The sequence below is a fragment of the Pseudophryne corroboree genome, unplaced genomic scaffold, assembly GCF_028390025.1.
Source record: "Pseudophryne corroboree isolate aPseCor3 unplaced genomic scaffold, aPseCor3.hap2 scaffold_914, whole genome shotgun sequence".
In the NCBI taxonomy this organism is placed as follows: Eukaryota; Metazoa; Chordata; class Amphibia; order Anura; family Myobatrachidae; genus Pseudophryne; species Pseudophryne corroboree.
The window spans coordinates 125,821-246,145 of NW_026970494.1; the positions used below are offsets into that span (position 1 = coordinate 125,821).

At 43.9% G+C, this 120,325-nt stretch overlaps 49 non-coding genes and 9 pseudogenes across 49 annotated transcripts; 10 read left to right on the forward strand and 48 right to left on the reverse strand.

Moving 5' to 3' along the window:
- Window positions 1–19,840: 19,840 nt before the first annotated feature.
- Window positions 19,841–20,003, reverse strand: LOC135045902 (U1 spliceosomal RNA). Its single transcript, XR_010238294.1, has one exon. It is a non-coding gene; the product is annotated as a U1 spliceosomal RNA (small nuclear RNA).
- A 152-nt stretch (window positions 20,004–20,155) lies between these two features.
- On the reverse strand, window positions 20,156–20,319 carry LOC135045987 (U1 spliceosomal RNA). The gene has a single exon (XR_010238365.1). It is a non-coding gene; the product is annotated as a U1 spliceosomal RNA (small nuclear RNA).
- Window positions 20,320–20,993: 674 nt separating this feature from the next.
- LOC135045896 (U1 spliceosomal RNA) lies at window positions 20,994–21,156 on the reverse strand. Its single transcript, XR_010238291.1, has one exon. It is a non-coding gene; the product is annotated as a U1 spliceosomal RNA (small nuclear RNA).
- A 152-nt stretch (window positions 21,157–21,308) lies between these two features.
- On the reverse strand, window positions 21,309–21,472 carry LOC135045988 (U1 spliceosomal RNA). Its single transcript, XR_010238366.1, has one exon. It is a non-coding gene; the product is annotated as a U1 spliceosomal RNA (small nuclear RNA).
- Window positions 21,473–22,146: 674 nt separating this feature from the next.
- LOC135045903 (U1 spliceosomal RNA) lies at window positions 22,147–22,309 on the reverse strand. The gene has a single exon (XR_010238295.1). It is a non-coding gene; the product is annotated as a U1 spliceosomal RNA (small nuclear RNA).
- Window positions 22,310–22,461: 152 nt separating this feature from the next.
- Window positions 22,462–22,625, reverse strand: LOC135045990 (U1 spliceosomal RNA). The gene has a single exon (XR_010238368.1). It is a non-coding gene; the product is annotated as a U1 spliceosomal RNA (small nuclear RNA).
- Window positions 22,626–23,298: 673 nt separating this feature from the next.
- LOC135045890 (U1 spliceosomal RNA) lies at window positions 23,299–23,461 on the reverse strand. Its single transcript, XR_010238285.1, has one exon. It is a non-coding gene; the product is annotated as a U1 spliceosomal RNA (small nuclear RNA).
- A 152-nt stretch (window positions 23,462–23,613) lies between these two features.
- On the reverse strand, window positions 23,614–23,777 carry LOC135045978 (U1 spliceosomal RNA). The gene has a single exon (XR_010238356.1). It is a non-coding gene; the product is annotated as a U1 spliceosomal RNA (small nuclear RNA).
- Window positions 23,778–24,451: 674 nt separating this feature from the next.
- LOC135045892 (U1 spliceosomal RNA) lies at window positions 24,452–24,614 on the reverse strand. The gene has a single exon (XR_010238287.1). It is a non-coding gene; the product is annotated as a U1 spliceosomal RNA (small nuclear RNA).
- Window positions 24,615–24,766: 152 nt separating this feature from the next.
- On the reverse strand, window positions 24,767–24,931 carry LOC135045895 (U1 spliceosomal RNA). The gene has a single exon (XR_010238290.1). It is a non-coding gene; the product is annotated as a U1 spliceosomal RNA (small nuclear RNA).
- A 671-nt stretch (window positions 24,932–25,602) lies between these two features.
- Window positions 25,603–25,765, reverse strand: LOC135045911 (U1 spliceosomal RNA). The gene has a single exon (XR_010238301.1). It is a non-coding gene; the product is annotated as a U1 spliceosomal RNA (small nuclear RNA).
- A 152-nt stretch (window positions 25,766–25,917) lies between these two features.
- On the reverse strand, window positions 25,918–26,081 carry LOC135045973 (U1 spliceosomal RNA). The gene has a single exon (XR_010238351.1). It is a non-coding gene; the product is annotated as a U1 spliceosomal RNA (small nuclear RNA).
- A 692-nt stretch (window positions 26,082–26,773) lies between these two features.
- LOC135045899 (U1 spliceosomal RNA) lies at window positions 26,774–26,915 on the reverse strand (annotated as a pseudogene).
- Window positions 26,916–27,067: 152 nt separating this feature from the next.
- Window positions 27,068–27,233, reverse strand: LOC135045888 (U1 spliceosomal RNA). Its single transcript, XR_010238283.1, has one exon. It is a non-coding gene; the product is annotated as a U1 spliceosomal RNA (small nuclear RNA).
- A 972-nt stretch (window positions 27,234–28,205) lies between these two features.
- Window positions 28,206–28,369, reverse strand: LOC135045954 (U1 spliceosomal RNA). The gene has a single exon (XR_010238333.1). It is a non-coding gene; the product is annotated as a U1 spliceosomal RNA (small nuclear RNA).
- A 674-nt stretch (window positions 28,370–29,043) lies between these two features.
- On the reverse strand, window positions 29,044–29,206 carry LOC135045933 (U1 spliceosomal RNA). The gene has a single exon (XR_010238315.1). It is a non-coding gene; the product is annotated as a U1 spliceosomal RNA (small nuclear RNA).
- Window positions 29,207–29,358: 152 nt separating this feature from the next.
- Window positions 29,359–29,522, reverse strand: LOC135045963 (U1 spliceosomal RNA). The gene has a single exon (XR_010238342.1). It is a non-coding gene; the product is annotated as a U1 spliceosomal RNA (small nuclear RNA).
- Window positions 29,523–30,214: 692 nt separating this feature from the next.
- On the reverse strand, window positions 30,215–30,356 carry LOC135045993 (U1 spliceosomal RNA; annotated as a pseudogene).
- Window positions 30,357–30,508: 152 nt separating this feature from the next.
- LOC135045893 (U1 spliceosomal RNA) lies at window positions 30,509–30,672 on the reverse strand. Its single transcript, XR_010238288.1, has one exon. It is a non-coding gene; the product is annotated as a U1 spliceosomal RNA (small nuclear RNA).
- An 8,424-nt stretch (window positions 30,673–39,096) lies between these two features.
- On the reverse strand, window positions 39,097–39,259 carry LOC135045921 (U1 spliceosomal RNA). The gene has a single exon (XR_010238308.1). It is a non-coding gene; the product is annotated as a U1 spliceosomal RNA (small nuclear RNA).
- A 152-nt stretch (window positions 39,260–39,411) lies between these two features.
- LOC135045952 (U1 spliceosomal RNA) lies at window positions 39,412–39,575 on the reverse strand. Its single transcript, XR_010238331.1, has one exon. It is a non-coding gene; the product is annotated as a U1 spliceosomal RNA (small nuclear RNA).
- A 671-nt stretch (window positions 39,576–40,246) lies between these two features.
- Window positions 40,247–40,409, reverse strand: LOC135045925 (U1 spliceosomal RNA). Its single transcript, XR_010238310.1, has one exon. It is a non-coding gene; the product is annotated as a U1 spliceosomal RNA (small nuclear RNA).
- A 152-nt stretch (window positions 40,410–40,561) lies between these two features.
- On the reverse strand, window positions 40,562–40,725 carry LOC135045965 (U1 spliceosomal RNA). The gene has a single exon (XR_010238343.1). It is a non-coding gene; the product is annotated as a U1 spliceosomal RNA (small nuclear RNA).
- A 671-nt stretch (window positions 40,726–41,396) lies between these two features.
- LOC135045927 (U1 spliceosomal RNA) lies at window positions 41,397–41,559 on the reverse strand. Its single transcript, XR_010238312.1, has one exon. It is a non-coding gene; the product is annotated as a U1 spliceosomal RNA (small nuclear RNA).
- A 144-nt stretch (window positions 41,560–41,703) lies between these two features.
- Window positions 41,704–41,819, forward strand: LOC135045944 (U5 spliceosomal RNA). The gene has a single exon (XR_010238323.1). It is a non-coding gene; the product is annotated as a U5 spliceosomal RNA (small nuclear RNA).
- A 270-nt stretch (window positions 41,820–42,089) lies between these two features.
- On the forward strand, window positions 42,090–42,205 carry LOC135045943 (U5 spliceosomal RNA). The gene has a single exon (XR_010238322.1). It is a non-coding gene; the product is annotated as a U5 spliceosomal RNA (small nuclear RNA).
- A 286-nt stretch (window positions 42,206–42,491) lies between these two features.
- LOC135045945 (U5 spliceosomal RNA) lies at window positions 42,492–42,607 on the forward strand. The gene has a single exon (XR_010238324.1). It is a non-coding gene; the product is annotated as a U5 spliceosomal RNA (small nuclear RNA).
- A 274-nt stretch (window positions 42,608–42,881) lies between these two features.
- On the forward strand, window positions 42,882–42,997 carry LOC135045946 (U5 spliceosomal RNA). Its single transcript, XR_010238325.1, has one exon. It is a non-coding gene; the product is annotated as a U5 spliceosomal RNA (small nuclear RNA).
- Window positions 42,998–49,075: 6,078 nt separating this feature from the next.
- On the reverse strand, window positions 49,076–49,238 carry LOC135045984 (U1 spliceosomal RNA). The gene has a single exon (XR_010238362.1). It is a non-coding gene; the product is annotated as a U1 spliceosomal RNA (small nuclear RNA).
- A 676-nt stretch (window positions 49,239–49,914) lies between these two features.
- Window positions 49,915–50,056, reverse strand: LOC135045912 (U1 spliceosomal RNA; annotated as a pseudogene).
- A 153-nt stretch (window positions 50,057–50,209) lies between these two features.
- Window positions 50,210–50,373, reverse strand: LOC135045968 (U1 spliceosomal RNA). The gene has a single exon (XR_010238346.1). It is a non-coding gene; the product is annotated as a U1 spliceosomal RNA (small nuclear RNA).
- Window positions 50,374–51,047: 674 nt separating this feature from the next.
- On the reverse strand, window positions 51,048–51,210 carry LOC135045918 (U1 spliceosomal RNA). The gene has a single exon (XR_010238305.1). It is a non-coding gene; the product is annotated as a U1 spliceosomal RNA (small nuclear RNA).
- A 151-nt stretch (window positions 51,211–51,361) lies between these two features.
- On the reverse strand, window positions 51,362–51,525 carry LOC135045971 (U1 spliceosomal RNA). Its single transcript, XR_010238349.1, has one exon. It is a non-coding gene; the product is annotated as a U1 spliceosomal RNA (small nuclear RNA).
- Window positions 51,526–52,208: 683 nt separating this feature from the next.
- Window positions 52,209–52,360, reverse strand: LOC135045906 (U1 spliceosomal RNA; annotated as a pseudogene).
- A 152-nt stretch (window positions 52,361–52,512) lies between these two features.
- LOC135045904 (U1 spliceosomal RNA) lies at window positions 52,513–52,675 on the reverse strand. The gene has a single exon (XR_010238296.1). It is a non-coding gene; the product is annotated as a U1 spliceosomal RNA (small nuclear RNA).
- A 5,324-nt stretch (window positions 52,676–57,999) lies between these two features.
- LOC135045985 (U1 spliceosomal RNA) lies at window positions 58,000–58,162 on the reverse strand. The gene has a single exon (XR_010238363.1). It is a non-coding gene; the product is annotated as a U1 spliceosomal RNA (small nuclear RNA).
- Window positions 58,163–58,838: 676 nt separating this feature from the next.
- Window positions 58,839–58,980, reverse strand: LOC135045913 (U1 spliceosomal RNA; annotated as a pseudogene).
- Window positions 58,981–59,133: 153 nt separating this feature from the next.
- Window positions 59,134–59,297, reverse strand: LOC135045969 (U1 spliceosomal RNA). Its single transcript, XR_010238347.1, has one exon. It is a non-coding gene; the product is annotated as a U1 spliceosomal RNA (small nuclear RNA).
- Window positions 59,298–59,971: 674 nt separating this feature from the next.
- On the reverse strand, window positions 59,972–60,134 carry LOC135045919 (U1 spliceosomal RNA). The gene has a single exon (XR_010238306.1). It is a non-coding gene; the product is annotated as a U1 spliceosomal RNA (small nuclear RNA).
- Window positions 60,135–60,285: 151 nt separating this feature from the next.
- On the reverse strand, window positions 60,286–60,449 carry LOC135045972 (U1 spliceosomal RNA). The gene has a single exon (XR_010238350.1). It is a non-coding gene; the product is annotated as a U1 spliceosomal RNA (small nuclear RNA).
- A 683-nt stretch (window positions 60,450–61,132) lies between these two features.
- LOC135045907 (U1 spliceosomal RNA) lies at window positions 61,133–61,284 on the reverse strand (annotated as a pseudogene).
- Window positions 61,285–61,436: 152 nt separating this feature from the next.
- LOC135045915 (U1 spliceosomal RNA) lies at window positions 61,437–61,599 on the reverse strand. The gene has a single exon (XR_010238302.1). It is a non-coding gene; the product is annotated as a U1 spliceosomal RNA (small nuclear RNA).
- A 33,871-nt stretch (window positions 61,600–95,470) lies between these two features.
- On the reverse strand, window positions 95,471–95,605 carry LOC135045932 (U1 spliceosomal RNA; annotated as a pseudogene).
- A 152-nt stretch (window positions 95,606–95,757) lies between these two features.
- Window positions 95,758–95,921, reverse strand: LOC135045975 (U1 spliceosomal RNA). The gene has a single exon (XR_010238353.1). It is a non-coding gene; the product is annotated as a U1 spliceosomal RNA (small nuclear RNA).
- A 2,361-nt stretch (window positions 95,922–98,282) lies between these two features.
- Window positions 98,283–98,438, forward strand: LOC135045941 (U1 spliceosomal RNA). Its single transcript, XR_010238320.1, has one exon. It is a non-coding gene; the product is annotated as a U1 spliceosomal RNA (small nuclear RNA).
- A 674-nt stretch (window positions 98,439–99,112) lies between these two features.
- Window positions 99,113–99,276, forward strand: LOC135045898 (U1 spliceosomal RNA). The gene has a single exon (XR_010238293.1). It is a non-coding gene; the product is annotated as a U1 spliceosomal RNA (small nuclear RNA).
- Window positions 99,277–99,428: 152 nt separating this feature from the next.
- On the forward strand, window positions 99,429–99,591 carry LOC135045929 (U1 spliceosomal RNA). The gene has a single exon (XR_010238314.1). It is a non-coding gene; the product is annotated as a U1 spliceosomal RNA (small nuclear RNA).
- Window positions 99,592–102,894: 3,303 nt separating this feature from the next.
- Window positions 102,895–103,058, reverse strand: LOC135045959 (U1 spliceosomal RNA). Its single transcript, XR_010238338.1, has one exon. It is a non-coding gene; the product is annotated as a U1 spliceosomal RNA (small nuclear RNA).
- Window positions 103,059–103,750: 692 nt separating this feature from the next.
- On the reverse strand, window positions 103,751–103,892 carry LOC135045922 (U1 spliceosomal RNA; annotated as a pseudogene).
- Window positions 103,893–104,044: 152 nt separating this feature from the next.
- On the reverse strand, window positions 104,045–104,208 carry LOC135045949 (U1 spliceosomal RNA). Its single transcript, XR_010238328.1, has one exon. It is a non-coding gene; the product is annotated as a U1 spliceosomal RNA (small nuclear RNA).
- Window positions 104,209–104,900: 692 nt separating this feature from the next.
- LOC135045924 (U1 spliceosomal RNA) lies at window positions 104,901–105,042 on the reverse strand (annotated as a pseudogene).
- A 152-nt stretch (window positions 105,043–105,194) lies between these two features.
- On the reverse strand, window positions 105,195–105,358 carry LOC135045951 (U1 spliceosomal RNA). Its single transcript, XR_010238330.1, has one exon. It is a non-coding gene; the product is annotated as a U1 spliceosomal RNA (small nuclear RNA).
- Window positions 105,359–106,662: 1,304 nt separating this feature from the next.
- Window positions 106,663–106,736, forward strand: TRNAN-AUU (transfer RNA asparagine (anticodon AUU)). Its single transcript has one exon. It is a non-coding gene; the product is annotated as a tRNA-Asn (tRNA).
- A 1,340-nt stretch (window positions 106,737–108,076) lies between these two features.
- On the forward strand, window positions 108,077–108,240 carry LOC135045980 (U1 spliceosomal RNA). Its single transcript, XR_010238358.1, has one exon. It is a non-coding gene; the product is annotated as a U1 spliceosomal RNA (small nuclear RNA).
- A 152-nt stretch (window positions 108,241–108,392) lies between these two features.
- Window positions 108,393–108,555, forward strand: LOC135045923 (U1 spliceosomal RNA). The gene has a single exon (XR_010238309.1). It is a non-coding gene; the product is annotated as a U1 spliceosomal RNA (small nuclear RNA).
- Window positions 108,556–118,299: 9,744 nt separating this feature from the next.
- Window positions 118,300–118,463, reverse strand: LOC135045966 (U1 spliceosomal RNA). The gene has a single exon (XR_010238344.1). It is a non-coding gene; the product is annotated as a U1 spliceosomal RNA (small nuclear RNA).
- Window positions 118,464–119,118: 655 nt separating this feature from the next.
- Window positions 119,119–119,281, reverse strand: LOC135045891 (U1 spliceosomal RNA). The gene has a single exon (XR_010238286.1). It is a non-coding gene; the product is annotated as a U1 spliceosomal RNA (small nuclear RNA).
- Window positions 119,282–119,433: 152 nt separating this feature from the next.
- LOC135045983 (U1 spliceosomal RNA) lies at window positions 119,434–119,597 on the reverse strand. The gene has a single exon (XR_010238361.1). It is a non-coding gene; the product is annotated as a U1 spliceosomal RNA (small nuclear RNA).
- Between the last annotated feature and the right edge of the window lie 728 nt (window positions 119,598–120,325).

Consider the following 120,325-nt stretch of genomic DNA (forward strand, 5'->3'; position numbering starts at 1 on the left):
TCATCTACACGACATAGCCCTGAATTTTCCAATGCGCAGCTCTTTGCAAAAGAGAGATATTGGCAAGGAAAAGCTGTCTTGTACCTTTGCATTTTTCTCCCAAACGAAGGTCACTAGAAAGAAAATTTTAAAGCCTCCTGTTAGGCCATCATCTACACGACATAGCCCTGAATTTTCCAATGCGCAGCTCTTTGCAAAAGAGAGATATTGGCAAGGAAAAGCTGTCTTGTACCTTTGCATTTTTCTCCCAAACGAAGGTCACTAGAAAGAAAATTTTAAAGCCTCCTGTTAGGCCATCATCTACACGACATAGCCCTGAATTTTCCAATGCGCAGCTCTTTGCAAAAGAGAGATATTGGCAAGGAAAAGCTGTCTTGTACCATTGCATTTTTCTCCCAAACGAAGGACACTAGAAAGAACATTTTAAAGCCTCCTGTTAGGCCATCATCTACACGACATAGCCCTGAATTTTCCAATGCGCAGCTCTTTGCAAAAGAGAGATATTGGCAAGGAAAAGCTGTCTTGTACCTTTGCATTTTTCTCCCAAACGAAGGACACTAGAAAGAAAATTTTAAAGCCTACTGTTAGGCCATCATCTACACGACATAGCCATGAATTTTCCAATGCGCAGCTCTTTGCAAAAGAGAGATATTGGCAAGGAAAAGCTGTCTTGTACCTTTGCATTTTTCTCCCAAACGAAGGTCACTAGAAAGAAAATTTTAAAGCCTCCTGTTAGGCCATCATCTACACGACATAGCCCTGAATTTTCCAATGCGCAGCTCTTTGCAAAAGAGAGATATTGGCAAGGAAAAGCTGTCTTGTACCATTGCATTTTTCTCCCAAACGAAGGGCACTAGAAAGAAAATTTTAAAGCCTCCTGTTAGGCCATCATCTACACGACATAGCCCTGAATTTTCCAATGCGCAGCTCTTTGCAAAAGAGAGATATTGGCAAGGAAAAGCTGTCTTGTACCATTGCATTTTTCTCCCAAACGAAGGACACTAGAAAGAACATTTTAATGCCTCTTGTTAGGCCATCATCTACACGACATAGCCCTGAATTTTCCAATGCGCAGCTCTTTGCAAAAGAGAGATATTGGCAAGGAAAAGCTGTCTTGTACCTTTGCATTTTTCTCCCAAACGAAGGTCACTAGAAAGAAAATTTTAAAGCCTTCTGTTAGGCCATCATCTACACGACATAGCCCTGAATTTTCCAATGCGCAGCTCTTTGCAAAAGAGAGATATTGGCAAGGAAAAGCTGTCTTGTACCATTGCATTTTTCTCCCAAACGAAGGGAACTAGAAAGAAAATTTTAAAGCCTCCTGTTAGGCCATCATCTACACGACATAGCCCTGAATTTTCCAATGCGCAGCTCTTTGCAAAAGAGAGATATTGGCAAGGAAAAGCTGTCTTGTACCTTTGCATTTTTCTCCCAAACGAAGGTCACTAGAAAGAAAATTTTAAAGCCTCCTGTTAGGCCATCATCTACACGACATAGCCCTGAATTTTCCAATGCGCAGCTCTTTGCAAAAGAGAGATATTGGCAAGGAAAAGCTGTCTTGTACCTTTGCATTTTTCTCCCAAACGAAGGTCACTAGAAAGAAAATTTTAAAGCCTCCTGTTAGGCCATCATCTACACGACATAGCCCTGAATTTTCCAATGCGCAGCTCTTTGCAAAAGAGAGATATTGGCAAGGAAAAGCTGTCTTGTACCTTTGCATTTTTCTCCCAAACGAAGGTCACTAGAAAGAAAATTTTAAAGCCTCCTGTTAGGCCATCATCTACACGACATAGCCCTGAATTTTCCAATGCGCAGCTCTTTGCAAAAGAGAGATATTGGCAAGGAAAAGCTGTCTTGTACCATTGCATTTTTCTCCCAAACGAAGGGCACTAGAAAGAAAATTTTAAAGCCTCCTGTTAGGCCATCATCTACACGACATAGCCCTGAATTTTCCAATGCGCAGCTCTTTGCAAAAGAGAGATATTGGCAAGGAAAAGCTGTCTTGTACCTTTGCATTTTTCTCCCAAACGAAGGTCACTAGAAAGAAAATTTTAAAGCCTCCTGTTAGGCCATCATCTACACGACATAGCCCTGAATTTTCCAATGCGCAGCTCTTTGCAAAAGAGAGATATTGGCAAGGAAAAGCTGTCTTGTACCATTGCATTTTTCTCCCAAACGAAGGACACTAGAAAGAAAATTTTAAAGCCTCCTCTTAGGCCATCATCTACACGACATAGCCCTGAATTTTCCAATGCGCAGCTCTTTGCAAAAGAGAGATATTGGCAAGGAAAAGCTGTCTTGTACCATTGCATTTTTCTCCCAAACGAAGGACACTAGAAAGAACATTTTAAAGCCTCCTGTTAGGCCATCATCTACACGACATAGCCCTGAATTTTCCAATGCGCAGCTCTTTGCAAAAGAGAGATATTGGCAAGGAAAAGCTGTCTTGTACCTTTGCATTTTTCTCCCAAACGAAGGTCACTAGAAAGAAAATTTTAAAGCCTCCTGTTAGGCCATCATCTACACGACATAGCCCTGAATTTTCCAATGCGCAGCTCTTTGCAAAAGAGAGATATTGGCAAGGAAAAGCTGTCTTGTACCATTGCATTTTTCTCCCAAACGAAGGACACTAGAAAGAAAATTTTAAAGCCTCCTGTTAGGCCATCATCTACACGACATAGCCCTGAATTTTCCAATGCGCAGCTCTTTGCAAAAGAGAGATATTGGCAAGGAAAAGCTGTCTTGTACCATTGCATTTTTCTCCCAAACGAAGGACACTAGAAAGAACATTTTAATGCCTCCTGTTAGGCCATCATCTACACGACATAGCCCTGAATTTTCCAATGCGCAGCTCTTTGCAAAAGAGAGATATTGGCAAGGAAAAGCTGTCTTGTACCTTTGCATTTTTCTCCCAAACGAAGGACACTAGAAAGAAAATTTTAAAGCCTACTGTTAGGCCATCATCTACACGACATAGCCCTGAATTTTCCAATGCGCAGCTCTTTGCAAAAGAGAGATATTGGCAAGGAAAAGCTGTCTTGTACCATTGCATTTTTCTCCCAAACGAAGGACACTAGAAAGAACATTTTAATGCCTCTTGTTAGGCCATCATCTACACGACATAGCCCTGAATTTTCCAATGCGCAGCTCTTTGCAAAAGAGAGATATTGGCAAGGAAAAGCTGTCTTGTACCTTTGCATTTTTCTCCCAAACGAAGGACACTAGAAAGAAAATTTTAAAGCCTACTGTTAGGCCATCATCTACACGACATAGCCCTGAATTTTCCAATGCGCAGCTCTTTGCAAAAGAGAGATATTGGCAAGGAAAAGCTGTCTTGTACCTTTGCATTTTTCTCCCAAACGAAGGTCACTAGAAAGAAAATTTTAAAGCCTTCTGTTAGGCCATCATCTACACGACATAGCCCTGAATTTTCCAATGCGCAGCTCTTTGCAAAAGAGAGATATTGGCAAGGAAAAGCTGTCTTGTACCTTTGCATTTTTCTCCCAAACGAAGGTCACTAGAAAGAAAATTTTAAAGCCTCCTGTTAGGCCATCATCTACACGACATAGCCCTGAATTTTCCAATGCGCAGCTCTTTGCAAAAGAGAGATATTGGCAAGGAAAAGCTGTCTTGTACCATTGCATTTTTCTCCCAAACGAAGGACACTAGAAAGAACATTTTAATGCCTCTTGTTAGGCCATCATCTACACGACATAGCCCTGAATTTTCCAATGCGCAGCTCTTTGCAAAAGAGAGATATTGGCAAGGAAAAGCTGTCTTGTACCTTTGCATTTTTCTCCCAAACGAAGGACACTAGAAAGAAAATTTTAAAGCCTACTGTTAGGCCATCATCTACACGACATAGCCCTGAATTTTCCAATGCGCAGCTCTTTGCAAAAGAGAGATATTGGCAAGGAAAAGCTGTCTTGTACCTTTGCATTTTTCTCCCAAACGAAGGTCACTAGAAAGAAAATTTTAAAGCCTTCTGTTAGGCCATCATCTACACGACATAGCCCTGAATTTTCCAATGCGCAGCTCTTTGCAAAAGAGAGATATTGGCAAGGAAAAGCTGTCTTGTACCATTGCATTTTTCTCCCAAACGAAGGGAACTAGAAAGAAAATTTTAAAGCCTCCTGTTAGGCCATCATCTACACGACATAGCCCTGAATTTTCCAATGCGCAGCTCTTTGCAAAAGAGAGATATTGGCAAGGAAAAGCTGTCTTGTACCTTTGCATTTTTCTCCCAAACGAAGGTCACTAGAAAGAAAATTTTAAAGCCTCCTGTTAGGCCATCATCTACACGACATAGCCCTGAATTTTCCAATGCGCAGCTCTTTGCAAAAGAGAGATATTGGCAAGGAAAAGCTGTCTTGTACCTTTGCATTTTTCTCCCAAACGAAGGTCACTAGAAAGAAAATTTTAAAGCCTCCTGTTAGGCCATCATCTACACGACATAGCCCTGAATTTTCCAATGCGCAGCTCTTTGCAAAAGAGAAATATTGGCAAGGAAAAGCTGTCTTGTACCATTGCATTTTTCTCCCAAACGAAGGACACTAGAAAGAAAATTTTAAAGCCTCCTGTTAGGCCATCATCTACACGACATAGCCCTAAATTTTCCAATGCGCAGCTCTTTGCAAAAGAGAGATATTGGCAAGGAAAAGCTGTCTTGTACCTTTGCATTTTTCTCCCAAACGAAGGTCACTAGAAAGAAAATTTTAAAGCCTCCTGTTAGGCCATCATCTACACGACATAGCCCTGAATTTTCCAATGCGCAGCTCTTTGCAAAAGAGAGATATTGGCAAGGAAAAGCTGTCTTGTACCATTGCGTTTTTCTCCCAAACGAAGGACACTAGAAAGAAAATTTTAAAGCCTCCTGTTAGGCCATCATCTACACGACATAGCCCTGAATTTTCCAATGCGCAGCTCTTTGCAAAAGAGAGATATTGGCAAGGAAAAGCTTTCTTGTACCTTTGCATTTTTCTCCCAAACGAAGGACACTAGAAAGAAAATTTTAAAGCCTCCTGTTAGGCCATCATCTACACGACATAGCCCTGAATTTTCCAATGCGCAGCTCTTTGCAAAAGAGAGATATTGGCAAGGAAAAGCTGTCTTGTACCATTGCATTTTTCTCCCAAACGAAGGACACTAGAAAGAAAATTTTAAAGCCTCCTTTTAGGCCATCATCTACACGACATAGCCCTGAATTTTCCAATGCGCAGCTCTTTGCAAAAGAGAGATATTGGCAAGGAAAAGCTGTCTTGTACCATTGCATTTTTCTCCCAAACGAAGGACACTAGAAAGAAAATTTTAAAGCCTCCTGTTAGGCCATCATCTACACGACATAGCCCTGAATTTTCCAATGCGCAGCTCTTTGCAAAAGAGAGATATTGGCAAGGAAAAGCTGTCTTGTACCATTGCATTTTTCTCCCAAACGAAGGACACTAGAAAGAAAATTTTAAAGCCTCCTGTTAGGCCATCATCTACACGACATAGCCCTGAATTTTCCAATGCGCAGCTCTTTGCAAAAGAGAGATATTGGCAAGGAAAAGCTGTCTTGTACCTTTGCATTTTTCTCCCAAACGAAGGACACTAGAAAGAAAATTTTAAAGCCTACTGTTAGGCCATCATCTACACGACATAGCCCTGAATTTTCCAATGCGTAGCTCTTTGCAAAAGAGAGATATTGGCAAGGAAAAGCTGTCTTGTACCTTTGCATTTTTCTCCCAAACGAAGGACACTAGAAAGAAAATTTTAAAGCCTCCTGTTAGGCCATCATCTACACGACATAGCCCTGAATTTTCCAATGCGCAGCTCTTTGCAAAAGAGAGATATTGGCAAGGAAAAGCTGTCTTGTACCATTGCATTTTTCTCCCAAACGAAGGGCACTAGAAAGAAAATTTTAAAGCCTCCTGTTAGGCCATCATCTACACGACATAGCCCTGAATTTTCCAATGCGCAGCTCTTTGCAAAAGAGAGATATTGGCAAGGAAAAGCTGTCTTGTACCTTTGCATTTTTCTCCCAAACGAAGGTCACTAGAAAGAAAATTTTAAAGCCTCCTGTTAGGCCATCATCTACACGACATAGCCCTGAATTTTCCAATGCGCAGCTCTTTGCAAAAGAGAGATATTGGCAAGGAAAAGCTGTCTTGTACCTTTGCATTTTTCTCCCAAACGAAGGTCACTAGAAAGAAAATTTTAAAGCCTCCTGTTAGGCCATCATCTACACGACATAGCCCTGAATTTTCCAATGCGCAGCTCTTTGCAAAAGAGAGATATTGGCAAGGAAAAGCTGTCTTGTACCATTGCATTTTTCTCCCAAACGAAGGACACTAGAAAGAAAATTTTAAAGCCTCCTGTTAGGCCATCATCTACACGACATAGCCCTGAATTTTCCAATGCGCAGCTCTTTGCAAAAGAGAGATATTGGCAAGGAAAAGCTGTCTTGTACCTTTGCATTTTTCTCCCAAACGAAGGACACTAGAAAGAAAATTTTAAAGCCTCCTGTTAGGCCATCATCTACACGACATAGCCCTGAATTTTCCAATGCGCAGCTCTTTGCAAAAGAGAGATATTGGCAAGGAAAAGCTGTCTTGTACCATTGCATTTTTCTCCCAAACGAAGGACACTAGAAAGAAAATTTTAAAGCCTCCTGTTAGGCCATCATCTACACGACATAACCCTGAATTTTCCAATGCGCAGCTCTTTGCAAAAGAGAGATATTGGCAAGGAAAAGCTGTCTTGTACCATTGCATTTTTCTCCCAAACGAAGGGCACTAGAAAGAAAATTTTAAAGCCTCCTGTTAGGCCATCATCTACACGACATAGCCCTGAATTTTCCAATGCGCAGCTCTTTGCAAAAGAGAGATATTGGCAAGGAAAAGCTGTCTTGTACCTTTGCATTTTTCTCCCAAACGAAGGTCACTAGAAAGAAAATTTTAAAGCCTCCTGTTAGGCCATCATCTACACGACATAGCCCTGAATTTTCCAATGCGCAGCTCTTTGCAAAAGAGAGATATTGGCAAGGAAAAGCTGTCTTGTACCTTTGCATTTTTCTCCCAAACGAAGGTCACTAGAAAGAAAATTTTAAAGCCTCCTGTTAGGCCATCATCTACACGACATAGCCCTGAATTTTCCAATGCGCAGCTCTTTGCAAAAGAGAGATATTGGCAAGGAAAAGCTGTCTTGTACCATTGCATTTTTCTCCCAAACGAAGGACACTAGAAAGAAAATTTTAAAGCCTCCTGTTAGGCCATCATCTACACGACATAGCCCTGAATTTTCCAATGCGCAGCTCTTTGCAAAAGAGAGATATTGGCAAGGAAAAGCTGTCTTGTACCTTTGCATTTTTCTCCCAAACGAAGGTCACTAGAAAGAAAATTTTAAAGCCTCCTGTTAGGCCATCATCTACACGACATAGCCCTGAATTTTCCAATGCGCAGCTCTTTGCAAAAGAGAAATATTGGCAAGGAAAAGCTGTCTTGTACCATTGCATTTTTCTCCCAAACGAAGGACACTAGAAAGAAAATTTTAAAGCCTCCTGTTAGGCCATCATCTACACGACATAGCCCTAAATTTTCCAATGCGCAGCTCTTTGCAAAAGAGAGATATTGGCAAGGAAAAGCTGTCTTGTACCTTTGCATTTTTCTCCCAAACGAAGGTCACTAGAAAGAAAATTTTAAAGCCTCCTGTTAGGCCATCATCTACACGACATAGCCCTGAATTTTCCAATGCGCAGCTCTTTGCAAAAGAGAGATATTGGCAAGGAAAAGCTGTCTTGTACCATTGCGTTTTTCTCCCAAACGAAGGACACTAGAAAGAAAATTTTAAAGCCTCCTGTTAGGCCATCATCTACACGACATAGCCCTGAATTTTCCAATGCGCAGCTCTTTGCAAAAGAGAGATATTGGCAAGGAAAAGCTGTCTTGTACCTTTGCATTTTTCTCCCAAACGAAGGATACTAGAAAGAAAATTTTAAAGCCTCCTGTTAGGCCATCATCTACACGACATAGCCCTGAATTTTCCAATGCGCAGCTCTTTGCAAAAGAGAGATATTGGCAAGGAAAAGCTGTCTTGTACCATTGCATTTTTCTCCCAAACGAAGGACACTAGAAAGAAAATTTTAAAGCCTCCTTTTAGGCCATCATCTACACGACATAGCCCTGAATTTTCCAATGCGCAGCTCTTTGCAAAAGAGAGATATTGGCAAGGAAAAGCTGTCTTGTACCATTGCATTTTTCTCCCAAACGAAGGACACTAGAAAGAAAATTTTAAAGCCTCCTGTTAGGCCATCATCTACACGACATAGCCCTGAATTTTCCAATGCGCAGCTCTTTGCAAAAGAGAGATATTGGCAAGGAAAAGCTGTCTTGTACCATTGCATTTTTCTCCCAAACGAAGGACACTAGAAAGAAAATTTTAAAGCCTCCTGTTAGGCCATCATCTACACGACATAGCCCTGAATTTTCCAATGCGCAGCTCTTTGCAAAAGAGAGATATTGGCAAGGAAAAGCTGTCTTGTACCTTTGCATTTTTCTCCCAAACGAAGGACACTAGAAAGAAAATTTTAAAGCCTACTGTTAGGCCATCATCTACACGACATAGCCCTGAATTTTCCAATGCGTAGCTCTTTGCAAAAGAGAGATATTGGCAAGGAAAAGCTGTCTTGTACCTTTGCATTTTTCTCCCAAACGAAGGACACTAGAAAGAAAATTTTAAAGCCTCCTGTTAGGCCATCATCTACACGACATAGCCCTGAATTTTCCAATGCGCAGCTCTTTGCAAAAGAGAGATATTGGCAAGGAAAAGCTGTCTTGTACCATTGCATTTTTCTCCCAAACGAAGGGCACTAGAAAGAAAATTTTAAAGCCTCCTGTTAGGCCATCATCTACACGACATAGCCCTGAATTTTCCAATGCGCAGCTCTTTGCAAAAGAGAGATATTGGCAAGGAAAAGCTGTCTTGTACCTTTGCATTTTTCTCCCAAACGAAGGTCACTAGAAAGAAAATTTTAAAGCCTCCTGTTAGGCCATCATCTACACGACATAGCCCTGAATTTTCCAATGCGCAGCTCTTTGCAAAAGAGAGATATTGGCAAGGAAAAGCTGTCTTGTACCTTTGCATTTTTCTCCCAAACGAAGGTCACTAGAAAGAAAATTTTAAAGCCTCCTGTTAGGCCATCATCTACACGACATAGCCCTGAATTTTCCAATGCGCAGCTCTTTGCAAAAGAGAGATATTGGCAAGGAAAAGCTGTCTTGTACCATTGCATTTTTCTCCCAAACGAAGGACACTAGAAAGAAAATTTTAAAGCCTCCTGTTAGGCCATCATCTACACGACATAGCCCTGAATTTTCCAATGCGCAGCTCTTTGCAAAAGAGAGATATTGGCAAGGAAAAGCTGTCTTGTACCTTTGCATTTTTCTCCCAAACGAAGGACACTAGAAAGAAAATTTTAAAGCCTCCTGTTAGGCCATCATCTACACGACATAGCCCTGAATTTTCCAATGCGCAGCTCTTTGCAAAAGAGAGATATTGGCAAGGAAAAGCTGTCTTGTACCATTGCATTTTTCTCCCAAACGAAGGACACTAGAAAGAAAATTTTAAAGCCTCCTGTTAGGCCATCATCTACACGACATAACCCTGAATTTTCCAATGCGCAGCTCTTTGCAAAAGAGAGATATTGGCAAGGAAAAGCTGTCTTGTTCCATTGCATTTTTCTCCCAAACGAAGGACACTAGAAAGAAAATTTTAAAGCCTCCTGTTAGGCCATCATCTACACGACATAGCCCTGAATTTTCCAATGCGCAGCTCTTTGCAAAAGAGAGATATTGGCAAGGAAAAGCTGTCTTGTACCTTTGCATTTTTCTACCAAACGAAGGTCACTAGAAAGAAAATTTTAAAGCCTCCTGTTAGGCCATCATCTACACGACATAGCCCTGAATTTTCCAATGCGTAGCTCTTTGCAAAAGAGAGATATTGGAAAGGAAAAGCTGTCTTGTACCTTTGCATTTTTCTCCCAAACGAAGGACACTAGAAAGAAAATTTTAAAGCCTCCTGTTAGGCCATCATCTACACGACATAGCCCTGAATTTTCCAATGCGCAGCTCTTTGCAAAAGAGAGATATTGGCAAGGAAAAGCTGTCTTGTACCATTGCATTTTTCTCCCAAACGAAGGGCACTAGAAAGAAAATTTTAAAGCCTCCTGTTAGGCCATCATCTACACGACATAGCCCTGAATTTTCCAATGCGCAGCTCTTTGCAAAAGAGAGATATTGGCAAGGAAAAGCTGTCTTGTACCTTTGCATTTTTCTCCCAAACGAAGGTCACTAGAAAGAAAATTTTAAAGCCTCCTGTTAGGCCATCATCTACACGACATAGCCCTGAATTTTCCAATGCGCAGCTCTTTGCAAAAGAGAGATATTGGCAAGGAAAAGCTGTCTTGTACCTTTGCATTTTTCTCCCAAACGAAGGTCACTAGAAAGAAAATTTTAAAGCCTCCTGTTAGGCCATCATCTACACGACATAGCCCTGAATTTTCCAATGCGCAGCTCTTTGCAAAAGAGAGATATTGGCAAGGAAAAGCTGTCTTGTACCATTGCATTTTTCTCCCAAACGAAGGACACTAGAAAGAAAATTTTAAAGCCTCCTGTTAGGCCATCATCTACACGACATAGCCCTGAATTTTCCAATGCGCAGCTCTTTGCAAAAGAGAGATATTGGCAAGGAAAAGCTGTCTTGTACCTTTGCATTTTTCTCCCAAACGAAGGACACTAGAAAGAAAATTTTAAAGCCTCCTGTTAGGCCATCATCTACACGACATAGCCCTGAATTTTCCAATGCGCAGCTCTTTGCAAAAGAGAGATATTGGCAAGGAAAAGCTGTCTTGTACCTTTGCATTTTTCTCCCAAACGAAGGTCACTAGAAAGAAAATTTTAAAGCCTCCTGTTAGGCCATCATCTACACGACATAGCCCTGAATTTTCCAATGCGCAGCTCTTTGCAAAAGAGAGATATTGGCAAGGAAAAGCTGTCTTGTACCATTGCATTTTTCTCCCAAACGAAGGACACTAGAAAGAACATTTTAAAGCCTCCTGTTAGGCCATCATCTACACGACATAGCCCTGAATTTTCCAATGCGCAGCTCTTTGCAAAAGAGAGATATTGGCAAGGAAAAGCTGTCTTGTAATTTTGCATTTTTCTCCCAAACGAAGGTCACTAGAAAGAAAATTTTAAAGCCTCCTGTTAGGCCATCATCTACACGACATAGCCCTGAATTTTCCAATGCGTAGCTCTTTGCAAAAGAGAGATATTGGCAAGGAAAAGCTGTCTTGTACCTTTGCATTTTTCTCCCAAACGAAGGACACTAGAAAGAAAATTTTAAAGCCTCCTGTTAGGCCATCATCTACACGACATAGCCCTGGATTTTCCAATGCGCAGCTCTTTGCAAAAGAGAGATATTGGCAAGGAAAAGCTGTCTTGTACCATTGCATTTTTCTCCCAAACGAAGGTCACTAGAAAGAAAATTTTAAAGCCTCCTGTTAGGCCATCATCTACACGACATAGCCCTGAATTTTCCAATGCGTAGCTCTTTGCAAAAGAGAGATATTGGCAAGGAAAAGCTGTCTTGTACCTTTGCATTTTTCTCCCAAATGAAGGACACTAGAAAGAAAATTTTAAAGCCTCCTGTTAGGCCATCATCTACACGACATAGCCCTGAATTTTCCAATGCGCAGCTCTTTGCAAAAGAGAGATATTGGCAAGGAAAAGCTGTCTTGTACCATTGCATTTTTCTCCCAAACGAAGGACACTAGAAAGAACATTTTAAAGCCTCCTGTTAGGCCATCATCTACACGACATAGCCCTGAATTTTCCAATGCGCAGCTCTTTGCAAAAGAGAGATATTGGCAAGGAAAAGCTGTCTTGTACCATTGCATTTTTCTCCCAAACGAAGGACACTAGAAAGAACATTTTAAAGCCTCCTGTTAGGCCATCATCTACACGACATAGCCCTAAATTTTCCAATGCGCAGCTCTTTGCAAAAGAGAGATATTGGCAAGGAAAAGCTGTCTTGTACCATTGCATTTTTCTCCCAAACGAAGGACACTAGAAAGAACATTTTAAAGCCTCCTGTTAGGCCATCATCTACACGACATAGCCCTGAATTTTCCAATGCGCAGATCTTTGCAAAAGAGAGATATTGGCAAGGAAAAGCTGTCTTGTACCTTTGCATTTTTCTCCCAAACGAAGGACACTAGAAAGAAAATTTTAAAGCCTCCTGTTAGGCCATCATCTACACGACATAGCCCTGAATTTTCCAATGCGCAGCTCTTTGCAAAAGAGAGATATTGGCAAGGAAAAGCTGTCTTGTACCATTGCATTTTTCTCCCAAACGAAGGACACTAGAAAGAAAATTTTAAAGCCTCCTGTTAGGCCATCATCTACACGACATAGCCCTGAATTTTCCAATGCGCAGCTCTTTGCAAAAGAGAGATATTGGCAAGGAAAAGCTGTCTTGTACCATTGCATTTTTCTCCCAAACGAAGGGCACTAGAAAGAAAATTTTAAAGCCTCCTGTTAGGCCATCATCTACACGACATAGCCCTGAATTTTTTAATGCGCAGCTCTTTGCAAAAGAGAGATATTGGCAAGGAAAAGCTGTCTTGTACCTTTGCATTTTTCTCCCAAACGAAGGGCACTAGAAAGAAAATTTTAAAGCCTCCTGTTAGGCCATCATCTACACGACATAGCCCTGAATTTTCCAATGAGTAGCTCTTTGCAAAAGAGAGATATTGGCAAGGAAAAGCTGTCTTGTACCTTTGCATTTTTCTCCCAAACGAAGGACACTAGAAAGAAAATTTTAAAGCCTCCTGTTAGGCCATCATCTACACGACATAGCCCTGAAGTTTCCAATGCGTAGCTCTTTGCAAAAGAGAGATATTGGCAAGGAAAAGCTGTCTTGTACCTTTGCATTTTTCTCCCAAACGAAGGACACTAGAAAGAAAATTTTAAAGCCTCCTGTTAGGCCATCATCTACACGACATAGCCCTGAATTTTCCAATGCGCAGCTCTTTGCAAAAGAGAGATATTGGCAAGGAAAAGCTGTCTTGTACCATTGCATTTTTCTCCCAAACGAAGGACACTAGAAAGAAAATTTTAAAGCCTCCTGTTAGGCCATCATCTACACGACATAGCCCTAAATTTTCCAATGCGCAGCTCTTTGCAAAAGAGAGATATTGGCAAGGAAAAGCTGTCTTGTACCATTGCATTTTTCTCCCAAACGAAGGACACTAGAAAGAACATTTTAAAGCCTCCTGTTAGGCCATCATCTACACGACATAGCCCTGAATTTTCCAATGCGCAGCTCTTTGCAAAAGAGAGATATTGGCAAGGAAAAGCTGTCTTGTACCATTGCATTTTTCTCCCAAACGAAGGACACTAGAAAAAATTTTTTAAAGCCTCCTGTTAGGCCATCATCTACACGACATAGCCCTGAATTTTCCAATGCGCAGCTCTTTGCAAAAGAGAGATATTGGCAAGGAAAAGCTGTCTTGTACCATTGCATTTTTCTCCCAAACGAAGGGCACTAGAAAGAAAATTTTAAAGCCTCCTGTTAGGCCATCATCTACACGACATAGCCCTGAATTTTTTAATGCGCAGCTCTTTGCAAAAGAGAGATATTTGCAAGGAAAAGCTGTCTTGTACCTTTGCATTTTTCTCCCAAACGAAGGGCACTAGAAAGAAAATTTTAAAGCCTCCTGTTAGGCCATCATCTACACGACATAGCCCTGAATTTTCCAATGAGTAGCTCTTTGCAAAAGAGAGATATTGGCAAGGAAAAGCTGTCTTGTACCTTTGCATTTTTCTCCCAAACGAAGGACACTAGAAAGAAAATTTTAAAGCCTCCTGTTAGGCCATCATCTACACGACATAGCCCTGAATTTTCCAATGCGCAGCTCTTTGCAAAAGAGAGATATTGGCAAGGAAAAGCTGTCTTGTACCATTGCATTTTTCTCCCAAACGAAGGACACTAGAAAGAACATTTTAAAGCCTCCTGTTAGGCCATCATCTACACGACATAGCCCTGAATTTTCCAATGCGCAGCTCTTTGCAAAAGAGAGATATTGGCAAGGAAAAGCTGTCTTGTACCTTTGCATTTTTCTCCCAAACGAAGGGCACTAGAAAGAAAATTTTAAAGCCTCCTGTTAGGCCATCATCTACACGACATAGCCCTGAATTTTCCAATGAGTAGCTCTTTGCAAAAGAGAGATATTGGCAAGGAAAAGCTGTCTTGTACCTTTGCATTTTTCTCCCAAACGAAGGACACTAGAAAGAAAATTTTAAAGCCTCCTGTTAGGCCATCATCTACACGACATAGCCCTGAATTTTCCAATGCGCAGCTCTTTGCAAAAGAGAGATATTGGCAAGGAAAAGCTGTCTTGTACCATTGCATTTTTCTCCCAAACGAAGGACACTAGAAAGAACATTTTAAAGCCTCCTGTTAGGCCATCATCTACACGACATAGCCCTGAATTTTCCAATGCGCAGCTCTTTGCAAAAGAGAGATATTGGCAAGGAAAAGCTGTCTTGTACCTTTGCATTTTTCTCCCAAACGAAGGTCACTAGAAAGAAAATTTTAAAGCCTCCTGTTAGGCCATCATCTACACGACATAGCCCTGAATTTTCCAATGCGTAGCTCTTTGCAAAAGAGAGATATTGGCAAGGAAAAGCTGTCTTGTACCTTTGCATTTTTCTCCCAAACGAAGGACACTAGAAAGAAAATTTTAAAGCCTCCTGTTAGGCCATCATCTACACGACATAGCCCTGAATTTTCCAATGCGTAGCTCTTTGCAAAAGAGAGATATTGGCAAGGAAAAGCTGTCTTGTACCTTTGCATTTTTCTCCCAAACGAAGGACACTAGAAAGAAAATTTTAAAGCCTCCTTTTAGGCCATCATCTACACGACATAGCCCTGAATTTTCCAATGCGCAGCTCTTTGCAAAAGAGAGATATTGGCAAGGAAAAGCTGTCTTGTACCATTGCATTTTTCTCCCAAACGAAGGGCACTAGAAAGAAAATTTTAAAGCCTCCTGTTAGGCCATCATCTACACGACATAGCCCTGAATTTTCCAATGCGCAGCTCTTTGCAAAAGAGAGATATTGGCAAGGAAAAGCTGTCTTGTACCTTTGCATTTTTCTCCCAAACGAAGGTCACTAGAAAGAAAATTTTAAAGCCTCCTGTTAGGCCATCATCTACACGACATAGCCCTGAATTTTCCAATGCGCATCTCTTTGCAAAAGAGAGATATTGGCAAGGAAAAGCTGTCTTGTACCTTTGCATTTTTCTCCCAAACGAAGGTCACTAGAAAGAAAATTTTAAAGCCTCCTGTTAGGCCATCATCTACACGACATAGCCCTGAATTTTCCAATGCGCAGCTCTTTGCAAAAGAGAGATATTGGCAAGGAAAAGCTGTCTTGTACCTTTACATTTTTCTCCCAAACGAAGGTCACTAGAAAGAAAATTTTAAAGCCTCCTGTTAGGCCATCATCTACACGACATAGCCCTGAATTTTCCAATGCGTAGCTCTTTGCAAAAGAGAGATATTGGCAAGGAAAAGCTGTCTTGTACCTTTGCATTTTTCTCCCAAACGAAGGACACTAGAAAGAAAATTTTAAAGCCTCCTGTTAGGCCATCATCTACACGACATAGCCCTGAATTTTCCAATGCGCAGCTCTTTGCAAAAGAGAGATATTGGCAAGGAAAAGCTGTCTTGTACCATTGCATTTTTCTCCCAAACGAAGGACACTAGAAAGAACATTTTAAAGCCTCCTGTTAGGCCATCATCTACACGACATAGCCCTAAATTTTCCAATGCGCAGCTCTTTGCAAAAGAGAGATATTGGCAAGGAAAAGCTGTCTTGTACCATTGCATTTTTCTCCCAAACGAAGGACACTAGAAAGAACATTTTAAAGCCTCCTGTTAGGCCATCATCTACACGACATAGCCCTGAATTTTCCAATGCGCAGATCTTTGCAAAAGAGAGATATTGGCAAGGAAAAGCTGTCTTGTACCTTTGCATTTTTCTCCCAAACGAAGGACACTAGAAAGAACATTTTAAAGCCTCCTGTTAGGCCATCATCTACACGACATAGCCCTGAATTTTCCAATGCGCAGCTCTTTGCAAAAGAGAGATATTGGCAAGGAAAAGCTGTCTTGTACCATTGCATTTTTCTCCCAAACGAAGGACACTAGAAGGAACATTTTAAAGCCTCCTGTTAGGCCATCATCTACACGACATAGCCCTAAATTTTCCAATGCGCAGCTCTTTGCAAAAGAGAGATATTGGCAAGGAAAAGCTGTCTTGTACCATTGCATTTTTCTCCCAAACGAAGGACACTAGAAAGAACATTTTAAAGCCTCCTGTTAGGCCATCATCTACACGACATAGCCCTGAATTTTCCAATGCGCAGATCTTTGCAAAAGAGAGATATTGGCAAGGAAAAGCTGTCTTGTACCTTTGCATTTTTCTCCCAAACGAAGGACACTAGAAAGAAAATTTTAAAGCCTCCTGTTAGGCCATCATCTACACGACATAGCCCTGAATTTTCCAATGCGCAGCTCTTTGCAAAAGAGAGATATTGGCAAGGAAAAGCTGTCTTGTACCATTGCATTTTTCTCCCAAACGAAGGACACTAGAAAGAAAATTTTAAAGCCTCCTGTTAGGCCATCATCTACACGACATAGCCCTGAATTTTCCAATGCGCAGCTCTTTGCAAAAGAGAGATATTGGCAAGGAAAAGCTGTCTTGTACCATTGCATTTTTCTCCCAAACGAAGGGCACTAGAAAGAAAATTTTAAAGCCTCCTGTTAGGCCATCATCTACACGACATAGCCCTGAATTTTTTAATGCGCAGCTCTTTGCAAAAGAGAGATATTGGCAAGGAAAAGCTGTCTTGTACCTTTGCATTTTTCTCCCAAACGAAGGGCACTAGAAAGAAAATTTTAAAGCCTCCTGTTAGGCCATCATCTACACGACATAGCCCTGAATTTTCCAATGAGTAGCTCTTTGCAAAAGAGAGATATTGGCAAGGAAAAGCTGTCTTGTACCTTTGCATTTTTCTCCCAAACGAAGGACACTAGAAAGAAAATTTTAAAGCCTCCTGTTAGGCCATCATCTACACGACATAGCCCTGAATTTTCCAATGCGTAGCTCTTTGCAAAAGAGAGATATTGGCAAGGAAAAGCTGTCTTGTACCTTTGCATTTTTCTCCCAAACGAAGGACACTAGAAAGAAAATTTTAAAGCCTCCTGTTAGGCCATCATCTACACGACATAGCCCTGAATTTTCCAATGCGCAGCTCTTTGCAAAAGAGAGATATTGGCAAGGAAAAGCTGTCTTGTACCTTTGCATTTTTCTCCCAAACGAAGGACACTAGAAAGAAAATTTTAAAGCCTCCTGTTAGGCCATCATCTACACGACATAGCCCTAAATTTTCCAATGCGCAGCTCTTTGCAAAAGAGAGATATTGGCAAGGAAAAGCTGTCTTGTACCATTGCATTTTTCTCCCAAACGAAGGACACTAGAAAGAACATTTTAAAGCCTCCTGTTAGGCCATCATCTACACGACATAGCCCTGAATTTTCCAATGCGCAGCTCTTTGCAAAAGAGAGATATTGGCAAGGAAAAGCTGTCTTGTACCTTTGCATTTTTCTCCCAAACGAAGGACACTAGAAAGAAAATTTTAAAGCCTCCTGTTAGGCCATCATCTACACGACATAGCCCTGAATTTTCCAATGCGCAGCTCTTTGCAAAAGAGAGATATTGGCAAGGAAAAGCTGTCTTGTACCATTGCATTTTTCTCCCAAACGAAGGACACTAGAAAAAATTTTTTAAAGCCTCCTGTTAGGCCATCATCTACACGACATAGCCCTGAATTTTCCAATGCGCAGCTCTTTGCAAAAGAGAGATATTGGCAAGGAAAAGCTGTCTTGTACCATTGCATTTTTCTCCCAAACGAAGGGCACTAGAAAGAAAATTTTAAAGCCTCCTGTTAGGCCATCATCTACACGACATAGCCCTGAATTTTTTAATGCGCAGCTCTTTGCAAAAGAGAGATATTTGCAAGGAAAAGCTGTCTTGTACCTTTGCATTTTTCTCCCAAACGAAGGGCACTAGAAAGAAAATTTTAAAGCCTCCTGTTAGGCCATCATCTACACGACATAGCCCTGAATTTTCCAAAACTGGGATTGATATTTTTGCTCTTTTATTTTTACTTAAAGTACAATAACTTTTACCATTTTAATTTGTTTTAATAGTATATTGACAGTATTGTTTTCTTTCAAAAATCCAATTAATTTTCTTTACCCGATTATTAAAATGGTAATTGACAAAAGCAAACTACATTGTCACCAGAAGAGCAATACAAAATGTACAAGTGATATATTAAAATCATCTTTCCAGCTTGAATTTCAATGATGCATTGGGGCAACGATTTTGTGAGAAACATCTTCACCCTTAAATAAAGATTTTCTTAATTCCTTACCTGTGTGCTAATTAGATATCACCTTGTTTTCACATTAAACAGACTTCCACATGAGAAAGCAGCAAGGATGCAGTGGCGTTAATGTTTCCTGGTGTCAACCTGTATTATTTCAGTAGATATTGAAATGAGGATGCATCTTGCTGCCTTTCCAATGAAGCAAGTTTAATTTAGTAATAGGTGAAAAACCATCCCTACAAAGATGTTAATCAGATACTTGGCTTTGTGGACACTTTTCAGAGAACAAATTTGTTAGCATAAAAATAAAGCCAGAAAATGAAGAGCTGTTTAATCAGTCAATTGGATTTTTTTGCCAGCATATTTCTTTTTCTCTGCAACCCACTGCTAAATTGTGCTTCCTAGCTGTTTTTATAAAATCACTGAATCAAATCTAACTCTGATTACATCAGAGAAGGCCAGGTACCCTACACCATAAGAGGGGGTTTGCAATTTTGACTTGTCTACTTAAATATCACCAAAATCTGATCACAAGGTCAATTACGTCCCTGGGTGGGATTGAACCACCAACCTTTTGATTAATAGCTGAACACACTAACCGATTGCGCCACAGAGACACTTTGCAAAAAGTATATACTGACAAAGACTAATAAGCATTCATCTAGAACGTTTCCTAGAAAAACTTTAAAAAGTCAATAATCTGGAGAGTGTTTGTAAGATGTTTCTTCCAGCAACCAATGAAGAAACACATTGGTACTTTCGCATGATGAGTGAGTGCTTCAGGATCTCTTGCACTTACATGTGCAGCAGAGTACTGCAATGGAAGCATGCTGGGCCCATAACCCAGAGGTAGGCAGATTGAAACTATCCTTTGCTATATGCATTTTTTTTTGTTCATTAAAGTAATCCAAAACTGGGATTGATATTTTAGCTTTTATTTTTACTTAAAGTACAATAACTTTTACCATTTTAATTTGTTTTAATAGTATATTGACAGTATTGTTTTCTTTCAAAAATCCACGACATAGCCCTGAATTTTCCAATGCGCAGCTCTTTGCAAAAGAGAGATATTGGCAAGGAAAAGCTGTCTTGTACCTTTGCATTTTTCTCCCAAACGAAGGTCACTAGAAAGAAAATTTTAAAGCCTCCTGTTAGGCCATAATCTACACGACATAGCCCTGAATTTTCCAATGCGCAGCTCTTTGCAAAAGAGAGATATTGGCAAGGAAAAGCTGTCTTGTACCATTGCAAGGATAGTGCACAAGGGTATAGAAGGGAGCGGCTGAAGAAAAGAGAAGTGGAAACAGACAGCAAACTAGGCTGGAGAGAGACCTGAGACAGAGAGATCTGAATTATACGAGAGCCGACCAGGGGAAACACAAATTATGCAGTCAAGTTTCCCACATTTGGGGAAATCGCAGGAGCAGCACACCCAGAGTACAATGGGTGAGCCTTGCCCTGGGAGAAGCACCTTCATGATCATAGTATCTCACCTGGCAGGTAAGTAGGAGTTGGGCTAGAGCTGGGGAGGGTCGCTGCTCGGGTACCCCCCTGTAAAGTGAAGGAGATCCAACTGAGGCAGCACAAGGGAACTCTCGAAAGAAGAACAAGGCTAAAGGAAAATCTGAGACAAAGAAATCTGACTTTTACCAGAGCTGACCAGAGGAAAGCACAAACACAGTCTCCCACTACCACAAATAATGCAGTCAAGTTTCCCACATTTGGGGAAATCACAGGGGTCAGCATACCCAAAATGCAATGAATGAACCTCACCCTGGGAGAAAAATCTTCATGACCATGGTATCTCCTATGCAAAATAAGTATGATTTGGAATAGGGCTGGGGAGGGCCGCTGCTCATGCACATCTCTGTCAAGTAAAGGAGATTCAACTGAGGCAGCAAAAGGGAACTCTCATCTTGGGACAACAACTGCAGGGAGAACACATATTTTCAGATGAACATGGGAGGGCAGAAGGCTGCCTAATACTGAAGCACCCCCAAACAACAAACCAAATGCAACAACTAGTGCAAGCATTCCTGGGGGAAGGCCTGCCGCAGATGGATTTGCATATGGTGATGTCATCCAAGCAGTGGGTCAAAGTTGGCTTCAACCCTCGTCTGCATATGAAAACAGAAAAGGGGCGTGCAGGGCATGGTGGCCTTTTGCGGCGCTTGTCTGACCCCTAGTTTGCATTAAACACCTCCACCCTCCTTCGGTGTGGGGCTCATGTTGGCTATGCCCCAGCCCCTGAAGCATTCAAGCTGATTTCTTGCAGCAGCTGGGCACTGTAACAGCTCCAGAGCTGCTCTGTAAGGCAAGTAAAAGGGTGTGGGCCCTGCAGCACTACCTGTAGTTTGCATTGTGCATTGGAAGGCACAAAGTAAGCAGACGGGAGGAGAAGTCAGGATAGTGCGCAAGGGCATAGAAGGGAGCGGCTCAAGAAAAGAGAAGTTGAAACAGACAGCAAACTAGGCTGGAGAGAGACCTGAGACAAAGAGATCTGAATTATACGAGAGCCGACCAGGGGAAACACAAATTATGCAGTCAAGTTTCCCACATTTGGGGAAATTGCAGGAGCAGCACACCCAGAGTACAATGGGTGAGCCTTGCCCTGGGAGAAGCACCTTCATGATCATAGTATCTCACCTGGCAGGTAAGTAGGAGTTGGGCTAGAGCTGGGGAGGGTCGCTGCTCGGGTACCCCCCTGTAAAGTGAAGGAGATCCAACTGAGGCAGCACAAGGGAACTCTCGAAAGAAGAACAAGGCTAAAGGAAAATCTGAGACAAAGAAATCTGACTTTTACCAGAGCTGACCAGAGGAAAGCACAAACACAGTCTCCCACTACCACAAATAATGCAGTCAAGTTTCCCACATTTGGGGAAATCACAGGGGTCAGCATACCCAAAATGCAATGAATGAACCTCACCCTGGGAGAAAAATCTTCATGACCATGGTATCTCCTATGCAAAATAAGTATGATTTGGAATAGGGCTGGGGAGGGCCGCTGCTCATGCACATCTCTGTCAAGTAAAGGAGATTCAACTGAGGCAGCACAAGGGAACTCTCATCTTGGGACAACAACTGCAGGGAGAACACATATTTTCAGATGAACATGGGAGGGCAGAAGGCTGCCTAATACTGAAGCACCCCCAAACAACAAACCAAATGCAACAACTAGTGCAAGCATTCCTGGGGGAAGTTCTGCAGAAGACGGATTTGCATACGGTGATGTCATCCAAGTAGTGGGTCAAAGTTGGCTTCAACCCTCATCTGCATATGAAAAGAGAAAAGGGGCGTGCAGGGCATGGCGGCCTTTTGCGGTGCTTGGATGACCCCTAGTTCGCATTAAACACCTCCACCCTCCTTTGGTGTGGGGCTCATGTTGGCCATGCCCCATCCCCTGAAGCATTCAAGCTGATTTCTTGCAGCAGCTGGGCACTGTAACAGCTCCAGAGCTGCTCTGTAAGGCAAGTAAAAGGGTGTGGGCCCTGCAGCACTACCTGTAGTTTGCATTGTGCATTGGAAGGCACAAAGTAAGCAGACGGGAGGAGAAGTCAGGATAGTGCACAAGGGTATAGAAGGGAGCGGCTGAAGAAAAGAGAAGTGGAAACAGACAGCAAACTAGGCTGGAGAGAGACCTGTGACAAAGAGATCTGAATTATACGAGAGCCGACCAGGGGAAACACAAATTATGCAGTCAAGTTTCCCACATTTGGGGAAATCGCAGGAGCAGCACACCCAGAGTACAATGGGTGAGCCTTGCCCTGGGAGAAGCACCTTCATGATCATAGTATCTCACCTGGCAGGTAAGTAGGAGTTGGGCTAGAGCTGGGGAGGGTCGCTGCTCGGGTACCCCCCTGTAAAGTGAAGGAGATCCAACTGAGGCAGCACAAGGGAACTCTCGAAAGAAGAACAAGGCTAAAGGAAAATCTGAGACAAAGAAATCTGACTTTTACCAGAGCTGACCAGAGGAAAGCACAAACACAGTCTCCCACTACCACAAATAATGCAGTCAAGTTTCCCACATTTGGGGAAATCACAGGGGTCAGCATACCCAAAATGCAATGAATGAACCTCACCCTGGGAGAAAAATCTTCATGACCATGGTATCTCCTATGCAAAATAAGTATGATTTGGAATAGGGCTGGGGAGGGCCGCTGCTCATGCACATCTCTGTCAAGTAAAGGAGATTCAACTGAGGCAGCACAAGGGAACTTTCATCTGGGGACAACAACTGCAGGGAGAACACATATTTTCAGATGAACATGGGAGGGCAGAAGGCTGCCTAATACTGAAGCACCCCCAAACAACAAACCAAATGCAACAACTAGTCCAAGCATTCCTGGGGGAAGTTCTGCAGAAGACGGATTTGCATACGGTGATGTCATCCAAGCAGTGGGTCAAAGTTGGCTTCAACCCTCATCTGCATATGAAAAGAGAAAAGGGGCGTGCAGGGCATGGCGGCCTTTTGCGGTGCTTGGATGACCCCTAGTTCGCATTAAACACCTCCACCCTCCTTTGGTGTGGGGCTCATGTTGGCCATGCCCATCCCCTGAAGCATTCAAGCTGATTTCTTGCAGCAGCTGGGCACTGTAACAGCTCCAGAGCTGCTCTGTAAGGCAAGTAAAAGGGTGTGGGCCCTGCAGCACTACCTGTAGTTTGCATTGTGCATTGGAAGGCACAAAGTAAGCAGATGGGAGGAGAAGTCAGGATAGTGCACAAGGGTATAGAAGGGAGCGGCTGAAGAAAAGAGAAGTGGAAACAGACAGCAAACTAGGCTGGAGAGAGACCTGAGACAAAGAGATCTGAATTATACGAGAGCCGACCAGGGGAAACACAAATTATGCAGTCAAGTTTCCCACATTTGGGGAAATCGCAGGGGCAGCACACCCAGAGTGCAATGGGTGAGCCTTGCCCTGGGAGAAGCACCTTCATGATCATAGTATCTCACCTGGCAGGTAAGTAGGAGTTGGGCTAGAGCTGGGGAAAGTCGCTGTTCGGGCACCCCCCTGTCAAGTGAAAGAGATCCAACTGAGGCAGCACAAGGGAACTCTCGAAAGAAGAACAAGGCTAGAGGAAGATCTGAGACAAAGAAATCTGACTTTTTCCAGAGCTGACCAGAGGAAAGCACAAACACAGTCCCCCACTACCACAAATAATGCAGTCGAGTTTCCCACATTTGGGGAAATCACAGGGGTCAGCATACCCAAAATGCAATGAATGAACCTCACCCTGGGAGAACAATCTTCATGACCATGGTATCTCCTATGCAAAATAAGTATGATTTGGGATAGGGCTGGGGAGGGCCGCTGCTCATGCACATCTCTGTCAAGTAAAGGAGATTCAACTGAGGCAGCACAAGGAAACTCTCATCTGGGGACAACAACTGCAGGGAGAACACATATTTTCAGATGAACATGGGAGGGCAGAAGGCTGCCTAATACTGAAGCACCCCCAAACAACAAACCAAATGCAACAACTAGTACAAGCATTCCTGGGGGAAGTTCTGCAGAAGACGGAATTGCATACGGTGATGTCATCCAAGCAGTGGGCCAAAGTTGGCTGGAACCCTCATCTGCATATGAAAAGAGAAAAGGGGTATGCAGGGCATGGCGGCCTTTTGCGGCGCTTGGATGACCCTTAGTTCGCATTAAACACCCCCACCCTCCTTCGGTGTGGGGCTCATGTTGGCCATGCCCCATCCCCTGAAGCATTCAAGCTGATTTCTTGCAGCAACTTGGCACTGTAACAGCTCCAGAGCTGTTCTGTTAGGCAAGTAAAAGGGTGTGGGCCCTGCAGCACTACCTGTAGTTTGCATTGCGCATTGGAAGGCACAAAGTAAGCAGACAGGAGGAGAAGTCAGGATAGTGCACAAGGGTATAAAAGGGAGCAGCTCAAGAAAAGAGAAGTTGAAAAAGACAGCAAACTAGGCTGGAGAGAGACCTGAGACAAAGAGATCTGAATTATACGAGACCTGACCAGGGGAAACACAAATTATGCAGTCAAGTTTCCCACATTTGGGGAAATCGCAGGGGCAGCACACCCAGAGTGCAATGGGTGAGCCTTGCCCTGGGAGAAGCACCTTCATGATCATAGTATCTCACCTGGCAGGTAAGTAGGAGTTGGGCTAGAGCTGGGGAGGGTCGCTGCTCGGGCACCCCCCTGTCAAGTGAAGGAGATCCAACTGAGGCAGCACAAGGAAACTCTCGAAAGAAGAACAAGGCTAGAGGAAGATCTGAGACAAAGAAATTTGACTTTTACCAGAGCTGACCAGAGGAAAACACAAACACAGTCCCCCACTACCAACAAATAAAGCAGTCGCGTTTCCCACATTTGGGGAAATCACAGGGGTCAGCATACCCAGAATGCAATGAATGAACCTCACCCTGGGAGAGTAATCTTCATGACCATGGTATCTCCTATGCAAAATAAGTATGATTTGGGATAGGGCTGGGGAGGGCCGCTGCTCATGCACATCTCTGTCAAGTAAAGGAGATTCAACTGAGGCAGCACAAGGGAACTCTCATCTGGGGACAACAACTGCAGGGAGAACACATATTTTCAGATGAACATGGGAGGGCAGAAGGCTGCCTAATACTGAAGCACCCCCAAACAACAAACCAAATGCAACAACTAGTGCAAGCATTCCTGGGGTAAGTTCTGCAGAAGACGGATTTGCATACGGTGATGTCATCCAAGCAGTGGGTCAAAGTTGGCTTCAACCCTCATCTGCATATGAAAAGAGAAAAGAGGCGTGCAGGGCATGGCGGCCTTTTGCGGTGCTTGGATGACCCCTAGTTCGCATTAAACACCCCCACCCTCCTTTGGTGTGGGGCTCATGTTGGCCATGCCCCATCCCCTGAAGCATTCAAGCTGATTTATTGCAGCAGCTGGGCACTGTAACAGCTCCAGAGCTGCTCTGAACGGCAAGTAAAAGGGTGTGGGCCCTGCAGCACTACCTGTAGTTTGCATTGTGCATTGGAAGGCACAAAGTAAGCAGACGGGAGAAGTCAGGATAGTGCGCAAGGGCATAGAAGGGAGCAGCTCAAGAAAAGAGAAGTTGAAACAGACAGCAAACTAGGCTGGAGAGAGACCTGAGACAAAGAGATCTGAATTATACGAGAGCCGACCAGGGGAAACACAAATTATGCAGTCAAGTTTCCCACATTTGGGGAAATCGCAGGAGCAGCACACCCAGAGTGCAATGGGTGAGCCTTGCCCTGGGAGAAGCACCTTCCTGATTATAGTATCTCACCTGGCAGGTAAGTAGGAGTTGGGCTAGAGCTTGGGAGGGTCGCTGCTCGGGCACCCCCCTGTCAAGTGAAGGAGATCCAACTGAGGCAGCACAAGGAAACTCTCGAAAGAAGAACAAGGCTAGAGGAAGATCTGAGACAAAGAAATCTGACTTTTACCAGAGCTGACCAGAGGAAAGCACAAACACAGTCCCCCACTACCACAAATAATGCAGTCGAGTTTCCCAAATTTGGGAAATTCACAGGGGTCAGCATACCCAGAATGCAATGAATGAACCTCACCCTGGGAGAACAATCTTCATGACCATGGTATCTCCTATGCAAAATAAGTATGATTTGGGATAGGGCTGGGGAGGGCCGCTGCTCAGGCACATCTCTGTCAAGTAAAGGAGATTCAACTGAGGCAGCACAAGGGAACTCTCATCTGGGGACAACAACTGCAGGGAGAACACATATTTTCAGATGAACATGGGAGGACAGAAGGCTGCCTAATACTGAAGCACCCCCAAACAACAAACCAAATGCAACAACTAGTAAAAGCATTCCTGGGTGAAGGTCTGCAGAAGACGGATTTGCATACGGTGATGTCATCCAAGCAGTGGGCCAAAGTTGGCTGGAACCCTCATCTGCATATGAAAAGAGAAAAGGGTTATGCAGGGCATGGCGGCCTTTTGCGGCGCTTGGATGACCCCTAGTTCGCATTAAACACCTCCACCCTCCTTCGGTGTGGGGCTCATGTTGGCTATGCCCCAGCCCCTGAAGCATTCAAGCTAATTTCTTGCAGCAGCTGGGCACTGTAACAGCTCCAGAGCTGCTCTGTAAGGCAACTAAAAGGGTGTGGGCCCTGCAGCACTACCTGTAGTTCGCATTGTGCGTAGGAAGGCACAAAGTAAGCAGACGGGAGAAGTCAGGATAGTGCGCAAGGGCATAGAAGGGAGCGGCTCAAGAAAAGAGAAGTGGAAACAGACAGCAAACTAGGCTGGAGAGAGACCTGAGACAAAGAGATGTGAATTATACGAGAGCCGACCAGGGGAAACACAAATTATGCAGTCAAGTTTCCCACATTTGGGGAAATCGCAGGGGCAGCACACCCAGAGTGCAATGGGTGAGCCTTGCCCTGGGAGAAGCACCTTCATGATCATAGTATCTCACCTGGCAGGTAAGTAGGAGTTGGGCTAGAGCTGGGGAGGGTCGCTGCTCGGGCACCCCCCTGTTAAGTGAAGGAGATCCAACTGAGGCAGCACAAGGGAACTCTCGAAAGAAGAACAAGGCTAGAGGAAGATCTGAGACAAAGAAATCTGACTTTTACCAGAGCTGACCAGAAGAAAGCACAAACACAGTCCCCCCACTACCAACAAATAAAGCAGTCGCGTTTCCCACATTTGGGGAAATCACAGGGGTCAGCATACCCAGAATGCAATGAATGAACCTCACCCTGGGAGAGTAATCTTCATGACCATGGTATCTCCTATGCAAAATAAGTATGATTTGGGATAGGGCTGGGGAGGGCCGCTGCTCATGCACATCTCTGTCAAGTAAAGGAGATTCAACTGAGGCAGCACAAGGGAACTCTCATCTGGGGACAACAACTGCAGGGAGAACACATATTTTCAGATGAACATGGGAGGGCAGAAGGCTGCCTAATACTGAAGCACCCCCAAACAACAAACCAAATGCAACAACTAGTGCAAGCATTCCTGGGGGAAGGCCTGCAGCAGATGGATTTGCATACGGTGATGTCATCCAAGCAGTGGGTCAAAGTTGGCTTCAACCCTCGTCTGCATATGAAAAGAGAAAAGGGGCGTGCAGGGCATGGCGGCCTTTTGCGACGCTTGGATGACCCCTAGTTCGCATTAAACACCTCCACCCTCCTTCGGTGTGGGGCTCATGTTGGCTATGCCCCAGCCCCTGAAGCATTCAAGCTGATTTCTTGCAGCAGCTGGGCACTGTAACAGCTCCAGAGCTGCTCTGTAAGGCAAGTAAAAGGGTGTGGGCCCTGCAGCACTACCTGTAGTTTGCATTGTGCATTGGAAGGCACAAAGAAAGCAGACAGGAGGAGAAGTCAGGATATTGCACAAGGGTATAAAAGGGAGGGGCTCATGAAAAAAGAAGTGGAAACAGACAGCAAATTAGGCTGGAGAGAGACCTGAGACAAAGAGATCTGAATTATACGAGAGCCGACCAGGGGAAACACAAATTATGCAGTCAAGCTTCCCACATTTGGGGAAATCAGAGTGCAATGGGTGAGCCTTGCCCTGGGAGAAGCACCTTCATGATCATAGTATCTCACCTGGCAGGTAAGTAGGAGTTGGGCTAGAGCTGGGGAGGGTCGCTGCTCGGGCACCCCCCTGTCAAGTGAAAGAGATCCAACTGAGGCAGCACAAGGGAACTCTCGAAAGAAGAACAAGGCTAGAGGAAGATCTGAGACAAATAAATCTGACTTTTACCAGAGCTGACCAGAGGAAAGCACAAACACAGTCCCCCACTACCACAAATAATGCAGTCGAGTTTCCCACATTTGGGGAAATCACAGGGGTCAGCATACCCAGAATACAATGAATGAACCTCACCCTGGGAGAACAATCTTCATGACCATGGTATCTCCTATGCAAAATAAGTATGATTTGGGATAGGGCTGGGGAGGGCCGCTGCTCAGGCACATCTCTGTCAAGTAAAGGAGATTCAACTGAGGCAGCACAAGGGAACTCTCATCTGGGGACAACAACTGCAGGGAGAACACATATTTTCAGATGAACATGGGAGGGCAGAAGGCTGCTTAATACTGAAGCACCCCCAAACAACAAACCAAATGCAACAACTAGTGCAAGCATTCCTGGGGGAAGGCCTGCAGCAGATGGATTTGCATACGGTGATGTCATCCAAGCAGTGGGTCAAAGTTGGCTTCAACCCTCGTCTGCATATGAAAAGAGAAAAGGGGCGTGCAGGGCATGGCGGCCTTTTGCGGCGCTTGGATGACCCCTAGTTCACATTAAACACCTCCACCCTCCTTCGGTGTGGGGCTCATGTTGGCTATGCCCCAGCCCCTGAAGCATTCAAGCTGATTTCTTGCAGCAGCTGGGCACTGTAACAGCTCCAGAGCTGCTCTGTACGGCAAGTAAAAGGGTGTGGGCCCTGCAGCACTACCTGTAGTTTGCATTGTGCATTGGAAGGCACAAAGTAAGCAGACAGGAGGAGAAGTCAGGATAGTGCACAAGGGTATAAAAGGGAGGGGCTCATGAAAAAAGAAGTGGAAACAGACAGCAAACTAGGCTGGAGAGAGACCTGAGACAAAGAGATCTGAATTATACGAGAGCTGACCAGGGGAAACACAAATTATGCAGTCAAGCTTCCCACATTTGGGGAAATCGCAGGGGCACCACACCCAGAGTGCAATGGGTGAGCCTTGCCCTGGGAGAAGCACCTTCATGATCAAAGTATCTCACCTGGCAGGTAAGTAGGAGTTGGGCTAGAGCTGAGGAGGGTCGCTGCTCTGGCACCCCCCTGTCAAGTGAAAGAGATCCAACTGAGGCAGCACAAGGGAACTCTCGAAAGAAGAACAAGGCTAGAGGAAGATCTGAGACAAATAAATCTGACTTTTACCAGAGCTGTCCAGAGGAAAGCACAAACACAGTCCCCCACTACCACAAATAATGCAGTCGAGTTTCCCACATTTGGGGAAATCACAGGGGTCAGCATACCCAGAATGCAATGAATGAACCTCACCCTGGGAGAACAATCTTCATGACCATGGTATCGCCTATGCAAAATAAGTATGATTTTGGATAGGGCTGGGGAGGGCCGCTGCTCAGGCACATCTCTGTCAAGTAAAGGAGATTCAACTGAGGCAGCACAAGGGAACTCTCATCTGGGGACAACAACTGCAGGGAGAACACATATTTCCAGATAAACATGGGAGGGCAGAAGGCTGCCTAATACTGAAGCACCCCCAAACAACAAACCAAATGCAACAACTAGTACAAGCATTCCTGGGGGAAGGCCTGCAGCAGATGGATTTGCATACGGTGATGTCATCCAAGCAGTGGGTCAAAGTTAGCTTCAACCCTCGTCTGCATATGAAAAGAGAAAAGGGGCGTGCAGGGCATGGCGGCCTTTTGCGGCGCTTGGATGACCCCTAGTTCGCATTAAACACCTCCACCCTCCTTCGGTGTGGGGCTCATGTTGGCTATGCCCCAGCCCCTGAAGCATTCAAGCTGATTTCTTGCAGCAGCTGGGCACTGTAACAGCTCCAGAGCTGCTCTGAACGGCAAGTAAAAGGGTGTGGGCCCTGCAGCACTACCTGTAGTTTGCATTGTGCATTGGAAGGCACAAAGTAAGCAGACGGGAGAAGTCAGGATAGTGCGCAAGGGCATAGAAGGGAGCGGCTCAAGAAAAGAGAAGTTGAAACAGACAGCAAACTAGGCTGGAGAGAGACCTGAGACAAAGAGATCTGAATTATATGAGAGCCGACCAGGGGAAACACAAATTATGCAGTCAAGTTTCCCACATTTGGGGAAATCGCAGGAGCAGCACACCCAGAGTGCAATGGGTGAGCCTTGCCCTGGGAGAAGCACCTACATGATCATAGTATCTCACCTGCCAGGTAAGTAGAAGTTGGGCTAGAGCTGGGGAGGGTCGCTGCTCGGGTACCCCCCTGTCAAGTGAAGGAGATCCAACTGAGGCAGCACAAGGGAACTCTCGAAAGAAGAACAAGGCTAGAGGAAGATCTGAGACAAATTAATCTGACTTTTACCAGAGCTGACCAGAGGAAAGCACAAACACAGTCCCCCACTACCACAAATAATGCAGTCGAGTTTCCCACATTTGGGGAAATCACAGGGGTCAGCATACCCAGAATGCAATGAATGAACCTCACCCTGGGAGAACAATCTTCATGACCATGGTATCTCCTATGCAAAATAAGTATGATTTGGGATAGGGCTGGGGAGGGCCGCTGCTCAGGCACATCTCTGTCAAGTAAAGGAGATTCAACTGAGGCAGCACAAGGGAACTCTCATCTGGGGACAACAACTGCAGGGAGAACACAAATTTTCAGATGAACATGGGAGGGCAGAAGGCTGCCTAATAATGAAGCACCCCCAAACAACAAACCAAATGCAACAACTAGTGCAAGCATTCCTGGGGGAAGGCCTGCAGCAGATGGATTTGCATACGGTGATGTCATCCAAGCAGTGGGTCAAACAACAAACCAAATGCAACAACTAGTGCAAGCATTCCTGGGGGAAGGCCTGCAGCAGATGGATTTGCATACGGTGATGTCATCCAAGCAGTGGGTCAAAGTTGGCTTCAACCCTCGTCTGCATATGAAAAGAGAAAAGGGGCGTGCAGGGCATGGCGGCCTTTTGCGGCGCTTGGATGACCCCTAGTTCGCATTAAACACCTCCACCCTCCTTCGGTGTGGGGCTCATGTTGGCTATGCCCCAGCCCCTGAAGCATTCAAGCTGATTTCTTGCAGCAGCTGGGCACTGTAACAGCTCCAGAGCTACTCTGTACGGCAAGTAAAAGGGTGTGGGCCCTGCAGCACTACCTGTAGTTTGCATTGTGCATTGGAAGGCACAAAGTAAGCAGGCAAGGTCCAGAGAACAGTTAGAGGTCGGAGTAGCACTATCTCAAGTAGTACTACGACAGCACGGATGGATTCTAAATATTCCAAAATCGCAGCTGATTCCGACGACACGTCTGCTGTTCCTAGGGATGATTCTGGACACAGTACAGAAAAAGGTGTTTCTCCCGGAGGAGAAAGCCAAGGAGTTATCCGACATAGTCAGGAACCTCCTAAGACCAGGCCAAGTGTCAGTACAATGCACAATGGTCCTGGGAAAGATGGTGGCTTCTTACGAAGCGATTCCATTCGGCAGATTCCATGCAAGAACTTTTCAGTGGGATCTGCTGGACAAATGGTCCGGATCGCATCTTCAAATGCATCAGCGGATAACCCTGTCTCCAAGGACAAGGATGTCTCTCCTGTGGTGGTTACAGAGTGCTCATCTCCTAGAGGGCCGCAGATTCGGCATTCAGGATTGGGTCCTGGTGACCACGGATGCCAGCCTGAGAGGCTGGGGAGCAGTCACACAGGGAAGAAATTTCCTGGGCTTGTGGTCAAGCATGGAAACGTCACTTCACATAAATATCCTGGAACTAAGGGCCATTTACAATGCCCTAAGTCAGGCAAGACCTCTGCTTCAGGGTCAGCCGGTGTTGATCCAGTCGGACAACATCACGGCAGTCGCCCACGTAAACAGACAGGGCGGCACAAGAAGCAGGAGGGCAATGATGGAAGTGGCAAGGATTCTTCGCTGGGCGGAGAATCATGTGATAGCACTGTCAGCAGTGTTCATTCCGGGAGTGGACAACTGGGAAGCAGACTTCCTCAGCAGACACGATCTTCACCCGGGGGAGTGGGGACTTCACCCAGAAGTCTTCCACATGATTGTGAACCGTTGGGAAAAACCAAAGGGTGGACATGATGGCGTCCCGCCTCAACAAAAAGCTGGACAGATATTGCGCCAGGTCAAGGGACCCTCAGGCAATAGCTGTGGACTCTCTGGTAACACCGTGGGTGTACCAGTCAGTGTATGTGTTCCCTCCTCTTCCTCTCATACCAAAAGTACTGAGAATCATAAGAAGGAGAGGAGTAAAGACTATACTCGTGGCTCCGGATTGGCCAAGAAGGACTTGGTACCCGGAAATTCAAGAGATGCTCACGGAAGACCCGTGGCCTCTACCTCTAAGAAAGGACCTGCTCCAGCAGGGACCATGTCTGTTCCAAGACTTACCGCGGCTGCGTTTGACGGCATGGCGGTTGAACGCCGGATCCTGAAGGAAAAAGGCATTCCGGATGAAGTCATCCCTACCCTGATCAAAGCCAGGAAGGATGTAACCATACAACATTATCACCGTATTTGGCGTAAATATGTTGCGTGGTGCGAGGCCAGGAAGGCCCCTACAGAGGAATTTCAACTGGGTCGTTTCCTGCATTTCCTGCAAACAGGACTGTCTATGGGCCTCAAATTAGGGTCCATTAAGGTTCAAATTTCGGCCCTGTCAATATTCTTCCAAAAAGAACTGGCTTCTGTTCCTGAAGTTCAGACGTTTGTCAAGGGAGTACTGCATATACAGCCTCCTTTTGTGCCTCCAGTGGCACCTTGGGATCTCAATGTAGTTTTGGGATTCCTAAAATCACATTGGTTTGAACCACTCACCACTGTGGACTTAAAATATCTCACATGGAAAGTGGTAATGCTGTTAGCCCTGGCTTCAGCCAGGCGTGTCTCAGAATTGACCAAAACAAAAAACTGCAACAAACGAGCGCCTAATCATCAAAATAAAAAGTGAAAACCAATACGTGTTTCATAGAATTAAATAATCACAATTTTATGTTCCTGATAGTCTGCGCTTGCCGGAATACTATGTGTAGTATTGTGGTGATAGCATAGAAAAAGAACAAACGGCTGCGCTGAATATCAGGAACGAAACATGATGTACAGAGAGCCAACGTAAAAAATAACAATGTTTATTAATAAAACATATAAAAAGATTAATTGTCAAATAACCGGTGAAAAATATATACAAATATATATAAGAACAGTCACTAGACGTGAACTAGTGGTATATTGTAATGACTCAGCTTATTGGGGTGAAAAGTTCAGTGATTCACTTGTTAGATAGTTGATAAATACCAGGTGTGTTGGTAGGATCCTAATGAATAAAAAAGTCCCTCAGTTGAAATTGATATTCAATACCTTTCCAAAATGGGCTGGTAAGAGCCGAGCGTCCTCGGCTTCAATGTCCTGCAATGCCCATATACGCTGTGCAGCGGAAAGGAATGGACCGTCTCTCTCACAACCCGGTCGTGGCGGCGTGTGCGCTGAAGCCGCTGATGTCGGATGCTGTAGAAGGAGGGTGCAGCGGGGACCAAGGAACACCTGGAAGATTTCACCTGAGCTGAGTGTGGATAGGGGCGGGTCCTGACGCGTTTCGTCACGTTCACGTGACTTTCTCAAAGGTAGAATGTTCTTATATATATTTATATATATTTTTCACCGGTTATTTGACAATTAATCTTTTTATATGTTTTATTAATAAACATTGTTATTTTTTACGTTGGCTCTCTGTACATCGTGTCTCAGAATTGGCGGCTTTATCCTATAAAAGCCCTTACCTAATTTTTCATATGTGGTGCCTGCGGCTACTAGGGACTTGGAGGATTCCAAGTTGCTGGACGTAGTCAGGGCCCTGAAAATATATGTTTCCAGGACGGCTGGAGTCAGAAAATCTGATTCGCTGTTTATCCTGTATGCACCCAGCAAGCTGGGTGCTCCTGCTTCTAAGCAGACGATTGCTCGTTGGATTTGTAGTACAATTCAGCTTGCACATTCTGTGGCAGGCCTGCCACAGCCAAAATCTGTAAAAGCCCATTCCACACGGAAAGTGGGCTCATCTTGGGCGGCTGCCCGAGGGGTCTCGGCTTTACAACTTTGCCGAGCAGCTACTTGGTCAGGGGAAAACATGTTTGCTAAATTCTACAAATTTGATACCCTGGCTGAGGAGGACCTGGAGTTCTCTCATTCGGTGCTGCAGAGTCATCCGCACTCTCCCACCCGGTTGGGAGCTTTGGTATAATCCCCATGGTCCTTTCGGAGTCCCCAGCATCCACTAGGACGTTAGAGAAAATAAGAATTTACTTACCGATAATTCTATTTCTCATAGTCCATAGTGGATGCTGGGCGCCCATCCCAAGTGCGGATTGTCTGCATTACTTGTACATAGTTATTGTTACAAAAATCGGGTTATTGTTGTTGTGAGCCATCTTTTCAGAGGCTCCTTCTGTTATCATGCTGTTAACTGGGTTCAGATCACAAGTTGTACGGTGTGATTGGTGTGGCTGGTATGAGTCTTACCCGGGATTCAAAATCCTTCCTTATTGTGTACGCTCGTCCGGGCACAGTATCCTAACTGAGGCTTGGAGGAGGGTCATAGGGGGAGGAGCCAGTGCACACCAGCTAGTCCTAAAGCTTTTACTTTGTGCCCAGTCTCCTGCGGAGCCGCTATTCCCCATGGTCCTTTCGGAGTCCCCAGCATCCACTACGGACTATGAGAAATAGAATTATCGGTAAGTAAATTCTTATTTTCTGGACTGTGTCCAGGATCATCCTTAGGAATAGAAGACGTGTCGTCGGAATCAGCTGCGATTTTGGAATATTAAGAATCCAACCGTGCTGCCGCAACACTACTTGAGATAGTGCTACCCCGACTACCAACTGTTCCCTGGATCTTGCCCTTATCCGGAGATCGTCCAAGTAAGGGATAATTAAAACTCCCTTCCTTCGAAGGAGTATCATCATTTCGGCCATTACTTTGGTAAAGACCCGGGGTGCCGTGGACAAACCAAACGGCAGCGTCTGAAACTGATAGTGACAGTTCTGTACCACAAACCTGAGGTACCCTTGGTGAGAAGGGTAATTTGGGACATGGAGATAAGCATCCTTGATGTCCAGAGACACCATATAATCCCCTTCTTCCCGGTTTGCCATCACCGCTCTGAGTGACTCCATCTTGAATTTGAACCTTTGTATGTAAGTGTTCAAGGATTTCAGATTTAAATTAGGTCTCACCGAGCCGTCCGGCTTCGGTACCACAAACAGCGTGGAATAATACCCCTTTCCCTGTTGTAGGAGGGGTACCTTGATTATCACCTGCTGGGAATACAGCTTGTGAATGGCTTCCCATACCGCCTCCCTGTCGGAGGGAGACGTCGGTAAAGCAGACTTTAGGAAAACGGCGAAGGGGAGACGTCTCGAATTCCAATTTGTACCCCTGAGATACCACCTGAAGGATCCAGGGGTCCACCTGTGAGTGAGCCCACTGCACGCTGAAATTTATGAGACGGGCCCCCACCGTTTCTGTTCCTGGGAACTGGCTGTTTGCTGCAGCCTTTTTCCTCTCCCTCTGCCACGGGGCAGAAATGAGGAGCCTTTTGCCCGCTTGCCCTTATGGGGCCCAAAGGACTGCGCCTGATAATACGGCGTCTTCTTATGTTGAGAGGCTACCTGGGGTAAAAATGTGGATTTCCCAGCCGTTGCCGTGGCCACCAGGTCTGTTAGACCTACCCCAAATAACTCCTCCCTTTTATAAGGCGATACTTCCATATGCCTTTTGGAATCAGCATCACATGACCACTGTCTTGTCCATAACCCTCTTCTGGCAGAAATGGACAGCGCACTTACTCTTGATGCCAGTCGGCAAATATCCCTCTGTGCATCACGCATATATAGAAAGCATCTTTTAAATGCTCTATAGTCAGTAATATACTGTCCCTATCTAGGGTATCAATATTGTCAGTCAGGGAATCCGACCAAGCCACCCCAGCACTGCACATCCAGGCTGAGGCGATTGCTGGTCGCAGTATCACACCCGTGTGAGTGTATATACATTTTAGGATATTTTACTGCTTTCTGTCAGCAGGTTCCTTAAGGGCGGCCGTATCCGGGGACGGTAGTGCCACCTGTTTAGACAAGCGTGTGAGGGCTTTATTCACCCTAGGGGGTGTTTCCCAATGTGCCCTATCCTCTGGCGGGAAGGGGTATGATGCTAATAACTTTTTAGGAATTAACAGTTTTTATCGGGGGAAACCCACGCATCATCACACACTTCATTTAATTCCTCAGATGCAGGAAAAACTACAGGCAGTTTTTTCTCACCCAACATAATACCCTTTTTAGTGGTACTGGTATTATCAGAAATGTGTAAAAACATTTTCCATAGCCTCAATCATGTAACGTGTGGCCCTACTGGAAGTCACATTCGTCTCTTAATCGTCGACACTGGAATCAGTATCCGTGTCGGCGTCTGTATCTGCCATCTGCGGTAACGGGCGTTTTAGAGCCCCTGATGGCTTTTGAGACACCTGGACAGGCACAGGCTGAGTAGCCGGCTGTCTCATGTCATCAATCTTTTGTAAAGAGCTGACACTGTCACGTAATTCCTTCCATAAGCTCAGCCACTCAGGTGTCGACTCCCTAGGGGGTGACAACTCCATTACAGGCAATTGCTCCGCCTCCACACCATTTTCCTCCTCATACATGTCGACACAATCGTACCGACACACACACACACACAGGGAATGCTCTGATAGAGGACAGGACCCCACTAGCCCTTTGGGGAGACAGAGGGAGAGTATGCCAGCACACACCAGAGCGCTATATATATATATATATATATATATACAGGGATAACCTTATATAAGTGTTTTTCCCCTTATAGCTGCTGTATTGTTATACTACGCCTAATTAGTGCCCCCCTCTCTTTTTTAACCCCTTTCTGTAGTGTAGTAACTGCAGGGGAGAGCCAGGGAGTTTCCCTCCAACGGAGCTGTGAGAGAAAATGGCGCCAGTGTGCTGAGGAGATAGGCTCCGCCCCCTTCTCGGCGGCCTTTTCTCCCGTTTTTCTGTGGAATCTGCCAGGGGTTAAAATTCATCCATATAGCCCTGGGGGCTATATGTGATGTATTTTCGCCAGCCAAGGTGTTTCTATTGCAGGGCTATAACGTGTAGATGAAGCACTAACAGGAGGCTTTAAAATTTTCATTCTAGTGTCTTTCGTTTGGGAGAAAAATGCAAAGGTACAATACAGCATTTCCTTGCCGATATCTCTCTTTTGCAAAGAGATAGGCATTGGAAAATTCAGGGCTATTACGTGTAGATGAAGCACTAAAAGGAGGCTTTAAAATTTTCATTCTAGTGTCCTTCGTTTGGGAGAAAAATGCAAAAGTACAATGCAGCTTTTCCTTGCCGATATCTCTCTTTTGCAAAGAGATAGGCATTGGAAAATGCAGGGCTATAACGTGTAGATGAAGCACTAACAGGAGGCTTTAAAATTTTCATTCTAGTGTCTTTCGTTTGGGAGAAAAATGCAAAGGTACAATACAGCATTTCCTTGCCGATATCTCTCTTTTGCAAAGAGATAGGCATTGGAAAATTCAGGGCTATAACGTGTAGATGAAGCACTAACAGGAGGCTTTAAAATTTTCATTCTAGTGTCTTTCGTTTGGGAGAAAAATGCAAAGGTACAATACAGCTTTTCCTTGCCGATATCTCTCTTTTGCAAAGAGATAGGCATTGGAAAATTCAGGGCTATAACGTGTAGATGAAGCACTAACAGGAGGCTTTAAAATTTTCATTCTAGTGTCCTTCGTTTGGGAGAAAAATGCAAAGGTACAATACAGCTTTTCCTTGCCGATATCTCTCTTTTGCAAAGAGATAGGCATTGGAAAATTCAGGGCTATAACGTGTAGATGAAGCACTAAGAGGAGGCTTTACAATTTTCATTCTAGTGTCCTTCGTTTGGGAGAAAAAAGCAAAGGTACAATACAGCTTTTCCTTGCCAATATCTCTCTTTTGCAAAGAGCTAGGCATTGGAAAATTCAGGGCTATACCGTGTAGATGAAGCACTAACAGGAGGCTTTTAAATTTTCATTCTAGTGTCCTTCGTTTGGGAGAAAAATGCAAAGGTACAATACAGCTTTTCCATGCCGATATCTCTCTTTTGCAAAGAGATAGGCATTGGAAAATTCAGGGCTATAACGTGTAGATGAAGCACTAACAGGAGGCTTTAAAATTTTCATTCTAGTGTCCTTCGTTTGGGAGAAAACTGCAAAGGTACAATACAGCTTTTCCTTGCCGATATCTCTCTTTTGCAAAGAGATAGGCATTGGAAAATTAAGGGCTATAACGTGTAGATGAAGCACTAATAGGAGGCTTTAAAATTTTCATTCTAGTGTCCTTCGTTTGGGAGAAAAATGCAAAGGTACAATACAGCTTTTCCTTGCCGATATCTCTATTTTCAGATGAACATGGGAGGGCAGAAGGCTGCCTAATACTGAAGCACCCCCAAACAACAAACCAAATGCAACAACTAGTACAAGCATTCCTGGGGGAAGTTCTGCAGAAGACGGATTTGCATACGGTGATGTCATCCAAGCAGTGGGCCAAAGTTGGCTGGAACCCTCATCTGCATATGAAAAAAGAAAAGGGGTATGCAGGGCATGGCGGCCTTTTGCGGCGCTTGGATGACCCTTAGTTCGCATTAAACACCCCCACCCTCCTTCGGTGTGGGGCTCATGTTTGCTATGCCCCAGCCCCTGAAGCATTCAAGCTGATTTCTTGCAGCAGCTGGGCACTGTAACAGCTCCAGAGCTGCTCTGTACGGCAAGTAAAAGGGTGTGGGCCCTGCAGCACTACCTGTAGTTTGCATTGTGCATTGGAAGGCACTTAAGAAAAGAGAAGTGGAAACAGACAGCAAACTAGGCTGGAGAGAGACCTGAGACAAAGAGATCTGAATTATACGAGAGCCGACCAGGGGAAACACAAATTATGCAGTCAAGTTTCCCACATTTGGGGAAATCGCAGGGGCAGCACATCCAGAGTGCAATGGGTGAGCCTTGCCCTGGGAGAAGCACCTTCATGATTATAGTATCTCACCTGGCAGGTAAGTAGAAGTTGGGCTAGAGCTGGGGAGAGTCGCTGCACGGGCACCCCCCTGTCAAGTGAAGGAGATCCAACTGAGGCAGCACAAGGGAACTCTCGAAAGAAGAACAAGGCTAGAGGAAGATCTGAAACAAAGAAATCTGACTTTTACCAGAGCTGACCAGAGGAAAGCACAAACACAGTCCCCCACTACCACAAATAATGCAGTTGAGTTTCCCACATTTGGGGAAATCACAGGGGTCAGCATACCCAGAATGCAATGAATGAACCTCACCCTGGGAGAACAATCTTCAAGACCATGGTCTCTCCTATGCAAAATAAGTATGATTTGGGATAGGGCTGGGGAGGGCCGCTGCTCAGGCACATCTCTTTCAAGTAAAGGAGATTCAACTGAGGCAGCACAAGGGAACTCTCATCTGGGGACAACAACTGCAGGGAGAACACATATTTTCAGATGAACATGGGAGGGGAGAAGGCTGCCTAATACTGAAGCACCCCCAAACAACAAACCAAATGCAACAACTAGTGCAAGCATTCCTGGGGGAAGGCCTGCAGCAGATGGATTTGCATATGGTGATGCCATCCAAGCAGTGGGTCAAAGTTGGCTTCAACCCTCGTCTGCATATGAAAAGAGAAAAGGGGCGTGCAGGGCATGGCGCCCTATTGCGGCGCTTGGATGACCCCTAGTTCGCATTACACACCTCCACCCTCCTTCGGTGTGGGGCTCATGTTGGCTATGCCCCAGCCCCTGAAGCATTCAAGCTGATTTCTTGCAGCAGCTGGGCACTGTAACTGCTCCAGAGCTGCTCTGTAAGGCAAGTAAAAGGGTGTGGGCCCTGCAGCACTACCTGTAGTTTGCATTGTGCATTGGAAGGCACGAAGTAAGCAGACGGGAGAAGTCAGGATAGTGCGCAAGGGCATAGAAGGGAGCGGCTCAAGAAAAGAGAAGTGGAAACAGACAGCAAACTAGGCTGGAGAGAGACCTGAGACAAAGAGATCTGAATTATACGAGAGATGACCAAGGGAAACACAAATTATGCAGTCAAGTTTCCCACATTTGGGGAAATCGCAGGGGCAGCACAACCAGAATGCAATGGGTGAGCCTTGCCCTGGGAGAAGCACCTTCATGATCATAGTATCTCACCTGGCAGGTAAGTAGGAGTTGGGCTAGAGCTGGGGAGGGTCGCTGCTCGGGCACCCCCCTCTCAAGTGAAAGAGATCCAACTGAGGCAGCACAAGGGAACTCTCGAAAGAAGAACAAGGCTAGAGGAAGATCTGATATAAAGAAATCTGATTTTTACCAGAGCTGACCAGAGGAAAGCACAAACACAGTCCCCCACTACCACAAATAATGCAGTCGAGTTTCCCACATTTGGGGAAATCACAGGGGTCAGCATACCCAGAATGCAATGAATGAACCTCACCCTGGGAGAACAATCTTCATGACCATGGTATCGCCTATGCAAAATAAGTATGATTTGGGATAGGGCTGGGGAGGGCCGCTGCTCAGGCACATCTCTGTCAAGTAAAGGAGATTCAACTGAGGCAGCACAAGGGAACTCTCATCTGGGGACAACAACTGCAGGGAGAACACATATTTTCAGATGAACATGGGAGGGCAGAAGGCTGCCTAATACTGAAGCACCCCCAAACAACAAACCAAATGCAACAACTAGTGCAAGCATTCCTGGGGGAAGGCCTGCAGCAGATGGATTTGCATATGGTGATGTCATCCAAACAGTGGGTCAAAGTTGGCTTCAACCCTCGTCTGCATATGAAAAGAGACAAGGGGCGTGCAGGGCATGGCGGCCTTTTGCGGCGCTTGGATGACCCCTAGTTCGCATTACACACCTCCACCCTCCTTCGGTGTGGGGCTCATGTTGGCTATGCCCCAGCCCCTGAAGCATTCAAGCTGATTTCTTGCAGCAGCTGGGCACTGTAACTGCTCCAGAGACGCTCTGTAAGGCAAGTAAAAGGGTGTGGGCCCTGCAGCACTACCTGTAGTTTGCATTGTGCGTTGGAAGGCACGAAGTAAGCAGACGGGAGAAGTCAGGATAGTGCGCAAGGGCATAGAAGGGAGCGGCTCAAGAAAAGAGAAGTGGAAACAGACAGCAAACTAGGCTGGAGAGAGACCTGAGACAAAGAGATCTGAATTATACGAGAGCCGACCAGGGGAAACACAAATTATGCAGTCAAGTTTCCCACATTTGGGGAAAACGCAGAAGCAGCACACCCAGAGTGCAATGGGTGAGCCTTGCCCTGGGAGAAGCACCTTCATGATCATAGTATCTCACCTGGCAGGTAAGTAGGAGTTGGGCTAGAGCTGGGGAGGGTCGCTGCTCGAGCATCCCCCTGTCAAGTAAAGGAGATTCAACTGAGGCAGCACAAGGGAACTCTCATCTGGGGACAACAACTGCAGGGAGAACACATATTTTCAGATAAAAATCTTGGTCATGCTCTGGTTTCTCTTCAGAACGAACAAATCTTTCGCCTTTTACTAAAGATTTCCGTGGAGAGGAGCAAAACCGAGTTTTATCTCAATTTTTGCATGCCCCATCTTTTTGGGGTTTCTTTTATCGGTTTAAAGATAGAATGAGTGTGCTTTAATGTAAGCTCATTTGCATAGAAATGACAGTAAATGTTTGTTTCTTTTCAAACAGAACTTTCTTGACCATGCTACTTGCTTGAAAGATCTGGGAGCACATGGAATACAGTACAAACCATGCTTATAGCAAGGAGAAGACAGGTGAGAAATCTGCTTTCTTTCAAATTGGGCGCTCACTTTGATCTGAATGAGGACTGCTGGCACGGCACTCAGGCGACAGGTGGAATCTTGGTCATGCTCTGGTTTCTCTTCAGAACGAACAAATCTTTCGCCTTTTACTAAAGATTTCCGTGGAGAGGAGCAAAACTGAGTTTTATCTCAATTTTTGCATGCCCCATTTTATTGGGGTTTCTTTTATCGGATTAAAGACAGAACGAGTGTGCTTTCTTGTTAGCTTTAATGTAAGTTTATTTGCATAACAATGACAATAAATGCCTGTTTCTTTTCAAGCAGAACTTTCTTGACCATACTAATTGCTTGAAAGATCTGGGAGCACATGGAAAAGAGTACAAACCATGCTTATAGCAAGGGGAAGCCTGGTGAGAAATCTGCTTTCTTTCTTTCAAATTGGGTGCTCACTTTGAGCTGAATGAGGACTGCTGGCATGGCACTCAGGCGACAGGTGGAATCTTGGTCATGCTCTGGTTTCTCTTCAGAACGAACAAATCTTTCGCCTTTTACTAAAGATTTCCGTGGAGAGGAGCAAAACTGAGTTTTATCTCAATTTTTGCATGCCCCGTCTTATTGGGGTTTCTTTTATCAGTTTAAAGATAGAACGAGTGTGCTTTAATGTAAGCTCATTTGCATAGAAATGACAGTAAATGTTTGTTTCTTTTCAAACAGAACTTTCTTGACTATACTAATTGCTTGAAAGATCTGGGAGCACATGGAAAAGAGTACAAACCATGTTTATAGCAAGGGGAAGCCTGGTGAGAAATCTGCTTTCTTTCTTTCAAAGTTGGTGCTCACTTTGAGCTGAATGAGGACTGCTGGCATGGCACTCAGGCGACAGGTAGAATCTTGGTCATGCTGTGGTTTCTCTTCAGAACGAACAAATCTTTCGCCTTTTACTAAAGATTTCCGTGGAGAGGAGCAAAACTGAGTTTTATCTCAATTTTTGCATGCCCCATCTTATTGGGGTTTTATTTTATCGGTTTAAAGATAGAACGAGTGTGCTTTAATGTAAGCTCATTTGCATAGAAATGACAGTAAATGTTTGTTTCTTTTCAAACAGAACTTTCTTGACCACACTAATTGTTTGAAAGATCTGGGAACACATGGAAAAGAGTACAAACCATGTTTATAGCAAGGGGAAGCTGTCACAACTGAGGGCCTGAGCTGACGGGAGGCAGCCTCAGTTGTAGGGGCTGAGATGTACCGGAACCTGGGAGGTTGTGTCAGACCCCTGGACATGTAAGTAACATAAATAATAAATGCCCGAAGGCGTGACCACGACAACTTGGATAAAAGTCAATGATGTTTATTATGACAACTCCGCAACACAGCAGCAGTAAAAGAAAACGTAAAAGTCAGCAAAGAATAAATACAGTTCCTGGGTACTACAGGATGGCAGGAGCCACAGGGCACTGGTAGTGTGAGATAGTTCTTATGATCTTCTAGATGGAAAGTCCTTACCAGGCCCGACTGTAGCAATGGAGATAACCCAGGATTGTGCCAGCTGGTGTTCCAGGAAAAGCTGGGTTGCTGAAGATAAAACAGCTGCTGTGGATACTGGCTGGAACCTGACTGTTGTTAGCACGTAGTGGATACTGGCTGGAACCAGTTAAATAATAAATGAACTTGGGAGCGATGAAATATGAACTGAAATGTAGAACTTGAGAGCGGAGAAATAATAATACCGGTGGAGAGTGGTAAAGTGTAGAAAGGACTAGAGATGAGCGGGTTCGGTTTCTCTGAATCCGAACCCGCACGAACTTCATGTTTTTTTCACGGGTCCGAGCAGACTCGGATCCTCCCGCCTTGCTCGGTTAACCCGAGCGCGCCCGAACGTCATCATGACGCTGTCGGATTCTCGCGAGACTCGGATTCTATATAAGGAGCCGCGCGTCGCCGCCATTTTCACACGTGCATTGAGATTGATAGGGAGAGGACGTGGCTGGCGTCCTCTCCATTTAGATTAGGGTTGAGAGAGAGAGAGAGAGATTGACCCGAGGCTGTGATACTGTAGAAGAGAGTGCAGAGTTTAGTGACTGACGACCACAGTGACCACCAGACAGTGCAGTTGTTTGTTTTATTTAATATATCCGTTCTCTGCCTGAAAAAAACGATACACACAGTGACTCAGTCACATACCATATCTGTGTGCACTGCTCAGCCCAGTGTGCTGCATCAATGTATATATATATATATCTGACTGTGCTCAGCTCACACAGCTTATAATTGTGGGGGAGACTGGGGAGCACTGCAGTGCCAGTTATAGGTTATAGCAGGAGCCAGGAGTACATAATATTATATTAAAATTAAACAGTGCACACTTTTGCTGCAGGAGTGCCACTGCCAGTGTGACTAGTGACCAGTGACCTGACCACCAGTATATATAATATTAGTAGTATACTATCTCTTTATCAACCAATCTATATTAGCAGCAGACACAGTACAGTGCGGTAGTTCACGGCTGTGGCTACCTCTGTGTCGGCACTCGGCAGCCCGTCCATAATTGTATATACCACCTAACCGTGGTTTTTTTTTCTTTCTTTATAGTCATACTAGTTACGAGTATACTATCTCTTTATCAACCAGTCTATATTAGCAGCAGACACAGTACAGTGCGGCAGTTCACGGCTGTGGCTACCTCTGTGTCGGCACTCGGCAGCCCGTCCATAATTGTATATACCACCTAACCGTGGTTTTTTTTTCTTTCTTTATAGTCATACTAGTTACGAGTATACTATCTCTTTATCAACCAGTCTATATTAGCAGCAGACACAGTACAGTGCGGCAGTTCACGGCTGTGGCTACCTCTGTGTCGGCACTCGGCAGCCCGTCCATAATTGTATATACCACCTAACCGTGGTTTTTTTTTCTTTCTTTATACATACATACTAGTTACGAGTATACTATCTCTTTATCAACCAGTCTATATTAGCAGCAGACACAGTACAGTGCGGTAGTTCACGGCTGTGGCTACCTCTGTGTCGGCACTCGGCAGCCCGTCCATAATTGTATATACCACCTAACCGTGGTTTTTTTTTCTTTCTTTATACATACATACTAGTTACAAGTATACTATATCTTTATCAACCAGTCTATATATTAGCAGCAGACACAGTACAGTGCGGTAGTTCACGGCTGTGGCTACCTCTGTGTCGGCACTCGGCAGCCCGTCCATAATTGTATATACCACCTAACCGTGGTTTTTTTTTCTTTCTTTATACATACATACTAGTTACGAGTATACTATCTCTTTATCAACCAGTCTATATATTAGCAGCAGACACAGTACAGTGCGGTAGTTCACGGCTGTGGCTACCTCTGTGTCGGCACTCGGCAGCCCGTCCATAATTGTATATACCACCTAACCGTGGTTTTTTTTTCTTTCTTTATACATACATACTAGTTACGAGTATACTATCTCTTTATCAACCAGTCTATATTAGCAGCAGACACAGTACAGTGCGGTAGTTCACGGCTGTGGCTACCTCTGTGTCGGCACTCGGCAGCCCGTCCATAATTGTATATACCACCTAACCGTGGTTTTTTTTTCTTTCTTTATACATACATACTAGTTACGAGTATACTATCTCTTTATCAACCAGTCTATATATTAGCAGCAGACACAGTACAGTGCGGTAGTTCACGGCTGTGGCTACCTCTGTGTCGGCACTCGGCAGCCCGTCCATAATTGTATATACCACCTAACCGTGGTTTTTTTTTCTTTCTTTATACATACATACTAGTTACGAGTATACTATCTCTTTATCAACCAGTCTATATATTAGCAGCAGACACAGTACAGTGCGGTAGTTCACGGCTGTGGCTACCTCTGTGTCGGCACTCGGCAGCCCGTCCATAATTGTATACTAGTATCCAATCCATCCATCTCCATTGTTTACCTGAGGTGCCTTTTAGTTGTGCCTATTAAAATATGGAGAACAAAAATGTTGAGGTTCCAAAATTAGGGAAAGATCAAGATCCACTTGCCACACGTGAAGTCAGTTCAGACACTGCCAGCCTGAGTCAGGTCATTCCCGTCATCAGGCTTTTGCAGAAGAAGCTGGAGACATTGAAGGAGGAGCTAAGACAGAGCGATTCCGCTAGGCATGTGGGACTTGTGGATGGAGCCCTTCATTCGCTTAACCAGGATTCACGGGTGGTCAATCTGTTGAAATCAGAGCACTACATTTTGGCCACCGTGCTCGATCCTAGATTTAAAACCTACGTTGTATCTCTCTTTCCGGCAGACACACGTCTGCAGGGGTTCAAAGACCTGCTGGTGAGAAAATTATCAAGTCAAGTGGAACTTGATCGGTCAACAGCTCCTCCTTCACATTCTCCCGCAATTGGGGGTGCGAGGAAAAGGCTCAGAATTCCGAGCCCACCCGCTGGCGGTGATGCAGGGCAGTCTGGAGCGACTGCTGATGCTGACATCTGGTCCGGACTGAAGGACCTGCCAACGATTACGACATGACGTCTACTGTCACTGCATATGATTCTCTCACCATTGAAAGAATGGTGGAGGATTATATGAGTGACCGCATCCAAGTAGGCACGTCAGACAGTCCGTACGTATACTGGCAGGAAAAAGAGGCAATTTGGAGGCCCTTGCACAAACTGGCTTTATTCTACCTAAGTTGCCCTCCCACAAGTAGTACTCCGAAAGAGTGTTTAGTGCCGCCGCTCACCTTGTCAGCAATCGGCGTACGAGGTTACTTCCAGAAAATGTGGAGAAGATGATGTTCATTAAAATGAATTATAATCAATTGCTCCGTGGAGACAATGACCAGCAGCAATTGCCTCCACAAAGTACACAGGGAGCTGAGATGGTAGATTCCAGTGGGGACGAATTGATAATCTGTGAGGAGGGGGATGTACACGGTGATGAATCGGAGGATGATGATGAGGTGGACATCTTGCCTCTGTAGAGCCAGTTTGTGCAAGGAGAGATTAATTGCTTCTTTTTTGGTGGGGGTCCAAACCAACCCGTCATTTCAGTCACAGTTGTGTGGCAGACCCTGTCACTGAAATTATGGGTTGGTTAAAGTGTGCATGTCCTGTTTATACAACATAAGGGTGGGTGGGAGTGCCCAAGGACAATTCCATCTTGCACCTCTTTTTTCTTTCATTTTTCTTTGCGTCATGTGCTGTTTGGGGAGTGTTTTTTGGAAGGGCCATCCTGCGTGACACTGCAGTGCCACTCCTAGATGGGCCAGGTGTTTGTGTCGGCCACTTGGGTCGCTGAGCTTAGTCACACAGCTACCTAATTGCGCCTCTTTTTTTCTTTGCGTCATGTGCTGTTTGGGGAGTGTTTTTTGGAAGGGCCATCCTGCGTGACACTGCAGTGACACTCCTAGATGGGCCAGGTGTTTGTGTCGGCCACTTGGGTCGCTGAGCTTAGTCACACAGCTACCTCATTGCGCCTCTTTTTTTCTTTGCGTCATGTGCTGTTTGGGGAGTGTTTTTTGGAAGGGCCATCCTGCGTGACACTGCAGTGTCACTCCTAGATGGGCCAGGTGTTTGTGTCGGCCACTTGGGTCGCTGAGCTTAGTCACACAGCTACCTCATTGCGCCTCTTTTTTTCTTTGCGTCATGTGCTCTTTGGGGAGTGTTTTTGGAAGGGCCATCCTGCGTGACACTGCAGTGCCACTCCTAGATGGGCCAGGTGTTTGTGTCGGCCACTTGGGTCGCTGAGCTTAGTCACACAGCTACCTCATTGCGCCTCTTTTTTTCTTTGCGTCATGTGCTGTTTGGGGAGTGTTTTTTGGAAGGGCCATCCTGCGTGACACTGCAGTGCCACTCCTAGATGGGCCAGGTGTTTGTGTCGGCCACTTGGGTCGCTGAGCTTAGTCACACAGCTACCTCATTGCGCCTCTTTTTTTCTTTGCGTCATGTGCTGTTTGGGGAGTGTTTTTTGGAAGTGCTATCCTGCGTGACACTGCAGTGCCACTCCTAGATGGGCCAGGTGTTTGTGTCGGCCACTTGGGTCGCTGAGCTTAGTCATCCAGCGACCTCGGTGCAAATTTTAGGACTAAAAATAATATTGTGAGGTGTAAGGTGTTAAGAATAGACTGAAAATGAGTGGAAATTATGGTTATTGAGGTTAATAATACTTTGGGATCAAAATGACTCCCAAATTCTATGAACAAGGGAAAATGTCATCATCCCGCTGTCGGATTCTCGCGAGATTCGGATTCCATATAAAGAGCTGCGCGTTGCCGCCATTTTTACTCGTGCATTGAAGAGAGAGCGGAGAGGACGTGGCTATGTTCTCTCAGTGGAAATCTCAATATCAGTGCTCAGTATCAGTGGATACTTATTGCTGCTCAGTAATACTAGTAGTGTGTCTCTCCTGCTCAGTGTCAGTTCTCAGTAGTATCCTCATCAGTGCTCAGTATCACTGCTCATTGTCTTGTGCTGCATTGTTGTGCTCAGCATACTACAGTACATTACTAATAGTCCAGTGCTGCATCTTGCTGCTCAGTGTCAGTTCTAGTATCCTCATCAGTGCTCACTATCACTGCTCATTGCATTGTGGTGTTCTGTATACTACAGTAACATAGTAATATAGTAACATATAGTAACATAGTTTTTGAGGTTGAATAGAGGCAAATTGCCCATCGTGTTCAACCTGTTTTAAGTTGTGATGATTCTACATACTTGCTTAATAATGTATTATGACTAGTTAGCTACTACAACTCATGTTACCCCCGGATTAACCATGTTGATATTTTAAGTATTATAAACTTGGATAGCTTTTTCATTCAGAAATGTATCCATTCCTTTTTTAAATCCAATTACAGAGTCCGCCATTACCACCTTCCCTGGCAGGGAATTCCACATCCTGATTGCCCTAACAGTGAAGATCATAGTATCTAACCTGGCAGGTAAGTAGGAGTTGGGCCAGAGCTGTGGAGGATTGCTGCTCGGGCACCCCCTGTGAAGTGAAGGAGATCCAACTGAGGCAGCACAAGGGAACTCTCGAAAGAAGAACAAGGCTAGAGGAAGATCTGAGACAAAGAAATCTGACTTTTACCAGAGCTGACCAGAGGAAAGCACAAACACAGTCCCCCACTACCACAAATAATGCAGTCGAGTTTCCCACATTTTGGAAATCACAGGGGTCAGCATACCCAGAATGCAATGAATGAACCTCACCCTGGGAGAACAATCTTCATGACCATGGTATCGCCTATGCAAAATAAGTATGATTTGGGATAGGGCTGGGGAGGGCCGCTGCTCAAGCACATCTCTGTCAAGTATAGGAGATTCAACTGAGGCAGCACAAGGGAACTCTCATCTGGGGACAACAACTGCAGGGAGAACACATATTTTCAGATGAACATGGGAGGGCAGAAGGCTGCCTAATACTGAAGCACCCCCAAACAACAAACCAAATGCAACAACTAGTACAAGCATTCCTGGGGGAAGTTCTGCAGAAGACGGATTTGCATACGGTGATGTCATCCAAGCAGTGGGCCAAAGTTGGCTGGAACCCTCATCTGCATATGAAAAGAGAAAAGGGGCATGCAGGGCATGGCGGCCTTTTGCGGCGCTTGGATGACCCTTAGTTCGCATTAAACACCCCCACCCTCCTTCGGTGTGGGGCTCATGTTGACAATGCCCCAGCCCCTGAAGCATTCAAGCTGATTTCTTACAGCAGCTTGGCACTGTAACAGCTCCAGAGCTGCTCTGTAAGGCAAGTAAAAGGGTGTGTAGTTTGCATTGTGCATTGGAAGGCACAAAGTAAGCAGACAGGAGGAGAAGTCAGGATAGTGCACAAGGGTATAAAAGGGAGGGGCTCAAGAAAAAAGAAGTGGAAACAGACAGCAAACTAGGCTGGAGAGAGACCTGAGACAAAGAGATGTGAATTATATGAGAGCCGACCAGGGGAAACACAAATTATGCAGTCAAGTTTCCCACATTTGGGGAAATCGCAGGGGCAGCACACCCAGAGTGCAATGGGTGAGCCTTGCCCTGGAAGAAGCACCTTCATGATCATAGTATCTCACCTGGCAGGTAAGTAGGAGTTGGGCTTGAGCTGGGGAGGGTCGCTGCTCGGGCACCGCCCTGTCAACTGAAGGAGATCCAACTGAACAGCACAAGGGAACTCTCGAAAGAAGAACAAGGCTAGAGGAAGATCTGAAACAAAAAGAAATCTGACTTTTACCAGAGCTGACCAGAGGAAAACACAAACACAGTCCCCCACTACCACAAATAATGCAGTCGAGTTACCCACATTTGGGGAAATCACAGGGGTCAGCATACCCAAAATGCAATGAATGAACCTCACCCTGGGAGAACAATCTTCATGACCATGGTATCTCCTATGCAAAATAAGTATGATTTGGGATAGGGCTGGGGAGGGCCGCTGCTCAGGCACATCTCTGTCAAGTAAAGGAGATTCAACTGAGGCAGCACAAGGGAACTCTCATCTGGGGACAACAACTGCAGGGAGAACACATATTTTCAGATGAACATGGGAGGGCAGAAGGCTGCCTAATACTGAAGCACCCCCAAACAACAAACCAAATGCAACAACTAGTGCAAGCATTCCGGGGGGAAGGCCTGCAGCAGATGGATTTGCATATGGTGATGTCATCCAAGCAGTGGGTCAAAGTTGGCTTCAATCCTCATCTGCATATGAAAAGAGAAAAGGGGCGTGCAGGGCATGGCGGCCTTTTGCGGCGCTTGGATGACCCCTAGTTCGCATTAAACACCTCCACCCTCCTTTGGTGTGGGGCTCATGTTGACAATGCCCCAGCCTCTGAAGCATTCAAGCTTATTTCTTACAGCAGCTTGGCACTGAAACAGCTCCAGAGCTGCTCTGTAAGGCAAGTAAAAGGGTGTGGGCCCTGCAGCACTACCTGTAGTTTGCATTGTGCATTGGAAGGCACAAAGTAAGCAGACAGGAGGAGAAGTCAGGATAGTGCACAAGGGTATAAAAGGGAGGGGCTCAAGAAAAAAGAAGTGGAAACAGACAGCAAACTAGGCTGGAGAGAGACCTGAGACAAAGAGATCTGAATTATACGAGAGCTGACCAGGGGAAACACAAATTCTGCAGTCAAGTTTCCCACATTTGGGGAAATCGCAGGGGCAGCACACCCAGAGTACAATGGGTGAGCCTTGCCCTGGGAGAAGCACCTTCATGATCATAGTATCTCACCTGGCAGGTAAGTAGGAGTTGGGCTAGAGCTGGGGAGGGTCGCTGCTCGGGCACCCCCTGTCAAGTGAAGGAGATCCAACTGAGGCAGCACAAGGGAACTCTCGAAAGAAGAACAAGGCTAGAGGAAGATCTGAGACAAAGAAATCTGACTTTTACCAGAGCTGACCAGAGGAAAACACAAACACAGTCCCCCACTACAACAAATAATGCAGTCGAGTTTCCCACATTTGGGGAAATCACAGGGGTCAGCATACCCAGAATGCAATGAATGAACCTCACCCTGGGAGAACAATCTTCATGACCATGGTATCTCCTATGCAAAATAAGTATGATTTGGGATAGGGCTGGGGAGGGCCGCTGCTCAGGCACATCTCTGTCAAGTAAAGGAGATTCAACTGAGGCAGCACAAGGGAACTCTCATCTGGGGACAACAACTGCAGGGAGAACACATATTTTCAGATGAACATGGGAGGGCAGAAGGCTGCCTAATACTGAAGCACCCCCAAACAACAAACCAAATGCAACAACTAGTAAAAGCATTCCTGGGAGAAGGTCTGCAGAAGACGGATTTGCATACGGTGATGTCATCCAAGCAGTGGGCCAAAGTTGGCTGGAACCCTCATCTGCATATGAAAAGAGAAAAGGGTTATGCAGGGCATGGCGGCCTTTTGCGGTGCTTGGATGACCCCTAGTTCGCATTAAACACCTCCATTCTCCTTCGGTGTGGGGCTCATGTTGGCTATGCCCCAGCCCCTGAAGTATTCAAGCTGATTTCTTGCAGCAGCTGGGCACTGTAACAGCTCCAGAGCTGCTCTGTAAGGCAAGTAAAAGGGTGTGGGCCCTGCAGCACTACCTGTAGTTCGCATTGTGCGTTGGAAGGCACAAAGTAAGCAGACAGGAGAAGTCAGGAGAGTGCACAAGGGCATAGAAGGCAGGGGCTCAAGAAAAGAGAAGTGGAAACAGACAGCAAACTAGGCTGGAGAGAGACCTGAGACAAAGAGATCTGAATTATACGAGTAGCCAACTAGAGGAAACACAAATTATGCAGTCAAGTGTCCCACATTTGGGGAAATCGTAGGAGCAGCACACCCAGAGTGCAATGGGTGAGCCTTGCCCTGGGAGAAGCACCTTCCTGATCATAGTATCTCACCTGGCAGGTAAGTAGGAGTTGGGCTAGAGCTGGGGAGGGTCGCTGCTCGGGCACCCCCCTGTCAAGTGAAGGAGATCCAACAGAGGCAGCACAAGGAAACTCTCGAAAAAAGAACAAGGCTAGAGGAAGATCTGAGACAAAGAAATCTGTATTTTACCAGAGCTGACCAGAGGAAAGCACAAACACAGTCCCCCACTACCACAAATAATGCAGTCGAGTTTCCCAATTTGGGGAAATCACAGGGGTCAGCATACCCAGAATGCAATGAATGAACCTCACCCTGGGAGAACAATCTTCATGACCATGGTATCTCCTATGCAAAATAAGTATGATTTGGGATAGGGCTGGGGAGGGCCGCTGCTCAGGCACATCTCTGTCAAGTAAAGGAGATTCAACTGAGGCAGCACAAGGGAACTCTCATCTGGGGACAACAACTGCAGGGAGAACACATATTTTCAGATGAACATGGGAGGGCAGAAGGCTGCCTAATACTGAAGCACCCCCAAACAACAAACCAAATGTAACAACTAGTGCAAGCAACAAAATTTTAAAGCCTCCTGTTAGTGCTTCATCTACACGTTATAGCCCTGAATTTTCCAATGCCTATCTCTTTGCAAAAGAGAGATATCGGCAAGGAAAAACTGTATTGTACCTTTGCATTTTTCTCCCAAACAAAAGACACTAGAATGAAAATTTTAAAGCCTCCTGTTAGTGCTTCATCTACACGTTATAGCCCTGAATTTTCCAATGCCTATCTCTTTGCAAAAGAGAGATATCGGCAAGGAAAAGCTGTATTGTACCTTTGCATTTTTCTCCCAAACGAAGGACACTAGAATGAAAATTTAAAAGCCTCCTGTTTAGTGCTTCATCTACACGGTATAGCCCTGAATTTTCCAATGCCTAGCTCTTTGCAAAAGAGAGATATTGGCAAGGAAAAGCTGTATTGTACCTTTGCATTTTTCTCCCAAACGAAGGACACTAGAATGAAAATTTTAAAGCCTCCTGTTAGTGCTTCATCTACACGTTATAGCCCTGAATTTTCCAATGCCTATCTCTTTGCAAAAGAGAGATATCGGCAAGGAAAAACTGTATTGTACCTTTGCATTTTTCTCCCAAACGAAAGACACTAGAATGAAAATTTTAAAGCCTCCTGTTAGTGCTTCATCTACACGTTATAGCCCTGAATTTTCCAATGCCTAGCTCTTTGCAAAAGAGAGATATTGGCAAGGAAAAGCTGTATTGTACCTTTGCATTTTTCTCCCAAACTAAAGACACTAGAATGAAAATTTTAAAGCCTACTGTTAGTGCTTCATCTACACGTTATAGCCCTGAATTTTCCAATGCCTAGCTCTTTGCAAAAGAGAGATATCGGCAAGGAAAAGCTGTATTGTACCTTTGCATTTTTCTCCCAAACGAAAGACACTAGAATGAAAATTTTAAAGCCTCCTGTTAGTGCTTCATCTACACGTTATAGCCCTGAATTTTCCAATGCCTATTTCTTTGCAAAAGAGAGATATCGGCAAGGAAAAGCTTTATTGTACCTTTGCATTTTTCTCCCAAACGAAGGACACTAGAATGAAAATTTTAAAGCCTCCTATTAGTGCTTCATCTACACGTTATAGCCCTGAATTTTCCAATGCCTATTTCTTTGCAAAAGAGAGATATCGGCAAGGAAAAGCTGTATTGTACCTTTGCATTTTTCTCCCAAACGAAGGACACTAGAATGAAAATTTTAAAGCCTCCTGTTAGTGCTTCATCTACACGTTATAGCCCAGAATTTTCCAATGCCTATCTCTTTGCAAAAGAGAGATATCGGCAAGGAAAAGCTGTATTGTACCTTTGCATTTTTCTCCCAAACGAAAGACACTAGAATGAAAATTTTAAAGCCTCCTGTTAGTGCTTCATCTACACGTTATAGCCCTGAATTTTCCAATGCCTATCTCTTTGCAAAAGAGAGATATCGGCAAGGAAAAGCTGTATTGTACCTTTGCATTTTTCTACCAAACGAAGGACACTAGAATGAAAATTTAAAAGCCTCCTGTTAGTGCTTCATCTAGACACAGTACAGTGCGGTAGTTCACGGCTGTGGCTACCTCTGTGTCGGCACTCGGCAGCCCGTCCATAATTGTATATACCACCTAACCGTGGTTTTTTTTTCTTTCTTTATACATACATACTAGTTACGAGTATACTATCTCTTTATCAACCAGTCTATATATTAGCAGCAGACACAGTACAGTGCGGTAGTTCACGGCTGTGGCTACCTCTGTGTCGGCACTCGGCAGCCCGTCCATAATTGTATATACCACCTAACCGTGGTTTTTTTTTCTTTCTTTATACATACATACTAGTTACGAGTATACTATCTCTTTATCAACCAGTCTATATATTAGCAGCAGACACAGTACAGTGCGGTAGTTCACGGCTGTGGCTACCTCTGTGTCGGCACTCGGCAGCCCGTCCATAATTGTATACTAGTATCCAATCCATCCATCTCCATTGTTTACCTGAGGTGCCTTTTAGTTGTGCCTATTAAAATATGGAGAACAAAAATGTTGAGGTTCCAAAATTAGGGAAAGATCAAGATCCACTTGCCACACGTGAAGTCAGTTCAGACACTGCCAGCCTGAGTCAGGTCATTCCCGTCATCAGGCTTTTGCAGAAGAAGCTGGAGACATTGAAGGAGGAGCTAAGACAGAGCGATTCCGCTAGGCATGTGGGACTTGTGGATGGAGCCCTTCATTCGCTTAACCAGGATTCACGGGTGGTCAATCTGTTGAAATCAGAGCACTACATTTTGGCCACCGTGCTCGATCCTAGATTTAAAACCTACGTTGTATCTCTCTTTCCGGCAGACACACGTCTGCAGGGGTTCAAAGACCTGCTGGTGAGAAAATTATCAAGTCAAGTGGAACTTGATCGGTCAACAGCTCCTCCTTCACATTCTCCCGCAATTGGGGGTGCGAGGAAAAGGCTCAGAATTCCGAGCCCACCCGCTGGCGGTGATGCAGGGCAGTCTGGAGCGACTGCTGATGCTGACATCTGGTCCGGACTGAAGGACCTGCCAACGATTACGACATGACGTCTACTGTCACTGCATATGATTCTCTCACCATTGAAAGAATGGTGGAGGATTATATGAGTGACCGCATCCAAGTAGGCACGTCAGACAGTCCGTACGTATACTGGCAGGAAAAAGAGGCAATTTGGAGGCCCTTGCACAAACTGGCTTTATTCTACCTAAGTTGCCCTCCCACAAGTAGTACTCCGAAAGAGTGTTTAGTGCCGCCGCTCACCTTGTCAGCAATCGGCGTACGAGGTTACTTCCAGAAAATGTGGAGAAGATGATGTTCATTAAAATGAATTATAATCAATTGCTCCGTGGAGACAATGACCAGCAGCAATTGCCTCCACAAAGTACACAGGGAGCTGAGATGGTAGATTCCAGTGGGGACGAATTGATAATCTGTGAGGAGGGGGATGTACACGGTGATGAATCGGAGGATGATGATGAGGTGGACATCTTGCCTCTGTAGAGCCAGTTTGTGCAAGGAGAGATTAATTGCTTCTTTTTTGGTGGGGGTCCAAACCAACCCGTCATTTCAGTCACAGTTGTGTGGCAGACCCTGTCACTGAAATTATGGGTTGGTTAAAGTGTGCATGTCCTGTTTATACAACATAAGGGTGGGTGGGAGTGCCCAAGGACAATTCCATCTTGCACCTCTTTTTTCTTTCATTTTTCTTTGCGTCATGTGCTGTTTGGGGAGTGTTTTTTGGAAGGGCCATCCTGCGTGACACTGCAGTGCCACTCCTAGATGGGCCAGGTGTTTGTGTCGGCCACTTGGGTCGCTGAGCTTAGTCACACAGCTACCTAATTGCGCCTCTTTTTTTCTTTGCGTCATGTGCTGTTTGGGGAGTGTTTTTTGGAAGGGCCATCCTGCGTGACACTGCAGTGACACTCCTAGATGGGCCAGGTGTTTGTGTCGGCCACTTGGGTCGCTGAGCTTAGTCACACAGCTACCTCATTGCGCCTCTTTTTTTCTTTGCGTCATGTGCTGTTTGGGGAGTGTTTTTTGGAAGGGCCATCCTGCGTGACACTGCAGTGTCACTCCTAGATGGGCCAGGTGTTTGTGTCGGCCACTTGGGTCGCTGAGCTTAGTCACACAGCTACCTCATTGCGCCTCTTTTTTTCTTTGCGTCATGTGCTCTTTGGGGAGTGTTTTTGGAAGGGCCATCCTGCGTGACACTGCAGTGCCACTCCTAGATGGGCCAGGTGTTTGTGTCGGCCACTTGGGTCGCTGAGCTTAGTCACACAGCTACCTCATTGCGCCTCTTTTTTTCTTTGCGTCATGTGCTGTTTGGGGAGTGTTTTTTGGAAGGGCCATCCTGCGTGACACTGCAGTGCCACTCCTAGATGGGCCAGGTGTTTGTGTCGGCCACTTGGGTCGCTGAGCTTAGTCACACAGCTACCTCATTGCGCCTCTTTTTTTCTTTGCGTCATGTGCTGTTTGGGGAGTGTTTTTTGGAAGTGCTATCCTGCGTGACACTGCAGTGCCACTCCTAGATGGGCCAGGTGTTTGTGTCGGCCACTTGGGTCGCTGAGCTTAGTCATCCAGCGACCTCGGTGCAAATTTTAGGACTAAAAATAATATTGTGAGGTGTAAGGTGTTAAGAATAGACTGAAAATGAGTGGAAATTATGGTTATTGAGGTTAATAATACTTTGGGATCAAAATGACTCCCAAATTCTATGAACAAGGGAAAATGTCATCATCCCGCTGTCGGATTCTCGCGAGATTCGGATTCCATATAAAGAGCTGCGCGTTGCCGCCATTTTTACTCGTGCATTGAAGAGAGAGCGGAGAGGACGTGGCTATGTTCTCTCAGTGGAAATCTCAATATCAGTGCTCAGTATCAGTGGATACTTATTGCTGCTCAGTAATACTAGTAGTGTGTCTCTCCTGCTCAGTGTCAGTTCTCAGTAGTATCCTCATCAGTGCTCAGTATCACTGCTCATTGTCTTGTGCTGCATTGTTGTGCTCAGCATACTACAGTACATTACTAATAGTCCAGTGCTGCATCTTGCTGCTCAGTGTCAGTTCTAGTATCCTCATCAGTGCTCACTATCACTGCTCATTGCATTGTGGTGTTCTGTATACTACAGTAACATAGTAATATAGTAACATATAGTAACATAGTTTTTGAGGTTGAATAGAGGCAAATTGCCCATCGTGTTCAACCTGTTTTAAGTTGTGATGATTCTACATACTTGCTTAATAATGTATTATGACTAGTTAGCTACTACAACTCATGTTACCCCCGGATTAACCATGTTGATATTTTAAGTATTATAAACTTGGATAGCTTTTTCATTCAGAAATGTATCCATTCCTTTTTTAAATCCAATTACAGAGTCCGCCATTACCACCTTCCCTGGCAGGGAATTCCACATCCTGATTGCCCTAACAGTGAAGATCATAGTATCTAACCTGGCAGGTAAGTAGGAGTTGGGCCAGAGCTGTGGAGGATTGCTGCTCGGGCACCCCCTGTGAAGTGAAGGAGATCCAACTGAGGCAGCACAAGGGAACTCTCGAAAGAAGAACAAGGCTAGAGGAAGATCTGAGACAAAGAAATCTGACTTTTACCAGAGCTGACCAGAGGAAAGCACAAACACAGTCCCCCACTACCACAAATAATGCAGTCGAGTTTCCCACATTTTGGAAATCACAGGGGTCAGCATACCCAGAATGCAATGAATGAACCTCACCCTGGGAGAACAATCTTCATGACCATGGTATCGCCTATGCAAAATAAGTATGATTTGGGATAGGGCTGGGGAGGGCCGCTGCTCAAGCACATCTCTGTCAAGTATAGGAGATTCAACTGAGGCAGCACAAGGGAACTCTCATCTGGGGACAACAACTGCAGGGAGAACACATATTTTCAGATGAACATGGGAGGGCAGAAGGCTGCCTAATACTGAAGCACCCCCAAACAACAAACCAAATGCAACAACTAGTACAAGCATTCCTGGGGGAAGTTCTGCAGAAGACGGATTTGCATACGGTGATGTCATCCAAGCAGTGGGCCAAAGTTGGCTGGAACCCTCATCTGCATATGAAAAGAGAAAAGGGGCATGCAGGGCATGGCGGCCTTTTGCGGCGCTTGGATGACCCTTAGTTCGCATTAAACACCCCCACCCTCCTTCGGTGTGGGGCTCATGTTGACAATGCCCCAGCCCCTGAAGCATTCAAGCTGATTTCTTACAGCAGCTTGGCACTGTAACAGCTCCAGAGCTGCTCTGTAAGGCAAGTAAAAGGGTGTGTAGTTTGCATTGTGCATTGGAAGGCACAAAGTAAGCAGACAGGAGGAGAAGTCAGGATAGTGCACAAGGGTATAAAAGGGAGGGGCTCAAGAAAAAAGAAGTGGAAACAGACAGCAAACTAGGCTGGAGAGAGACCTGAGACAAAGAGATGTGAATTATATGAGAGCCGACCAGGGGAAACACAAATTATGCAGTCAAGTTTCCCACATTTGGGGAAATCGCAGGGGCAGCACACCCAGAGTGCAATGGGTGAGCCTTGCCCTGGAAGAAGCACCTTCATGATCATAGTATCTCACCTGGCAGGTAAGTAGGAGTTGGGCTTGAGCTGGGGAGGGTCGCTGCTCGGGCACCGCCCTGTCAACTGAAGGAGATCCAACTGAACAGCACAAGGGAACTCTCGAAAGAAGAACAAGGCTAGAGGAAGATCTGAAACAAAAAGAAATCTGACTTTTACCAGAGCTGACCAGAGGAAAACACAAACACAGTCCCCCACTACCACAAATAATGCAGTCGAGTTACCCACATTTGGGGAAATCACAGGGGTCAGCATACCCAAAATGCAATGAATGAACCTCACCCTGGGAGAACAATCTTCATGACCATGGTATCTCCTATGCAAAATAAGTATGATTTGGGATAGGGCTGGGGAGGGCCGCTGCTCAGGCACATCTCTGTCAAGTAAAGGAGATTCAACTGAGGCAGCACAAGGGAACTCTCATCTGGGGACAACAACTGCAGGGAGAACACATATTTTCAGATGAACATGGGAGGGCAGAAGGCTGCCTAATACTGAAGCACCCCCAAACAACAAACCAAATGCAACAACTAGTGCAAGCATTCCGGGGGGAAGGCCTGCAGCAGATGGATTTGCATATGGTGATGTCATCCAAGCAGTGGGTCAAAGTTGGCTTCAATCCTCATCTGCATATGAAAAGAGAAAAGGGGCGTGCAGGGCATGGCGGCCTTTTGCGGCGCTTGGATGACCCCTAGTTCGCATTAAACACCTCCACCCTCCTTTGGTGTGGGGCTCATGTTGACAATGCCCCAGCCTCTGAAGCATTCAAGCTTATTTCTTACAGCAGCTTGGCACTGAAACAGCTCCAGAGCTGCTCTGTAAGGCAAGTAAAAGGGTGTGGGCCCTGCAGCACTACCTGTAGTTTGCATTGTGCATTGGAAGGCACAAAGTAAGCAGACAGGAGGAGAAGTCAGGATAGTGCACAAGGGTATAAAAGGGAGGGGCTCAAGAAAAAAGAAGTGGAAACAGACAGCAAACTAGGCTGGAGAGAGACCTGAGACAAAGAGATCTGAATTATACGAGAGCTGACCAGGGGAAACACAAATTCTGCAGTCAAGTTTCCCACATTTGGGGAAATCGCAGGGGCAGCACACCCAGAGTACAATGGGTGAGCCTTGCCCTGGGAGAAGCACCTTCATGATCATAGTATCTCACCTGGCAGGTAAGTAGGAGTTGGGCTAGAGCTGGGGAGGGTCGCTGCTCGGGCACCCCCTGTCAAGTGAAGGAGATCCAACTGAGGCAGCACAAGGGAACTCTCGAAAGAAGAACAAGGCTAGAGGAAGATCTGAGACAAAGAAATCTGACTTTTACCAGAGCTGACCAGAGGAAAACACAAACACAGTCCCCCACTACAACAAATAATGCAGTCGAGTTTCCCACATTTGGGGAAATCACAGGGGTCAGCATACCCAGAATGCAATGAATGAACCTCACCCTGGGAGAACAATCTTCATGACCATGGTATCTCCTATGCAAAATAAGTATGATTTGGGATAGGGCTGGGGAGGGCCGCTGCTCAGGCACATCTCTGTCAAGTAAAGGAGATTCAACTGAGGCAGCACAAGGGAACTCTCATCTGGGGACAACAACTGCAGGGAGAACACATATTTTCAGATGAACATGGGAGGGCAGAAGGCTGCCTAATACTGAAGCACCCCCAAACAACAAACCAAATGCAACAACTAGTAAAAGCATTCCTGGGAGAAGGTCTGCAGAAGACGGATTTGCATACGGTGATGTCATCCAAGCAGTGGGCCAAAGTTGGCTGGAACCCTCATCTGCATATGAAAAGAGAAAAGGGTTATGCAGGGCATGGCGGCCTTTTGCGGTGCTTGGATGACCCCTAGTTCGCATTAAACACCTCCATTCTCCTTCGGTGTGGGGCTCATGTTGGCTATGCCCCAGCCCCTGAAGTATTCAAGCTGATTTCTTGCAGCAGCTGGGCACTGTAACAGCTCCAGAGCTGCTCTGTAAGGCAAGTAAAAGGGTGTGGGCCCTGCAGCACTACCTGTAGTTCGCATTGTGCGTTGGAAGGCACAAAGTAAGCAGACAGGAGAAGTCAGGAGAGTGCACAAGGGCATAGAAGGCAGGGGCTCAAGAAAAGAGAAGTGGAAACAGACAGCAAACTAGGCTGGAGAGAGACCTGAGACAAAGAGATCTGAATTATACGAGTAGCCAACTAGAGGAAACACAAATTATGCAGTCAAGTGTCCCACATTTGGGGAAATCGTAGGAGCAGCACACCCAGAGTGCAATGGGTGAGCCTTGCCCTGGGAGAAGCACCTTCCTGATCATAGTATCTCACCTGGCAGGTAAGTAGGAGTTGGGCTAGAGCTGGGGAGGGTCGCTGCTCGGGCACCCCCCTGTCAAGTGAAGGAGATCCAACAGAGGCAGCACAAGGAAACTCTCGAAAAAAGAACAAGGCTAGAGGAAGATCTGAGACAAAGAAATCTGTATTTTACCAGAGCTGACCAGAGGAAAGCACAAACACAGTCCCCCACTACCACAAATAATGCAGTCGAGTTTCCCAATTTGGGGAAATCACAGGGGTCAGCATACCCAGAATGCAATGAATGAACCTCACCCTGGGAGAACAATCTTCATGACCATGGTATCTCCTATGCAAAATAAGTATGATTTGGGATAGGGCTGGGGAGGGCCGCTGCTCAGGCACATCTCTGTCAAGTAAAGGAGATTCAACTGAGGCAGCACAAGGGAACTCTCATCTGGGGACAACAACTGCAGGGAGAACACATATTTTCAGATGAACATGGGAGGGCAGAAGGCTGCCTAATACTGAAGCACCCCCAAACAACAAACCAAATGTAACAACTAGTGCAAGCAACAAAATTTTAAAGCCTCCTGTTAGTGCTTCATCTACACGTTATAGCCCTGAATTTTCCAATGCCTATCTCTTTGCAAAAGAGAGATATCGGCAAGGAAAAACTGTATTGTACCTTTGCATTTTTCTCCCAAACAAAAGACACTAGAATGAAAATTTTAAAGCCTCCTGTTAGTGCTTCATCTACACGTTATAGCCCTGAATTTTCCAATGCCTATCTCTTTGCAAAAGAGAGATATCGGCAAGGAAAAGCTGTATTGTACCTTTGCATTTTTCTCCCAAACGAAGGACACTAGAATGAAAATTTAAAAGCCTCCTGTTTAGTGCTTCATCTACACGGTATAGCCCTGAATTTTCCAATGCCTAGCTCTTTGCAAAAGAGAGATATTGGCAAGGAAAAGCTGTATTGTACCTTTGCATTTTTCTCCCAAACGAAGGACACTAGAATGAAAATTTTAAAGCCTCCTGTTAGTGCTTCATCTACACGTTATAGCCCTGAATTTTCCAATGCCTATCTCTTTGCAAAAGAGAGATATCGGCAAGGAAAAACTGTATTGTACCTTTGCATTTTTCTCCCAAACGAAAGACACTAGAATGAAAATTTTAAAGCCTCCTGTTAGTGCTTCATCTACACGTTATAGCCCTGAATTTTCCAATGCCTAGCTCTTTGCAAAAGAGAGATATTGGCAAGGAAAAGCTGTATTGTACCTTTGCATTTTTCTCCCAAACTAAAGACACTAGAATGAAAATTTTAAAGCCTACTGTTAGTGCTTCATCTACACGTTATAGCCCTGAATTTTCCAATGCCTAGCTCTTTGCAAAAGAGAGATATCGGCAAGGAAAAGCTGTATTGTACCTTTGCATTTTTCTCCCAAACGAAAGACACTAGAATGAAAATTTTAAAGCCTCCTGTTAGTGCTTCATCTACACGTTATAGCCCTGAATTTTCCAATGCCTATTTCTTTGCAAAAGAGAGATATCGGCAAGGAAAAGCTTTATTGTACCTTTGCATTTTTCTCCCAAACGAAGGACACTAGAATGAAAATTTTAAAGCCTCCTATTAGTGCTTCATCTACACGTTATAGCCCTGAATTTTCCAATGCCTATTTCTTTGCAAAAGAGAGATATCGGCAAGGAAAAGCTGTATTGTACCTTTGCATTTTTCTCCCAAACGAAGGACACTAGAATGAAAATTTTAAAGCCTCCTGTTAGTGCTTCATCTACACGTTATAGCCCAGAATTTTCCAATGCCTATCTCTTTGCAAAAGAGAGATATCGGCAAGGAAAAGCTGTATTGTACCTTTGCATTTTTCTCCCAAACGAAAGACACTAGAATGAAAATTTTAAAGCCTCCTGTTAGTGCTTCATCTACACGTTATAGCCCTGAATTTTCCAATGCCTATCTCTTTGCAAAAGAGAGATATCGGCAAGGAAAAGCTGTATTGTACCTTTGCATTTTTCTACCAAACGAAGGACACTAGAATGAAAATTTAAAAGCCTCCTGTTAGTGCTTCATCTACACGGTATAGCCCTGAATTTTCCAATGCCTAGCTCTTTGCAAAAGAGAGATATTGGCAAGGAAAAGCTGTATTGTACCTTTGCATTTTTCTCCCAAACGAAGGACACTAGAATGAAAATTTTAAAGCCTCCTGTTAGTGCTTCATCTACACGTTATAGCCCTGCATTTTCCAATGCCTATCTCTTTGCAAAAGAGAGATATCGGCAAGGAAAAGCAGCATTGTACCTTTGCATTTTTCTCCCAAACGAAAGACACTAGAATGAAAATTGTAAAGCCTCCTGTTAGTGCTTCATCTACACGTTATAGCCCTGCATTTTCCAATGCCTAGCTCTTTGCAAAAGAGAGATATTGGCAAGGAAAAGCTGTATTGTACCTTTGCATTTTTCTCCCAAACGAAAGACACTAGAATGAAAATTTTAAAGCCTCCTGTTAGTGCTTCATCTACACGTTATAGCCCTGAATTTTCCAATGCTTATCTCTTTGCAAAAGAGAGATATCGGCAAGGAAAAGCAGCATTGTACTTTTGCATTTTTCTCCCAAACCAAAGACACTAGAATGAAAATTTTAAAGCCTCCTGTTAGTGCTTCATCTACACGTTATAGCCCTGAATTTTCCAATGCCTAGCTCTTTGCAAAAGAGAGATATTGGCAAGGAAAAGCTGTATTGTACCTTTGCATTTTTCTCCCAAACGAAGGACACTAGAATGAAAATTTTAAAGCCTCCTATTAGTGCTTCATCTACACGTTATAGCCCTGAATTTTCCAATGCCTATCTCTTTGCAAAAGAGAGATATCGGCAAGGAAAAGCTGTATTGTACCTTTGCAGTTTTCTCCCAAACGAAAGACACTAGAATGAAAATTTTAAAGCCTCCTGTTAGTGCTTCATCTACACGTTATAGCCCTGAATTTTCCAATGCCTATCTCTTTGCAAAAGAGAGATATCGGCAAGGAAAAGCTGTATTGTACCTTTGCATTTTTCTCCCAAACGAAAGACACTAGAATGAAAATTTTAAAGCCTCCTGTTAGTGCTTCATCTACACGTTATAGCCCTGAATTTTCCAATGCTTATCTCTTTGCAAAAGAGAGATATCGGCAAGGAAAAGCAGCATTGTACTTTTGCATTTTTCTCCCAAACGAAAGACACTAGAATGAAAATTTTAAAGCCTCCTGTTAGTGCTTCATCTACACGTTATAGCCCTGAATTTTCCAATGCCTAGCTCTTTGCAAAAGAAAGATATTGGCAAGGAAAAGCTGTATTGTACCTTTGCATTTTTCTCCCAAACGAAGGACACTAGATTGAAAATTTTAAAGCCTCCTATTAGTGCTTCATCTACACGTTATAGCCCTGAATTTTCCAATGCCTAGCTCTTTGCAAAAGAGAGATATCGGCAAGGAAAAGCTGTATTGTACCTTTGCAGTTTTCTCCCAAACGAAAGACACTAGAATGAAAATTTTAAAGCCTCCTGTTAGTGCTTCATCTACACGTTATAGCCCTGAATTTTCCAATGCCTATCTCTTTGCAAAAGAGAGATATCGGCAAGGAAAAACTGTATTGTACCTTTGCATTTTTCTCCCAAACAAAAGACACTAGAATGAAAATTTTAAAGCCTCCTGTTAGTGCTTCATCTACACGTTATAGCCCTGAATTTTCCAATGCCTATCTCTTTGCATAAGAGAGATATCGGCAAGGAAAAGCTGTATTGTACCTTTGCATTTTTCTCCCAAACGAAGGACACTAGAATGAAAATTTAAAAGCCTCCTGTTTAGTGCTTCATCTACACGGTATAGCCCTGAATTTTCCAATGCCTAGCTCTTTGCAAAAGAGAGATATCGGCAAGGAAAAGCTGTATTGTACCTTTGCATTTTTCTCCCAAACGAAGGACACTAGAATGAAAATTTTAAAGCCTCCTGTTAGTGCTTCATCTACACGTTATAGCCCTGAATTTTCCAATGCCTATCTCTTTGCAAAAGAGAGATATCGGCAAGGAAAAACTGTATTGTACCTTTGCATTTTTCTCCCAAACGAAAGACACTAGAATGAAAATTTTAAAGCCTCCTGTTAGTGCTTCATCTACACGTTATAGCCCTGAATTTTCCAATGCCTAGCTCTTTGCAAAAGAGAGATATTGGCAAGGAAAAGCTGTATTGTACCTTTGCATTTTTCTCCCAAACTAAAGACACTAGAATGAAAATTTTAAAGCCTACTGTTAGTGCTTCATCTACACGTTATAGCCCTGAATTTTCCAATGCCTAGCTCTTTGCAAAAGAGAGATATCGGCAAGGAAAAGCTGTATTGTACCTTTGCATTTTTCTCCCAAACGAAAGACACTAGAATGAAAATTTTAAAGCCTCCTGTTAGTGCTTCATCTACACGTTATAGCCCTGAATTTTCCAATGCCTATTTCTTTGCAAAAGAGAGATATCGGCAAGGAAAAGCTTTATTGTACCTTTGCATTTTTCTCCCAAACGAAGGACACTAGAATGAAAATTTTAAAGCCTCCTATTAGTGCTTCATCTACACGTTATAGCCCTGAATTTTCCAATGCCTATTTCTTTGCAAAAGAGAGATATCGGCAAGGAAAAGCTGTATTGTACCTTTGCATTTTTCTCCCAAACGAAGGACACTAGAATGAAAATTTTAAAGCCTCCTGTTAGTGCTTCATCTACACGTTATAGCCCAGAATTTTCCAATGCCTATCTCTTTGCAAAAGAGAGATATCGGCAAGGAAAAGCTGTATTGTACCTTTGCATTTTTCTCCCAAACGAAAGACACTAGAATGAAAATTTTAAAGCCTCCTGTTAGTGCTTCATCTACACGTTATAGCCCTGAATTTTCCAATGCCTATCTCTTTGCAAAAGAGAGATATCGGCAAGGAAAAGCTGTATTGTACCTTTGCATTTTTCTACCAAACGAAGGACACTAGAATGAAAATTTAAAAGCCTCCTGTTAGTGCTTCATCTACACGGTATAGCCCTGAATTTTCCAATGCCTAGCTCTTTGCAAAAGAGAGATATTGGCAAGGAAAAGCTGTATTGTACTTTTGCATTTTTCTCCCAAACGAAGGACACTAGAATGAAAATTTTAAAGCCTCCTGTTAGTGCTTCATCTACACGTTATAGCCCTGCATTTTCCAATGCCTATCTCTTTGCAAAAGAGAGATATCGGCAAGGAAAAGCAGCATAGTACCTTTGCATTTTTCTCCCAAACGAAAGACACTAGAATGAAAATTGTAAGCCTCCTGTTAGTGCTTCATCTACACGTTATAGCCCTGCATTTTCCAATGCCTAGCTCTTTGAAAAAGAGAGATATTGGCAAGGAAAAGCTGTATTGTACCTTTGCATTTTTCTCCCAAACGAAAGACACTAGAATAAAAATTTTAAAGCCTCCTGTTAGTGCTTCATCTACACGTTATAGCCCTGAATTTTCCAATGCTTATCTCTTTGCAAAAGAGAGATATCGGCAAGGAAAAGCAGCATTGTACTTTTGCATTTTTTTCCCAAACGAAAGACACTAGAATGAAAATTTTAAAGCCTCCTGTTAGTGCTTCATCTACACGTTATAGCCCTGAATTTTCCAATGCCTATCTCTTTGCAAAAGAGAGATATTGGCAAGGAAAAGCTGTATTGTACCTTTGCATTTTTCTCCCAAACGAAGGACACTAGAATGAAAATTTTAAAGCCTCCTATTAGTGCTTCATCTACACGTTATAGCCCTGAATTTTCCAATGCCTATTTCTTTGCAAAAGAGAGATATCGGCAAGGAAAAGCTGTATTGTACCTTTGCATTTTTCTCCCAAACGAAGGACACTAGAATGAAAATTTTAAAGCCTCCTATTAGTGCTTCATCTACACGTTATAGCCCTGAATTTTCCAATGCCTATCTCTTTGCAAAAGAGAGATATCGGCAAGGAAAAGCTGTATTGTACCTTTGCAGTTTTCTCCCAAACGAAAGACACTAGAATGAAAATTTTAAAGCCTCCTGTTAGTGCTTCATCTACACGTTATAGCCCTGAATTTTCCAATGCCTATCTCTTTGCAAAAGAGAGATATCGGCAAGGAAAAACTGTATTGTACCTTTGCATTTTTCTCCCAAACGAAAGACACTAGAATGAAAATTTTAAAGCCTCCTGTTAGTGCTTCATCTACACGTTATAGCCCTGAATTTTCCAATGCTTATCTCTTTGCAAAAGAGAGATATCGGCAAGGAAAAGCAGCATTGTACTTTTGCATTTTTCTCCCAAACGAAAGACACTAGAATGAAAATTTTAAAGCCTCCTGTTAGTGCTTCATCTACACGTTATAGCCCTGAATTTTCCAATGCCTAGCTCTTTGCAAAAGAAAGATATTGGCAAGGAAAAGCTGTATTGTACCTTTGCATTTTTCTCCCAAACGAAGGACACTAGATTGAAAATTTTAAAGCCTCCTATTAGTGCTTCATCTACACGTTATAGCCCTGAATTTTCCAATGCCTAGCTCTTTGCAAAAGAGAGATATCGGCAAGGAAAAGCTGTATTGTACCTTTGCAGTTTTCTCCCAAACGAAAGACACTAGAATGAAAATTTTAAAGCCTCCTGTTAGTGCTTCATCTACACGTTATAGCCCTGAATTTTCCAATGCCTATCTCTTTGCAAAAGAGAGATATCGGCAAGGAAAAACTGTATTGTACCTTTGCATTTTTCTCCCAAACAAAAGACACTAGAATGAAAATTTTAAAGCCTCCTGTTAGTGCTTCATCTACACGTTATAGCCCTGAATTTTCCAATGCCTATCTCTTTGCAAAAGAGAGATATCGGCAAGGAAAAGCTGTATTGTACCTTTGCATTTTTCTCCCAAACGAAGGACACTAGAATGAAAATTTAAAAGCCTCCTGTTTAGTGCTTCATCTACACGGTATAGCCCTGAATTTTCCAATGCCTAGCTCTTTGCAAAAGAGAGATATTGGCAAGGAAAAGCTGTATTGTACCTTTGCATTTTTCTCCCAAACGAAGGACACTAGAATGAAAATTTTAAAGCCTCCTGTTAGTGCTTCATCTACACGTTATAGCCCTGAATTTTCCAATGCCTATCTCTTTGCAAAAGAGAGATATCGGCAAGGAAAAACTGTATTGTACCTTTGCATTTTTCTCCCAAACGAAAGACACTAGAATGAAAATTTTAAAGCCTCCTGTTAGTGCTTCATCTACACGTTATAGCCCTGAATTTTCCAATGCCTAGCTCTTTGCAAAAGAGAGATATTGGCAAGGAAAAGCTGTATTGTACCTTTGCATTTTTCTCCCAAACTAAAGACACTAGAATGAAAATTTTAAAGCCTACTGTTAGTGCTTCATCTACACGTTATAGCCCTGAATTTTCCAATGCCTAGCTCTTTGCAAAAGAGAGATATCGGCAAGGAAAAGCTGTATTGTACCTTTGCATTTTTCTCCCAAACGAAAGACACTAGAATGAAAATTTTAAAGCCTCCTGTTAGTGCTTCATCTACACGTTATAGCCCTGAATTTTCCAATGCCTATTTCTTTGCAAAAGAGAGATATCGGCAAGGAAAAGCTTTATTGTACCTTTGCATTTTTCTCCCAAACGAAGGACACTAGAATGAAAATTTTAAAGCCTCCTGTTAGTGCTTCATCTACACGTTATAGCCCTGAATTTTCCAATGCCTATCTCTTTGCAAAAGAGAGATATCGGCAAGGAAAAGCTGTATTGTACCTTTGCATTTTTCTACCAAACGAAGGACACTAGAATGAAAATTTAAAAGCCTCCTGTTAGTGCTTCATCTACACGGTATAGCCCTGAATTTTCCAATGCCTAGCTCTTTGCAAAAGAGAGATATTGGCAAGGAAAAGCTGTATTGTACTTTTGCATTTTTCTCCCAAACGAAGGACACTAGAATGAAAATTTTAAAGCCTCCTGTTAGTGCTTCATCTACGCGTTATAGCCCTGCATTTTCCAATGCCTATCTCTTTGCAAAAGAGAGATATCGGCAAGGAAAAGCAGCATTGTACCTTTGCATTTTTCTCCCAAACGAAAGACACTAGAATGAAAATTGTAAAGCCTCCTGTTAGTGCTTCATCTACACGTTATAGCCCTGCATTTTCCAATGCCTAGCTCTTTGCAAAAGAGAGATATTGGCAAGGAAAAGCTGTATTGTACCTTTGCATTTTTCTCCCAAACGAAAGACACTAGAATGAAAATTTTAAAGCCTCCTGTTAGTGCTTCATCTACACGTTATAGCCCTGAATTTTCCAATGCTTATCTCTTTGCAAAAGAGAGATATCGGCAAGGAAAAGCAGCATTGTACTTTTGCATTTTTTTCCCAAACGAAAGACACTAGAATGAAAATTTTAAAGCCTCCTGTTAGTGCTTCATCTACACGTTATAGCCCTGAATTTTCCAATGCCTAGCTCTTTGCAAAAGAGAGATATTGGCAAGGAAAAGCTGTATTGTACCTTTGCATTTTTCTCCCAAACGAAGGACACTAGAATAAAAATTTTAAAGCCTCCTATTAGTGCTTCATCTACACGTTATAGCCCTGAATTTTCCAATGCCTATTTCTTTGCAAAAGAGAGATATCGGCAAGGAAAAGCTGTATTGTACCTTTGCATTTTTCTCCCAAACGAAGGACACTAGAATGAAAATTTTAAAGCCTCCTATTAGTGCTTCATCTACACGTTATAGCCCTGAATTTTCCAATGCCTATCTCTTTGCAAAAGAGAGATATCGGCAAGGAAAAGCTGTATTGTACCTTTGCAGTTTTCTCCCAAACGAAAGACACTAGAATGAAAATTTTAAAGCCTCCTGTTAGTGCTTCATCTACACGTTATAGCCCTGAATTTTCCAATGCCTATCTCTTTGCAAAAGAGAGATATCGGCAAGGAAAAACTGTATTGTACCTTTGCATTTTTCTCCCAAACGAAAGACACTAGAATGAACATTTTAAAGCCTCCTGTTAGTGCTTCATCTACACGTTATAGCCCTGAATTTTCCAATGCTTATCTCTTTGCAAAAGAGAGATATCGGCAAGGAAAAGCAGCATTGTACTTTTGCATTTTTCTCCCAAACGAAAGACACTAGAATGAAAATTTTAAAGCCTCCTGTTAGTGCTTCATCTACACGTTATAGCCCTGAATTTTCCAATGCCTAGCTCTTTGCAAAAGAAAGATATTGGCAAGGAAAAGCTGTATTGTACCTTTGCATTTTTCTCCCAAACGAAGGACACTAGATTGAAAATTTTAAAGCCTCCTATTAGTGCTTCATCTACACGTTATAGCCCTGAATTTTCCAATGCCTAGCTCTTTGCAAAAGAGAGATATCGGCAAGGAAAAGCTGTATTGTACCTTTGCAGTTTTCTCCCAAACGAAAGACACTAGAATGAAAATTTTAAAGCCTCCTGTTAGTGCTTCATCTACACGTTATAGCCCTGAATTTTCCAATGCCTATCTCTTTGCAAAAGAGAGATATCGGCAAGGAAAAACTGTATTGTACCTTTGCATTTTTCTCCCAAACAAAAGACACTAGAATGAAAATTTTAAAGCCTCCTGTTAGTGCTTCATCTACACGTTATAGCCCTGAATTTTCCAATGCCTATCTCTTTGCAAAAGAGAGATATCGGCAAGGAAAAGCTGTATTGTACCTTTGCATTTTTCTCCCAAACGAAGGACACTAGAATGAAAATTTAAAAGCCTCCTGTTTAGTGCTTCATCTACACGGTATAGCCCTGAATTTTCCAATGCCTAGCTCTTTGCAAAAGAGAGATATTGGCAAGGAAAAGCTGTATTGTACCTTTGCATTTTTCTCCCAAACGAAGGACACTAGAATGAAAATTTTAAAGCCTCCTGTTAGTGCTTCATCTACACGTTATAGCCCTGAATTTTCCAATGCCTATCTCTTTGCAAAAGAGAGATATCGGCAAGGAAAAACTGTATTGTACCTTTGCATTTTTCTCCCAAACGAAAGACACTAGAATGAAAATTTTAAAGCCTCCTGTTAGTGCTTCATCTACACGTTATAGCCCTGAATTTTCCAATGCCTAGCTCTTTGCAAAAGAGAGATATTGGCAAGGAAAAGCTGTATTGTACCTTTGCATTTTTCTCCCAAACTAAAGACACTAGAATGAAAATTTTAAAGCCTACTGTTAGTGCTTCATCTACACGTTATAGCCCTGAATTTTCCAATGCCTAGCTCTTTGCAAAAGAGAGATATCGGCAAGGAAAAGCTGTATTGTACCTTTGCATTTTTCTCCCAAACGAAAGACACTAGAATGAAAATTTTAAAGCCTCCTGTTAGTGCTTCATCTACACGTTATAGCCCTGAATTTTCCAATGCCTATTTCTTTGCAAAAGAGAGATATCGGCAAGGAAAAGCTTTATTGTACCTTTGCATTTTTCTCCCAAACGAAGGACACTAGAATGAAAATTTTAAAGCCTCCTATTAGTGCTTCATCTACACGTTATAGCCCTGAATTTTCCAATGCCTATTTCTTTGCAAAAGAGAGATATCGGCAAGGAAAAGCTGTATTGTACCTTTGCATTTTTCTCCCAAACGAAGGACACTAGAATGAAAATTTTAAAGCCTCCTGTTAGTGCTTCATCTACACGTTATAGCCCAGAATTTTCCAATGCCTATCTCTTTGCAAAAGAGAGATATCGGCAAGGAAAAGCTGTATTGTACCTTTGCATTTTTCTCCCAAACGAAAGACACTAGAATGAAAATTTTAAAGCCTCCTGTTAGTGCTTCATCTACACGTTATAGCCCTGAATTTTCCAATGCCTATCTCTTTGCAAAAGAGAGATATCGGCAAGGAAAAGCTGTATTGTACCTTTGCATTTTTCTACCAAACGAAGGACACTAGAATGAAAATTTAAAAGCCTCCTGTTAGTGCTTCATCTACACGGTATAGCCCTGAATTTTCCAATGCCTAGCTCTTTGCAAAAGAGAGATATTGGCAAGGAAAAGCTGTATTGTACTTTTGCATTTTTCTCCCAAACGAAGGACACTAGAATGAAAATTTTAAAGCCTCCTGTTAGTGCTTCATCTACACGTTATAGCCCTGAATTTTCCAATGCCTAGCTCTTTGCAAAAGAGAGATATTGGCAAGGAAAAGCTGTATTGTACCTTTGCATTTTTCTCCCAAACGAAGGACACTAGATTGAAAATTTTTAAGCCTCCTATTAGTGCTTCATCTACACGTTATAGCCCTGAATTTTCCAATGCCTAGCTCTTTGCAAAAGAGAGATATCGGCAAGGAAAAGCGGTATTGTACCTTTGCATTTTTCTCCCAAACGAAATACAATAGAATGAAAATTTTAAAGCCTCCTGTTAGTGCTTCATCTACACGTTATAGCCCTGAATTTTCCAATGCCTATCTCTTTGCAAAAGAGAGATATCGGCAAGGAAAAGCTGTATTGTACCTTTGCATTTTTCTCCCAAACGAAGGACACTAGAATGAAAATTTTAAAGCCTCCTATTAGTGCTTCATCTACACGTTATAGCCCTGAATTTTCCAATGCCTATCTCTTTGCAAAAGAGAGCTATCGGCAAGGAAAAGCTGTATTGTACCTTTGCAGTTTTCTCCCAAACGAAGGACACTAGAATGAAAATTTTAAAGCCCCCTGTTAGTGCTTCATCTACACGTTATAGCCCTGAATTTTCCAATGCCTATCTCTTTGCAAAAGAGAGATATCGGCAAGGAAAAGCTGTATTGTACCTTTGCATTTTTCTCCCAAACGAAAGACACTAGAATGAAAATTTTAAAGCCTCCTGTTAGTGCTTCATCTACACGTTATAGCCCTGAATTTTCCAATGCCTATCTCTTTGCAAAAGAGAGATATCGGCAAGGAAAAGCTGTATTGTACCTTTGCATTTTTCTCCCAAACGAAAGACACTAGAATGAAAATTTTAAAGCCTCCTATTAGTGCTTCATCTACACGTTATAGCCCTGCATTTTCCAATGCCTAGCTCTTTGCAAAAGAGAGATATTGGCAAGGAAAAGCTGTATTGTACCTTTGCATTTTTCTCCCAAACGAAAGACACTAGAATGAAAATTTTAAAGCCTCCTGTTAGTGCTTCATCTACACGTTATAGCCCTGAATTTTCCAATGCTTATCTCTTTGCAAAAGAGAGATATTGGCAAGGAAAAGCAGCATTGTACTTTTGCATTTTTCTCCCAAACGAAAGACACTAGAATGAAAATTTTAAAGCCTCCTGTTAGTGCTTCATCTACACGTTATAGCCCTGAATTTTCCAATGCCTAGCTCTTTGCAAAAGAGAGATATCGGCAAGGAAAAGCTGTATTGTACCTTTGCAGTTTTCTCCCAAACGAAAGACACTAGAATGAAAATTTTAAAGCCTCCTGTTAGTGCTTCATCTACACGTTATAGCCCTGAATTTTCCAATGCCTATCTCTTTGCAAAAGAGAGATATCGGCAAGGAAAAACTGTATTGTACCTTTGCATTTTTCTCCCAAACAAAAGACACTAGAATGAAAATTTTAAAGCCTCCTGTTAGTGCTTCATCTACACGTTATAGCCCTGAATTTTCCAATGCCTATCTCTTTGCAAAAGAGAGATATCGGCAAGGAAAAGCTGTATTGTACCTTTGCATTTTTCTCCCAAACGAAGGACACTAGAATGAAAATTTAAAAGCCTCCTGTTTAGTGCTTCATCTACACGGTATAGCCCTGAATTTTCCAATGCCTAGCTCTTTGCAAAAGAGAGATATTGGCAAGGAAAAGCTGTATTGTACCTTTGCATTTTTCTCCCAAACGAAGGACACTAGAATGAAAATTTTAAAGCCTCCTGTTAGTGCTTCATCTACACGTTATAGCCCTGAATTTTCCAATGCCTATCTCTTTGCAAAAGAGAGATATCGGCAAGGAAAAACTGTATTGTACCTTTGCATTTTTCTCCCAAACGAAAGACACTAGAATGAAAATTTTAAAGCCTCCTGTTAGTGCTTCATCTACACGTTATAGCCCTGAATTTTCCAATGCCTAGCTCTTTGCAAAAGAGAGATATTGGCAAGGAAAAGCTGTATTGTACCTTTGCATTTTTCTCCCAAACTAAAGACACTAGAATGAAAATTTTAAAGCCTACTGTTAGTGCTTCATCTACACGTTATAGCCCTGAATTTTCCAATGCCTAGCTCTTTGCAAAAGAGAGATATCGGCAAGGAAAAGCTGTATTGTACCTTTGCATTTTTCTCCCAAACGAAAGACACTAGAATGAAAATTTTAAAGCCTCCTGTTAGTGCTTCATCTACACGTTATAGCCCTGAATTTTCCAATGCCTATTTCTTTGCAAAAGAGAGATATCGGCAAGGAAAAGCTTTATTGTACCTTTGCATTTTTCTCCCAAACGAAGGACACTAGAATGAAAATTTTAAAGCCTCCTATTAGTGCTTCATCTACACGTTATAGCCCTGAATTTTCCAATGCCTATTTCTTTGCAAAAGAGAGATATCGGCAAGGAAAAGCTGTATTGTACCTTTGCATTTTTCTCCCAAACGAAGGACACTAGAATGAAAATTTTAAAGCCTCCTGTTAGTGCTTCATCTACACGTTATAGCCCAGAATTTTCCAATGCCTATCTCTTTGCAAAAGAGAGATATCGGCAAGGAAAAGCTGTATTGTACCTTTGCATTTTTCTCCCAAACGAAAGACACTAGAATGAAAATTTTAAAGCCTCCTGTTAGTGCTTCATCTACACGTTATAGCCCTGAATTTTCCAATGCCTATCTCTTTGCAAAAGAGAGATATCGGCAAGGAAAAGCTGTATTGTACCTTTGCATTTTTCTACCAAACGAAGGACACTAGAATGAAAATTTAAAAGCCTCCTGTTAGTGCTTCATCTACACGGTATAGCCCTGAATTTTCCAATGCCTAGCTCTTTGCAAAAGAGAGATATTGGCAAGGAAAAGCTGTATTGTACTTTTGCATTTTTCTCCCAAACGAAGGACACTAGAATGAAAATTTTAAAGCCTCCTGTTAGTGCTTCATCTACACGTTATAGCCCTGAATTTTCCAATGCCTAGCTCTTTGCAAAAGAGAGATATTGGCAAGGAAAAGCTGTATTGTACCTTTGCATTTTTCTCCCAAACGAAGGACACTAGATTGAAAATTTTTAAGCCTCCTATTAGTGCTTCATCTACACGTTATAGCCCTGAATTTTCCAATGCCTAGCTCTTTGCAAAAGAGAGATATCGGCAAGGAAAAGCGGTATTGTACCTTTGCATTTTTCTCCCAAACGAAATACAATAGAATGAAAATTTTAAAGCCTCCTGTTAGTGCTTCATCTACACGTTATAGCCCTGAATTTTCCAATGCCTATCTCTTTGCAAAAGAGAGATATCGGCAAGGAAAAGCTGTATTGTACCTTTGCATTTTTCTCCCAAACGAAGGACACTAGAATGAAAATTTTAAAGCCTCCTATTAGTGCTTCATCTACACGTTATAGCCCTGAATTTTCCAATGCCTATCTCTTTGCAAAAGAGAGCTATCGGCAAGGAAAAGCTGTATTGTACCTTTGCAGTTTTCTCCCAAACGAAGGACACTAGAATGAAAATTTTAAAGCCCCCTGTTAGTGCTTCATCTACACGTTATAGCCCTGAATTTTCCAATGCCTATCTCTTTGCAAAAGAGAGATATCGGCAAGGAAAAGCTGTATTGTACCTTTGCATTTTTCTCCCAAACGAAAGACACTAGAATGAAAATTTTAAAGCCTCCTGTTAGTGCTTCATCTACACGTTATAGCCCTGAATTTTCCAATGCCTATCTCTTTGCAAAAGAGAGATATCGGCAAGGAAAAGCTGTATTGTACCTTTGCATTTTTCTCCCAAACGAAAGACACTAGAATGAAAATTTTAAAGCCTCCTATTAGTGCTTCATCTACACGTTATAGCCCTGCATTTTCCAATGCCTAGCTCTTTGCAAAAGAGAGATATTGGCAAGGAAAAGCTGTATTGTACCTTTGCATTTTTCTCCCAAACGAAAGACACTAGAATGAAAATTTTAAAGCCTCCTGTTAGTGCTTCATCTACACGTTATAGCCCTGAATTTTCCAATGCTTATCTCTTTGCAAAAGAGAGATATTGGCAAGGAAAAGCAGCATTGTACTTTTGCATTTTTCTCCCAAACGAAAGACACTAGAATGAAAATTTTAAAGCCTCCTGTTAGTGCTTCATCTACACGTTATAGCCCTGAATTTTCCAATGCCTAGCTCTTTGCAAAAGAGAGATATTGGCAAGGAAAAGCTGTATTGTACCTTTGCATTTTTCTCCCAAACGAAGGACACTAGATTGAACATTTTAAAGCCTCCTATTAGTGCTTCATCTACACGTTATAGCCCTGAATTTTCCAATGCCTAGCTCTTTGCAAAAGAGAGATATCGGCAAGGAAAAGCGGTATTGTACCTTTGCATTTTTCTCCCAAACGAAATACACTAGAATGAAAATTTTAAAGCCTCCTGTTAGTGCTTCATCTACACGTTATAGCCCTGAATTTTCCAATGCCTATCTCTTTGCAAAAGAGAGATATCGGCAAGGAAAAGCTGTATTGTACCTTTGCATTTTTCTCCCAAACGAAGGACACTAGAATGAAAATTTTAAAGCCTCCTATTAGTGCTTCATCTACACGTTATAGCCCTGAATTTACCAATGCCTATCTCTTTGCAAAAGAGAGATATCGGCAAGGAAAAGCTGTATTGTACCTTTGCAGTTTTCTCCCAAACGAAGGACACTAGAATGAAAATTTTAAAGCCTCCTGTTAGTGCTTCATCTACACGTTATAGCCCTGAATTTTCCAATGCCTATCTCTTTGCAAAAGAGAGATATCGGCAAGGAAAAGCTGTATTGTACCTTTGCATTTTTCTCCCAAACGAAGGACACTAGAATGAAAATTTTTAAGCCTCCTGTTAGTGCTTCATCTACACGTTATAGCCCTGAATTTTCCAATGCCTAGCTCTTTGCAAAAGAGAGATATTGGCAAGGAAAAGCTGTATTGTACCTTTGCATTTTTCTCCCAAACGAAGGACACTAGATTGAACATTTTAAAGCCTCCTATTAGTGCTTCATCTACACGTTATAGCCCTGAATTTTCCAATGCCTAGCTCTTTGCAAAAGAGAGATATCGGCAAGGAAAAGCGGTATTGTACCTTTGCATTTTTCTCCCAAACGAAATACACTAGAATGAAAATTTTAAAGCCTCCTGTTAGTGCTTCATCTACACGTTATAGCCCTGAATTTTCCAATGCCTATCTCTTTGCAAAAGAGAGATATCGGCAAGGAAAAGCTGTATTGTACCTTTGCATTTTTCTCCCAAACGAAGGACACTAGAATGAAAATTTTAAAGCCTCCTATTAGTGCTTCATCTACACGTTATAGCCCTGAATTTACCAATGCCTATCTCTTTGCAAAAGAGAGATATCGGCAAGGAAAAGCTGTATTGTACCTTTGCAGTTTTCTCCCAAACGAAGGACACTAGAATTAAAATTTTAAAGCCTCCTGTTAGTGCTTCATCTACACGTTATAGCCCTGAATTTTCCAATGCCTATCTCTTTGCAAAAGAGAGATATCGGCAAGGAAAAGCTGTATTGTACCTTTGCATTTTTCTCCCAAACGAAGGACACTAGAATGAAAATTTTAAAGCCTCCTATTAGTGCTTCATCTACACGTTATAGCCCTGAATTTACCAATGCCTATCTCTTTGCAAAAGAGAGATATCGGCAAGGAAAAGCTGTATTGTACCTTTGCAGTTTTCTCCCAAACGAAGGACACTAGAATGAAAATTTTAAAGCCTCCTGTTAGTGCTTCATCTACACGTTATAGCCCTGAATTTTCCAATGCCTATCTCTTTGCAAAAGAGAGATATCGGCAAGGAAAAGCTGTATTGTACCTTTGCATTTTTCTCCCAAACGAAGGACACTAGAATGAAAATTTTTAAGCCTCCTGTTAGTGCTTCATCTACACGTTATAGCCCTGAATTTTCCAATGCCTATCTCTTTGCAAAAGAGAGATATCGGCAAGGAAAAGCTGTATTGTACCTTTGCATTTTTCTCCCAAACGAAAGACACTAGAATGAAAATTTTAAAGCCTCCTGTTAGTGCTTCATCTACACGTTATAGCCCTGAATTTTCCAATGCCTATCTCTTTGCAAAAGAGAGATATTGGCAAGGAAAAGCTGTATTGTACCTTTGCATTTTTCTCCCAAACGAAGGACACTAGAATGAAAATTTTAAAGCCTCCTGTTAGTGCTTCATCTACACGTTATAGCCCTGAATTTTCCAATGCTTATCTCTTTGCAAAAGAGAGATATTGGCAAGGAAAAGCAGCATTGTACTTTTGCATTTTTCTCCCAAACGAAAGACACTAGAATGAAAATTTTAAAGCCTCCTGTTAGTGCTTCATCTACACGTTATAGCCCTGAATTTTCCAATGCCTAGCTCTTTGCAAAAGAGAGATATTGGCAAGGAAAAGCTGTATTGTACCTTTGCATTTTTCTCCCAAACGAAGGACACTAGATTGAACATTTTAAAGCCTCCTATTAGTGCTTCATCTACACGTTATAGCCCTGAATTTTCCAATGCCTAGCTCTTTGCAAAAGAGAGATATCGGCAAGGAAAAGCGGTATTGTACCTTTGCATTTTTCTCCCAAACGAAATACACTAGAATGAAAATTTTAAAGCCTCCTGTTAGTGCTTCATCTACACGTTATAGCCCTGAATTTTCCAATGCCTATCTCTTTGCAAAAGAGAGATATCGGCAAGGAAAAGCTGTATTGTACCTTTGCATTTTTCTCCCAAACGAAGGACACTAGAATGAAAATTTTAAAGCCTCCTATTAGTGCTTCATCTACACGTTATAGCCCTGAATTTACCAATGCCTATCTCTTTGCAAAAGAGAGATATCGGCAAGGAAAAGCTGTATTGTACCTTTGCAGTTTTCTCCCAAACGAAGGACACTAGAATGAAAATTTTAAAGCCTCCTGTTAGTGCTTCATCTACACGTTATAGCCCTGAATTTTCCAATGCCTATCTCTTTGCAAAAGAGAGATATCGGCAAGGAAAAGCTGTATTGTACCTTTGCATTTTTCTCCCAAACGAAGGACACTAGAATGAAAATTTTTAAGCCTCCTGTTAGTGCTTCATCTACACGTTATAGCCCTGAATTTTCCAATGCCTATCTCTTTGCAAAAGAGAGATATCGGCAAGGAAAAGCTGTATTGTACCTTTGCATTTTTCTCCCAAACGAAAGACACTAGAATGAAAATTTTAAAGCCTCCTGTTAGTGCTTCATCTACACGTTATAGCCCTGAATTTTCCAATGCCTATCTCTTTGCAAAAGAGAGATATTGGCAAGGAAAAGCTGTATTGTACCTTTGCATTTTTCTCCCAAACGAAGGACACTAGAATGAAAATTTTTAAGCCTCCTGTTAGTGCTTCATCTACACGTTATAGCCCTGAATTTTCCAATGCCTATCTCTTTGCAAAAGAGAGATATCGGCAAGGAAAAGCTGTATTGTACCTTTGCATTTTTCTCCCAAACGAAAGACACTAGAATGAAAATTTTAAAGCCTCCTGTTAGTGCTTCATCTACACGTTATAGCCCTGAATTTTCCAATGCCTATCTCTTTGCAAAAGAGAGATATCGGCAAGGAAAAGCTGTATTGTACCTTTGCATTTTTCTCCCAAACTAAAGACACTAGAATGAAAATTTTAAAGCCTACTGTTAGTGCTTCATCTACACGTTATAGCCCTGCATTTTCCAATGCCTATCTCTTTGCAAAAGAGAGATATCGGCAAGGAAAAGCTGCATTGTACTTTTGCATTTTTCTCCCAAACGAAAGACACTAGAATGAAAATTTTAAAGCCTCCTGTTAGTGCTTCATCTACACGTTATAGCCCTGAATTTTCCAATGCCTAGCTCTTTGCAAAAGAGAGATATTGGCAAGGAAAAGCTGTATTGTACCTTTGCATTTTTCTCCCAAACGAAAGACACTAGAATGAAAATTTTAAAGCCTCCTGTTAGTGCTTCATCTACACGTTATAGCCCTGAATTTTCCAATGCCTATCTCTTTGCAAAAGAGAGATATCGGCAAGGAAAAGCTGTATTGTACCTTTGCATTTTTCTCCCAAACGAAAGACACTAGAATGAAAATTTTAAAGCCTCCTGTTAGTGCTTCATCTACACGTTATAGCCCTGAATTTTCCAATGCCTATCTCTTTGCAAAAGAGAGATATTGGCAAGGAAAAGCTGTATTGTACCTTTGCATTTTTCTCCCAAACGAAGGACACTAGAATGAAAATTTTTAAGCCTCCTGTTAGTGCTTCATCTACACGTTATAGCCCTGAATTTTCCAATGCCTATCTCTTTGCAAAAGAGAGATATCGGCAAGGAAAAGCTGTATTGTACCTTTGCATTTTTCTCCCAAACGAAAGACACTAGAATGAAAATTTTAAAGCCTCCTGTTAGTGCTTCATCTACACGTTATAGCCCTGAATTTTCCAATGCCTATCTCTTTGCAAAAGAGAGATATCGGCAAGGAAAAGCTGTATTGTACCTTTGCATTTTTCTCCCAAACTAAAGACACTAGAATGAAAATTTTAAAGCCTACTGTTAGTGCTTCATCTACACGTTATAGCCCTGCATTTTCCAATGCCTATCTCTTTGCAAAAGAGAGATATCGGCAAGGAAAAGCTGCATTGTACTTTTGCATTTTTCTCCCAAACGAAAGACACTAGAATGAAAATTTTAAAGCCTCCTGTTAGTGCTTCATCTACACGTTATAGCCCTGAATTTTCCAATGCCTAGCTCTTTGCAAAAGAGAGATATTGGCAAGGAAAAGCTGTCTTGTACCTTTGCATTTTTCTCCCAAACGAAGGACACTAGAAAGAAAATTTGAAAGCCTCCTGTTAGGCCATCATCTACACGACATAGCCCTGAATTTTCAAATGCGCAGCACTTTGCAAAAGAGAGATATTGGTAAGGAAAAGCTGTCTTGTACCATTGCATTTTTCTCCCAAACGAAGGACACTAGAATGAAAATTTTAAAGCCTCCTGTTAGTGCTTCATCTACACGTTATAGCCCTGAATTTTCCAATGCCTATCTCTTTGCAAAAGAGAGATATCGGCAAGGAAATGCTGTATTGTACCTTTGCATTTTTCTCCCAAACGAAAGACACTAGAATGAAAATGTTAAATCCTCCTGTTAGTGCTTCATCTACACGTTATAGCCCTGCATTTTCCAATGCCTATCTCTTTGCAAAAGAGAGATATCGGCAAGGAAAAGCTGCATTGTACTTTTGCATTTTTCTCCCAAATGAAAGACACTAGAATGAAAATTTTAAAGCCTCCTTTTAGTGCTTCATCTACACGTAATAGCCCTGAATTTTCCTATGCCTATCTCTTTGCAAAAGAGAGATATCGGCAAGGAAATGCTGTAATGTACCTTTGCATTTTTCTCCCAAACGAAAGACACTAGAATGAAAATTTTAAAGCCTACTGTTAGTGCTTCATCTACACGTTATAGCCCTGCATTTTTCAATGCCTATCTCTTTGCAAAAGAGAGATATCGGCAAGGAAAAGCTTCATTGTACTTTTGCATTTTTCTCCCAAACGAAAGACATTAGAATGAAAATTTTAAAGCCTCCTGTTAGTGCTTCATCTACACGTTATAGCCCTGAATTTTCCAATGCCTAGCTCTTTGCAAAAGAGAGATATTGGCAAGGAAAAGCTGTATTGTACCTTTGCATTTTTCTCCCAAACGAAAGACACTAGAATGAAAATTTTAAAGCCTCCTGTTAGTGCTTCATCTACACGTTATAGCCCTGAATTTTCCAATGCCTATCTCTTTGCAAAAGAGAGATATCGGCAAGGAAAAACTGTATTGTACCTTTGCATTTTTCTCCCAAACGAAAGACACTAGAATGAAAATTTTAAAGCCTCCTGTTAGTGCTTCAACTACACGTTATAGCCCTGAATTTTCCAATGCCTATCTCTTTGCAAAAGAGAGATATTGGCAAGGAAAAGCTGCATTGTACTTTTGCATTTTTCTCCCAAACGAAAGACACTAGAATGAAAATTTTAAAGCCTCCTTTTAGTGCTTCATCTACACGTAATAGACCTGAATTTTCCAATGCCTATCTCTTTGCAAAAGAGAGATATCGGCAAGGAAAAGCTGTATTGTACCTTTGCATTTTTCTCCCAAACGAAGGACACTAGATTGAACATTTTAAAGCCTCCTATTAGTGCTTCATCTACACGTTATAGCCCTGAATTTTCCAATGCCTAGCTCTTTGCAAAAGAGAGATATCGGCAAGGAAAAGCTGTATTGTACCTTTGCATTTTTCTCCCAAACGAAAGACACTAGAATGAAAATTTTAAAGCCTCCTGTTAGTGCTTCATCTACACGTTATAGCCCAGAATTTTCCAATGCCTATCTCTTTGCAAAAGAGAGATATCGGCAAGGAAAAGCTGTATTGTACCTTTGCATTTTTCTCCCAAACGAAGGACACTAGAATGAAAATTTTAAAGCCTCCTATTAGTGCTTCATCTACACGTTATAGCCCTGAATTTACCAATGCCTATCTCTTTGCAAAAGAGAGATATCGGCAAGGAAAAGCTGTATTGTACCTTTGCAGTTTTCTCCCAAACGAAGGACACTAGAATGAAAATTTTAAAGCCTCCTGTTAGTGCTTCATCTACACGTTATAGCCCTGAATTTTCCAATGCCTATCTCTTTGCAAAAGAGAGATATCGGCAAGGAAAAGCTGTATTGTACCTTTGCATTTTTCTCCCAAACGAAGGACACTAGAATGAAAATTTTTAAGCCTCCTGTTAGTGCTTCATCTACACGTTATAGCCCTGAATTTTCCAATGCCTATCTCTTTGCAAAAGAGAGATATCGGCAAGGAAAAGCTGTATTGTACCTTTGCATTTTTCTCCCAAACGAAAGACACTAGAATGAAAATTTTAAAGCCTCCTGTTAGTGCTTCATCTACACGTTATAGCCCTGAATTTTCCAATGCCTATCTCTTTGCAAAAGAGAGATATTGGCAAGGAAAAGCTGTATTGTACCTTTGCATTTTTCTCCCAAACGAAGGACACTAGAATGAAAATTTTAAAGCCTCCTGTTAGTGCTTCATCTACACGTTATAGCCCTGAATTTTCCAATGCTTATCTCTTTGCAAAAGAGAGATATTGGCAAGGAAAAGCAGCATTGTACTTTTGCATTTTTCTCCCAAACGAAAGACACTAGAATGAAAATTTTAAAGCCTCCTGTTAGTGCTTCATCTACACGTTATAGCCCTGAATTTTCCAATGCCTATCTCTTTGCAAAAGAGAGATATCGGCAAGGAAAAGCTGTATTGTACCTTTGCATTTTTCTCCCAAACGAAAGACACTAGAATGAAAATTTTAAAGCCTCCTGTTAGTGCTTCATCTACACGTTATAGCCCTGCATTTTCCAATGCCTATCTCTTTGCAAAAGAGAGATATCGGCAAGGAAAAGCTGTATTGTACCTTTGCATTTTTCTCCCAAACGAAAGACACTAGAATGAAAATTTTAAAGCCTCCTATTAGTGCTTCATCTACACGTTATAGCCCTGCATTTTCCAATGCCTATCTCTTTGCAAAAGAGAGATATCGGCAAGGAAAAGCAGCATTGTACCTTTGCATTTTTCTCCCAAACGAAAGACACTAGAATGAAAATTGTAAAGCCTCCTGTTAGTGCTTCATCTACACGTTATAGCCCTGCATTTTCCAATGCCTAGCTCTTTGCAAAAGAGAGATATTGGCAAGGAAAAGCTGTATTGTACCTTTGCATTTTTCTCCCAAACGAAAGACACTAGAATGAAAATTTTAAAGCCTCCTGTTAGTGCTTCATCTACACGTTATAGCCCTGAATTTTCCAATGCTTATCTCTTTGCAAAAGAGAGATATTGGCAAGGAAAAGCAGCATTGTACTTTTGCATTTTTCTCCCAAACGAAAGACACTAGAATGAAAATTTTAAAGCCTCCTGTTAGTGCTTCATCTACACGTTATAGCCCTGAATTTTCCAATGCCTAGCTCTTTGCAAAAGAGAGATATTGGCAAGGAAAAGCTGTATTGTACCTTTGCATTTTTCTCCCAAACTAAGGACACTAGATTGAACATTTTAAAGCCTCCTATTAGTGCTTCATCTACACGTTATAGCCCTGAATTTTCCAATGCCTAGCTCTTTGCAAAAGAGAGATATCGGCAAGGAAAAGCGGTATTGTACCTTTGCATTTTTCTCCCAAACGAAATACACTAGAATGAAAATTTTAAAGCCTCCTGTTAGTGCTTCATCTACACGTTATAGCCCTGAATTTTCCAATGCCTATCTCTTTGCAAAAGAGAGATATCGGCAAGGAAAAGCTGTATTGTACCTTTGCATTTTTCTCCCAAACGAAGGACACTAGAATGAAAATTTTAAAGCCTCCTATTAGTGCTTCATCTACACGTTATAGCCCTGAATTTACCAATGCCTATCTCTTTGCAAAAGAGAGATATCGGCAAGGAAAAGCTGTATTGTACCTTTGCAGTTTTCTCCCAAACGAAGGACACTAGAATGAAAATTTTAAAGCCTCCTGTTAGTGCTTCATCTACACGTTATAGCCCTGAATTTTCCAATGCCTATCTCTTTGCAAAAGAGAGATATCGGCAAGGAAAAGCTGTATTGTACCTTTGCATTTTTCTCCCAAACGAAGGACACTAGAATGAAAATTTTTAAGCCTCCTGTTAGTGCTTCATCTACACGTTATAGCCCTGAATTTTCCAATGCCTAGCTCTTTGCAAAAGAGAGATATTGGCAAGGAAAAGCTGTATTGTACCTTTGCATTTTTCTCCCAAACGAAGGACACTAGATTGAACATTTTAAAGCCTCCTATTAGTGCTTCATCTACACGTTATAGCCCTGAATTTTCCAATGCCTAGCTCTTTGCAAAAGAGAGATATCGGCAAGGAAAAGCGGTATTGTACCTTTGCATTTTTCTCCCAAACGAAATACACTAGAATGAAAATTTTAAAGCCTCCTGTTAGTGCTTCATCTACACGTTATAGCCCTGAATTTTCCAATGCCTATCTCTTTGCAAAAGAGAGATATCGGCAAGGAAAAGCTGTATTGTACCTTTGCATTTTTCTCCCAAACGAAGGACACTAGAATGAAAATTTTAAAGCCTCCTATTAGTGCTTCATCTACACGTTATAGCCCTGAATTTACCAATGCCTATCTCTTTGCAAAAGAGAGATATCGGCAAGGAAAAGCTGTATTGTACCTTTGCAGTTTTCTCCCAAACGAAGGACACTAGAATGAAAATTTTAAAGCCTCCTGTTAGTGCTTCATCTACACGTTATAGCCCTGAATTTTCCAATGCCTATCTCTTTGCAAAAGAGAGATATCGGCAAGGAAAAGCTGTATTGTACCTTTGCATTTTTCTCCCAAACGAAGGACACTAGAATGAAAATTTTAAAGCCTCCTATTAGTGCTTCATCTACACGTTATAGCCCTGAATTTACCAATGCCTATCTCTTTGCAAAAGAGAGATATCGGCAAGGAAAAGCTGTATTGTACCTTTGCAGTTTTCTCCCAAACGAAGGACACTAGAATGAAAATTTTAAAGCCTCCTGTTAGTGCTTCATCTACACGTTATAGCCCTGAATTTTCCAATGCCTATCTCTTTGCAAAAGAGAGATATCGGCAAGGAAAAGCTGTATTGTACCTTTGCATTTTTCTCCCAAACGAAGGACACTAGAATGAAAATTTTTAAGCCTCCTGTTAGTGCTTCATCTACACGTTATAGCCCTGAATTTTCCAATGCCTATCTCTTTGCAAAAGAGAGATATCGGCAAGGAAAAGCTGTATTGTACCTTTGCATTTTTCTCCCAAACGAAAGACACTAGAATGAAAATTTTAAAGCCTCCTGTTAGTGCTTCATCTACACGTTATAGCCCTGAATTTTCCAATGCCTATCTCTTTGCAAAAGAGAGATATTGGCAAGGAAAAGCTGTATTGTACCTTTGCATTTTTCTCCCAAACGAAGGACACTAGAATGAAAATTTTAAAGCCTCCTGTTAGTGCTTCATCTACACGTTATAGCCCTGAATTTTCCAATGCTTATCTCTTTGCAAAAGAGAGATATTGGCAAGGAAAAGCAGCATTGTACTTTTGCATTTTTCTCCCAAACGAAAGACACTAGAATGAAAATTTTAAAGCCTCCTGTTAGTGCTTCATCTACACGTTATAGCCCTGAATTTTCCAATGCCTAGCTCTTTGCAAAAGAGAGATATTGGCAAGGAAAAGCTGTATTGTACCTTTGCATTTTTCTCCCAAACGAAGGACACTAGATTGAACATTTTAAAGCCTCCTATTAGTGCTTCATCTACACGTTATAGCCCTGAATTTTCCAATGCCTAGCTCTTTGCAAAAGAGAGATATCGGCAAGGAAAAGCGGTATTGTACCTTTGCATTTTTCTCCCAAACGAAATACACTAGAATGAAAATTTTAAAGCCTCCTGTTAGTGCTTCATCTACACGTTATAGCCCTGAATTTTCCAATGCCTATCTCTTTGCAAAAGAGAGATATCGGCAAGGAAAAGCTGTATTGTACCTTTGCATTTTTCTCCCAAACGAAGGACATTAGAATGAAAATTTTAAAGCCTCCTATTAGTGCTTCATCTACACGTTATAGCCCTGAATTTACCAATGCCTATCTCTTTGCAAAAGAGAGATATCGGCAAGGAAAAGCTGTATTGTACCTTTGCAGTTTTCTCCCAAACGAAGGACACTAGAATGAAAATTTTAAAGCCTCCTGTTAGTGCTTCATCTACACGTTATAGCCCTGAATTTTCCAATGCCTATCTCTTTGCAAAAGAGAGATATCGGCAAGGAAAAGCTGTATTGTACCTTTGCATTTTTCTCCCAAACGAAGGACACTAGAATGAAAATTTTTAAGCCTCCTGTTAGTGCTTCATCTACACGTTATAGCCCTGAATTTTCCAATGCCTATCTCTTTGCAAAAGAGAGATATCGGCAAGGAAAAGCTGTATTGTACCTTTGCATTTTTCTCCCAAACGAAAGACACTAGAATGAAAATTTTAAAGCCTCCTGTTAGTGCTTCATCTACACGTTATAGCCCTGAATTTTCCAATGCCTATCTCTTTGCAAAAGAGAGATATTGGCAAGGAAAAGCTGTATTGTACCTTTGCATTTTTCTCCCAAACGAAGGACACTAGAATGAAAATTTTAAAGCCTCCTGTTAGTGCTTCATCTACACGTTATAGCCCTGAATTTTCCAATGCTTATCTCTTTGCAAAAGAGAGATATTGGCAAGGAAAAGCAGCATTGTACTTTTGCATTTTTCTCCCAAACGAAAGACACTAGAATGAAAATTTTAAAGCCTCCTGTTAGTGCTTCATCTACACGTTATAGCCCTGAATTTTCCAATGCCTAGCTCTTTGCAAAAGAGAGATATTGGCAAGGAAAAGCTGTATTGTACCTTTGCATTTTTCTCCCAAACGAAGGACACTAGATTGAACATTTTAAAGCCTCCTATTAGTGCTTCATCTACACGTTATAGCCCTGAATTTTCCAATGCCTAGCTCTTTGCAAAAGAGAGATATCGGCAAGGAAAAGCGGTATTGTACCTTTGCATTTTTCTCCCAAACGAAATACACTAGAATGAAAATTTTAAAGCCTCCTGTTAGTGCTTCATCTACACGTTATAGCCCTGAATTTTCCAATGCCTATCTCTTTGCAAAAGAGAGATATCGGCAAGGAAAAGCTGTATTGTACCTTTGCATTTTTCTCCCAAACGAAGGACACTAGAATGAAAATTTTAAAGCCTCCTATTAGTGCTTCATCTACACGTTATAGCCCTGAATTTACCAATGCCTATCTCTTTGCAAAAGAAAGATATCGGCAAGGAAAAGCTGTATTGTACCTTTGCAGTTTTCTCCCAAACGAAGGACACTAGAATGAAAATTTTAAAGCCTCCTGTTAGTGCTTCATCTACACGTTATAGCCCTGAATTTTCCAATGCCTATCTCTTTGCAAAAGAGAGATATCGGCAAGGAAAAGCTGTATTGTACCTTTGCATTTTTCTCCCAAACGAAGGACACTAGAATGAAAATTTTTAAGCCTCCTGTTAGTGCTTCATCTACACGTTATAGCCCTGAATTTTCCAATGCCTATCTCTTTGCAAAAGAGAGATATCGGCAAGGAAAAGCTGTATTGTACCTTTGCATTTTTCTCCCAAACGAAAGACACTAGAATGAAAATTTTAAAGCCTCCTGTTAGTGCTTCATCTACACGTTATAGCCCTGAATTTTCCAATGCCTATCTCTTTGCAAAAGAGAGATATTGGCAAGGAAAAGCTGTATTGTACCTTTGCATTTTTCTCCCAAACGAAGGACACTAGAATGAAAATTTTTAAGCCTCCTGTTAGTGCTTCATCTACACGTTATAGCCCTGAATTTTCCAATGCCTATCTCTTTGCAAAAGAGAGATATCGGCAAGGAAAAGCTGTATTGTACCTTTGCATTTTTCTCCCAAACGAAAGACACTAGAATGAAAATTTTAAAGCCTCCTGTTAGTGCTTCATCTACACGTTATAGCCCTGAATTTTCCAATGCCTATCTCTTTGCAAAAGAGAGATATCGGCAAGGAAAAGCTGTATTGTACCTTTGCATTTTTCTCCCAAACTAAAGACACTAGAATGAAAATTTTAAAGCCTACTGTTAGTGCTTCATCTACACGTTATAGCCCTGCATTTTCCAATGCCTATCTCTTTGCAAAAGAGAGATATCGGCAAGGAAAAGCTGCATTGTACTTTTGCATTTTTCTCCCAAACGAAAGATACTAGAATGAAAATTTTAAAGCCTCCTGTTAGTGCTTCATCTACACGTTATAGCCCTGAATTTTCCAATGCCTAGCTCTTTGCAAAAGAGAGATATTGGCAAGGAAAAGCTGTATTGTACCTTTGCATTTTTCTCCCAAACGAAAGACACTAGAATGAAAATTTTAAAGCCTCCTGTTAGTGCTTCATCTACACGTTATAGCCCTGAATTTTCCAATGCCTATCTCTTTGCAAAAGAGAGATATCGGCAAGGAAAAGCTGTATTGTACCTTTGCATTTTTCTCCCAAACTAAAGACACTAGAATGAAAATTTTAAAGCCTACTGTTAGTGCTTCATCTACACGTTATAGCCCTGAATTTTCCAATGCCTAGCTCTTTGCAAAAGAGAGATATTGGCAAGGAAAAGCTGTCTTGTACCTTTGCATTTTTCTCCCAAACGAAGGACACTAGAAAGAAAATTTGAAAGCCTCCTGTTAGGCCATCATCTACACGACATAGCCCTGAATTTTCAAATGCGCAGCACTTTGCAAAAGAGAGATATTGGTAAGGAAAAGCTGTCTTGTACCATTGCATTTTTCTCCCAAACGAAGGACACTAGAATGAAAATTTTAAAGCCTCCTGTTAGTGCTTCATCTACACGTTATAGCCCTGAATTTTCCAATGCCTATCTCTTTGCAAAAGAGAGATATCGGCAAGGAAATGCTGTATTGTACCTTTGCATTTTTCTCCCAAACGAAAGACACTAGAATGAAAATGTTAAATCCTCCTGTTAGTGCTTCATCTACACGTTATAGCCCTGCATTTTCCAATGCCTATCTCTTTGCAAAAGAGAGATATCGGCAAGGAAAAGCTGCATTGTACTTTTGCATTTTTCTCCCAAATGAAAGACACTAGAATGAAAATTTTAAAGCCTCCTTTTAGTGCTTCATCTACACGTAATAGCCCTGAATTTTCCTATGCCTATCTCTTTGCAAAAGAGAGATATCGGCAAGGAAATGCTGTATTGTACCTTTGCATTTTTCTCCCAAACGAAAGACACTAGAATGAAAATTTTAAAGCCTACTGTTAGTGCTTCATCTACACGTTATAGCCCTGCATTTTTCAATGCCTATCTCTTTGCAAAAGAGAGATATCGGCAAGGAAAAGCTTCATTGTACTTTTGCATTTTTCTCCCAAACGAAAGACATTAGAATGAAAATTTTAAAGCCTCCTGTTAGTGCTTCATCTACACGTTATAGCCCTGAATTTTCCAATGCCTAGCTCTTTGCAAAAGAGAGATATTGGCAAGGAAAAGCTGTATTGTACCTTTGCATTTTTCTCCCAAACGAAAGACACTAGAATGAAAATTTTAAAGCCTCCTGTTAGTGCTTCATCTACACGTTATAGCCCTGAATTTTCCAATGCCTATCTCTTTGCAAAAGAGAGATATCGGCAAGGAAAAACTGTATTGTACCTTTGCATTTTTCTCCCAAACGAAAGACACTAGAATGAAAATTTTAAAGCCTCCTGTTAGTGCTTCAACTACACGTTATAGCCCTGAATTTTCCAATGCCTATCTCTTTGCAAAAGAGAGATATCGGCAAGGAAAAGCTGCATTGTACTTTTGCATTTTTCTCCCAAACGAAAGACACTAGAATGAAAATTTTAAAGCCTCCTTTTAGTGCTTCATCTACACGTAATAGACCTGAATTTTCCAATGCCTATCTCTTTGCAAAAGAGAGATATCGGCAAGGAAAAGCTGTATTGTACCTTTGCATTTTTCTCCCAAACGAAGGACACTAGATTGAACATTTTAAAGCCTCCTATTAGTGCTTCATCTACACGTTATAGCCCTGAATTTTCCAATGCCTAGCTCTTTGCAAAAGAGAGATATCGGCAAGGAAAAGCTGTATTGTACCTTTGCATTTTTCTCCCAAACGAAAGACACTAGAATGAAAATTTTAAAGCCTCCTGTTAGTGCTTCATCTACACGTTATAGCCCAGAATTTTCCAATGCCTATCTCTTTGCAAAAGAGAGATATCGGCAAGGAAAAGCTGTATTGTACCTTTGCATTTTTCTCCCAAACGAAGGACACTAGAATGAAAATTTTAAAGCCTCCTATTAGTGCTTCATCTACACGTTATAGCCCTGAATTTACCAATGCCTATCTCTTTGCAAAAGAGAGATATCGGCAAGGAAAAGCTGTATTGTACCTTTGCAGTTTTCTCCCAAACGAAGGACACTAGAATGAAAATTTTAAAGCCTCCTGTTAGTGCTTCATCTACACGTTATAGCCCTGAATTTTCCAATGCCTATCTCTTTGCAAAAGAGAGATATCGGCAAGGAAAAGCTGTATTGTACCTTTGCATTTTTCTCCCAAACGAAGGACACTAGAATGAAAATTTTTAAGCCTCCTGTTAGTGCTTCATCTACACGTTATAGCCCTGAATTTTCCAATGCCTATCTCTTTGCAAAAGAGAGATATCGGCAAGGAAAAGCTGTATTGTACCTTTGCATTTTTCTCCCAAACGAAAGACACTAGAATGAAAATTTTAAAGCCTCCTGTTAGTGCTTCATCTACACGTTATAGCCCTGAATTTTCCAATGCCTATCTCTTTGCAAAAGAGAGATATTGGCAAGGAAAAGCTGTATTGTACCTTTGCATTTTTCTCCCAAACGAAGGACACTAGAATGAAAATTTTAAAGCCTCCTGTTAGTGCTTCATCTACACGTTATAGCCCTGAATTTTCCAATGCTTATCTCTTTGCAAAAGAGAGATATTGGCAAGGAAAAGCAGCATTGTACTTTTGCATTTTTCTCCCAAACGAAAGACACTAGAATGAAAATTTTAAAGCCTCCTGTTAGTGCTTCATCTACACGTTATAGCCCTGAATTTTCCAATGCCTAGCTCTTTGCAAAAGAGAGATATTGGCAAGGAAAAGCTGTATTGTACCTTTGCATTTTTCTCCCAAACGAAGGACACTAGATTGAACATTTTAAAGCCTCCTATTAGTGCTTCATCTACACGTTATAGCCCTGAATTTTCCAATGCCTAGCTCTTTGCAAAAGAGAGATATCGGCAAGGAAAAGCGGTATTGTACCTTTGCATTTTTCTCCCAAACGAAATACACTAGAATGAAAATTTTAAAGCCTCCTGTTAGTGCTTCATCTACACGTTATAGCCCTGAATTTTCCAATGCCTATCTCTTTGCAAAAGAGAGATATCGGCAAGGAAAAGCTGTATTGTACCTTTGCATTTTTCTCCCAAACGAAGGACACTAGAATGAAAATTTTAAAGCCTCCTATTAGTGCTTCATCTACACGTTATAGCCCTGAATTTACCAATGCCTATCTCTTTGCAAAAGAGAGATATCGGCAAGGAAAAGCTGTATTGTACCTTTGCAGTTTTCTCCCAAACGAAGGACACTAGAATGAAAATTTTAAAGCCTCCTGTTAGTGCTTCATCTACACGTTATAGCCCTGAATTTTCCAATGCCTATCTCTTTGCAAAAGAGAGATATCGGCAAGGAAAAGCTGTATTGTACCTTTGCATTTTTCTCCCAAACGAAGGACACTAGAATGAAAATTTTTAAGCCTCCTGTTAGTGCTTCATCTACACGTTATAGCCCTGAATTTTCCAATGCCTATCTCTTTGCAAAAGAGAGATATCGGCAAGGAAAAGCTGTATTGTACCTTTGCATTTTTCTCCCAAACGAAAGACACTAGAATGAAAATTTTAAAGCCTCCTGTTAGTGCTTCATCTACACGTTATAGCCCTGAATTTTCCAATGCCTATCTCTTTGCAAAAGAGAGATATTGGCAAGGAAAAGCTGTATTGTACCTTTGCATTTTTCTCCCAAACGAAGGACACTAGAATGAAAATTTTTAAGCCTCCTGTTAGTGCTTCATCTACACGTTATAGCCCTGAATTTTCCAATGCCTATCTCTTTGCAAAAGAGAGATATCGGCAAGGAAAAGCTGTATTGTACCTTTGCATTTTTCTCCCAAACGAAAGACACTAGAATGAAAATTTTAAAGCCTCCTGTTAGTGCTTCATCTACACGTTATAGCCCTGAATTTTCCAATGCCTATCTCTTTGCAAAAGAGAGATATCGGCAAGGAAAAGCTGTATTGTACCTTTGCATTTTTCTCCCAAACTAAAGACACTAGAATGAAAATTTTAAAGCCTACTGTTAGTGCTTCATCTACACGTTATAGCCCTGCATTTTCCAATGCCTATCTCTTTGCAAAAGAGAGATATCGGCAAGGAAAAGCTGCATTGTACTTTTGCATTTTTCTCCCAAACGAAAGACACTAGAATGAAAATTTTAAAGCCTCCTGTTAGTGCTTCATCTACACGTTATAGCCCTGAATTTTCCAATGCCTAGCTCTTTGCAAAAGAGAGATATTGGCAAGGAAAAGCTGTATTGTACCTTTGCATTTTTCTCCCAAACGAAAGACACTAGAATGAAAATTTTAAAGCCTCCTGTTAGTGCTTCATCTACACGTTATAGCCCTGAATTTTCCAATGCCTATCTCTTTGCAAAAGAGAGATATCGGCAAGGAAAAGCTGTATTGTACCTTTGCATTTTTCTCCCAAACTAAAGACACTAGAATGAAAATTTTAAAGCCTACTGTTAGTGCTTCATCTACACGTTATAGCCCTGAATTTTCCAATGCCTAGCTCTTTGCAAAAGAGAGATATCGGCAAGGAAAAGCTGTATTGTTTTTGCAGTTGGATCGCTTATTGTGATTGCATTCCAACCTGAATCAGGCCCTATTACCTATCACAATGCGCTGCGGGCAGTACAAAATTGGGTTAATATAGGAGTAAAACTCCCAGACCTGTGCTCCTTAACTGTACCTGGTGGCTAGTGGAGCGGCTGCCCAGTAATCAGTGTCCACGCCAGTGCGCACACGGTCCACCCCCTACGGCCACGCTCCCCTTCATCAGCGGCCTCGTGATCCGGAAGGGCGGTGTGTGTGTGACTGACCTTAGGAAGAAACTGGAGCCTCCGCTGCAGTGACCCAGCAACCAGGGCACGGGAGTATACAGCGCCGCTGGGAGTGATGAAGCTGCAGTAAAGATGTCTATTAGACCTAGCCTGCTGCAGCCCTTGTAGATTCTCATAAAACAAGTTCTTCTTTTCTTGTCAAAATTAATAGCTAAGAATAGGCTGCCTGAGGCAGGCCCCTGTTAAGTGGCCTGCTACTGAAGGCACCAACTACAAACTGAGCTCCCTGTTCATGGAAGCGGGGTTATAGAGGAGGATGCGCTGAGCATCTTGGGAACAGTCAAAAGCTTTGAGCCGGTTGGTGCCTCAGATCAAGATCCTACTCTACACCCCAATGTGAATCCTTGTGGAGTCCAGTGTACCCCACAGAAGAAATTAATGTGTCACACCCATTGGCAGCAACCTTAGAATAGCTGCTGACGGGCACAATTGAGAAAGGAAGGGGGGGGGGGGACATTTGAATCCAGCACATAGATGCAATTCAAATATGTAATTTGTACCTTCCTATTTTAAAATATAATGGATGAACCTCACCCTGTGAGAACAATCTTCATGATCAAGAGATCTCATATGCAAAATAAGTATGAGTTGGGATAGGGCTGGGGAGGGTGGCTGCTCGGGCAGCCCCTCCCCCGTCAAGTTAAGGAGATTCAACTGAGGACGCACAAGGGAACTCTCGTCTGGGGACAACAACTGCAGGGAGACCACATCTGTTCAGATGAACATGGGAGGGTGGAAGGCTGCCTAATACTGAAGCACCCCCAAACAACAAACCAAATGCAACAACTAGTACAAGCATTCCTGGGGGAAGGTCTGCAGAAGACGGATTTGCATACAGTGATGTCATCCAAGCAGTGGGCCAAAGTTGGCTGGAACCCTCATCTGCATATGAAAAGAGAAAAGGGGTATGCAGGGCATGGCGGCCTTTTGCGGCGCTTGGATGACCCTTAGTTCGCATTAAACACCTCCACCCTCCGTCGGTGTGGGGCTCATGTTGGCTATGCCCCAGCCCCTGAAGCATTCAAGCTGATTTCTTGCAGCAGCTGGGCACTGTAACAGCTCCAGAGCTGCTCTGTAAGGCAAGTAAAAGGGTGTGGGCCCTGCAGCACTACCTGTAGTTTGCATTGTGCATCGGAAGGCACAAAGTAAGCAGACAGGAGGAGAAGTCAGGATAGTGCACAAGGGTATAGAAGGGAGGGGCTCAAGAAAAAAGAAGTGGAAACAGACAGCAAACTAGGCTGGAGAGAGACCTGAGACAAAGAGATCTGAATTATATGAGAGCCGACTAGGGGAAACACAAATTATGCAATCAAGTTTCCCATATTTGGGGAAATCGCAGGGGCAGCACACCCAGAGTGCAATGGGTGAGCCTTGCCCTGGGAGAAGCAACTTCATGATCATAGTATCTCACCTGGCAGGTAAGTAGGAGTTGGGCTAGAGCTGGGGAGGGTCGCTGCTCGGGCACCCCCCTGTCAAGTGAAGGAGATCCAACTGAGGCAGCACAAGGGAACTCTTGAAAGAAGAACAAGGCTAGAGGAAGATCTGAGACAAAGAAATCTGACTTTTACCAGAGCTGACCAGAGGAAAGCACAAACACAGTCCCCCACTACCACAAATAATGCAGTTGAGTTTCCCACATTTGGGGAAATCACAGAGGTCAGCATACCCAGAACGCAATGAATGAACCTAACCCTGGGAGAACAATCTTCATGACCATGGTATCTCCTATGCAAAATAAGTATGATTTGGGATAGGGCTGGGGAGGGCCGCTGCTCAGGCACATCTCTGTCAAGTAAAGGAGATTCAACTGAGGCAGCACAAGGGAACTCTCATCTGGGGACAACAACTGCAGGGAGAACACATATTTTCAGATGAACATGGGAGGGCAGAAGGCTGCCTAATACTGAAGCACCCCCAAACAACAAACCAAATGCAACAACTAGTGCAAGCATTCCTGGGGGAAGGCCTGCCGCAGATGGATTTGCATATGGTGATGTCATCCAAGCAGTGGGTCAAAGTTGGCTTCAACCCTCGTCTGCATATGAAAAGAGAAAAGGGGCATGCAGGGCATGGCGGCCTTTTGCGGCGCTTGGCTGACCCCTAGTTTGCATTAAACACCTCCACCCTCCGTCGGTGTGGGGCTCATGTTGGCTATGCCCCAGCCCCTGAAGCATTCAAGCTGATTTCTTGCTGCAGCTGGGCACTGTAACAGCTCCAGAGCTGCTCTGTAAGGCAAGTAAAAGGGTGTGGGCCCTGCAGCACTACCTGTAGTTTGCATTGTGCGTTGGAAGGCACAAAGTAAGCAGACAGGAGAAGTCTGGAGAGTGCACAAGGGCATAGAAGGCAGCGGCTCAAGAAAAGAGAAGTGGAAACAGACAGCAAACTAGGCTGGAGAGAGACCTGAGACAAAGAGATCTGAATTATACGAGAGCCGACCAGGGGAAACACAAATTATGCAGTCAAGTTTCCCACAGGAGTATATAGGATACGACCCAGTGGTACCTGACGACATAGATACTAACAGCTATTTAATAACATTACGCTAGAAAGTGATTATTAGCAACATATATATCTATATAAACAACCCCGCCAGGGTTGTGCCTTCAAAAATAATCACACACGGACACGCTTTTTAAACCTTTTTTTCACATCTCTTTATTCTTCTTATGCACATGTATGTTAGTTCTGTGATTTTAACCTTTATGTTTCACTGCAGTTTGGGATAATAATATTAATATTTATCCAATTTTAATACATACTTAATAAAGGTTATATTTTATGATTCATTCATTCTGTCCAGTGCGTCAACAGTGCAGATTTCTTCTTGTTTTTTCTCCCAAATTCTATAACAATGACAGTAAATGTTGTTTCTTTTCAAACAGAACTTTCTTGACCATGCTTCTTGCTTGAAAGATCTGGGAGCACATGGAAAACAGTACAAACCATGCAGTATCACAAGAGCCTTTATTTGATATTTCATGAAGATAGAGCAGAATTGAGGACACGTCAACTATTTCTGCCGAAGGTGGTTCATCTTTCCACATGGTGCCTTTGGCCACTGACACCTTCGTTGAGTCAAAGTCTCTGGCTGTGGTCAGAACTTTGAAAATTTATGTCACCAGAACGGTTCAGATTAGGAAAACAGAGGCTCTGTTTGTCCTGTATGCTCCCAACAGGATTGGGTGTCCTGCTTCCATGTAGACAATTATGCGCTGGATCTGTGGTAAGATTCAGCATGCTCATTCCACGGCAGGATTGCCGTTACTGAATTAGGTGAAGACCCATTCTACTAGAAAGGTGGGTTCATCCTGGGCAGCTGGTCGGGGAGTCTCGGCATTGCAACTTTGCCGAGCAGCTATTTAGTAAACACTTTTGCTAAGTTTTACAAGTTTTAGAGTAAAGGAGATTCAACTGAGGCAGCACAAGGGAACTCTCATCTGGGGACAACAACTGCAGTGAGAACACATATTTTCAGATGAACATGGGAGGGCAGAAGGCTGCCTAATACTGAAGCACCCCCAAACAACAAACCAAATGCAACAACTAGTACAAGCATTCCTGGGGGAAGGTCTGCAGAAGACGGATATGCATATAGTGATGTCATCCAAGCAGTGGGCCAAAGTTGGCTGGAACCCTCATCTGCATATGAAAAGAGAAAAGGGGTATGCAGGGCATGGCGGCCTTTTGCGGCGCTTGGATGACCCTTAGTTCGCATTAAACACCCCCACCCTCCTTCGGTGTGGGGCTCATGTTGGCCATGCCCCAGCCCCTGAAGCATTCAAGCTGATTTCTTGCAGCAGCTTGGCACTGTAACAGCTCCAGAGCTGCTCTGTAAGGCAAGTAAAAGGGTGTGGGCCCTGCAGCACTACCTGTAGTTTGCATTGTGCATTGGAAGGCACAAAGTAAGCAGACAGGAGGAGAAGTCAGGATAGTCCACAAGGGTATAGAAGGGAGGGGCTCAAGAAAAAAGAAGTGGAAACAGACAGCAAACTAGGCTGGAGAGAGACCTGAGACAAAGAGATCTGAATTATATGAGAGCCGACCAGGGGAAACATAAATTATGCAGTCAAGTTTCCCACATTTGGGGAAATCGCAGGGGCAGCACACCCAGGTGAGATACTATAATCAGGAAGGTGCTTCTCCCAGGGCAAGGCTCACCCATTGCACACTGGGTGTGCTGCTCCTACGATTTCCCCAAATGTGGGACACTTGACTGCATAATTTGTGTTTCCTCTGGTCGGCTCTCGTATAATTCAGATCTCTTTGTCTCAGGTCTCTCTCCAGCCTAGTTTGCTCTCTGTTTCCACTTCTTTTTTCTTGAGCCCCTCCCTTCTATACCCTTGTGCACTATCCTGACTTCTCCTCCCGTCTGCTTACTTTGTGCCTTCCAATGCACAATGCAAACTACAGGTAGTGCTGCAGGGCCCACACCCTTTTACTTGCCTTACAGAGCAGCTCTGGAGCTGTTACAGTGCCCAGCTGCTGCAAGAAATCAGCTTGAATGCTTCATGGGATGGGGCATGGCCAACATGAGCCCCACACCAAAGGAGGGTGGGGGTGTTTAATGCGATCTAGGGGTCATCCAAGCACCGCAAAAGGCCGCCATGCCCTGCACGCCCCTTTTCTCTTTTCATATGCAGATGAGGGTTGAAGCCAACTTTGACCCACTGCTTGGATAACATCACCATATGCAAATCCATCTGCTGCAGGCCTTCCCCCAGGAATGCTTGCACTAGTTGTTGCATTTGGTTTGTTGTTTGGGGGTGCTTCAGTATTAGGCAGCCTTCTGCCCTCCCATGTTCATCTGAAAATATGTGTTCTCCCTGCAGTTGTTGTCCCCATATGAGAGTTCCCTTGTGCTGCCTCAGTTGAATCTCCTTTACTTGACAGAGATGTGCCTGAGCAGCGGCCCTCCCCAGCCCTATCCCAAATCATACTTATTTTGCATAGGAGACACCATGGTCATGAAAATTGTTCACCCAGGGTGAGGTTCATTCATTGCATTCTGGGTATGCTGACCCCTGTGATTTACCCAAATGTGCGAAACTCGCCTGCATTATTTGTGGTAGTTGGGGACTGTGTTTGTGTTTTCCGCTGGTCAGCTCTGGTAAAAGTCAGATTTCTTTGTCTCAGATCTTCCTCTAGCCTTGTTCTTCTTTCGAGAGTTCCATTGTGCTGCCTCAGTTGGATCTCCTTCACTTGACAGGGGGGTGCCCGAGCAGCGACCCTCCCCAGCTCTAGCCCAACTCCTACTTACCTGCCAGGTGAGATACTATGATCTTGAAGGTGCTTCTCCCAGGGCAAGGCTCAACCATTGCACTCTGGGTGTGCTGCCCCTGCGATTTCCCCAAATATGGGAAACTTGACTGCATAATTTGTGTTTCCCCTGGTCGGCTCTCGTATAATTCAGATCTCTTTGTCTCAGGTCTCTCTCCAGCCTAGTTTGCTGTCTGTTTCCACTTCTCTTTTCTTGAGCCGCTCCCTTCTATGCCCTTGCGCACTATCCTGACTTCTCCCGTCTGCTTACTTTGTGCCTTCCAACGCACAATGCGAACTACAGGTAGTGCTGCAGGGCCCACACCCTTTTATTTGCCTTACAGAGCAGCTCTGGAGCTGTTACAGTGCCCAGCTGCTGCAAGAAATCAGCTTGAATGCTTCAGGGGCTGGGGCATAGCCAACATGAGCCCCACACCGAAGGAGGGTGGAGGTGTTTAATGCGAACTAGGGGTCATCCAAGCGCCGCAAAAGGCTGCCATGCCCTGCATAACCCTTTTCTCTTTTCATATGCAGATGAGGGTTCCAGCCAACTTTGGCCCACTGCTTGGATGACATCACCGTATGCAAATTCGTCTCCTGCAGACCTTCCCCCAGGAATGCTTGTACTAGTTATTGCATATGGTTTGATATTTGATGGTGCTTCAGTATTAGGCAGCCTTCCGCCCTCCCATGTTCATCTGAAAAAATGTGGTCTCCCTGCAGTTGTTGTCCCCAGACGAGAGTTCCCTTGTGCTTCCTCAGTTGAATCTCCTTAACTTGACGGGGGAGGGGCTTGCCCGAGCAGCCACCCTCCCCAGCCCTATCCCAACTCATACTTATTTTGCATATGAGATCTCTATATCATGAAGATTGTTATCACAGGGTGAAGTTCATCCATTATATTTTAAAATAGGAAGGTTCAAATTACATATTTGAATTGCATCTATGTGCTGGATTCAAATGTCCCCCCCCCTTCCTTTCTCAATTGTGCCCGTCAGCAGCTATTCTAAGGTTGCTGCCAATGGGTGTGACACATTAATTTCTTCTGTGGGGTACACTGGACTCCACAAGGATTCACATTGGGGTGTAGAGTAGGATCTTGATCTGAGGCACCAACCGGCTCAAAGCTTTTGACTGTTCCCAAGATGCTCAGCGCATTCTCCTCTATAACCCCGCTTCCATGAACAGGGAGCTCAGTTTGTAGTTGGTGCCTTCAGTAGCAGGCCACTTAACAGGGGCCTGCCTCAGGCAGCCTATTCTTAGCTATTAATTTTGACAAGAAAATAAGAACTTTTTTTATGAGAATCTACAAGGGCTGCAGCAGGCTAGGTCTAATAGACATCTTTACTGCAGCTTCATCACTCCCAGCGGCGCTGTATACTCCCGTGCCCTGGTTGCTGGGTCACTGCAGCGGAGGCTCCGGTTTCTTCCTAAGGTCAGTCACACACGCACCGCCCTTCCGGATCACGAGGCCGCTGATGAAGGGGAGCGTGGCCGTAGGGGGTGGACCGTGTGCGCACTGGCGTGGACACTGATTACTGGGCAGCCGCTCCACGAGCCACCAGGTACAGTTAAGGAGCACAGGTCTGGGGTTTTTTCTCCCATATTAAACCAATTTTGTACTGCCCGCAGCGCATTGTGATAGGTAATAGGGCCTGATTCAGGTTGGATTGCAATCACAGTAAGCGATCCAACTGCAAAAATTGCTAAGAGCATACGCATGTGCCTGCATTTTCTGCGGCACCCCGCAGAGAATGCGATCGCCTCTGCCTGTCAATCGGGGCAGGGGGGGAGAGGGGGGTCAGCAACACTCCATTTCCAAGTCAGGGATGGAGCGGTGCGGGGGCAAGGCTTCAAAATGGGGTCTGCAACGGAGTAGACACAGGGGGCGTGGTCACAGCGGCTGTATGACATCACATTCAGCCGCTGTGATCACAAAAATGGTGGCGGCTTCCTGCGCGCACATACAGTCTGCACCAGCAGGAGGCTACACCATTTTTTATGATCACGCTGAACTGCAGTGCGACTGCAATTACAGATTGGTCAAGAAGGGAGGCGTCATGCTGGGTGGCCATGTCCTGTCACTGTGCAGGAGCCAGCACCGCTCACACACTAGTCCCCGGGTGCAGCCCCCAACCCCCGGGACACCCGGAGCAACAAAATGTAGATTCAGGCCACCAGGCCACACCCCTACCTATGAAACCATGCCTCCTTTTTACCATTGCGCTGCTTATCTGCGCGCACTGCATTACAATCTCCTTCGCCACCTCTCTGGGTGTCACCAGTGATAGTGACACCTCTGCCATGCTTGTAGCAGCTGGTCCTAAGATCTACGCCTCAAGCCCTGAGTGTTTGCCCTTGTGACTTGTTGATCATCATAGCGAAGCAGATGCTTACAGAAAACTGCAGGGGCTTAGATTGAAAATAAAAAAATATATGGGTATAAGGTAGAGAGGAGCGGGTTCGGTTCTCCGAGAACCGAATTCCCCACGAACTCCACGTGGTTTACACTGGTCCGAGGCAGGCTCGGTTGTTCCCGCCTGACTCGGAAAACCTGAACAAGGGAAAATGTCATCATCCCGCTGTCGGATTCTCGCGAGATTCGGATTTCATATAAAGAGCTGCGCGTTGCCGCCATTTTTACTCGTGCATTGAAGAGGGAGCGGAGAGGACGTGGCTATGTTCTCTCAGTGGAAATCTCAATATCAGTGCTCAGTATCAGTGGTTACTTATTGCTGCTCAGTAATACTAGTAGTGTGTCTCTCCTGCTCAGTGTCAGTTCTCAGTAGTATCCTCATCAGTGCTCAGTATCACTGCTCATTGTCTTGTGCTGCATTGTGGTGCTCAGCATACTACAGTACATTACTAATAGTCCAGTGCTGCATCTTGCTGCTCAGTGTCAGTTCTAGTATCCTCATCAGTGCTCACTATCACTGCTCATTACATTGTGGTGTTCTGTATACTACAGTAACATAGTAATATAGTAACATATAGTAATATAGTTTTTGAGGTTGAAAAGAGGCAAATTGCCCATCGTGTTCAACCTGTTTTAAGTTGTGATGATTCTACATACTTGCTGAATAATGTTTTATGACTAGTTAACTACTACAACTCATGTTACCCCCGGATTAACCATGTTGATATTTTAAGTATTATAACCTTGGATAGCTTTTTCATTCAGAAATGTATCCATTCCTTTTTTAAATCCAATTACAGAGTCCGCCATTACCACCTTCCCTGGCAGGGAATTCCACATCCTGATTGCCCTAACAGTGAAGATCATAGTATCTCACCTGGCAGGTAAGTAGGAGTTGGGCTAGAGCTGTGGAGGATTGCTGCTTGGGCACCCCCTGTCAAGTGAAGGAGATCCAACTGAGGCAGCACAAGGGAACTCTCGAAAGAAGAACAAGGCTAGAGGAAGATCTGAGACAAAGAAATCTGACTTTTACCAGAGCTGACCAGAGGAAAGCACAAACACAGTCCCCCACTACCACAAATAATGCAGTCGAGTTTCCCACATTTGGGGAAATCACAGGGGTCAGCATACCCAGAATGCAATGAATGAACCTCACCCTGGGAGAACAATCTTCATGACCAAGGTATCTCCTATGCAAAATAAGTATGATTTGGGATAGGGCTGGGGAGGGCCGCTGCTCAGGCACATCTCTGTCAAGTAAAGGAGATTCAACTGAGGCAGCACAAGGGAACTCTCATCTGGGGACAACAACTGCAGGGAGAACACATATTTTCAGATGAACATGGGAGGGCAGAAGGCTGCCTAAAACTGAAGCACCCCCAAACAACGAACCAAATGCAACTACTAGTGCAAGCATTCCTGGGGGAAGGCCTGCAGCAGATGGATTTGCATATGGTGATGTCATCCAAGCAGTGGGTCAAAGTTGGCTTCAACCCTCGTCTGCATATGAAAAGAAAAAAGGGGTGTGCAGGGCATGGCGGCCTTTTGCGGCGCTTGGATGACCCCTAGTTCGCATTAAACACCTCCACCCTCCTTCGGTGTGGGGCTCATGTTGGCTATGCCCCAGCCCCTGAAGCATTCAAGCTGATTTCTTGCAGCAGCTGGGCACTGTAACAGCTCCAGAGCTGCTCTGTAAAGCAAGTAAAAGGGTGTGGGCCCTGCAGCACTACCTGTAGTTTGCATTGTGCGTTGGAAGGCACAAAGTAAGCAGATGGGAGAAGTCAGGATAGTGCACAAGGGTATAGAAGGGAGGGGCTCAAGAAAAAAGAAGTGGAAACAGACAGCAAACTAGGCTGGAGAGAGACCTGAGACAAAGAGATCTGAATTATATGAGAGCCGACCAGGGGAAACACAAATTATGCAGTCAAGTTTCCCACATTTGGGGAAATCGCAGGGGCAGCACAGCCAGAGTGCAATGGGTGAGCCTTGCCCTGGGAGAAGCATCTTCATGATCATAGTATCTCACCTGGCAGGTAAGTAGGAGTTGGGCTAGAGCTGGCGAGGGTCGCTGCTCGGGCACCCCCCTGTCAAGTGAAGGAGATCCAACTGAGGCAGCAAAAGGGAACTCTCGAAAGAAGAACAAGGCTAGAGGAAGATCTGAGACAAAGAAATCTGACTTTTACCAGAGCTGACCAGAGGAAAGCACAAACACAGTCCCCCACTACCACAAATAATGCAGTTGAGTTTCCCACATTTGGGGAAATCACAGGGGTCAGCATACCCAGAATGCAATGAATGAACCTAACCCTGGGAGAACAATCTTCATGACCATGGTATCTCCTATGCAAAATAAGTATGATTTGGGATAGGGCTGGGGAGGGCCGCTGCTCAGGCACATCTCTGTCAAGTAAAGGAGATTCAACTGAGGCAGCACAAGGGAACTCTCATCTGGGGACAACAACTGCAGGGAGAACACATATTTTCAGATGAACATGGGAGGGCAGAAGGCTGCCTAATACTGAAGCACCCCCAAACAACAAACCAAATGCAACAACTAGTGCAAGCATTCCTGGGGGAAGGCCTGCAGCAGATGGATTTGAATATGGTGATGTCATCCAAGCAGTGGGTCAAAGTTGGCTTCAACCCTCGTCTGCATATGAAAAGAATAAAGGGGTGTGCAGGGCATGGCGGCCTTTTGCGGCGCTTGGATGACCCCTAGTTCGCATTAAACACCTCCACCCTCCTTCGGTGTGGGGCTCATGTTGGCTATGCCCCAGCCCCTGAAGCATTCAAGCTGATTTCTTGCAGCAGCTGGGCACTGTAACAGCTCCAGAGCTGCTCTGTAAAGCAAGTAAAAGGGTGTGGGCCCTGCAGCACTACCTGTAGTTTGTATTGTGCGTTGGAAGGCACAAAGTAAGCAGACGGGAGAAGTCAGGATAGTGCACAAGGGTATAGAAGGGAGGGGCTCAAGAAAAAAGAAGTGGAAACAGACAGCAAACTAGGCTGGAGAGAGACCTGAGACAAAGAGATCTGAATTATATGAGAGCCGACCAGGGGAAACACAAATTATGCAGTCAAGTTTCCCACATTTGGGGAAATCGCAGGGGCAGCACACCCAGAGTGCAATGGGTGAGCCTTGCCCTGGGAGAAGCATCTTCATGATCATAGTATCTTACCTGGCAGGTAAGTAGGAGTTGGGCTAGAGCTGGGGAGGGTCGCTGCTCGGGCACCCCCCTGTCAAGTGAAGGAGATCCAACTGAGGCAGCACAAGGGAACTCTCGAAAGAAGAACAAGGCTAGAGGAAGATCTGAGACAAAGAAATCTGACTTTTACCAGAGCTGACCAGAGGAAAGCACAAACACAGTCCCCCACTACCACAAATAATGCAGTTGAGTTTCCCACATTTGGGGAAATCACAGGGGTCAGCATACCCAGAATGCAATGAATTAACCTAACCCTGGGAGAACAATCTTCATGACCATGGTATCTCCTATGCAAAATAAGTATGATTTGGGATAGGGCTGGGGAGGGCCGCTGCTCAGGCACATCTCTGTCAAGTAAAGGAGATTCAACTGAGGCAGCACAAGGGAACTCTCATCTGGGGACAACAACTGCAGGGAGAACACATATTTTCAGATGAACATGGGAGGGCAGAAGGCTGCCTAATACTGAAGCACCCCCAAACAACAAACCAAATGCAACAACTAGTGCAAGCATTCCTGGGGGAAGGCCTGCCGCAGATGGATTTGCATATGGTGATGTCATCCAAGCAGTGGGTCAAAATTGGTTCAAACACCTTTGCAAAGTTCTATAAGTTTGATACCCTGGCTGAGGAGGACCTCCTGTTTGCTCAATCGGTGCTGCAAAGTCATCCGCACTCTCCTGCCCGTTTGGGAGCTTTGGTATTATCCCCATGGTCCTTACGGAGTCCCCAGCATCCTCTAGGACGTAAGAGAAAATAAGATTTTAAACCTACCGGTAAATCTTTTTCTCGTAGTCCGTAGAGGATGCTGGGTGCCCGTCCCAAGTGCGGTCTACTTCTGCAAGACTTGTATATAGTTATTGCTTACATAAGGGTTATATGTTAGTTTTCATCGGTCTTGGACTGATGCTATGTTGTTTTCATACTGTTAACTGGGTAGTATATCACAAGTTATACGGTGTGATTGGTGTGGCTGGTATGAATCTTGACCTTGGATTAACAAAAATCCTTTCCTCGTACTGTCCGTCTCCTCTGGGCACAGTTTCTCTAACTGAGGTATGGAGGAGGGGCATAGAGGGAGGAGCCAGTGCACACCCAGATCTAAAGTCTTTCTTAAAGTGCCCATGTCTGCTGCGGAGCCCGTCTATCCCCCATGGTCCTTACGGAGTCCCCATCATCCTCTACGGACTACGAGAAAAAAAAATTACCGGTAGGTTTAAAATGTTATTTTTTTCTCTGCAACCCACTGCTAAATTGTGCTTCCTAGCTGTTTTTTATAAAATCACTTAATTAAATCTAACTCTGATTACGTCAGAGAAGGCCAGGTACCCTACACCATAAGAGGGGGTTTGAAATTTTGACTTGTCTACTTAAAGATCACCAAAATCTGATGACAAGGTCAATTACATCCCTGGGTGGGATTGAACCACCAACCTTTTGGTTAATAGCCCATGTAAGTGCAAGAAATCCTGAAGCACTCACTCATCATGGGAAAGTACCAATGTGTTTCTTACAAAAATTCTCCAGATTATTGACTTTTTAAAGTTTTTCTAGGAAACGTTCTAGATGAATGCTTATTAGCCTTTGTCAGTATTGACTTTCGCAAGGTGTCTCTGTGGCGCAATCGGTTAGCATGTTTGGCTATTAACCAAAAGGTTGGTGGTTCAATCCCACCCAGGGATGTAATTGAACTTGTAATCAGATTTTGGTGATCTTTAAGTAGACAAGTCAAAATTTCAAAAACCCCCCTTATGGTGTAGGGTACCTGGCCTTCTCTGATGTAATCAGAGTTAGATTTGATTAAGTGATTTTATAAAAAAACAGCTAGGAAGCACAATTTAGCAGTGAGTTGCAGAGAAAAAAAATTATGCTGGCAGAAAAGTCCAATTGAGTGATTAAACAGCTCTTCATTTTCTGATTTTATGTTTATGCTAACAAATTTGCTCTCTGAAAAGTGTCCACAAAGCCAAGTCTCTGATTAACACCTTTGTAGGAATGGTTTTTCACCTATTACTGAATTAAACTTGCTTCATTGGAAAGGCATCAAAGATGCATCCTCATTTCAATGTCTACTGAAATAATACAGGTTGACACCAGGAAACGTCACTGCATCCTTGCTGCTTCCTCATGGGGAAGTCTGTTTAATGTGAAAACAAGGTGATATCTAATCAGCACACAGGTAAGGAATTAAGAAAATCTTTCTTTATGGGTGAAGATGTTTCTCACAAATTGTTGTCCCAATGCATCATTGAAATTCAAGATGGAAGATGATTTTCATATATCACTTGTACATTTTGCATTGCTCTTCTGGTGACAATGTAGTTTGTTTTTGTCAATTACCATTTCAGTAATAGGGTAAAGAAAATTAAGTGGATTTTTTAAAGAAAACAATGCTGTCAATATACTATTAAAACAAATTAAAATGATAAAAGTTATTGTACTTTAAGTAAAAATAAAAGTGCCAAAATATCAATCCCAGTTTTTGATTACTTTAATTATAAAAAAAAAAATGCACATAGCAGAGGATAGTTTCGATCAATCGACCTCTGGGTTATGGGCCCAGCATGCTTCCATTGCACTACTCTGCTGCTCATGGAAGTGTCAGAGATCCTGAAGACTAAATTGATTAAAGGCCTTAAAGTACTGGACTATAAGGAAAGACTTACTAGGCTGAATATTTATACACTAGAAAAGAGGTGCCTAAGAGGAGATATTATTAATATCTTCAAATATGTAAAGATACATAACAAAGAGTTATCAGAGGAATTATTTATTAAAAGAACACGTGGTCACTCGCTGCGACTGGAGGAAAGTTCAGAACGCAATGGAGGAAAGGTTTCTTCACTGTTAGGGCAATCAGGATGTGGAATTCCCTTCTTCCCTCCCATGTTCATCTGAAAATATGTGTTCTCCCTGCAGTTGTTGTCCCCAGATGAGAGTTCCCTTGTGCTGCCTCAGTTGAATCTCCTTTACTTGACAGAGATGTGCCTGAGCAGCGGCCCTCCCCAGCCCTATCCCAAATCATACTTATTTTGCATAGGAGATACCATGGTCATGAAGATTGTTCTCCCAGGGTGAGGTTCATTCATTGCATTCTGGGTATGCTGACCCCTGTGATTTCCCCAAATGTGGGAAACTCGCCTGCATTTTTTGTGGTAGTGGGGGACTGTGTTTGTGTTTTCCTCTGGTCAGCTCTGGTAAAAGTCAGATTTCTTTGTCTCATATATTCCTCTAGCCTTGTTCTTCTTTCGAGAGTACCCTTGTGCTGCCTCAGTTGGATCTCCTTCACTTGACAGGGGGGTGCCCGAGCAGTGACCCTCCCCAGCTCTAGCCCAACTCCTACTTACCTGCCAGGTGAGATACTATGATCATGAAGGTGCTTCTCCAAGGGCAAGGCTCACCCATTGCACTCTGGGTGTGCTGCTCCTGCGATTTCCCCAAATGTGGGAAACTTGATTGCATAATTTGTGTTTCCCCTGGTCGGCTCTCGTATAATTCAGATCTCTTTGTCTCAGGTCTCTCTCCAGCCTAGTTTGCTGTCTGTTTCCACTTCTCTTTTCTGGAGCCACTGCCTTCTATGCCCTTGCGCACTATCCTGACTTCTCCCGTCTGCTTACTTTGTGCCTTCCAACACACAATGCGAACTACAGGTAGTGCTGCAGGGCCCACACCCTTTTAGTTGCCTTACAGAGCAGCTCTGGAGCTGTTACAGTGCCCAGCTGCTGCAAGAAATCAGCTTGAATGCTTCAGGGGCTGGGGCATAGCCAACATGAGCCCCACACCAAAGGAGGGTGGGGGTGTTTAATGCGAACTAGGGGTCATCCAAGCACCGCAAAAGGCCGCCATGCCCTGCATGCCCCTTTTCTATTTTCATATGCAAATGAGGGTTCCAGCCAACTTTGGCCCACTGCTTGGATGACATCACCGTATGCAAATCCGTCTGCTGCAGACCTTCCCCCAGGAATGCTTGTACTAGTTGTTGCATATGGTTTGATATTTGATGGTGCTTCAGTATTAGGCAGCCTTCCGCCCTCCCATGTTCATCTGAAAAGATGTGGTCTCCCTGCAGTTGTTGTCCCCAGACGAGAGTTCCCTTGTGCTTCCTCAGTTGAATCTCCTTAACTTGACGGGGGAGGGGCCGAGCAGCCACCCTCCCCAGCCCTATCCCAACTCATACTTATTTTGCATATGAGATCTCTTGATCATGAAGATTGTTCTCACAGGGTGAAGTTCATCCATTATATTTTAAAATAGGAAGGTACAAATTACATATTTGAATTGCATCTATGTGCTGGATTCAAATGTCCCCCCCCCCCCTTCCTTTCTCAATTGTGCCCATCAGCAGCTATTCTAAGGTTGCTGCCAATGGGTGTGACACATTAATTTCTTCTGTGGGGTACACAGGACTCCACAAGGATTCACATTGGGGTGTAGAGTAGGATCTTGATCTGAGGCACCAACCGGCTCAAAGCTTTTGACTGTTCCCAAGATGCTCAGTGCATCCTCCTCTATAACCCCGCTTCCATGAACAGGGAGCTCAGTTTGTAGTTGGTGCCTTCAGTAGCAGGCCACTTAACAGGGGCCTGCCTCAGGCAGCCTATTCTTAGCTATTCATTTTGACAAGAAAAGAAGAACTTGTTTTATGAGAATCTACAAGGGCTGCAGCAGGCTAGGTCTAATAGACATCTTTACTGCAGCTTCATCACTCCCAGCGGCGCTGTATACTCCCGTGCCCTGGTTGCTGGGTCACTGCAGCGGAGGCTCCGGTTTCTTCCTAAGGTCAGTCACACACACACCGCCCTTCCGGATCACGAGGCCGCTGATGAAGGGGAGCGTGGCCGTAGGGGGTGGACCGTGTGCGCACTGGCGTGGACACTGATTACTGGGCAGCCGCTCCACTAGCCACCAGGTACAGTTAAGGAGCACAGGTCTGGGGGTTTTTCTCCTATATTAAACCAATTTTGTACTGCCCGCAGCGCATTGTGATAGGTAATAGGGCCTGATTCAGGTTGGATTGCAATCACAATAAGTGATCCAACTGCAAAAATTGCTAAGAGCATACGCATGTGCCTGCATTTTCTGCGGCACCCCGCAGAGAATGCGATCGCCTCTGCCTGTCAATCGGGGCAGGGGGGGAGAGGGGGGTCAGCAACACTCCATTTCCAAGTCAGGGATGGAGCGGTGCGGGGGCAAGGCTTCAAAATGGGGTCTGCAATGGAGGAGACACAGGGGGCGTGGTCACAGCGGCTGTATGACATCACATTCAGCCGCTGTGATCACAAAAATGGTGGCGGCTTCCTGCGCGCACATACAGTCTGCACCAGCAGGAGGCTACACCATTTTTTATGATCACGCTGAACTGCAGTGCGACTGCAATTACAGCATGGTCAAGAAGGGAGGCGTCATGCTGGGTGGCCATAAGAGATGAGCGGGTTCGGTTCCTCGGAATCCGAACCCGCCCGAACTTCACCCTTTTTTGCACGGGTCCGAGCAGACTCGGATCCTCCCGCCTTGCTCGGTTAACCCGAGCGCGCCCGAACGTCATCATCCCGCTGTCGGATTCTCACGAGACTTGGATTCTATATAAGGAGCCGCGCGTCGCCGCCATTTTCACACATGCATTGAGATTGATAGGGAGAGGACGTGGCTGGCGTCCTCTCCGTTTAGATTAGAAGATAGAGACGAGTGACATTTGAATTACTACTAATTTGGGGAGCAGTTGAACTTGTCAGGAGTACTCAGTAGTGTAGAGTTTTGCTGATAGTGACCACCAGTTTTATTATTTATAATCCGTTCTCTGCCTGAAAAAAAACGATACACATACCATATCTGTGCTCAGCCTCAGTGTGCTGCATGATATATCATCTATGTATATCTGACTGTGCTGAGTGCTCACTGCTCACACAGCTTAATTGTGGGGGAGACTGGGGAGCAGTTATAGCAGGAGTACAGTGAACACTTTTGCTGCCAGTGTGACCACCAGTATATTGTCTGCCTGAAAAAGTTAAACACTCCTGTGGTGTTTTTTTTTTATTCTATAAACGCATTCTGCTGACAGTGTCCAGCAGGTCCGTCATACATATATTATATAAATATTTATCTGCAGTAGTGTTATATTTTTTTTTTCATCTTTATCATCTCTATATTAGCAGACGCAGTACGGTAGTCCACGGCTGTGGCTATCTCTGTGTCGTCAGTGCTCGTCCATAATTGTATACCTACCTACCTGTGGTGGGTTTTTTTTTTCTATCTTCTTCATACTAGTAGTTTAGGAGTCTACTGACAGTGTCCACCAGGTCCATCATTATATTATATACCTACAGTAGTAATATATTTATTATATTATCTATACTAGCAGACGCAGTACGGTAGTCCACGGCTGTGGCTATCTCTGTGTCGTCAGTGCTCGTCCATAATTGTATACCTACCTACCTGTGGTGGGTTTTTTTTTTATCTTCTTCATACTAGTAGTTTAGCAGTCTGCTGACAGTGTCCACCAGGTCCGTCATTATATTATATACCTACAGTAGTAATATATTTATTATATTATCTATACTAGCAGACGCAGTACGGTAGTCCACGGCTGTACCTACCTCTGTGTCGTCAGTGCTCGTCCATAATTGTATACCTACCTGTGGTGGGTTTTTTTTTTCTATCTTCTTCATACTAGTAGTTTAGGAGTCTGCTGACAGTGTCCACCAGGTCCGTCATTATATTATATACCTACAGTAGTAATATATTTAGTATATTATCTATACTAGCAGACGCAGTACGGTAGTTCACGGCTGTACCTACCTCTGTGTCGTCACTCGTCCATAATTGTATACCTAACTGTGGTGGGTTTTTTTTTCTATCTTCTTCATACTAGTAGTTTAGCAGTCTGCTGACAGTGTCCACCAGGTCCGTCATTATATTATATATACCTACAGTAGTTATATATATTTTTTTTTATATCATTAATTATCATCTCTATACTAGCAGACGCAGTACGGTAGTCCACGGCTGTGGCTATCTCTGTGTCGTCAGTGCTCGTCCATAATTGTATACCTACCTACCTGTGGTGGAAGTTTTTTTCTATCTTCTTCATACTAGTAGTTTAGCAGTCTGCTGACAGTGTCCACCAGGTCCGTCATTATATTATATATACCTACAGTAGTTATATATATATTTTTTTTATATCATTAATTATCATCTCTATACTAGCAGACGCAGTACGGTAGTCCACGGCTGTAGCTACCTCTGTGTCGTCAGTCACTCGTCATCCATAAGTATACTAGTATCCATCCATCTCCATTGTTTACCTGAGGTGCCTTTTAGTTGTGCCTATTAAAATATGGAGAACAAAAATGTTGAGGTTCCAAAAATAGGGAAAGATCAAGATCCACTTCCACCTCGTGCTGAAGCTGCTGCCACTAGTCATGGCCGAGACGATGAAATTCCATCAACGTCGTCTGCCAAGGCCGATGCCCAATGTCATAGTACAGAGCATGTAAAATCCAAAACACAAAAGATCAGTAAAAAAAGGACTCAAAAATCTAAATAAAAATCGTCGGAGGAGAAGCGTAAACTTGCCAATATGCCATTTACCACACGGAGTGGCAAGGAACGGCTGAGGCCCTGGCCTATGTTCATGGCTAGTGGTTCAGCTTCACATGAGGATGGAAGCACTCAGCCTCTCGCTAGAAAAATGAAAAGACTTAAGCTGGCAAAAGCACAGCAAAGAACTGTGCGTTCTTCAAAATCACAAATCCACAAGGAGAGTCCAATTGTGTCGGTTGCGATGCCTGACCTTCCCAACACTGGACGTGAAGAGCATGCACCTTCCACCATTTGCATGCCCCCTGCAAGTGCTGGAAGGAGCACCCGCAGTCCAGTTCCTGATAGTCAGATTGAAGATGTCAGTGTTGAAGTACACCAGGATGAGGAGGATATGGGTGTTGCTGGCGCTGGGGAGGAAATTGACAAGGAGGATTCTGATGGTGAGTTGGTTTGTTTAAGTCAGGCACCCGGCGAGACACCTGTTGTCCGTGGGAGGAATATGGCCATTGACATGCCTGGTGAAAATACCAAAAAAATCAGCTCTTCGGTGTGGAAGTATTTCAACAGAAATGCGGACAACAGGTGTCAAGCCGTGTGTTGCCTTTGTCAAGCTGTAATAAGTAGGGGTAAGGACGTTAACCACCTCGGAACATCCTCCCTTATACGTCACCTGCAGCGCATTCATCATAAGTCAGTGACAAGTTCAAAAACTTTGGGCGACAGCGGAAGCAGTCCACTGACCAGTAAATCCCTTCCTCTTGTAACCAAGCTCACGCAAACCACCCCACCAACTCCCTCAGTGTCAATTTCCTCCTTCCCCAGGAATGCCAATAGTCCTGCAGGCCATGTCACTGGCAATTCTGACGAGTTCTCTCCTGCCTGGGATTCCTCCGATGCATCCTTGAGTGTAACGCCTACTGCTGCTGGCGCTGCTGTTGTTGCTGCTGGGAGTCGATGGTCATCCCAGAGGGGAAGTCGTAAGACCACTTTTACTACTTCCACCAAGCAATTGACTGTCCAACAGTCCTTTGCAAGGAAGATGAAATATCACAGCAGTCATCCTGCTGCAAAGCGGATAACTGAGGCCTTGGCTTCCTGGGCAGTGAGAAACGTGGTTCCGGTATCCATCATTACTTCAGAGCCAACTATAGACTTGATTGAGGTACTGTGTCCCCGGTACCAAATACCATCTAGGTTCCATTTCTCTAGGCAGGCGATACCGAAAATGTACACAGACCTCAGAAAAAGACTCACCAGTGTCCTAAAAAATGCAGTTGTACCCAATGTCCACTTAACCACGGACATGTGGACAAGTGGAGCAGGGCAGACTCAGGACTATATGACTGTGACAGCCCACTGGGTAGATGTATTGACTCCCGCCGCAAGAACAACAGCGGCGGCACCAGTAGCAGCATCTCGCAAACGCCAACTCTTTCCTAGGCAGGCTACGCTTTGTATCACCGCTTTCCAGAATACGCACACAGCTGAAAACCTCTTACGGCAACTGAGGAAGATCATCACAGAATGGCTTACCCCAATTGGACTCTCCTGTGGATTTGTGGCATCGGACAACGCCAGCAATATTGTGCGTGCATTATATCTGGGCAAATTCCAGCACGTCCCATGTTTTGCACATACCTTGAATTTGGTGGTGCAGAATTATTTAAAAAACGACAGGGGCGTGCAAGAGATGCTGTCGGTGGCCACAAGAATTGCGGGACACTTTCGGCGTACAGGCACCACGTACAGAAGACTGGAGCAACACCAAAAACGCCTGAACCTGCCCTGCCATCATCTGAAGCAAGAAGTGGTAACGAGGTGGAATTCAACCCTCTATATGCTTCAGAGGATGGAGGAGCAGCAAAAGGCCATTCAAGCCTATACATCTGACCACGATATAGGAGGTGGAATGCACCTGTCTCAAGCGCAGTGGAGAATGATTTCAACGTTGTGCAAGGTTCTGCAACCTTTTGAACTTGCCACACGTGAAGTCAGTTCAGACACTGCCAGCCTGAGTCAGGTCATTCCCGTCATCAGGCTTTTGCAGAAGAAGCTGGAGACATTGAAGGAGGAGCTAAGACAGAGCGATTCCGCTAGGCATGTGGGACTTGTGGATGGAGCCCTTCATTCGCTTAACCAGGATTCACGGGTGGTCAATCTGTTGAAATCAGAGCACTACATTTTGGCCACCGTGCTCGATCCTAGATTTAAAACCTACGTTGTATCTCTCTTTCCGGCAGACACAAGTCTGCAGGGGTTCAAAGACCTGCTGGTGAGAAAATTATCAAGTCAAGCGGAACTTGATCGGTCAACAGCTCCTCCTTCACATTCTCCCGCAATTGGGGGTGCGAGGAAAAGGCTCAGAATTCCGAGCCCACCCGCTGGCGGTGATGCAGGGCAGTCTGGAGCGACTGCTGATGCTGACATCTGGTCCGGACTGAAGGACCTGCCAACGATTACGGACATGTCGTCTACTGTCACTGCATATGATTCTCTCACCATTGAAAGAATGGTGGAGGATTATATGAGTGACCGCATCCAATTAGGCACGTCAGACAGTCCGTACGTATACTGGCAGGAAAAAGAGGCAATTTGGAGGCCCTTGCACAAACTGGCTTTATTCTACCTAAGTTGCCCTCCCACAAGTGTGTACTCCGAAAGAGTGTTTAGTGCCGCCGCTCACCTTGTCAGCAATCGGCGTACGAGGTTACTTCCAGAAAATGTGGAGAAGATGATGTTCATTAAAATGAATTATAATCAATTTCTCCGTGGAGACATTGACCAGCAGCAATTGCCTCCACAAAGTACACAGGGAGCTGAGATGGTGGATTCCAGTGGGGACGAATTGATAATCTGTGAGGAGGGGGATGTACACGGTGATGAATCGAAGGATGATGATGAGGTGGACATCTTGCCTCTATAGAGCCAGTTTGTGCAAGGAGAGATTAATTGCTTCTTTTTTGGTGGGGGTCCAAACCAACCCGTCATTTCAGTCACAGTCGTGTGGCAGACCCTGTCACTGAAATGATGGGTTGGTTAAAGTGTGCATGTCCTGTTTATACAACATAAGGGTGGGTGGGAGGGCCCAAGGCAATTCCACCTTGCACCTCTTTTTTCTTTTATTTTTCTTTGCATCATGTGCTGTTTGGGGAGTGTTTTTTGGAAGGGCCATCCTGCGTGACACTGCAGTGCCACTCCTAGATGGGCCAGGTGTTTGTGTCGGCCACTTGGGTCGCTGAGCTTAGTCACACAGCTACCTCATTGCGCCTCTTTTTTTCTTTGCGTCATGTGCTGTTTGGGGAGTGTTTTTTGGAAGGGCAATCCTGCGTGACACTGCAGTGACACTCCTAGATGGGCCAGGTGTTTGTGTCGTCCACTTGGGTCGCTGAGCTTAGTCACACAGCTACCTCATTGCGCCTCTTTTTTTCTTTGCGTCATGTGCTGTTTGGGGAGTGTTTTTTGGAAGGGCCATCCTGCGTGACACTGCAGTGCCACTCCTAGATGGGCCAGGTGTTTGTGTCGGCCACTTGGGTCGCTGAGCTTAGTCACACAGCTACCTCATTGCGCCTCTTTTTTTCTTTGCGTCATGTGCTGTTTGGGGAGTGTTTTTGGAAGGGCCATCCTGCGTGACACTGCAGTGCCACTCCTAGATGGGCCAGGTGTTTGTGTCGGCCACTTGGGTCGCTGAGCTTAGTCACACAGCTACCTCATTGCGCCTCTTTTTTTCTTTGCGTCATGTGCTGTTTGGGGAGTGTTTTTTGGAAGGGCCATCCTGCGTGACACTGCAGTGCCACTCCTAGATGGGCCAGGTGTTTGTGTCGGCCACTTGGGTCGCTGAGCTTAGTCACACAGCTACCTCATTGCGCCTCTTTTTTTCTTTGCGTCATGTGCTGTTTGGGGAGTGTTTTTTGGAAGGGCCATCATGCGTGACACTGCAGTGCCACTCCTAGATGGGCCAGGTGTTTGTGTCGGCCACTTGGGTCACTGAGCTTAGTCATCCAGCGACCTCGGTGCAAATTTTAGGACTAAAAATAATATTGTGAGGTGTGAGGTGTTAAGAATAGACTGAAAATGAGTTGAAATTATGGTTATTGAGGTTAATAATACTTTGGGATCAAAATGACTCCCAAATTCTATGATTTAAGCTGTTTTTTAGGGTTTTTTGAAAAAAACACCCGAATCCAAAACACACCCGAATCCGACAAAAAAAATTCGGTGAGGTTTAGCCAAAACGCGTTCGAACCCAAAACACGGCCGCGGAACCGAACCCAAAACCAAAACACAAAACCCGAAAAATTTCCGGTGCACATCTCTAGTGGCCATGCCATGTCACTGTGCAGGAGCCAGCACCGCTCACACACTAGTCCCCGGTGCAGCCCCCAACCCCCGGGACACCCGGAGCAACAAAATGTAGATTCAGGCCACCAGGCAACGCCCCTACCTATGAAACCATGCCTCCTTTTTACCATTGCGCTGCTTATCTGCGCGCACTGCATTACAATCTCCCTCGCCACCTCTCTGGGTGTCACCAGTGATAGTGACACCTCTGCCATGCTTGTAGCAGCTGGTCCTAAGATCTACGCCTCAAGCCCTGAGTGTTTGCCCTTGTGACTTGTTGATCATCATAGCAAAGCAGATGCTTACAGAAAACTGCAGGGGCTTAGATTGAAAATAAAAAAATTTGATGGGTATAAGGTAGAGAGGAGCGGGTTCGGTTCTCCGAGAACCGAATTCCCCACGAACTCCACGTGGTTTACACTGGTACGAGGCAGGCTCGGTTGTTCCCGCCTGACTCGGAAAACCTGAACAAGGGAAAATGTCATCATCCCGCTGTCGGATTCTCGCGAGATTCGGATTCCATATAAAGAGCTGCGCGTTGCCGCCATTTTTACTCGTGCATTGAAGAGAGAGCGGAGAGGACGTGGCTATGTTCTCTCAGTGGAAATCTCAATATCAGTGCTCAGTATCAGTGGATACTTATTGCTGCTCAGTAATACTAGTAGTGTGTCTCTCCTGCTCAGTGTCAGTTCTCAGTAGTATCCTCATCAGTGCTCAGTATCACTGCTCATTGTCTTGTGCTGCATTGTTGTGCTCAGCATACTACAGTACATTACTAATAGTCCAGTGCTGCATCTTGCTGCTCAGTGTCAGTTCTAGTATCCTCATCAGTGCTCACTATCCCTGCTCATTGCATTGTGGTGTTCTGTATACTACAGTAACATAGTAATATAGTAACATATAGTAACAAAGTTTTTGAGGTTGAATAGAGGCAAATTGCCCATCGTGTTCAACCTGTTTTAAGTTGTGATGATTCTACATACTTGCTGAATAATGTTTTATGACTAGTTAGCTACTACAACTCATGTTACCCCCGGATTAACCATGTTGATATTTTAAGTATTATAACCTTGGATAGCTTTTTCATTCAGAAATGTATCCATTCCTTTTTTAAATCCAATTACAGAGTCCGCCATTACCACCTTCCCTGGCAGGGAATTCCACATCCTGATTGCCCTAACAGTGAAGATCATAGTATCTCACCTGGCAGGTAAGTAGGAGTTGGGCTAGAGCTGTGGAGGATTGCTGCTCGGGCACCCCCTGTCAAGTGAAGGAGATCCAACTGAGGCAGCACAAGGGAACTCTCGAAAGAAGAACAAGGCTAGAGGAAGATCTGAGACAAAGAAATCTGACTTTTACCAGAGCTGACCAGAGGAAAGCACAAACACAGTCCCCCACTACCACAAATAATGCAGTCGAGTTTCCCACATTTGGGGAAATCACAGGGGTCAGCATACCCAGAATGCAATGAATGAACCTCACCCTGGGAGAACAATCTTCATGACCATGGTATCGCCTATGCAAAATAAGTATGATTTGGGATAGGGCTGGGGAGGGCCGCTGCTCAGGCACATCTCTGTCAAGTAAAGGAGATTCAACTGAGGCAGCACAAGGGAAATCTCATCTGGGGACAACAACTGCAGGGAGAACACATATTTTCAGATGAACATGGGAGGGCAGAAGGCTGCCTAATACTGAAGCACCCCCAAACAACAAACCAAATGCAACAACTAGTACAAGCATTCCTGGGGGAAGTTCTGCAGAAGACGGATTTGCATACGGTGATGTCATCCAAGCAGTGGGCCAAAGTTGGCTGGAACCCTCATCTGCATATGAAAAGAGAAAAGGGGTATGCAGGGCATGGCGGCCTTTTGCGGCGCTTGGATGACCCTTAGTTCGCATTAAACACCCCCACCCTCCTTCGGTGTGGGGCTCATGTTGCCAATGCCCCAGCCCCTGAAGCATTCAAGCTGATTTCTTACAGCAGCTTGGCACTGTAACAGCTCCAGAGCTGCTCTGTAAGGCAAGTAAAAGGGTGTGTAGTTTGCATTGTGCATTGGAAGGCACAAAGTAAGCAGACAGGAGGAGAAGTCAGGATAGTGCACAAGGGTATAAAAGGGAGGGGCTCAAGAAAAAAGAAGTGGAAACAGACAGCAAACTAGGCTGGAGAGAGACCTGAGACAAAGAGATCTGAATTATACGAGAGCCGACCAGGGGAAACACAAATTATGCAGTCAAGTTTCCCACATTTGGGGAAATCGCAGGGGCAGCACACCCAGAGTGCAATGGGTGAGCCTTGCCCTGGGAGAAGCACCTTCATGATCATAGTATCTCACCTGGCAGGTAAGTAGGAGTTGGGCTTGAGCTGGGGAGGGTCGCTGCTCGGGCACCCCCCTGTCAAGTGAAGGAGATCCAACTGAGGCAGCACAAGGGAACTCTCGAAAGAAGAACAAGGCTAGAGGAAGATCTGAAACAAAGAAATCTGACTTTTACCAGAGCTGACCAGAGGAAAACACAAACACAGTCCCCCACTACCACAAATAATGCAGTCGAGTTACCCACATTTGGGGAAATCACAGGGGTCAGCATACCCAGAATGCAATGAATGAACCTCACCCTGGGAGAATAATCTTCATGACCATGGTATCTCCTATGCAAAATAAGTATGATTTGGGATAGGGCTGGGGAGGGCCGCTGCTCAGGCACATCTCTGTCAAGTAAAGGAGATTCAACTGAGGCAGCACAAGGGAACTCTCATCTGGGACAACAACTGCAGGGAGAACACATATTTTCAGATGAACATGGGAGGGCAGAAGGCTGCCTAATACTGAAGCACCCCCAAACAACAAACCAAATGCAACAACTAGTGCAAGCATTCCTGGGGGAAGGCCTGCCGCAGATTGATTTGCATATGGTGATGTCATCCAAGCAGTGGGTCAAAGTTGGCTTCAACCTTCGTCTGCATATGAAAAGAGAAAAGGGGCGTGCAGGGCATGGCGGCCTTTTGCGGTGCTTGGATGACCCTTAGTTTGCATTAAACACCCCCACCCTCCTTCGGTGTGGGTCTCATGTTGGCCATGCCCCAGCCCCTGAAGCATTCAAGCTGATTTCTTGCAGCAGCTTGGCACTGTAACAGCTCCAGAGCTGCTCTGTAATGCAAGTAAAAGGGTGTGGGCCCTGCAGCACTACCTGTAGTTTGCATTGTGCATTGGAAGGCACAAAGTAAGCAGACAGGAGGAGAAGTCAGGATAGTGCACAAGGGTATAAAAGGGAGGGGCTCAAGAAAAAAGAAGTGGAAACAGACAGCAAACTAGGCTGTAGAGAGACCTGAGACAAAGAGATCTGAATTATACGAGAGCCGACCAGGGGAAACACAAATTCTGCAGTCAAGTTTC